The sequence below is a fragment of the Oncorhynchus masou genome, unplaced genomic scaffold (assembly GCF_036934945.1).
Source record: "Oncorhynchus masou masou isolate Uvic2021 unplaced genomic scaffold, UVic_Omas_1.1 unplaced_scaffold_969, whole genome shotgun sequence".
Taxonomy (NCBI): Eukaryota; Metazoa; Chordata; class Actinopteri; order Salmoniformes; family Salmonidae; genus Oncorhynchus; species Oncorhynchus masou.
The window spans coordinates 136,918-260,024 of record NW_027016195.1 but is presented as its reverse complement, the minus strand read 5'-3'; the positions used below and the strand labels follow the sequence as shown (position 1 = coordinate 260,024).

At 44.3% G+C, this 123,107-nt stretch overlaps 1 pseudogene; it reads left to right on the top strand.

Annotated features, from left to right (window-relative positions):
• The first annotated feature begins 33,061 nt into the window (after positions 1-33,061).
• Positions 33,062-119,314, top strand: LOC135538463 (copine-5-like; annotated as a pseudogene).
• The last annotated feature ends 3,793 nt before the right edge of the window (positions 119,315-123,107 follow it).

Below are 123,107 nucleotides of genomic sequence, written 5' to 3'. Positions count from 1 at the left end.
AGCCTGTAGAGATGTAGAGATGTAGAGTCTGCAGAGCCTGTACAAATGTTGAGATGTACAGATGTAGAGAATAGAATATGTAGAGATGTAGAGCATGTAGAGATGTAGAGCCTGTAGAGATGTAGAGCCTGTAGAGATGTAGAGAAGTAGAGCCTGTAGAGCCTGTAGAGATGTAGAGATGTAGAGTCTGCAGAGCCTGTACAAATGTTGAAATGTAGAGATGTAGAGAAGTAGAATATGTAGAGATTTAGAGCATATAGAGATTTAGAGCCTGTAGAGATGTAGAGCCTGTAGAGATGTAGAGCCTGTAGAACCTGTACAGGTGTAGAGAAGTGGAGCCTGTAGATATGTAGAGCCTGTACAGGTGTAGAGAAGTAGAGCCTGTAGAGCCTGTAGAGTCTGCAGAGCCTGTACAAATGTTGAGATGTAGAGAAGTATAACATGTAGAGCATGTAGAGATTTAGAGCCTGTAGAGATGTAGAGCCTGTAGAGATGTAGAGACGTAGAGCCTGTAGAGCCTGTAGAGATGTAGAGATGTAGAGTCTGCAGAGCCTGTACAAATGTTGAGATGTAGAGATGGAGAGAAGTAGAATATGTAGAGATGTAGAGCATATAGAGATTTAGAGCCTGTGGAGATGTAGAGCCTGTAGAGATGTAAAGCTTGTAGAGATGTAGAGCCTGTAGAGCCTGTACAGGTGTAGAGAAGTAGAGCCTGTAGATAGATATATATGTAGAGCCTGTTCAGATGTAGAGCCTGTAGAGATTTAGAGCCTGTAGAGCCTGTAGAGAAGTAGAGCCTGTAGAGCCCGTAGAGATGTAGAGCCTGTAGAGATGTAGAGCCTGCAGAGCCTGTAGAGAAGGAGAGCCTGTAGAGATGTAGAGCCTGTAGAGATGTAGAGAAGTAGAGCCTGTAGAGCCTGTAGAGCCTGCAGAGCCTGTAGAGAAGGAGAGCCTGTAGAGATGTAGAGCCTGTAGAGATGTAGAGCCTGTACAGATGCAGAGCCTGTAGCGCCTGTACAGATGTAGCGCCTGTACAGATGTAGATATGTAGATATTTAGAGCCTGTAGAGATGTAGATATGTAGAGCCTGTACAGGTGTAGAGATGTAGAGCCTGTACAGGTGTAGAGATGTAGAGCCTGTAGAGATATAGAGCCTGTAGAGATGTAGAGCCTGTAGAGATGTAGATATGTAGAGTCTGTACAGGTGTAGAGATGTAGAGCCTTTAGAAATGTAGAGCCTGTTGAGATGTAGAGATGTAGGGCCTGTAGAGCCTGTAGAGATGTAGAGCCTGTAGAGATGTAGAGATGTAGAGTCTGTAGAGATGTAGAGCCTGTAGATATGTAGAGCCTGTAGATATGTAGAGCCTGTACAGGTGTAGAGCCTTTAGAGCCTTTAGAGATGTAGAGCCTGTACAGGTGTAGAGCCTGTAGAGTTCTAGATCCTGTAGAGATGTAGAGCCTGTAGAGCCTGTACAGGTGTAGAGATGTAGAGCCTGTAGAGATGTAGAGCCTGTAGAGATGTAGAGAAGTAGAGCCTGTAGAGCCTGTAGAGCCTGCAGAGCCTGTAGAGAAGGAGTGCCTGTAGAGATGTAGAGCCTGTAGAGCCTGTAGAGTTGTAGAGTCTGCAGAGCCTGTACAAATGTTGAGATGTACAGATGTAGAGAATTAGAATATGTAGAGATGTAGAGCCTGTAGACATGTAGAGAAGTAGAGCCTGTAGAGCCTGTAGAGATGTAGAGATGTATAGTCTGCAGAGCCTGTACAAATGTTGAAATGTAGAGATGTAGAGAAGTAGAATATGTAGAGATGTAGAGCATATAGAGATTTAGAGCCTGTGGAGATGTAGAGCCTGTAGAGATGTAGAGCCTGTAGAGATGTAGAACCTGTAGAACATGTACAGGTGTAGAGAAGTAGAGCCTGTAGATGTGTAGAGATGTAGAGCCTGCAGAGACTGTAGCGCCTGTACATGTGTAGAGACTGTAGAGATGTAGAGATGTAGAGTCTGCAGAGCCTATAGAGATGTAGAGCCTGTAGAGATGTAGAGCCTGTACAGATGTAGAGCCTGTACAGATGTAGAGCCTGTAGCGCCTGTACAGATGTAGCGCCTGTACAGATGTAGATATGTAGATATTTAGAGCCTGTAGAGATGTAGATATGTAGAGCCTGTACAGGTGTAGAGATGTAGAGCCTGTACAGGTGTAGAGATGTAGAGATGTAGAGCCTGTAGAGATGTAGATATGTAGAGTCTGTACAGGTGTAGAGATGTAAAGCCTTTAGAAATGTAGAGCCTGTTGAGATGTAGAGATGTAGGGCCTGTAGAGCCTGTAGAGATGTAGAGCCTGTAGAGATGTAGAGTCTGTAGAGATGTAGAGCCTGTAGATATGTAGAGCCTGTAGATATGTAGAGCCTGTACAGGTGTAGAGCCTTTAGAGCCTTTAGAGATGTAGAGCCTGTAGATATGTAGAGCCTGTACTGGTGTAGAGCCTGTAGAGTTCTAGATCCTGTAGAGATGTAGAGCCTGTAGAGCCTGTACAGGTGTAGAGATGTAGAGCCTGTAGAGATATATATGTAGAGCCTGTAGAGATGTAGAGCCTGTAAAGATGTAGAGCCTGTTGAGCCTTTAGAGATGTGAGCCTATAGTGCCTGTAGAAATGGAGAGATGGCATGGGCATTGTTGCACTTTGCTGCTTGTGAGTTATTTATTGACCTTTCATATTCTATAACAGGAAATCAACGACAGGTCTGATGCAGTAGAATATATTGGTATTCTAATGAGACAGTGTTTATGTCCCAAATGGCACCATATTCCCTATCTAGTGCACTACCTTTGACCAGAGCACTATGGACCCTGTTCAAAAGTAGTTCACTAAATAGGGGATAGGGTAGTATTTGGGAATCCACCAGTCTCCGCAATTGGAGAAGTGTTATGTTGACAGAATAAAATAAAGTTCATTTCCATAACTAGGGACATCTGTTATGAAAAAGTAACAATCAGTCCTTGTCTGTATCCTCTCCAGCAGGATGGAAGCTGTTGTGTGAGGGAGGGCTAAAATATACCTTTATTACCATCATTCCAAATGAATATATGTGGACTGGCCATGTTGATGGCTTTAGTTGGACAATAATGACTGTGACTCCTACTGTCGCTATGTGCTGTGGTCTGCTACGGTTGCTCACCCTGCCTCCCCCCTGATTTCCCGGTGCCCAGACTCCAGATTCACCCGTGGCACAAATGGTGGCACAACACTCTGCAGTGCTGGTTGCCTGCCCCATTATCACAGAGGGGAACAAACTAGCACCAGCCTACTGCAAACTCAATCACACTCTCTGCTTTTTTCACTCTCTGCTTTTTTCCAGAATTGGCTGTTTGCCCGCTAATTGGTGCACAACGTTTTCAATTGGCTCCTCTGCCTCAGTGTCCTCAGTGTCCTGTGAACTAGCTGGAGATTTACTGTGCTGTACTGTATGTTGGCAGTGAAAACATAAAGGCAAAGGGATATGGTTAGTTTATTGGATAGTGTGTACCACCTGATTGTAAAGAACCATGTTAATAGTGTAACAACATGGAGACATTTTGATGAAGCCGAGGGTATTGTGTTCTAAAGAAAGGAAACTCTAATCAAGGCTATACATAAAAGTAGTTATGTGTGTTTTTGAGTTGAGTTGAGTGGGATTATTGTTAAAATAAAAGTCTATTGGAATAAATATATGTATTTCAGTACATACACGGCCAAAACAGTACACAGTACAAACATCTTCTATATCTTGATGGTGAAGAGCTTACTTGCGACCTGCTATTTCCTCTTATGACCTCCTCTAGAACTCGTATGACCTCTTTATGAACTATTATGACCTCACTCTCCGAGCCATAAATATTAAATCAGACTAATTTCTTCTCTTTCAGGAATCTATTAGACAGAGACACATTCTCCAAATCTGATCCATGTAAGTACTTTACAGTTATCATGTCATATTTATCTCAGTTATTACTGTATTGTGCTACAATTACAGATTAGTGACTGGTTTAGCCTATTCATACAACACAGGTGTCAAACTCATTCCACGGAGGGCCGAGTGTCGACGGGTTTTCGCTCCTCCCTTGTACTTGATTGACGAATTCAGGTCACTAATTAGTAAGGAACTCCTCACACCTGGTCGTCCAGGGCCTAATTAAAGGGGAAAACCCCAGAACCCTGCAGACACTAGGCCCTCCGTGGATTGAGTTTGACACCCTGCCCTATAGTTTCCTTCACTTGATCTGGGTCTAACTGTGATTTAGCTGACTCTGCAATTTCAAAGTGTTCCCTCAATAACTGCATCTCACTTGCAGAGTAATATGACAGGTCTTCGTCACAGCTAGAGTTATAGAAAGAGACAGTAGCTTTAAGCGATAGTTTGTGATTTTGGCAATGAGGCCCTTTTATCTTTCCCCAGAGTCAGATGAATTTGTGGATACCATTTTTATGTACTGTATCTTCATCCAGTATGAAGGAAGGTGCTAACTAGCATTAGCGCAATTGCTAAGTAGCATTAGCACAGTGACTGGACGTCTATAGGTGTTCCCGATGACTTCCAGACTTTCAATCATTGCAATAACGCTAGTTAGCATTGGCTCGCGAAAATACCTCTATCTTCCTTCATATTGGACTCAGATACATACAAATGGTATCCTTAAGTTCACCTGACTCTGGAGAAGTAGCTCAAGCGCATCAGTTCCAAAATCCTGAACTTTCCCTTTTAATGCAATGCAGCTACAGTATGGTTCAAACACAGCCCTGACTGAACACACATGGGCTTCTTTGAGTTAAGCTGCCTCAGAGGAAAGGAGGAGAGGAGGAGATGAGTGGAGAGGAGAGGAGTGGAGAGGAGAGGAGAGCTACATTTGAGGCCTCCAGGGGGTGTTTTTGTATAGAGGCCTTAGATGCATCCCAAATTGCAGGGCCTTCTATGAGACCAGGGTATAATCCCCCCAGTCCCCTTCTATGAGACCAGGGTAGATTCCCTCCAGTCCCCTTCTATGAGACCAGGGTAGAATCCCCCCAGTCCCCTTCTATGAGACCAGGGTAGATTCCCTCCAGTCCCCTTCTATGAGACCAGGGTAGAATCCCCCCAGTCCCCTTCTATGAGACCAGGGTAGATTCCCTCCAGTCCCCTTCTATGAGACCAGGGTAGAATCCCTCCAGTCCCCTTCTATGAGACCATGGTAGAATCCCTCCAGTCCCCTTCTATGAGACCAGGGTATAATCCCCCCAGTCCCCTTCTATGAGACCAGGGTAGAATCCCCCCAGTCCCCTTCTATGAGACCAGGGTAGATTCCTCAGTCCCCTTCTATGAGACCAGGGTAGAATCCCTCCAGTCCCCTTCCATGAGACCAGGGTAGAATCCCTCCAGTCCCCTTCTATGAGACCAGGGTAGATTCCCTCCAGTCCCCTTCTATGAGACCAGGGTAGAATCCCCCCAGTCCCCTTCTATGAGACCAGGGTAGAATCCCTCCAGTCCCCTTCTATGAGACCAGGGTAGAATCCCTCCAGTCCCCTTCTATGAGACCAGGGTAGATCCCTCCAGTCCCCTTCTATGAGACCAGGGTAGAATCCCCCCAGTCCCGTTCTATGAGACCAGGGTAGAATCCCTCCAGTCCCCTTCTATGAGGCCAGGGTATAATCCCTCCAGTCCCCTTCTATGAGACCAGGGTATAATCCCCCCAGTCCCCTTCTATGAGACCAGGGTAGATTCCCTCCAGTCCCCTTCTATGAGACCAGGGTAGAATCCCTCCAGTCCCCTTCTATGAGACCAGGGTAGATTCCCTCCAGTCCCCTTCTATGAGACCAGGGTATAATCCCCCCAGTCCCCTTCTATGAGACCAGGGTATAATACCTCACACTCTATCCCCCCCCAGTCCCCTTATTACGAATTACCCTAAAGATGATAAGGACCTGGGGTTATATCTGACAGGTCACATGCCTTGTCCCAGCATGCACTGAGAAGGCCCTGGGGTGATATCTGACAGGTCACATGCCCTGTCCCAGCATGCACTGCTTCTTCTGCTCTGGCACCGTTTTGAAGTGAGGAAATAAAAGAGGGAGACCTACTGTTTAGAAATCCTATATCTGATTATGCAATCACTGTTGCACTGTTGGAGGCTTTGTTAATCGTTTGTATGTAGTCTCTCACTTGGGGAGATTAATTGCTAGATCTGATAATGTGATACTGAGCAGACAGCGGGCATGGCAGTGCATAATGAATATTATTAATGATGAATGTGATGATAGAAAAAGCATTTGTTTTGTTTTATGAAGTGAAGAAATGTCATGGTCATTCAAATGTATCTCTCTCTCTCTCTCTCCTTCTACCTCTACCTCTACCTCTACCTCTCTCTACCTCTACCTCTACCTCTACCTCTACCTCTACCCAGTGGTGGTGTTGTACACTCAGGGCGTGGAGACCAAACAGTGGAGAGAGGTAAGAAGCAGAACAACTCTCTTTCTCTTTCTCTCTCTGTATCTCTCTCTCTCTGTATCTCTCTCTCTCTCTCTCTCTCTCTCTCTCTCTCTCTCTCTCTCTCTCTCTCTCTCTCTCTCTCTCTCTCTCTCTGTATCTCTCCCTCTCTGTATCTTTTTCTCTCTTTCTCTTTCTTTGTCTCTCTTTCTCTCTCCCTCTCTGTATCTCTCTCTTTCTCACTCTGTATCTCTCGCTCTCTCTCGCTCTCTCTCTCGCTCTCTATTTTGCTTTCTCCAACCATCTAGACTCAATCAAACCACTCTCCATTCCTTTCTATAACAATTTAGAGCCTCATGAGTCTAGACTGTAAACTAGTCAACAGAGAGAATGACTGTCTCCCCAGCATCGGTAGCTCAATCAACCTGCATCTCTTTTCCTCTCCATAACAATATAGAATCTAGCTTGTGGAACACTAATTATAATTGTTCTGGAATACTTCGACTCAGCAGCAGCACTGTGTTCTGTTCCAGCCCTGTCTGTCTCCAGGTGAATGCTGTTGCTGCTGACAATCATTGTCTATTGATTGGCTTGTGAATATTCATTGCTTGGCTTAAGGCATGTTTTTGCTCTGACCAATTGGTCATTAGGGCGATTGCTGCACATATCGATAAAGATTAGCGTCAGTGTCAGAATATCTCCAGGTCTGCCAGGAACTTGCCTTTACCCTTAACCCAGGACGGGGTGTCTTCATTGGGGCCCGAAGTTCAGTGAGTTCAGATAGATGTCTTTATAGGTAGTTATACCACTCTATTCTGCTCTATAAATCAAATCAAATGTATTTATATAGCCCTTCTTACATCAGCTGATATCTCAAAGTGCTGTACAGAAACCCAGCCTAAAACCCCCAACAGCAAGCAATGCAGGTGTTGAAGCACGTTGGCTAGGAAAAACTCCCTAGAAAGGCCAAAACCTAGGAAGAAACCTAGAGAGGAACCAGGCTATGAGTTGGGCGAGTCCTCTTCTGGCTGTGCCGGGTGGAGATTATAACAGAACATGGCCAAGATCTTCAAATGTTCATAAATGACCAGCATGGTCACATAATAGGTCTGGGACAGGTATCACGTTGAACAGGTCAGCATTCCATAGCCGCAGGCAGAACAGTTGAAACTGGAACAGCAGCACGGCCAGGTGGACTGGGGACAGCACGGAGTCATCATGCCAGGTAGTCCTGAGGCATGGTCCTAGGGCTCAGGTCCTTCGAGAGAGAGAAAGAAAGAGAGAAAGAGAGAATTAGAGAGAGCATACTTAAATTCACACAGGACACCGGATAAGACAGGAGAAGTACTCCAGAAATAACAAACTGAACCTAGCACCCCGACACATAAACTACTGCAGTATAAATACTGGAGGCTGAGACAGGAGGGGTCAGGAGACACTGATGATGCCCTTGGACAGGGCCAAACAGGAAGGATATAACCCCACCCACTTTGCCAAAGCACAGCCCCCACACCACTCAGCCCCTGTAATATGGTTAGAGGCAGAGAATCCCAGTGGAAAGAGGGGAACCGACCAGGCAGAGACAGCAAGGGCGGTTCCTTGCTCCAGAGCCTTTCCGTTCACCTTCACACTCCTGGGCCAGACTACACTCAATCATATGACCCACTGAAGAGATGAGTCTTCAGTAAAGACTTAAAGGTTGAGACCGAGTTTGGTCTCTCATATGGGTAGGCAGACCATTCCATAAAAATGGAGCTCTATAGGAGAAAGCTCTGCCTCCAGCTGTTTGCTTAGAAATTCTAGGGACAATTAGGAGGCCTGCGTCTTGTGACCGTAGCATACGTGTAGGTATGTACGGCAGGACCAAATCAGAGAGATCGGTAGGAGCAAACCCATGTAATGCTTTGTAGGTCAGCAGTAAAACCTTGAAATCAGCCCTTGCCTTGACAGGAAGCCAGTGTAGGGAGCCTAGCACTGGAGAAATATGATACATTTTTGGGGTTCTAGTCAGGATTCTTGCAGCCGTATTTAGCACTAACTGAAGTTTATTTAGTGCTTTATCCGGGTAGCCGGAAAGTAGAGCTTTGCAGTAGTCTAACCTAGAAGTAACAAAAGCACGGATTCATTTTTCTGCATCATTTTTGGACAGAAAGTTTCTGATTTTTGCAATGTTACGTAGATGGAAAAAAGCTTTCCTACAAACAGTCTTGATATGTTCGTCAAAAGAGAGATCAGGGTCCAGAGTAACGCCGAGGTCCTTCACAGTTTTATTTGAGACGACTGTACAACCATCAAGATTAATTGTCAGATTCAACAGAAGATCTCTTTGTTTCTTGGGACCTAGAACAAGCATCTCTGTTTTGTCTAGGTTTAAAAGTAGAACGTTTGCAGCCATCCACTTCCTTATGTCTGGAACACAGGCTTCTAGCGAGGGCAATTTTGGGGCTTCACCATGTTTCATTGAAATGTAAAGCTGTGTGTCATCCGCATAGCAGTGAAAGTCAGCATTATGTTTTCGAATGACATCCCCAAGAGGTAAAATATATATTGAAAACAATAGTGGTCCTAAAACGGAATCTTGAGGAACACCGAAATTTACAGTTGATTTGTCAGAGGACAAAACATTCACAGAGACAAACTGATATCTTTCCGACAGATAAGATCTAAACCAGGCCAGAACTTGTCCGTGTAGACCAATTTGGTTTTCCAATCTCTCCAAAAGAATATGGTGATTGATGGTATCAAAAGCAGCACTAAGGTCTAGGAGCACGAGGACAGATGCAGAGCCTTGGGTCTGATGCCATTAAAAGGTCATTTACCACCTTCACAAGTGCAGTCTCAGTGCTATGATGGGGTCTAAAACCAGACTGAAGCATTTCGTGTACATCGTTTGTCTTCAGGAAGGCAGTGAGTTGCTGCGCAACAGCCTTTTCTAAAATTTTTGAGAGGAATGGAAGATTCGATATAGGCCGAGAGTTTTTTATATTTTCTGGGTCAAGGTTTGGCTTTTTCATGAGAGGCTTTATTACTGCCACTTTCAGTGAGTTTGGTACACATCCGGTGGATAGAGAGCCGTTTATTATGTTCAACATAGGAGGCCCAAGCACAGGAAGCAGCTCTTTCAGTAGTTTAGTTGGAATAGGGTCCAGTATGCAGATTGAAGGTTTAGAGACCATGATTATTTTCATCTTTGTGTCAAGAGATATAGTACTAAAACACTTGAGTGTCTCTCTTGATCCTAGGTCCTGACAGAGTTGTGCAGACTCAGGACAACTGAGCTTTGAAGGAATACGCAGATTTAAAGAGGAGTCCGTAATTTGCTTTCTAATGATCATGATCTTTTCCTCAAAGAAGTTCATGAATTTATTACTGCTGAAGTGAAAGCCATCCTCACTTGGGGAATGCTGCTTTTTAGTTAGCAGTATCAAAAATACATTTCGGATTGTTCTTATTTTCTTCAATTAAGTTGGAAAAATAGGATGATCGAGCAGCAGTAAGGGCTCTTCGATACTGCACGGTACTGTGTTTCCAAGCTTGTCGAAAGACTTCCAGTTTGGTGTGGCGCCATTTCCGTTCCAATTTTCTGGAAGCTTGCTTCAGACCTCAGGTATTTTCTGTATACCAGGGAGCTAGTTTCTAGGGGTGCAACTGCATCTAGGGTATTGCGCAAGGTTAAATTGAGTTCCTCAGTTAGGTGGTTAACTGATTTTTGTCCTCTGACGTCCTTGGGTAGGCAGAAGGAGTCTAGAAGGGTATCAAGGAATTTTTGTGTTGTCTGTGAATTTATAGCATGGCTTTTGATGCTCCTTGATTGGGGTCTGAGCAGATTATTTGTTGCAATTGCAAACGTAATAAAATGGTGGTCCGATAGTCCAGGATTATGAGGAAAAAGATTAAGATCCACAACATTTATTCCATGGGACAAAACTAGGTCCAGAGTATGAATGTGACAGTGAGTAGGTCCAGAGACATGTTGGACAAAACCCACTGAGTCGATGATGGCTCCGAAAGCCTTCTGGAGTGGGAATGTGAATATTAAAGTCACCAAAAATTAGAATATTATCTGCTATGACTACAAGGTCCGATAGGAATTCAGGGAACTCAATGAGGAACGCTGTATATGGCCCAGGAGGCCTGTAAACAGTAGCTATAAAAAGTGATTGAGGAGGCTGCATAGATTTCATGACTGGAAGCTCAAAAGACGAAAACGTAATTTTTATTTTTGTAAATTGAAATTTGCTGTCATAAATGTTAGCAACACCTCCGCCTTTTGCGGGATGCACAGGGGATATGGTCACTAGTGTAACCAGGAGGTGAGTTCTCATTTAACACAGTAAATTCATCAGGCTTAAGCCATGTTTCAGTCAGGCCAATCACATCAAGATTATGATCAGTGATTAGTTCATTGACTATAATTGCCTTTGAAGTAAGGGATCTAACATTAAGTAGCCCTATTTTGAGATGTGAGGTATCATGATCTCTTTCAATAATGAGGAATAGAGGTCTTTATCCTTGTGAGATTGCTAATGCGAATACTGCCATGTTTAGTTTTGCCCAACCCAGGTCGAGGCACAGACACGGTCTCAATTGGGGATAGCTGAGCTGACTACACTGACTGTGCTAGTGGCAGACTCCACTAAGCTGGCAGGCTAACAGCTTGCTGCCTGGCCTGCACCCTAGAGCTAGAGCTAGAGCTAGAGCTAGAGCAGTTAGAGCCCTGTCTATGTTGGTAGATAAGATGAGAGCGCCCCTCCAGCTAGGATGGAGTCCGTCACTCCTCAACAGGCCAGGCTTGGTCCTGTTTGTGGGTGAGTCCCAGAAAGAGGGCCAATTATCTACAAATTCTATCTTTTGGGAGGGGCAGAAAACAGTTTTCAACCAGCGATTGAGTTGTGAGACTCTGCTGTAGAGCTTATCACTCCGCCTAACTGGGATAGGGCCAGAGACAATTACTCGATGCCAACACATCTTTCTAGCTGATTTACACGCTGAAGCTATGTTGCACTTGGTGACCTCTGACTGTTTCATCCTAACATCATTGGTACTGATGTGGATAACAATATCCCTATACTCTCTACACTCGTCAGTTTTAGCTTTAGCCAGCACCATCTTCAGATTAGCCTTAACGTCGGTAGCCCTGCCCCCTGGTAAACAGTGTATGATCGCTGGATGATTCGTTGTAAGTCTAATACTGTGTGTAATGGAGTCACCAATGACTAGGGTTTTCAATTTGTCAGAGCTAATGGTGGGAAGCTTCGGCGTCTCAGACCCCGTAACGGGAGGAGTAGAGACAAGAGAAGGCTCGGCTTCAGACTCCGACTAGCTGCTTAATGGGGAAAACCTGTTGAAAGTTTCTGTTAGCTGAATGAGCGACACCGGTTGAGCATTCCTACAGCATTTCCCTCCAGAAACCGTGAGAAAGTTGTCCGGCTGCGGGGACTGTGCCAGGGGATTTATACTAACGTTACTATCTGTACTTACTGGTGGCACAGACACTGTTTCATCCTTTCCTACACTGAAATTACCCTTGCCTAACGATTGCGTCTGAAGCTGGGCTTGCAATACAGCTATCTTCGCCAGAAGGCGATCGTTCTCCTGTATATTATGAGTACAGCGGCTGCAATTAGAAGGCATCATGTTTATGTTCTACTTAGCTTCGGCTGTTGGAAGTCCTGACGAACCATGTCCAGATAAAGAGTCCGGAGTGAAAAAGTTGAATGAAAAAAAGTTGAGTGAGGTAATACGGTAATAAACGGTAATAAAAAAAATAAAAAAACGTAAAGTTGTCAGGTAGCAAAGTAAGGTCAGCAACAAAATGCACAGCAACACGTAAACAAGCCTGTATGTTGTGACCAGAAATTACCGCTCTATACCGCTCTGTACCGCTCTATACCGTTCTATACCGTTCTATACTGCTCTGTACCGCTCTATACTACTCTATACTGCTCTGTACCGCTCTATACTACTCTATACTGCTCTGTACCACTCTATACTGTTCTATACTGCTCTATACTGCTCTGTACCGCTCTATACTACTCTATACTGCTCTGTACCGCTCTATACTACTCTATACTGCTCTACACCGCTCTATTCTGCTCTATACCGCTCTATTCTGCTCTATTCTGCTCTATACCCCTCTATACCCCTCTATACTACTCTATACCCCTCTATACTACTCTATACTACTCTATACCCTTCTATACTACTCTATACTACTCTACTCTGCTCTATACTACTCTATACCCCTCTATACCCGGAAAATATGACCTGAGCCACACTCAGTTGCAAAACATTCTCGAGCGTTGCAGATAGAAAGTCCATGAATAGAGCCGATGTGATTCCTTATTCTACATGTCGGAGAGGCATGTTTGTTCTACATATCATATTTCTGAACGTCCCAAGACGTTGTGTCCTGCTGAACGTGCCCCTGGGTTAAAATACTATGACTCTTTCTTTATAAAAAAAACTTTAGCTGTTGGCCTCCCGAGTGGCTCAACTGTCTAAGGCAGGAGTCACAACAGACCCGGGTTCGATCCCAGGCTGTGTCTTAGCCGGCCGCGATCAGGAGACCCATGAGGCGGCGCACAATTAGCCCAGCGTCGTCCGGGTTAGAGGAAGGTTTAGCAGGCTGAGATTTCCTTGTCCAATCACACTCTAGCGACTCCTTGTGGCAGGCCGGGCGCGTGCACGCTGACTTCGAACGCCAGTTGTGTTGCTGGCTTCTGGGTGAAGAGAGCAGTGTGTCAAGAAGCAGTGCGGCTTGGGAAGGTCGCGTTTTAGAGGATCGAAGGCTCTCGACCTTTGCCTCTCCCGAGTCCGTAAGGGAGTTGCAGAGATGGGACAAGACTGTAGCTACTAATTGAAAATCACAAAAATAGGGGTTAAAATGTTTTACTTTAACAGAGCTTGCCTGCCAGGTGCAATGGAACCAATTAATTGATGTGCATTTGGCACGTAGAATTCAAAATGTTACAGCAATGCCCAAACTCTTCCTCTCACTCTGTGTAGCTGTGAAGCTTCCTCTCCCTCTCCTCCTCTCACTGTGTATGGCTGTGAAGCTTCCTCTCCCTCTTCTCCTCTCACTGTGTATGGCTGTGAAGCTTCCTCTCCCTCTCCTCCTCTCACTGTGTATGGCTGTGAAGCTTCCTCTCCCTCTCCTCCTCTCACTGTGTATGGCTGTGAAGCTTCCTCTCCCTCTCCTCCTCTCACTGTGTATGGCTGTGGAGCTTCCTCTCCCTCTCCTCCTCTCACTGTGTATGGCTGTGAAGCTTCCTCTCCCTCTCCTCCTCTCACTGTGTATGGCTGTGAAGCCTCCTCTCCCTCTCCTCCTCTCACTGTGTATGGCTGTAAAGTTTCCTCTCCCTCTCCTCCTCTCACTGTGTATGGCTGTGAAGCTTCCTCTCCCTATTCTCCTCTCACTGTGTATGTATGTGAAGCTTCCTCTCCCTCTCCTCCTCTCACTGTGTATGGCTGTGAAGCTTCCTCTCCCTCTCCTCCTCTCACTGTGTATGGCTGTGAAGCTTCCTCTCCCTCTCCTCCTCTCACTGTGTATGGCTGTGAAGCTTCCTCTCCCTCTCCTCCTCTCACTGTGTATGGCTGTGAAGCTTCCTCTCCTTCTCCTCCTCTCACTGTGTATGGCTGTGAAGCTTCCTCTCCCTCTCCTCCTCTCACTGTGTATGGCTGTGAAGCTTCCTCTCCCTCTCCTCCTCTCACTGTGTATGGCTGTGAAGCTTCCTCTCCCTCTCCTCCTCTCACTGTGTATGGCTGTGAAGCTTCCTCTCCTGAGATTCCTTTCTCCTCTCTCTTCTTCTCTTTGTTCCTCTTTCTTATTCTCTCTGTTCCTCTTTCATCTTCTCTCTGTTCCTCTCTCTTCTTCTCTTTGTTCCTCTCTCTTCTTCTCTTTGTTCCTCTCAGGTTACATGCCACCCGCTAACAGATAACAAGCTCAGGGTGCAGCGGGCGCTAAATCTCTATTTTTAAAGAGATATGGGGTCTGTTATTTGGCTCAGGGCAGATTGGCTTTGTGAGCCAGAGTCAAGCTGTGTACAGTTGATAAAGCTAAGCGTTGGTGTCAGCCCCTCTCTCATCAAATGTGTTTTTGTCCTCCTTGTGTTGAGTTAGTAGATACGGTCTGAGCTCTCCTCTGTCTCACCCTGCCACAGACCGCCTGTAATCACAGTACTCTTCTTTCTGTGGGTGGAACTCTTCCTATCTATCCACTGTCTCTTATAGCCCTAGTACTGTAGGAGGGATTCTGCTATCTATCTACTCTGTGGGAGGATGAACTTTTTTTATTTGTTTTATTAGAATAGACAAAGGTTAGACTACATGAGAAGGGGAGCCAGATGAGACTTGTTGGAGACAGACAATGAACTTTTCTATCTACTCTATAAGAGGAGGAACTGTCTTCTATCTACCCTGTAGGAGGGAGGAACTGTCCTCTCTACTTTGTAGGAGGGAGGAACTGTCCTCTATTTACTCTGTAGGAGGAAGAACTGTCCTCTATCTACTCTGTAGGAGGGAGGAACTGTCCTCTATCTACCCCAAAGGAGGGGGGAACTGGCCTCTATCTACACTGTAGGAGGGGGGGAACTGTCCTCTATTTACTCTGTAGGAGGGGAACGTTCCTGTATTTACTTTGTAGGAGGAGGAACTGTCCTCTATCTACTCTGTAGGAGGGAGGAACTGTCCTCTATTGACTCTGTAGGAGGGAGGAACTGTCCTCTATCTACTCTGTAGGAGGGGGGGAACTGTCCTCTATTTACTCTGTAGGAGGGGGAACTGTCCTCTATCTACTCTGTAGGAGGGAGGAACTGTCCTCTATCTACTCTGTAGGAGGAAGAACTGTCCTCTATCTACTCTGTAGGAGGGGGGGAACTGTCCTCTATTTACTCTGTAGGAGGGGGGGAACTGTCCTCTATCTACTCTGAAGGAGGGAGGGAACTGTCCTCTGTCTACTCTGTAGGAGGGAGGAACTGTCCTCTATCTACTCTGTAGGAGGAAGAACTGTCCTCTATCTACTCTGTAGGAGGAAGAACTTTCCTCTATCAACTCTGAAGGAGGGAGGGAACTGTCCTCTGTCAACTCTGAAGGAGGGGGGGAACTGTCCTCTATCTACTCCAAAGGAGGGGGGGAACTGTGCTCTATCTACTCCAAAGGAGGAGGGAACTGTCCTCCATCTACTCCAAAGGAGGGGGGAACTGGCCTCTATCTATTCTGAGGAGGCCCTGTCATATCTACTGAGGGAGGCCCTGTCATATAAAATCAAATCAAATCAAATGTATTTATTTAGCCCTTCGTACATCAGCTGATATCTCAAAGTGCTGTACAGAAACCCAGCCTAAAACCCCAAACCGCAAGCAATGCAGGTGTAGAAACGCAGCTGCTAGGAAAAACTCCCTAGAAAGGCCAAAACCTGGGAAGAAACCTAGAGAGGAACCAGGCTATGAGGGGTGGCCAGGCTGTGCCAGAAGAGGACTGGAGCAGCAGCACGGCCAGGTGGACTGGGGACAGCAAGGAGTCATCATGCCAGGTAGTCCAGAGGCATGGTCCTAGGGCTCAGGTCCTCCAAGAGAGAGAAAGAAAGAGAAAGAGATAATTAGAGAGAGCACATTTAAATTCACACAGGACACCGGATAAGACAGGAGAAGTACTCCAGATATAACAAACTGACCCTAGCCCCCCGACACATAAACTACTGCAGTATAAATACTGGAGGCTGAGACAGGAGGGGTAAGGACCTGTCATATCTACTGTGGTAGGACCTGTCATATCTACTGTGAGGAAGCCCTTTTATATCTACTGTGGGAGGACCTGTCATATCTACTGTGAGTAAGCCCTGTTATATCTACTGTGGGGAAACCCTGTTATATCTACTGTGTGAGGACCTGTCATATCTACTGTGAGTAAGCCCTGTCATATCTACTGTGAGGAAGCCCTGTTATATCTACTGTGGGGAAACCCTGTTATATCTACTGTGGGAGGACCTGTCATATCTACTGTGGGGAAACCCTGTTATATCTACTGTGGGGAAACCCTGTCATATCTACTGTGGGGAAACCCTGTCATATCTACTGTGGGGAAACCCTGTTATATCTACTGTGGGGAAACCCTGTTATATCTACTGTGGGGAAACCCTGTTATATCTACTGTGGGGAAACCCTGTCATATCTACTGTGGGGAAACCCTGTTATATCTACTGTGAGTAAGCCCTGTCATATCTACTGTGAGTAAGCCCTGTCATATCTACTGTGGGAGGAGCTGTTATATCTACTGTGGGAGGACCTGTCATATCTACTGTGAGGAAGCCCTGTTATATCTACTGTGGGAGGACCTGTCATATCTACTGTGGGAGGACCTGTCATATCTACTGTGAGGAAGCCCTGTTATATCTACTGTGAGGAAGCCCTGTTATATCTACTGTGGGAGGACCTGTCATATCTACTGTGGGAGGACCTGTCATATCTACTGTGGGAGGACCTGTTATATCTACTGTGGGAGGACCTGTTATATCTACTGTGGGAGGACCTGTCATATCTACTGTGGGAGGACCTGTTATATCTACTGTGGGAGGACCTGTCATATCTACTGTGGGAGGACCTGTCATATCTACTGTGAGGAAGCCCTGTTATATCTACTGTGGGAGGACTTGTCATATCTACTGTGGGAGGACCTGTCATATCTACTGTGGGAGGACCTGTCATATCGTCTGTGGGAGGACCTGTGATATCTACTGTGGGAGGACCTGTCATATCTACTGTGGGAGGACCTGTCATATCTACTGTGGGAGGACCTGTCATATAGTACCTCCATACTACCTCTCCATAGAGTACCTCCATACTACCGCTCCATATAGTACCTCCATACTACCGCTCCATATAGTACCTCCATACTACTGCTCCATATAGTACCTCCATACTACTGCTCCATATAGTACCTCCATACTACTGCTCCATATATTACCTCCATACTACTGCTCCATATAGGACCTCCATACTACCGCTCCATATATTACCTTCCTACTACCTCTCCATATCGTACCTCCATACTACCGCTCCATATAGTACCTCCATACTATTGCTCCATATAGTACCTCCATACTACCTCTCCATATAGTTCCTCCATACTACCGCTCCATATAGAACCTCCATACTACCGCTCCATATAGTACCTCCATACTACCGCTCCATATAGTACCTCCATACTACCGCTCCATATAGTACCTCCATACTACTGCTCCATATAGTACCTCCATACTACTGCTCCATATAGTACCTCCATACTACTGCTCCATATAGTACCTCCATACTACTGCTCCATATAGTACCTCCATACTACTGCGCCATATAGTACCTCCATACTACTGCTCCATGTAGTACCTCCATACTACCTCTCCATATAGTACCTCCATACTACCGCTCCATATACTACCTCCATACTACTGCTCCATATAGTACCTCCATACTACTGCTCCATATAGTACCTCCATACTACTGCTCCATATAGTACCTCCATACTACTGCTCCATATATTACCTCCATACTACTGCTCCATATAGGACCTCCATACTACCGCTCCATATATTACCTCCATACTACCTCTCCATATAGTACCTCCATACTACCGCTCCATATAGTACCTCCATACTATTGCTCCATATAGTACCTCCATACTACCTCTCCATATAGTTCCTCCATACTACCGCTCCATATAGAACCTCCATACTACCGCTCCATATAGTACCTCCATACTACCGCTCCATATAGTACCTCCATACTACCGCTCCATATAGTACCTCCATACTACTGCTCCATATAGTACCTCCATACTACTGCTCCATATAGTACCTCCATACTACTGCTCCATATAGTACCTCCATACTACTGCTCCATATAGTACCTCCATACTACTGCGCCATATAGTACCTCCATACTACTGCTCCATGTAGTACCTCCATACTACCTCTCCATATAGTACCTCCATACTACCGCTCCATATACTACCTCCATACTACTGCTCCATATAGTACCTCCATACTACTGCTCCATATAGTACCTCCATACTACTGCTCCATATATTACCTCCATACTACTGCTCCATATAGCGCTCCATACTACCGCTCCATATATTACCTCCATACTACTGCTCCATATAGTACCTCCATACTACCGCTCCATATAGTACCTCCATACTACCGCTCCATATAGTACCTCCATACTACTGCTCCATATAGTACCTCCATACTACCGCTCCATATAGTACCTCCATACTACTGCTCCATATATTACCTCCATACTACCGCTCCATATAGTACCTCCATACTACTGCTCCATATAGTACCTCCATACTACTGCTCCATATAGTACCTCCATACTACTGCGCCATATAGTACCTCCATACTACTGCTCCATGTAGTACCTCCATACTACCTCTCCATATAGTACCTCCATACTACCGCTCCATATACTACCTCCATACTACTGCTCCATATAGTACCTCCATACTACTGCTCCATATAGTACCTCCATACTACTGCTCCATATAGTACCTCCATACTACTGCTCCATATATTACCTCCATACTACTGCTCCATATAGGACCTCCATACTACCGCTCCATATATTACCTCCATACTACCTCTCCATATAGTACCTCCATACTACCGCTCCATATAGTACCTCCATACTATTGCTCCATATAGTACCTCCATACTACCTCTCCATATAGTTCCTCCATACTACCGCTCCATATAGAACCTCCATACTACCGCTCCATATAGTACCTCCATACTACCGCTCCATATAGTACCTCCATACTACCGCTCCATATAGTACCTCCATACTACTGCTCCATATAGTACCTCCATACTACTGCTCCATATAGTACCTCCATACTACTGCTCCATATAGTACCTCCATACTACTGCTCCATATAGTACCTCCATACTACTGCGCCATATAGTACCTCCATACTACTGCTCCATGTAGTACCTCCATACTACCTCTCCATATAGTACCTCCATACTACCGCTCCATATACTACCTCCATACTACTGCTCCATATAGTACCTCCATACTACTGCTCCATATAGTACCTCCATACTACTGCTCCATATATTACCTCCATACTACTGCTCCATATAGCGCCTCCATACTACCGCTCCATATATTACCTCCATACTACTGCTCCATATAGTACCTCCATACTACCGCTCCATATAGTACCTCCATACTACCGCTCCATATAGTACCTCCATACTACTGCTCCATATAGTACCTCCATACTACCGCTCCATATAGTACCTCCATACTACTGCTCCATATATTACCTCCATACTACCGCTCCATATAGTACCTCCATACTACTGCTCCATATAGTACCTCCATACTTCTGCTCCATATAGCACCTCCATACTACCGCTCCATATAGTACCTCCATACTACCGCTCCATATAGTACCTCCATACTACTGCTCCATATAGTACCTCCATACTACCGCTCCATATAGTACCTCCATACTACCGCTCCATATAGTACCTCCATACTACTGCTCCATATAGTACCTCCATACTACCGCTCCATATAGTACCTCCATACTACCGCTCCATATAGTACCTCCATACTACCGCTCCATATAGTACCTCCATACTACTGCTCCATATATTACCTCCATACTACAGCTCCATATAGTACCTCCATACTACTGCTCCATATAGTACCTCCATACTACTGCTCCATATAGTACCTCCATACTACTGCTCCATATAGTACCTCCATACTACTGCTCCATATAGTACCTCCATACTACTGCTCCATATAGTACCTCCATACTACTGCTCCATATAGTACCTCCATACTACTGCTCCATATAGTACCTCCATACTACTGCTAAATATATTACCTCCATACTACTGCTCCATATAGTACCTCCATACTACTGCTCCATATAGTACCTCCATACTACTGCTCCATATAGTACCTCCATACTACTGCTCCATATAGTACCTCCATACTACTGCTCCATATAGTACCTCCATACTTCTGCTCCATATAGTACCTCCATACTACTGCTCCATATAGTACCTCCATACTACTGCTCCATATAGTACCTCCATACTACTGCTCCATATAGTACCTCCATACTACTGCTCCATATAGTACCTCCATACTACTGCTCCATATAGTACCTGCATACTACTGCTCCATATAGTACCTCCATACTACTGCTCCATATAGTACCTCCATACTACTGCTCCATATAGTACCTCCATACTACTGCTCCATATAGTACCTCCATACTACTGCTCCATATAGTGCCTCCATACTACTGCTCCATATAGTACCTCCATACTACCGCTCCATATAGTACCTCCATACTACTGCTCCATATAGTACCTCCATACTACTGCTCCATATATTACCTCCATACTACCGCTCCTTAATACCTCCTTACTACTGCTCCATATAGTACCTGCATAGTAATTACCTTGAAGGGTGAGCACTGCAATATGTGGACTTTGTTGTTGTTAGTTCTGTGATGAAAGGAAAGTTCTACCTACAGTATTCTTTTAAAATGTAGTTGTGATTGCAGTAAGTTGTCTTTCAGGGTTCATGCCAGACCGTGGCTCTTCTGATTCATTTTTGGATTCTCCATTTGTTACGCAATAGGTTGGGCTATGTCGCTCAATCAATCACCTCATGTTGTACTGAGATTAGATTACTTTACAATCCCCAAGATGGATCTACACAATTATTGCTTTAATATATAATGTATGGGTTGTAATGTTTGTAATGTATAATTACCCCATGAACTATTCCATAGCATTCAGCTGAGCTGACAGATATATTGATGTAGTTAGTGGCTTAATAAGTGGTTTTCCTGGTACAGACACCCGGTTGTTCCCTGTAGTTCAGACTCCCCGGTCTATTGGTCCATGCTTTCCATAAATCACATGAATCTTATATTATCTCCACATCTCCTCTCCACAATGTATTCTAGTTAAGGTTAGAGAGAAGGCTGAAGAGTAGGCTGAATTCCAGATAAATCACATTACACGTTCCTGTTGTTCCTAACTGGATCCTCCCACATCTCCACATCTCCTCCTCACAATGTATTCTAGTTAAGGTTAGAGGGAAGGAAGTGCACAGTCAGTCAGAGCCCTGTATCCGACTTCTCACTCTATAATATATTGTTGTTAAGCTTTACAGAGAAGGCTGTGAGGAGGATTTAACCAGCATCTCCTCCCCACAATGTATTCTAGTTAAAGGGACAATCTGTGATTGGTACATCTGCTGAGCCATCCCTGAACTGTTTACCAAAACAAATGTCTGGGTGTGAATGCTTTGTTGTTTTTTGGAATCCCAGATTGCCCCTTTACGGATAGAGGGGCAGAGTCTGAACGACATCTCTCCCCACAATGTACAGTGCCTTCAGAAAGTATTCATACCCCTTGGACTCACGGTATAATAACAATGTGTTGTAGGTTAGAGGGGTAAAGTCATCTCTCCCACAACGTTTTCCATTCTTAAAGTGAGAAAGCTGAGCCTCCCCCACAATGTATTCTAGTTCAGGTTCCCGAGTGACATAGCGGTCTAAGGCACTGCATCTCAGTGCTAGCTTCCCTATAATAGACTGCAATACTACACAGAGGTGGGACCAAGTCATTGTTTTACAAGTCACAAGTAAGTCTCAAGTCTTAGCACTCAAGTCCCAAGTCAAGTCAGGCAAGTCCGAATCAATGGTACTACCAAATAGTAGTAGTACCATTTAATATTTTTAACAAGAGTAATAGTTAGGATATTACTTTTATGCAAACCATGAATGCTTTTAAAAATATCTATATATTTATTACTTTCCAAATAAACGTTATATTTCCATGGAAATACATGGGTAGCCATGAGAAAGACCCCCCCCCCCAATAGTGATTGACTATCGAGGATCGCCATGGGGCGCAATCGAGCGATGTAGGCTTGTACACAATCGCCCAACCTAAACACACACACCAGTAAAGTAATAAATGATATAGCTGTCAGCTATATTAACCACGACTTACCGTTCTTAGTGTAGCTTCAAATGTCAAACAAAGTTGGAAGTTGTTGCGCCTCCGTCTGTAATTTTCTTCCCGCATGTTTTGCAAGTTGCAATCCGTTTTTTTTTGTTGATACAGCGTTGTCTTTATATCCCGAAAATAATAATTTTGGGTATCATCTTTCCAAGGGCTCCATCTGAATTCACCAGCCGACGTTCCTCTGCACTGCCACGCACAACTGTTTCTCAGCTGGCGCAATTTGATTGGCTGCTGTCCGATTCAAACTGTAATCCGTTAAATGAAGAGTTGATGCGCTCCACACTTTTTTTAATAGCATAATTTTTAATATTTGGGCTTGGGGAGGGTTGGGGAGGCTTGGGAGGGTTGGGGAGGCTTGGGATGGTTGGGGAGGCTTGGCAGGGTTGGGGAGGCTTGGGAGGGTTGGGGAGGCTTGGGAGGGTTGGGGAGGCTTGGGGAGGGTTGGGGAGGGTATCAAGTCAGGTCGAGTCATAACGCTCAAGTCACGAGTCACTGGTGTTAAAGTCAAAGTTGAGTTGCAAGTCATCATATTTGTGACTCGAGTCCAAGTCATGTGACTCAAGTCCACACCTCTGCTTCATACTGTGTGAGTTTCCCTATACCAGACTGCAGTGCTGTGTAGTATACCAGACTGCAGTACTGTGTAGTATAACAGACTGAAGTACTGTCTAGTGTAACAGACTGCAGTACTGTCTAGTGTAACAGACTGAAGTACTGTCTAGTGTAACAGACTGAAGTACTGTCTAGTGTAACAGACTGCAGTACTGTGTAGTATAACAGACTGCAGTACTGTCTAGTGTAACAGACTGAAGTACTGTCTAGTGTAACAGACTGCAGTACTGTCTAGTGTAACAGACTGAAGTACTGTCTAGTGTAACAGACTGAAGTACTGTCTAGTGTAACAGACTGAAGTACTGTCTAGTGTAACAGACTGCAGTACTGTGTAGTATAACAGACTGCAGTACTGTCTAGTGTAACAGACTGAAGTACTGTCTAGTGTAACAGACTGCAGTACTGTCTAGTGTAACAGACTGAAGTACTGTCTAGTGTAACAGACTGAAGTACTGTCTAGTGTAACAGACTGAAGTACTGTCTAGTGTAACAGACTGCAGTACTGTGTAGTATAACAGACTGCAGTACTGTCTAGTGTAACAGACTGCAGTACTGTGTAGTATAACAGACTGAAGTGTAACAGACTGCAGTACTGTGTAGTATACCAGACTGCAGTACTGTCTAGTGTAACAGACTGAAGTACTGTCTAGTGTAACAGACTGCAGTACTGTGTAGTATAACAGACTGCAGTACTGTCTAGTGTAACAGACTGCAGTACTGTGTAGTATAACAGACTGAAGTGTAACAGACTGCAGTACTGTGTAGTATACCAGACTGCAGTACTGTCTAGTGTAACAGACTGAAGTACTGTCTAGTGTAACAGACTGCAGTACTGTCTAGTGTAACAGACTGCAGTACTGTCTAGTGTAACAGACTGCAGTACTGTCTAGTGTAACAGACTGCAGTACTGTGTAGTATAACAGACTGCAGTACTGTCTAGTGTAACAGACTGCAGTACTGTCTAGTGTAACAGACTGCAGTACTGTCTAGTGTAACAGACTGCAGTACTATCTAGTGTAACAGACTGCAGTACTGTGTAGTAAAACAGACTGCAGTACTGTCTAGTGTAACAGACTGCAGTACTGTCTAGTGTAACAGACTGAAGTACTGTCTAGTGTAACAGACTGCAGTACTGTGTAGTATAACAGACTGCAGTACTGTCTAGTGTAACAGACTGCAGTACTGTCTAGTGTAACAGACTGCAGTACTGTCTAGTATAACAGACTGCAGTACTGTCTAGTATAACAGACTGCAGTACTGTGTAGTATAACAGACTGAAGTACTGTCTAGTGTAGCAGACTGCAGTACTGTCTAGTGTAACAGACTGAAGTACTGTCTAGTGTAACAGACTGCAGTACTGTCTAGTGTAGCAGACTGCAGTACTGTCTAGTGTAACAGACTGAAGTACTGTCTAGTGTAACAGACTGCAGTACTGTGTAGTATAACAGACTGCAATTAGGGCTGTTGAGGTGACTGTATTACCGCCACAACAGCAGTCATGAATCATGACCACAATAGAATTCCACGTGACCGTTGAGTCATGGTAATCTCCTCTTATGCACTCTGGACATGCTTTGATAGTACCCAACTCACTAACGAGTATCAGGTCCTAATGGCCTGGTACTCAGGGCTCTATTGTCCCTCCATCAGGTCCTAATGGCCTGGTACTCAGGGCTCTATTGTCCCTCTAACCACTCTGACATCAATGCAAATGAATTGGAAAAATCACATCAAACACTTATCATTAAAACAGTATTTAAAAAAAAACTTCTCTGTGATGGTTCATTTGAAGAAAGAAGTTCAACAACAGGTTGAAACTGAGTGATAAAACATGTTCGTTGTGGATGTTGTTTCAAAGCCTAACAACAGGAAATGGTGATGATTAATTCAAAACACATCCGTACGCATATTAGAACTCATGCATAGGATTATCACCCCAAGCCCCCCCCCAAAATGACTGAATTAAAATTACGATTGTTCCGTTATGCAAAATATATCTTACCATATATTACATATGCCAGAAAATGATTAAACAAAACTGATTTAAGATGTCTTTGGTACGTCACGGGTCTATACTAACGGGTCTAGCCTATACTCCAACATAAAACACATTATGTGTGGTGTTGTGAAGTAAGTGTTCTTATATGTATTTCTCAGCTGCTCATATTAAACACAGCTCTGCTATGAAACCAAAGTCAACCTACCAGGCATCATTGAAAACCAGACCAGCGGGAAAGAGCACGACCTCCATTCACTATTGGAGTACAAAGATGACTTCTTTTCTTCCTCTTCTCCTGCCTCTGTTCCTTCCCATTTGATAACGGGCCATTCTAAATCAAAACTAATATTAACTCATTAGTAAAGACCAGATTCAATTGAGAATAGCCTGATGGGTGAAAATGATGATCACTTGATGAGAGAACAGCTGTGTTGCCTGAGGAAAGGAACAGAGCACAAGCTCTTTTTTTCTTTCTTTTGACTTTCTCAATTAATTAACTGCCTTTGGTCGCATCTTGCAGCCCATATATGTGTTCATTTCTAAAACATTCTAAGTTTTGTATCATTCACAACTAAAGTTGCCAAATAACTCCAAATCTATCTTATAAGACCTGTTTGAAATGATCACTTTAATGCTCAACGTAGACACTTCATATGCACACTCACTCCTGGATGGGGATAATATATCCTTTCCATTTTATTAAGTTCAATTATATTCTTCTTTATTCTAAAATAATAATAATAATAATAAAGTCTTGTAATTGAACAAGTCTACAGCCTATATCATGGGGCATAGACAGATAACATACAGTAGGCCAACTCGTATTCAGTTCTCCAGGAAAAATAAAAATATTCATATCATGTTGCTTTAGACCTGCCTAAAAATAAATAACGGATTTATTGTGATGGTTTATATTGATTTATGAGGCCTTTTTAAATGTAGATGTTCCATCAGAGGCTTGTGTGGAGGCCTGGAGACGCTAAATTTGTTTATGTTAATTAACGGTCAATTACCGCGAGACCCGCAGTCTTTGGCATGACAATAACTGGCTGACAAAACCTCATGACCTCCACAGCCCTAACTGCAGTACTGTGTAGTATAACAGACTGCAGTACTGTGTAGTATAACAGACTGCAGTACTGTGTAGTATAACAGACTGCAGTACTGTGTAGTATAACAGACTGCAGTACTGTGTAGTATAACAGACTGCAGTACTGTGTAGTATAATAGACTGCAGTACTGTGTAGTATAATAGACTGCAGTACTGTGTAGTATAACAGACTGCAGTACTGTGTAGTATAACAGACTGCAGTACTGTGTAGTATAATAGACTGCAGTACTGTGTAGTATAACAGACTGCAGTACTGTGTAGTATAACAGACTGCAGTACTGTGTAGTATAATAGACTGCAGTACTGTGTAGTATAATAGACTGCAGTACTGTGTAGTATAACAGACTGCAGTACTGTGTAGTATAATAGACTGCAGTACTGTGTAGTATAACAGACTGCTGTGCTGTGTAGTATAACAGACTGAAGTACTGTCTAGTGTAACAGACTGAAGTACTGTCTAGTGTAACAGACTGCAGTACTGTCTAGTGTAGCAGACTGAAGTACTGTCTAGTGTAACAGACTGAAGTACTGTCTAGTGTAACAGACTGCAGTACTGTCTAGTGTAACAGACTGAAGTACTGTTTATTATAACAAACTGCAGTACTCTATAGTATAACAGACTGCAGTACTGTCTAGTGTAGCAGACTGAAGTACTGTGTAGTATAACAGACTGCAGTACTGTTTATTATAACAAACTGCAGTACTGTTTATTACAACAGACTGAAGTACTGTTTATTATAACAAACTGCAGTACTGTGTAGTATAACAGACTGAAGTACTGTGTAGTATAACAGACTGCAGTACTGTGTAGTATAACAGACTGCAGTACTGTGTAGTATAACAGACTGCAGTACTGTGTAGTATAACAAACTGCAGTACTGTGTAGTATAACAGACTGCAGTGCTGTGTAGTATAACAGACTGCAGTACTGTTTATTATAACAAACTGCAGTACTGTGTAGTATAACAAACTGCAGTACTGTGTAGTATAACAGACTGCAGTGCTGTGTAGTATAACAAACTGAAGTACTGTGTAGTATAACAGACTGCAGTACTGTGTAGTATAACAGACTGCAGTACTGTGTAGTATAACAGACTGCAGTACTGTGTAGTATAACAAACTGCAGTACTGTGTAGTATAACAGACTGCAGTGCTGTGTAGTATAACAGACTGCAGTACTGTTTATTATAACAAACTGCAGTACTGTGTAGTATAACAAACTGCAGTACTGTGTAGTATAACAGACTGCAGTGCTGTGTGTAGTATAACAAACTGAAGTACTGTGTAGTATAACAGACTGCAGTGCTGTGTAGTATAACAGACTGCAGTGCTGTGTAGTATAACAAACTGCAGTACTGTGTAGTATAACAAACTGCAGTACTGTGTAGTATAACAAACTGCAGTACTGTGTAGTATAACAGACTGCAGTGCTGTGTAGTATAACAAACTGCAGTACTGTTTATTATAACAAACTGCAGTACTGTGTAGTATAACAAACTGCAGTACTGTGTAGTATAACAGACTGCAGTACTGTGTAGTATAACAAACTGCAGTACTGTGTAGTATAACAAACTGCAGTACTGTCTAGTGTAGCAGACTGAAGTACTGTCTAGTGTAACAGACTGCAGTACTGTCTAGTGTAACAGACTGAAGTACTGTTTATTATAACAAACTGCAGTACTCTATAGTATAACAGACTGCAGTACTGTGTAGTATACCAGACTGCGGTACTGTCTAGTATAACAAACTGCAGTACTGTCTAGTGTAACTAGTGTAACAGACTGCAGTACTGTCTAGTGTAGCAGACTGAAGTACTGTTTATTATAACAAACTGCAGTACTGTGTAGTATAACAGACTGAAGTATTGTGTAGTATAACAGACTGCGGTACTGTGTAGTATAACAGACTGAAGTACTGTTTGTTATTGTCACGCCCTGGTCGAAGTATTTTGTGTTGTCTTGATTTATTTGGTCAGGCCAGGGTGTGGCATGGGTTTTTGTATGTGGTGTGTTTGTATTGGGATTGTAGCTTAGTGGGGTGTCCTAGCATAGTCTATGGCTGTCTGAAGTGGTTCTCAATCAGAGGCAGGTGTTTATCGTTGTCTCTGATTGGAAACCATATTTACGCAGCCATATTCTTTGAGTGTTTCGTGGGTGATTGTCCTTAGTGTCCTGATGTCCTTGTTCTGTGTTTATTTACACCAGTATAGGCTGTTTCGGTTTTTTTCGTTGCGTTCTTTGTTTTGTAGTGTTTGTAATTGATTCGTGTTTTTACGTTTGTTTATTAAACATGGATCGCAATCTACACGCCGCATTTTGGTCCGACTCTCCTTCCCACCTAGAAAGCCGTAACAATTATAACAAACGGCAGTACTGTTTATTATAACAAACTGCAGTACTAAACAGTAGTTATAATAAACAGTACTGCAGTTTGTTATAATAAACTGTACTGCAGTTTGTTGTAATAAACAGTACTTCAGTCAGTGTAATAGTACTGTCTAGTGTAACAGACTGCAGTACTGTCTAGTGTAACAGACTGAAGTACTGCATCATTAAGACTGCTCATTAAGACCTGACTCTGTAATGATTCATTCTCTCTGTCAGTTTATGGTAAGCAACACTTTCTACTGGCCCATCATTAATTCATGTTCATCTCAAAGACTCAGCTAGGCCTCTCAACATGCATTATTCATAATAGACACAATTAGCTGAGGGAACAAACTAACCGCAGCACAGAGGTGTGTGTGTGTTGTGTGTGTCCGTGCATATGTGTGTGTGTGTGTGTGTGTGTATGCCTGCTTGTCAGCACAACACCCTCATCCTTACAACATCACGCACACACACACACATACACACACATACACGCACGCACACACACACACACACACACACACACACACACACACACACACACACACACACACACACACACACACACACCACACCACACCACACCACACCACACCACACCACACCACACCACACCACACCACACCACACCACACACTACAGCATCAGGCAGTAGTTTGAGCACCTCCTCACTATTACAGTTATAGCACCTCATCGTCTCACGCTTTAGTTCATATCAAATCAAATTATTGGTCACACACACATGGTTAGCAGATGTTATTGGTCACATACACATGGTTAGCAGATGGTATTGGTCACATACACATGGTTAGCAGATGGTATTGGTCACATACACATGGTTAGCAGATGGTATTGGTCACATACACATGGTTAGCAGATGGTATTGGTCACATACACATGGTTAGCAGATGGTATTGGTTGCATACACATGGTTAGCAGATGTTATTGCCAGTGTAGTGAAATGTTATGCTTCTAGATCCGACAGTGCAGCAGTATCTAACAGGTAATATCTAACAATTCCACAACAATACCTAGTATCTAACAAATTCCACAACAAAACCTAATACACACAATCTATTAAAGGAAATGGGATGAGAATATATAAGTATATACAGTGCCTTGCGAAAGTATTCGCCCTTTGAACTTTGCGACCTTTTGCCACATTTCAGGCTTCAAACATAAAGATATATAACTGTATTTTTTTTGTGAAGAATCAACAACAAGTGGGACACAATCATGAAGTGGAACGACATTTATTGGATATTTCAAACTTTTTTAACAAATCAAAAACTGAAAAATTGGGCGTGCAAAATTATTCAGCCCCTTAAGTTAATACTTTGTAGCGCCACCTTTTGCTGCGATTACAGCTGTAAGTCTCTTGGGGTATGTCTCTATCAGTTTTGCACATCGAGAGACCGACATTTTTTCCCATTCCTCCTTGCAAAACAGCTCGAGCTCAGTGAGGTTGGATGGAGAGCATTTGTGAACAGCAGTTTTCAGTTCTTTCCACAGATTCTCGATTGGATTCAGGTCTGGACTTTGACTTGGCCATTGTAACACCTGGATATGTTTATTTTTGAACCATTCCATTGTTGATTTTGCTTTATGTTTTGGATCATTGTCTTGTTGGAAGACAAATCTCCGTCCCAGTCTCAGGTCTTTTGCAGACTCCATCAGGTTTTCTTCCAGAGTGGTCCTGTATTTGGCTCCATCCATCTTCCCATCAATTTTAACCATCTTCCCTGTCCCTGCTGAAGAAAATCAGGCCCAAACCATGATGCTGCCACCACCATGTTTGACAGTGGGGATGGTATGGTCAGGGTGATGAGCTGTGTTGCTTTTACGCCAAACATAACGTTTTGCATTGTTGCCAAAAAGTTCAATTTTGGTTTCATCTGACCAGAGCACCTTCTTCCACATGTTTGGTGTGTCTCCCAGGTGGCTTGTGGCAAACTTTAAACAACACTTTTTATGGATATCTTTAAGAAATGGCTTTCTTCTTGCCACTCTTCCATAAAGGCCAGATTTGTGCAATATACGACTGATTGTTGTCCTGTGGACAGAGTCTCCCACCTCAGCTGTAGATCTCTGCAGTTCATCCAGAGTGATCATGGGCCTCTTGGCTGCATCTCTGATCAGTCTTCTCCTTGTATGAGCTGAAAGTTTAGAGGGACGGCCAGGTCTTGGTAGATTTGCAGTGGTCTGATACTCCTTCCATTTCAATATTATCGCTTGCACAGTGCTCCTTGGGATGTTTAAAGCTTGGGAAATCTTTGTATCCAAATCCGGCTTTAAAGTTCTTCACAACAGTATCTCGGACCTGCCTGGTGTGTTCCTTGTTCTTCATGATGCTCTCTGCGCTTTTAACGGACCTCTGAGACTATCACAGTGCAGGTGTATTTATACGGAGACTTGATTACACACAGGTGGATTGTATTTATCATCAGGAGTCATTTAGGTCAACATTGGATCATTCAGAGATCCTCACTGAACTTCTAGAGAGAGTTTGCTGCACTGAAAGTAAAGGGGCTGAATAATTTTGCACGCCCAATTTTTCAGGTTTTGATTTGTTAAAAATGTTTGAAATATCCAATAAATGTCGTTCCACTTCATGATTGTGTCCCACTTGTTGTTGATTCTTCACAAAAAAATACAGTTTTATATCTTTGTTTGAAGCCTGAAATGTGGCAAAAGGTCGCAAAGTTCAAGGGGGGCGAATACTTTCGCAAGGCACTGTAGATGAGAAGTGACAGAGCGGCTAAGATGCAATAGATAGAATAGACAGTATAGGTGTGACGATCCTCTTCCTGGAAATGGACCAAAGCGCAGCATGATGAGCGAACATTTTCCTTTTATTTGAAATGAATGTCGCCAACAAAACAAGGAAACGACCGTGAAGCTTAACTTGGGCAATAGTGCCACTAACAAAGATAACTTCTCACAAATGTGAAAGGAAATAAATACTGCCTCAGTGTGATTCCCAATCAGAGACAACGATAGACAGCTGCCTCAGATTAAGAACCACACCCTGCCAAACACAAAGAAATAGAAAACATAGAAATAAAGACTAGAATGCCCACCCACGTCACACCTTGGCCGAACCAAAATAAATAAAAATAAAAGAGAATAAAAACCTCTCTATGGCCAGGGCGTGACAATAGGATACATTATATACATATGAGATGTGTAATGTGAGATATGTAAACATTCTTAAAGTGGCATTATTAAAGTGACTACTCGTGATCCATTTATTAAAGTGGCCAATGATATCAAGTCTGTAGGTAGGCACATGCCTCTCTGTGCTGGTGGTGGCTGTTTATTAACAATCTGATGGCCTTGAGATAGAAGCTGATTTTCAATCTGTCCCAGCTTTGATGCACTTGTACTGACCTCGCCTTCTGGTTGAAGTGGGGTGAACCGGCAGAGTCTCGGTTGGTTATTGTCCTTGATTAACTTTTTGGCCTTCCTGTGACATCGGGTGTTATAGGTGTCCTGGAGGGCAGGTAGTTTGGTCCCGGTGATGCGTTGTGCAGACCGCACCACCCTCTGGAGAGCCCTGCGCTTGTGGACGGTGCAGTTGCCGTACCAGGCGGTGATACAGCCCGACAGGATGCTCGCGATTGTCTGTGTGCGTGGACCATTTCAGTTTGTGATATGTACACCAAGGAACTTAATTTTCTACCTTCTCCCCTGCTGTCCTGTCGATGTGGATAGGGGGGTGCTCCCTTTGCTGTTTCCTGATGTCCACGATCATCTCTTTTGTTTTGCTGACATTGAGTGAGAGGTTATCAACCTGACTACCTCAATCAGCCTGACTAACCGGTGTCTGTATGTAGCCTCGCTACTTTTATAGCCTCGCTACTGTATATAGCCTCCCTACTGTACATAGCCTGTCTTTTTACTGTAGTTTTATTTCTTTACCTACCTATTGTTCACCTAATACCTTTTTTGCACTATTAGTTAGAGCCTGTATTAAACATTTCACTGTAAGGTCTACACCTGTTGTATTCGGCGCAAGTGACAAATAAACTTTGATTTGATTTATTTTTCTGACACCACACTTCGAGGGCCCTCATCTCCTCCCTGTATGCCATCTCTTCATTGTTGGCAATCAAGTCTACCACTCTTGTGTCGTCTGATGATTGAGCCGGAGGCGTGCATGGCCACGCATTCGTGGGTGAACAGGGAGTACAACAGGGGCTGAGAACACACCCTTGTGGGGCCCCAGTGTTGAGGAGATCAGCAGAGTGGAGATGTCGTTCCTACCTTCACCACCTGGGGGCGCCCTGTCAGGAAGTGTGGGACCCAGTTGCACAGGGCAGGGGTCAAGACCCAGGGACTCAAGCTTAATGATGAGTTTGGAGGGTACTATGGTGTTGAATGCTGAGCTGTAGTCAATGAAAAGCATTCTTACATAGGTATTCCTCTTGTCCAGATGGGTTAGGGCCCACAGTCATTGGGAGCGGGCCATGTCGGTGGCACTGAATTGTCCTCAAAGCGTGCAAAGAAGTTGTTTAATTTGTCTGGAAGCAAGACGTTGATGTCCGCGACGGGGCTGGTTTTGTTTTTGTAATCCGTGATTGACTGTAAACCCTGCCACATACGTCCGGTGTTTGAGCCGTTGAATTGCAACTCCACTTTGTCTCTATACTGATGCTTTGCTTGTTTGATTGCCTTACGGAGGGAATAACTACACTGTTTGTATTCGGCCGTATTCCCAGTTGCCTTGCCCAGATTAAATGCGGTGGTATGTGCTTTCAGTTTTGCTGCGAATGCTGCCATCAATCCACGGTTTCTGGTTAGGGAATGTTTTAATAGTCTCAGTGGGCACAACATCTCCTATACAATTTCTCATGAACTCGCTCACCGAGACAGCATATACGTCAATGATGTTCTCTGAGGCTACCGGAAACATATCCCAGTCCACGTGATCGAAGCAATCTTGAAGCGCGGAATCCAATTGGTCAGGCCAGCATAGGATAGACCTAAGCATGGGTGCTTCCTGTTTTAGTTTCTGCCTATAGGCGGGGAGCAACAAGATGGAGTCATGGTCAGATTTGCCAAAAGGAGGGTGGGGGAGGGCTGTGTATGCATCGCGGAAGTTAGAGTAGTAATGGTTGAGCATGTTACTCGCTTGTGTACTGCAATTGATATGCTGATAGAATTTAGGTAGCCTTGTTCTCAGATTAGCTTTGTTAAAATCCCCAGCTACATTAAATGCAGTCTCAGGATATATGGTTGTTGCATAAAGTCCAGTGATGTTCCTTGACGGCCATTTTGGCATCCTCTTGCGGGGGGATATACACAGCTGTGACGATAACCAAGGAGAATTCTCTTGGGAGATAATACAGTCGGCATTTGATTTTGAGGAATTCTAGGTCAGGTGAACAAAAGGACTTGAGTTCCTGTGTGTTGTTACAATTACACCATGAGTCGTTAATCATGAAACATACACCCCCGCTCTTCTTCTTACCGGAGGGATGTTTATTCCCGTTGCACTGAAAATCCCGTTGGCTGTACTGACTCCAAAGGCATGTCCCCAGCTAGCCATGTTTCCTTGAAACAGACTATGTTACAATCCCGGATATCTCTTTGGAAAGCATCTCTTGTCCTGATATCGTCGACTTTGTTAACTTGGGACTGGACATTAGCGAGTAGTATCCTCGGAAGCGGTGGGTGGTGTGCGCACATCCGTAGCCTCACTAGAAGACCGCTCCGGCACCCTCTCCTCCGGCGGTGTTGTTTTGGGTCGGCCTCTGGAATCAGTTCAAATGCCCTGGGAGGTGCAGACAAAGGATCCGCTATCGGCGCACATTTTAGTTCACATGCTTTAGTTCACACGCTTTAGTTCATATGCTTTAATTCACATGCTTTACTTCACTTAAGTTCACAGAGACGAGAGGAGAGGAGAGTGGAGGAGAGAGAGTAGAGTAGAGTAGAGTAGAGTAGAGTAGAGTAGAGTAGAGTAGAGAGAGGAGAGGGGAGAGGAGAGGAGAGGAGAGGAGAGGAGAGGAGGAGAGGAGAGGAGAGGAGAGGAGAGGAGAGGAGAGGAGAGGAGAGGAGAGGAGAGGAGAGGAGAGGAGAGGAGGGAGAGGAGAGGGAGAGGAGAGAGTTCACATGCTTTATTTAATATGCTTTAGTTTCTCTGTTCAGTTGAAAACATTGGCCAATTGTTACTGAGGGGACTATCCTGGTTAAATAAATGACAATGAAATTAAAGTAAACACAGCGACTTTGTTGTGTTTTTTCTTTCCCTGTACATACAGGCAAGTGTTTCTGTTGCGTAACGACACCAACAGTTCTCACACTGTGAGGAAGTAGAGTTTCCTCTCTGCGTGATGAAGAGGAAAAAAGAGAGAGACAGAGAGAAGGAGACAGAAATAGAGGGGAGATAGGGAGCAAGAGGGAGAGAGATACAGAGAGAAGGAGACATAAATAGAGGGGAGATAGGGAGCAAGAGGGAGAGAGATACAGAGAGAGGAGACAGAAATAGAGGGGAGATAGGGAGCAAGAGGGAGAGAGATACAGAGAGAAGGAGACAGAAATAGAGGGGAGATAGGGAGCAAGAGGGAGAGAGATACAGAGAGAAGGAGACAGAAATAGAGGGGAGATAGGGAGCAAGAGGGAGAGAGATACAGAGAGAAGGAGACAGAAATAGAGGGGAGATAGGGAGCAAGAGGGAGAGAGATACAGAGAGAAGGAGACATAAATAGAGGGGAGATAGGGAGCAAGAGGGAGAGAGATACAGAGAGAAGGAGACAGAAATAGAGGGGAGAGAGAGAGAGTTAATTAATTAATTATCTGGCTGTAATTAAATTCAAAGAGGATAGTTTCCTGTTGCACTTTACAAGACAGATGAGCTAAGAGCTTTGAGCAACCAGCCATTGTAATGTTTTTATATCGTTGTACTTTAAATCGGTGGCAGTGTATCAGCGTTTTGTTACTTGTCGTGTTTTTGTGGACCCCAGGAAGAGTAGCTGCTGCTTATACAAAAGCTAAATGGGGATCCAACTAAACAAACAAACAAAGACAGAGGAGCCGTAGTAGTAGCATCCAGTCAGCCATTACAACACTGATCATTGACCTCCACTAATCAAATACTGTGTTTATCTGCTGCTGGGTCTCTACAAGAGAGGAGAGGATAGAGGAGAGAGAGGAGACAGCAGATGAGAGGGGTGGAGAGAGGAGGGAGAAGATGAGAGAGAGGAGAAGAAGGAGAGAGGAGAGGATAGAGGAGAGAGGAGAGGATAGAGGTGAGAGGAGAGATAGAGAGGAGAGGAGACAGCAGATGAGAGGGGTGGAGAAAGGAGAGGAGAAGATGAGAGAAGGGAGAGGAGAGGATAGAGGAGAGAGAGGTTAGGAGACAGCAGATGAGAGGGGTGGAGAGAGGAGAGGAGAAGATGAGAGAAGGGAGAGGAGAGGATAGAGGAGAGAGGTTAGGAGACAGCAGATGAGAGGGGTGGAGAGAGGAGAGGAGAAGATGAGAGAGAGAGAGGAGAAGGAGAGAGGAGATGAGAGAGAGAGGGGAGATAGCAGAGGAGAGGAGAGAGAGAAGAGAAGAAAGAGTAGAAAGGAAAGTGAGGAGAGAGAGGGGAGATAGCAGAGGAAAGGAGAGAGAGAAGAGAAGAAAGAGGAGAGGAAAGTGAAGAGAGAGAGGGGAGAGAGGGGAGATAGCAGAGGAGAGAGGCAAGTGAGGAGAGAGAGAAGAGAAGAAAGAGAAGAGAGGAAAGTGAGGAGAGAATAGGAGAGAGAGAGAGAGGAATAAAATTTGGGCTGCTTTCTTACAAACTGCATAAAATATTATGATTATTTTTGTCACAACTCTCTCTCTCCATATCTCTCTTCCCCCTTCCTCTCTATCTGTCCTCCTCTAGTTTGGGAGAACGGAGGTGATTGACAACACTCTAAACCCAGACTTTGTCAGGAAGTACATCCTGGACTACTTTTTTGAGGAGAAGCAGAATCTACGCTTTGACGTGTGAGTAGTTATTCTCTTTGATCTGGTCCTCGGAGGACTCACCAGGCAGACAGGTAGGGAGTGTGTGTGAGTTTTTACATGTGATGTGCCGTTTCTTCCCAACCCAACCTTCCTTTCCATCCTCCTATCTCTCCTTGTACCTTCTTTCTCTTTCCTTCATCTCTCCCCTACTTCCTCTCTTCCTACTATCCTTCTCTCTCCCATCTTGCCCTCTTTTCTCCCTTTCCTCCACCAACTCTCTCCTGTGTAATAAATAATCAATCGTTATTCTCCTCTGTCTTGATTGCCATGTGTTGTTGAGATTAGGGAGGAAGAGAATGATCAATATTTTATATCATGGTTTTATCCTCATACTGCCTGAAGTCCCAGCAGAGTCCCATAATAATTATAGTCCTCCCCGCTCCCTCCTCCATCCTACCTACTATATACTCTTTCCCTCCTCCCTCCTCCATCCTACCTACTATATCCTCTTCCCTCCCTCCTCCTCCATCCTACCTACTATATCCTCTTCCCTCCCTCCTCCTCCATCCTACCTACTATATCCTCTTTCCTCCTCCTCCATCCTACCTACTATATCCTCTTTCCTCCTACCTCCTCCATCCAACCTACTATATCCTCTTCCCTCCTCCCTCCTCCATCCTACCTACTATATCCTCTTCCCTCCTCCTCCATCCATCCTACCTACTATATCCCCTTTCCCGCCTCCATCCTACCTACTATATCCTCTTTCACCCCTCCTCCCACCGCCATCCTTCCTACTATATCCCTCTTTCCCTCCTCCCTCCTCCATCCTACCTACTATATCCTCTTTCCCTCCTCCTCCATCCTACCTACTATATCCTCTTTCCTCCTCCTTCCTCCATCCTACCTACTATATCCTCTTTCCTCCTCCCTCCTCCATCCTACCTAGTATAACCTCTTTCCCTCCTCTATACTCCGTAACTACCTACTATGTCCACTTTCCATCCTCCTCCCTCCTCCATCCTACCTACTATATCCTCTTTCCCTCCTCCCTCCTCCATCCTACCTACTATATCCTCTTTCCCTCCTCCCTCCTCCATCCTACCTACTATATCCACTTTCCCTCCTCCTCCCTCCTCCATCCTACCTACTATATTCTCTTTCCCTCCTCCCTCCTCCATCCTACCTACTATAACCTCTTTCCCTCCTTGATACTCCGTCCTACCTACTATATCCTCTTTCCCTCCTCCTCCCTCCTCCATCCTACCTACTATATCCTCTTTCCCTCCTCCCTCCTCCATCCTACCTACTATATCCTCTATCCCTCCTCCTCCATCCTACCTACTATATCCTCTTTCCCTCCTCCCTCCTCCATCCTACCTACTATATCCTCTTTCCTTCCTCCCTCCTCCGTCCTACCTACTATATCCTCTTTCCCTCCTCCCTCCTCCATCCTACCTACTATATCCACTTTCCCTCCTCCTCCCTCCTCCATCCTACCTACTATATTCTCTTTCCTCCTCCCTCTCCTCCATCCTACCTACTATATCCTCTTCCCTCCTCCCTCCTCCATCCTACCTACTAAATCCTCTGTCCCTCCTCCCTCCTCCATCCTACCTACTATATCCTCTTTCCCTCCTCCCTCCTCCATCCTACCTACTATATCCTCTTTCCCTCCTCCCTCCTCCATCCTACCTACTCTATCCACTTTCCCTCCTCCTCCCTCCTCCATCCTACCTACTATATCCTCTTTCCCTCCTCCCTCCTCCATCCTACCTACTATATCCTCTTCCCTCCTCCCTCCTCCATCCTACCTACTATATCCTCTTTCCCTCCTCCCTCCTCCATCCTAACTACTATATCCTCTTTCCCTCCACCTCCTCCATCCATCCTACCTACTATATCCCCTTCCCCGCCTCCATCCTACCTACTATATCCTCTTTCCCTCCTCCTCCCTCCTCCATCCTTCCTACTATATCCTTTTTCACTCCTCCCTCCTCCATCCTACCTACTATATCCTCTTCCCCACTCCCTCCTCCACCTTTCCCTCCTCCTCCATCCTACCTACTATATCCTCTTTCCCTCCTCCTCCATCCTACCTACTATATCCTCTTTCCCTCCTCCTCCATCCTACCTACTATATCCTCTTTCCCTTCTCCTCCATCCTACCTACTATATCCTCTTTCCCTCCTCCCTCCTCCATCCTACCTACTATAACCTCTTTCCTCCTTGATACTCCGTCCTACCTCCTATATCCACTTTCCATCCTCCTCCCTCCTCCCTCCTCCATCCTACATACTATAACCCTTTCCCTCCTCCCTCCTCCGTCCTACCTACTATATCCACTTTCCATCCTCCTCCCTCCTCCATCCTACCTACTATATCCTCTTTCCCTCCTCCCTCCTCCAACCTACCTACTTTATCCTTCCCTCCTCCCTCCTCCGTCCTACCTACTATATCCTCTTTCCCTCCTCCTCCCTCCTCCATCCTACCTACTATATCCTCTTTCCTCCTCCTCCATCCATCCTACCTACTATATCCCCTTTCCCGCCTCCATCCTACCTACTATATCCTCTTTCCCTCCTCCTCCCTCCTCCATCCTTCTTACTATATCCTCTTCCTTCCTTCCTCCCTCCTCCATCCTACCTACTATATCCTCTTCCCCCTCCTCCCTCCTCCATCCTACCTACTATATCCTCTTTCCCTCCTCCTCCATCCTACCTACTATATCCTCTTCCCCACTCCCTCCTCCATCTTTTCCCTCCTCTTCCCCACTCCCTCCTCCACCTTTCCCTCCTCCTCCATCCTACCTACTATATCCTCTTTCCTCCTCCTCCATCCTACCTACTATATCCTCTTTTCCTCCTCCTCCATCCTACCTACTATATCCTCTTTCCTTCTCCTCCATCCTACCTACTATATCCTCTTTCCCTCCTCCCTCCTCCATCCTACCTACTAAACCTCTTTCCCTCCTTGATACTCCGTCCTACCTCCTATATCCACTTTCCATCCTCCTCCCTCCTCCCTCCTCCATCCTACATACTATAACCTCTTTCCCTCCTCCCTCCTCCGTCCTACCTACTATATCCACTTTCCATCCTCCTCCCTCCTCCATCCTACCTACTATATCCTCTTCCCTCCTCCCTCCTCCAACCTACCTACTTTATCCTCTTCCCCTCCTCCCTCCCTCCGTCCTACCTACTATATCCTCTTTCCCTCCTCCTCCCTCCTCCATCCTACCTACTATATCCTCTTTCCCTCCTCCTCCATCCATCCTACCTACTATATCCCCTTTCCCGCCTCCATCCTACCTACTATATCCTCTTTCCTCCTCCTCCCTCCTCCATCCTTCTTACTATATCCTCTTCCTTCCTCCCTCCTCCATCCTACCTACTATATCCTCTTCCCCCTCCCTCCTCCATCCTACCTACTATATCCTCTTTCCCTCCTCCTCCATCCTACCTACTATATCCTCTTTCCTCCTCCTCAATCCTACCTACTATATCCTCTTTCCATCCTCCCTCCTCCATCGTACCTACTATATCCTCTTTCCCTCATCCCTCCTCCATCCTACCTCTTTCCCCTCCTCCCCCTCCTCCACCCTACCTACTATATCCTCTTTCCTCATCCCTCCTCCATCCTACCTTCTATATCCTCTTCCCTCCTCCATCCTACCTCTTTCCCTCCTCCTCCCTCCTCCACCCTACCTACTATATCCTCTTTCCATCCTCCCCCTCCTCCATCCTACCTACTATATCCTCTTTTCTCATCCCTCCCATCCTAACTTCTATATCCTCTTCCCTCCTCCATCCTACCTCTTCCCTCCTCCCTCCCTCCTCCACCCTACCTACTATATCCTCTTTCCATCCTCCCTCCTCCATCCTACCTACTATATCCTCTTTCCCTCATCCCTCCTCCATCCTAACTTCTATATCCTCTTCCCTCCTCCATCCTACCTCTTTCCTCCTCCTCCCTCCTCCACCCTACCTACTATATCCTCTTCCCTCATCCCTCCTCCATCCTACCTTCTATATCCTCTTTCCCTCTTCCATCCTACCTCTTTCCCTCCTCCTCCCTCCTCCACCCTACCTACCATATCCTCTTCCCTCCTCCCTCCTCCATCCTACCTACTATATCCACTTTCCCTCCATCCTACCTTCTATATCCTCTTTCCCTCCTCTCTCCTCCATCCTACCTACTATATCCACTTTCCCTCCTCCATCATACCTACTACATCCTCTTTCCCTCCTCCCTCCTCCATCCTACCTACTAGAGTGCCTTGCTAAAGTATTCGGCCCCCCTTGAACTTTGCGACCTTTTGCCACATTTCAGGCTTCAAACATAAAGATATAAACCTGTATTTTTTTTGTGAAGAATCAACAACAAGTGGGACACAATCATGAAGTGGAACGACATTTATTGGATATTTCAAACTTTTTTAACAAATCAAACCTGAAAAATTGGGCGTGCAAAATTATTCAGCCCCTTTACTGTCAGTGCAGCAAACTCTCTCCAGAAGTTCAGTGAGGATCTCTGAATGATCCAATGTTGACCTAAATGACTAATGATGATAAATACAATCCACCTGTGTGTAATCAAGTCTCCGTATAAATGCACCTGCACTGTGATAGTCTCAGAGGTCCGTTAAAAGCGCAGAGAGCATCATGAAGAACAAGGAACACACCAGGCAGGTCCGAGATACTGTTGTGAAGAAGTTTAAAGCCGGATTTGGATACAAAAAGATTTCCCAAGCTTTAAACATCCCAAGGAGCACTGTGCAAGCGATAATATCGAAATGGAAGGAGTATCAGACCACTGCAAATCTACCAAGACCTGGCCGTCCCTCTAAACTTTCAGCTCATACAAGGAGAAGACTGATCAGAGATGCAGCCAAGAGGCCCATGATCACTCTGGATGAACTGCATATAGATCTACAGCTGAGGTGGGAGACTCTGTCCATAGGCCAACAATCAGTCGATATTGCACAAATCTGGCCTTTATGGAAGAGTGGCAAGAAGAAAGCCATTGCTTAAAGATATCCATAAAAGTGTTGTTTAAAGTTTGCCACAAGCCACCTAGGAGACACACCAAACATGTGGAAGAAGGTGCTCTGGTCAGATGAAACCAAAATTGAACTTTTGGCAACAATGCAAACGTTATGTTTGGCGTAAAAGCAACACAGCTCATCACGCTGAACACCATCCCCACTGTCAAACATGGTGGTGGCATCATGGTTTGGGCCTGCTTTTCTTCAGCAGGGACAGGGAAGATGGTTAAAATTGATGGGAAGATGGATGGAGCCAAATACAGGACCATTCTGGAAGAAAACCTGATGGAGTCTGCAAAAGACCCTGAAACTGGGACGGAGATTTGTCTTCCATCAAGACAATGATCCAAAACATAAAGCAAAATCTACAATGGAATGGTTCAAAAATAAACATATCCAGGTGTTAGAATGGCCAAGTCAAAGTCCAGACCTGAATCCAATCGAGAATCTGTGGAAAGAACTGAAAACTGCTGTTCAAATGCTCTCCATCCAACCTCACTGAGCTCGAGTTGTTTTGCAAGGAGGAATGGGAAAAAATGTCAGTCTCGATGTGCAAAACTGATAGAGACATACCCCAAGCGACTTACAGCTGTAATCGCAGGAAAAGGTGGCGCTACAAAGTATTAACTTAAGGGGGCTGAATAATTTTGCACGCCTAATTTTTCAGTTTTTGATTTGTTAAAAAGTTTGAAATATCCAATAAATGTCGTTCCACTTCATGATTGTGTCCCACTTGTTGTTGATTCTTCACAAAAAATACAGTTTTATATCTTTATGTTTGAAACCTGAAATGTGGCAAAAGGTCGCAAAGTTCAAGGGGGCCGAATACTTTCGCAAGGCACTGTATATCCACCTTCCCTCCTCCATCCTACCTACCATATCCTCTTCCCTCCTCCTCCATCCTACCTACTATATCCTCTTTCTCTCCTCCTCCCTCCTCCATCTTACCTACTATATCCTCTTTCCCTCATCCCTCCTCCATCCTACCTACTATATCCTCTTTCTCTCCTCCTCCCTCCTCCATCTTACCTACTATATCCTCTTTCCCTCCTCCTCCATCCTACCTGCTATATCCTCTTCCCTCCTCCTCCTCCATCCTACCTACTATATCCTCTTCCTCCTCCTCCATCCTACCTTCTATATCCTCTTTCCCTCCTCCCTCCTCCATCCTACCTACTATATCCTCTTTCCCTCCTCCTCCATCCTACCTGCTATATCCCTTTCCCTCCTCCCTCCTCCATCCTACCTACTATATCCTCTTTCCCTCCTCCTCCATCCTACCTTCTATATCCTCTTCCCTCCCCTCCCTTCTCCATCCTACCTACTATATCCTCTTTCCCTCCTCCTCCATCCTACCTACTATATCCTCTTTCCCTCCTCCCTCCTCCATCCTACCTACTATATCCTCTTCCCTCCCCCTCCGTCCTACCTCCTCTTGCATAACAGCCCCTCTCGTCTTCTTGAAAGGCCCAATCAGAGTGCAGGGCAGAGGTGACACTTTATTAAGAGGCTCTGAGAATGGAGATAATTTCCTTATTCCCTTAACTCCCTCTGTACCTCACCTCAGTGCACGTCAACAAGGGGAAAGAAATGTATAAGAAAATAACTTGTCTGTCTAGCGTTATCTTTTGATTTCCACTGTGTAGAGACAGAGGTCCTAATGGGCTTTAGTAACTAGCTATATTTCCACTGTGTAGAGACAGAGGCCTTCATGGACTTTATGATACTGTAGCTAGCCTCCCTCTGTTCATATCCAGCCTCTGTAGCTCTGTGATCAGCCCTCTGTAGCTCTGTCATCAGTCCTCTGTAGCTCTGTCATCGGTCCTCTGTAGCTCTGTCATCACTCCTCTGTAGCTCTGTCATCAGTCCTCTGTAGCTCTGTCATCGGTCCTCTGTAGCTCAGTCATCACTCCTCTGTAGCTCTGTCATAAGTCCTCTGTAGCTCTGTCATCAGTCCTCTGTAGCTCTGTCATAAGTCCTCTGTATCTCAGTCATCAGTCCTCTGTAGCTCTGTAGCTCTGTCATCAGTCCTCTGTAGCTCTGTCATCAGTCCTCTGTAGCTCTGTCATAAGTCCTCTGTAGCTCTGTCATCAGTCCTCTGTAGCTCTGTCATAAGTCCTCTGTAGCTCTGTCATCAGTCCTCTGTAGCTCTGTCATCAGTCCTCTGTAGCTCAGTCATCAGTCCTCTGTAGCTCTGTCATCAGTCCTCTGTAGCTCTGTCATCGGTCCTCTGTAGCTCAGTCATCACTCCTCTGTAGCTCTGTCATCAGTCCTCTGTATCTCAGTCATCAGTCCTCTGTAGCTCTGTAGCTCTGTCTCATCATCAGTCCTCTGTAGTAGCTCTCTGTCATCATAAGTCCTCTGTAGCTCTGTCATCAGTCCTCTGTAGCTCTGTCATCAGTCCTCTGTAGCTCTGTCATAAGTCCTCTGTAGCTCTGTCATCAGTCCTCTGTAGCTCTGTCATCAGTCCTCTGTGGCTCAGTCATCAGTCCTCTGTGGCTCTGTAGTTTGTCCTCTGTAGCTCTGTCATCATTCCTCTGCTGAACGTGTCAGAGGATATACTCTGACTTAATTTATTTTGGGTCCTTTACATATATAGTAACTCAGTCAGGGAATTGGTGGATGAGGATGGGTGGACAGTGGACGCATTCAAGTTGAATTACTTTTAGCCAAAGTGTATCACCGGCAGCAGCTGCACATTGTTTAAACGTGATTGTTTCTAAAGTGAATGGGTGAGTGACAGCAGGGGAGTCTTGGACAACAGTGAAAGGAAAATAGACTTCATTCATGAAGTGTAGAAGGATTAAGTGAAATAAGTGTTTTTTACCGGTTAACAATTTGTCATTTCAAGTTAATATAAATTGATTTTGAGTGGCTTTCTGTTTGTCCGAATGTCATTGTATGAGGAATGATATCAAACCACTTTGGTTCTATTTGTTAATGGTCAAACCCCAGCCGGTTTAGACACAAATAGTTCTCTCTCTGGCTCCTGTCAGCTCTTGCCTCTTTAACGTGTGTTTCTTTCTGATTTCAGATACGATATCGATTCCAAAAGTCAGATCTGGCGAAGCATGTAAGTGAAAAAAAAGTTATCACCCTGTGCTCATGCCTTATAGTTTTTTACTTTGCAAATCTATCCTCTATGAATGGAAACTTTTGTTTTTAAAATGGGAACTTTTATTTTGAAATGCATTCCATTCCTTATTTTTGTTTTATGCTAATCAAAATCCATGTCGTCGCAAAGCATGAAATAGTGCACCATGGTGCCTTACCTCCCATAGTGTCACAATGTGGCCTTGCTGTCTGTCCGTGCACATTTGTATAATAAATATAACATATTACTTTATGTATTGATAGTGAGGAGCTTTCATAATAATCCAAATGCATATATGTTTTTGTGCGTAGTTATGATTTAATGAAGCACTGTAATTTGTCACACCATTATCAAAGCTTGTCAAACCTGTTTCCGAACCTCTAGGCATGATTTATTGTACCTATGCTATTAGCAATGTACTCACAAGTAATGATGACCAATGGATGGTGCAGTGAAAGGTTTGATAAAAGAAACCCATTGCTCAGACACACACAATTATAATTATATGTGCAGCTAGCAGTTTGCATAATACTAGAATATTCATCATTATTTCCACATTTGTCATGACTATATTTTATTGTTTTGTACTTGCTTTTGTGTTAATAGCTCTCTCCTCTCACACAAAAAACCACTTACCCTCTTCATCTCTTTATTTCTCTACCACCCCTCTTCTCCACTTCTCTCCCTCTCTCCTGTTTTCTCTTGCCCTTGTTTTGATGATGGTGTTGTATGGTTTGAGTCTTGTGCCTACATGATATGCTCTGTTGTTGTTGTTGTCTATGCTGCTGCCTGGTGTACCCCTCCTCCTCTTCTTCCTCCTCCTCTTCCTCCTGGAAGCCCTCGACATTGACGTACGTGTTTGACTCCTCTGACAAACTTTATGCTAATAACAACGCCTATAACAAGGCTTATAACACACTGCTTAGCTCCATCCTAACCTCACCAACTGTCCTTGTTACCCCGTCTCCCCCGTCTCTCCCTGAACCCCACTATCCTTCCTCTCCCTCCTTTCTCCCCCATCTCTCCCCTGAACCCCCACTATCCTTCCTCTCCCTCCTTTCTCCCCTCTCCACTGTCTCTCCCCTGGAACCCACTCTATCCTCCTTTCTCCCCCCGTCTCTCCCCTCCTCTATCCTCCTTTCCTCGAACCCCCTCTATCCTTCCTCTCCTTTCTCCCCCATCTCTCCCTGAACCCCTCCCCTTCCTCTCCCCTCCTTTCTCCCCGTCTCTCCTCTGAACCTCCTCTCCTCCTCCCTCTCTCCCTCTCCCCTGTCTCTCCCCTGAACCCTCTCTATCCTCCTTTCTCCCGTCTCTCCCCTGTCTATCTCCTCTCCCTCCTTTCTCCCCGAACCTCCTCTATCCTCCTTTCTCCCTGCCTCTCCCCTGAACCCCCTCTATCCTTCCTCTCCCTCCTTTCTCCCCATCTCTCCCTGAACCTCCTCTCCTCCTTTCTCCCCGTCTCTCCTCCCCCTTTCTCCCCCATCTCTCCCTGAACCCCCTCCATCCTTCCTCTCCCTCCTTTCTCCCCATCTCTCCCTGAACCCCCTCTCATCTCTCCTGAACCTCCTCTATCCTCCCTTTCCTTTCCCCATCTCTCCCCTGAACCCCCTCTATCCTTCTCCCCGTCTCTCCTCTGAACCTCCCCTTATCCCTCCTTTCTCCCCCCATCTCTCCCCTGAACCTCCTCTATCCTTTCCTCTCCCTCCTTCCTCCCCCCGTCTCCCCTGAACCCACTCTATCCTCCCTTTCCCCCCCGTCTCTCCCTGCTCACTGTTTTCCCCATTAACACCCCTTCCCCGTCACTCCTCACTCCTCCATCTTTCCCGCCTCCCCCTGTCTCTCCAGCAGGACTTCTTGGGGCAGGTGTTCTGTACTCTGGGAGAGATGCCATTGGGATCCCCCGCCAGTCGACTGGAAGGAAACCCCTGGGGTGAGTAGTGCTGCCCTTGGTTGATTGGTTGATTGGTTGATTGGTTGATTGGTTGGCCTGTGTGTGTGAGTAGAATTGGTCTTAAACTGAGACTATGACGTTACCACGAGCATCACAATGAACCGCAGAAGTTGCAGATGAACAAGATGCAAGATGATGCACTCACAGTGGATTTGAGCACGTACATGGCTGTGCTTCAATCTGCTACAGTGTGATAGCTATGAGACCAAAAGAAAAGAGAAGTTTAACCTCGCACTTAGTCTTTTTTATTATAATATATTTTCTTAGGGTGGATCAGCTTTAATATTGAGGATAGTTTGTTGCTTCCATCAATGTAATTGTCTGCATCATTTCCAATCCCCCATATATTTTTGGGGTAAATACTATTTTTCTGAGTTTGATTCTATTTGTAACTGTGCTATTTCACAAAAAGTTCAGAACTTATATACATTTCACAGACCCCGTATGTTTTACCTTGGTTATCTTGTTATTAGTCCCACCCTTCAGCTCCATTCAACCCCTCCCATCTGTCTCTCAACACCATCCATTTTGGATTTCTATTTGCCATATATTTTTCAACTGTGCTGTGCTCCTTCACAAACGTACGGAACCTTTCTATTCTCATAGCTTCTACAGATTGTAAATTAAAGATAAACATGTTTGCTAAAATAATTATTATATTGATTGGTTGATTGGCTATGGCTTTTCAAATCACCCAGTATTGCTGCCTGCAGTGTTAGTTCTGGGTAAATGTTGCAATTCTTCAGCCATTCCTGGACCTGTGACCAAAAACGAGCTACATATGGACAATACCAAAATAAATGATCTAATGACTCTGCCTCCTCACAGCAGAATCTGCAGAGCTAGAAAGATTTTATCCCCCATATATATATACTATTCTATTGGTTGAAAGAATTTTGTATAATAATTTAAATAAAAAAATTATACGTTTTGAATCCTGCGTTGTTTTGCATGTCAATTCATGAACCATGTGCCATGGAATCGGTACACAACTCCCCCAGTTCTATTTATCATATCATTCACCACAATTATACCTTTTTTAAATTGAAAAATATGTTTTTTTTATCAGTTCTTATATTTGAGTTTAACCATAATATTTGTTGAATTATTTGTTGTGTTTTCAGGTGGATTAAACTTCAGTTGCAACCAACTTTCTAAGGCTTGTTTAAAAAATCTTGATATTGTAACGTGATTCGTCTTCCTCTGACAAGTATGAAGGATCGGACCAATATGCGCGTGGTACGTGTCCATGTTGAATTTATTAACACGGAACACAACAACAAAATAACAAGGAGAACTAACGAAAAACGAAACAGTTCTGTCTGGTGAAGACGCAGAGACAGAAAACAAACACCTACAACTAAATGGGGAAAACAGGCTGCCTAAGTATGATTCTCAATCAGAGACAACGAACCACACCTGCCTCTGATTGAGAACCATACCAGGCCAAACACATAAACACAACATAGAAAAAAGAACATAGACTATCTACCCCAACTCACGACCTGACCAAACTAACACAAAACATAATAAAGGAACTAAGGTCAGAACGTGACAGAATATTTTGGAGATAATTTCGTTTTCAAATAACCGAAAGTGAGCAGGTGTAATCTGAATAAGGGGAAAAAGGCCTTTCTTGAACACGGGGTGAAACATTCTTGCTAATTTACTAGAGAACCATTTTGGATTAAAGTGTAACTTTTGTATGACTGATGCCTTTAGTGAGAGATCTAAGGCTTTCATATTTAATCATTTCTGCCTCTGAATTCATATTCATTATATAAATAGGCCCTTTCAATTTAGTCTGGCTTGCCGTTCCAAATAAAATGTTATATTTTTTGCTCATATATTTTAAAATGCAAATAGGTCAACTGTGATATGACTAAAGAGTTAATCAGGGTGATTTCTCCACAAAATAGACAGGTGTTTTCCTTTCCATGGTAGCAAAGATCTTATCTGTTTTTGCTTACTTTCTATAAAAATGTATTGGAGTGAGATCATTTCTTTCTTTGGGAACATGTATACCGAGTATGTCCACATCCCTGTCAACCCATTTTATTGGTAGACTATACGGTAATGTAAAGTTGAATTTATTCATGATCCAATACCTAATATAGTACACTTATCATAATTTGCTTTTAATCCAGAGAGGTTAGAACAGGTATCTAGATCCTCCATGAGGCTGTGGATTTAATAGAAAACATGAATCAATGATAAACATTAATATCAAATAAAGTTTGTTATACTTCCACTGGTATGCCATCCAACCGTGGAGTTTTCCCAGCCTTAAAGGCTTTCATTGCATCAAGATGTTCTCCCCTGAGTCTTTCTGTACAGATGTTCATTTTTACATTATTAATAGAGAAAAAATCCATACAATGATCTTCGGTTAGTGGAGATGGAGGAGACTGAAACAAAAACATATTCTTCAAAGTACATTACTTCCTCCTCAAAACATTGTTCGCGAATCACGCGTGACTCCATCATCTGTAACAAGTTTCAGGAAAACAAATTGTTGGCGTTTCCATGTTGAAGATTGAAAAAATAATTTGGTGCATTTTCCCCCATTTTACGTCCAGTTCACTTTATTTTAATAATATATTACACTGAATCTTTTTTGAATAAGTTTTTTGTTTTTCCTCTAACTTACTCTATGGTAGTTTTTATTGCTATCTATCTGTTCTGTTCGTCCTTTTATGTCCTTTGTTAGTATGGACTGTTTTGGCCTAAATTTCTTTTGTTTTATTGATGAGTACTGAATTGCATGGCCTCTAAAGGCACATTTAAAAGTGTCCCATACAATAAGGATCTGCTGTACTTATGTTATGTCATAAAAAGTCAGTTATACATTCTTCTGTCCTAGTTAAAAACAAGTTGTCATCCATTAGGCACAATTACATTTCCAATATCCTCGCCCACGTGGAAATTCTGTAAGAGTAATATACATGCCAATTATGTGACTGCATTCTGTTCCCTATCAACATTCTTTTTATTAAACTTTCGCAGCCAGAGAGAATGACATAAGAAAGTAATCAAGACGACTAGCTCGCGGTTAGTCTTAGCAGAAATCAGCCCGATATCGCTGTTTACTTGGTGTTTCACTGACTCTACCTTTAACTAACCCCTGGTTCTGTTCTACTAGCATACCACGTAGTCTTAGAATGAAACACTGCATGTATATTTAGTATGCATGGCCACCATTATATTGCATCGCCATCCCAGTGGCTCTTAGAGAGTTCCCTAACAACCAACCACTTGGGTCAATCAACAGTAACACTGAAACAGGAAATGGCATTTTACTCCGACTCAAGAGCTGAAATGTGTTCTGTCATGGAGCCAAATTGTACTCGCACCAGTTGCCGTGTGCTTGACTTTCTCCACGTGGCCCACTAGATCATGAAAAGCACCATTGACTCTCCTGTCCTCACACAGGGCTCTCGATATATGAGGCTGTGCATTGGAACGTAACACAGTCAGGCAGCCGTTTCATTGGCTTCCATGTGTTCTAGTGTCCCAAATTGCGCAATTCCTATACTGTACCTATTCCCTATATACTGCACTACTTGTGCACAATAAAGGGCATGGGAGGCAATTTGGGACAATGCCTTAGACTCTAGCTGTGGGATGGTGATAAATATGTCTGTCGTCTATAGCCATCTGTGGAGTTCTTGATGTGTTCAGATTAGACTGGTGTGCGTTGATGGCGCTAGTAATTGAACAGGACCCGGGGCTTCCTGTGCGTGTGTGTCTGCCTGCCTGCCGTAACGCTGTTACTGTCATTAGAGGAAGCAATCTGCCATGCAGAGACACCCTCTAATAGAGACGCACTGTTAACATGAGAGACAGACAGAGAGACACTGTCAACATGAGAGACAGACAGAGAGACACCATCTAATAGACACACTGTCAACATGAGAGACAGACAGAGAGACACCCTCTTCTCATAGACGGCACCAGCAACGCACTGCAGAGCTAGGTCATTAGCACCAGCAACGCACTGCAGAGCTAGGTTATTAGTAGCTACTACAGGTTATTAGTAGCTACTCCAGGTTATTATAGCTACAACAGGTTATTAGTAGCTACTACAGGTTATTAGTAGCTACTACAGGTTATTAGTAGCTATTGCAGGTTATCAGTAGCTACTACAGGTTATTAGTAGCTACTACAGGTTATTATAACTACTACAGTTTATTAGTAGCTACTACAGGTTATTATAGCCACAACAGGTTATTAGTAGCTACTACAGGTTATTAGTAGCTGCTACAGGTTATTAGTAGCTACTACAGGTTATTATAGCTACTACAGGTTATTAGTAGCTACTACAGGTTATTAGTAGCTGCTACAGGTTATTAGTAGCTACTAAAGGTTAATATAGCTACTACAGTTTGTTAGTAGCTACTACAGGTTATTAGTAGCTACAGTTTATTATAGCTACTACAGGTTATTAGTAGCTACTACAGGAGTTATTAGTAGCTACTACAGGTTATTAGTAGCTACTACAGTTTATTATAAGCTACTACAGGTTATTAGTAGCTACTACAGGTTATTAGTAGCTACTACAGGTTATTATAGCTACTACAGGTTATTAGTAGCTACTAAAGGTTAATATAGCTACTACAGTTTGTTAGTAGCTACTACAGTTATTAGTAGCTACTATTATTATAGCTACTACAGGTTATTAGTAGCTACTACAGGTTATTATAGCTACTACAGGTTATTAGTAGCTACTACAGGTTATTAGTAACTACTACAGGTTATTAGTAGCTACTACAGGTTATTATAGCTACTACAGGTTATTATAGCTACTACAGGTTATTTTCGATCTGTGTTGTTCTATCAGTTTTTCCATTGTTATTTGAACCTCAGTTTAGTTTCAGTTAGTTTTTCAGACCTGATGTGCTAGTTTTTATTTAGTTTCTGTTGTTTAAAAAAACAAATGTATTTTTTAAATTTTTGTTTCAATATCATTTAGTTTCAGTTTTAGTTTTAGTAGTAGGGACAGAAAGCATGCATGGGATGCTTGGAGCCATTTGTGTAATTTTGGACAGAGCAGACATTTCCGTATATTTTTGTTAGCTGTGTGTGTGACCTAACTCCACCAGTCCTATTTATATCATTTACAAAGATTATACCATGTTGTTGTTTTTAATCAATTAGTATATTTGAGTTAAACTATTTGTTGCTATATTTGTTCTGTATTTTCTGGTGGATGAAATAAAATTGCAACCAAACTTTCTATGGCTTGTTTTAAAACGTGACAGATATTTTGGAGATGATTTCATTTTCAAATAACCGAAAGTGGTCAGTTGTAGTCTGAATAAAGGGGAAAAGGCCCTTTCTTGAACACGCGGTTAGCCATTCTTACTAATCTGCTAGAGAACCAGTTGGGATTTAAGTATAGCTTTGATATGACTGAAGCCTTTAGTGAGAGGTCTAATGCTTTAACCCACTGTCACAATTTTCTGTATGCGAAAGAGAGTCAGACCAAAATGCGGCGTGAGGATTGCGATCCGTGTTTAATGAAAACTAAGTAAACACGAATCAAATACAAAAAACAATAAACGATACACGAAAAAGCGAAACAGCCTAATACTGGTGCTAAGTAACACAGACAGAACAAGGACAATCACCCACATAACCCAACACCAAACAGGCTACCTAAATATGGTTCCCAATCAGAGACAATGACTAACACCTGCCTCTGATTGAGAACCATATCAGGCCAAACACAGAAACAGACAAACTAGACACACAACATAGAATGCCCACTCAGATCACACCCTGACCAACCAAACATAGAAACATACAAAGCAAACTATGGTCAGGGTGTGACACCCACTGTTCCTAGGCCGTCATTGAAAATAAGAGTTTGGTCTTAACTGACTTGCCTAGTAAAATAAAGGTACATTTTTAAAATAAATATTCATTATTAAAGACTCACATACTTTATTTTAATTTCAAGCACTTAATGTCTATGATGTACTAGGTGCTTGGTTAAAGAACAATGTTAAAACAACAATAGGGTCACTTGATCCCGCCTTACTGCAGCTCTCAGCCCTACTTACCTCAGCTCTCTGCCCTACTTACCTCAGCTCTCTGCCCTACTTACTGCAACTCTCAGCCCTACTTACCCCAGCTCTCTGCCCTACTTACTGCAACTCTCAGCCCTACTTACCCCAGCTCTCTGCCCTACTGCCTCAGCTCTCTGCCCTACTTACTGCAGCTCTCAGCCCTACTTACCTCAGCTCTCTGCCCTACTTACTGCAGCTCTCTGCCCTACTTACCTCAGCTCTTTGCCCTACTTACCCCAGCTCTCAGCCCTACTTACCTCAGCTCTCAGCCCTACTTACCTCAGCTCTCTGCCCTACTTACTGCAGCTCTCTGCCCTACTTACCTCAGCTCTTTGCCCTACTTACCTCAGCTCTCAGCCCTACTTACCTCAGCTCTCTGCCCTACTTACCTCAGCTCTCTGCCCTACTTACTGCAGCTCTCAGCCCTACTTACCTCAGCTCTCTCCCCTACTTACCTCAGCTCTCTGCCCTACTTACTGCAGCTCTCAGCCCTACTTACCTCAGCTCTGCCCTACTTAATGAAGCTCTCTGCCACACTTACTGCAGCTCTCTGCCCTACTTACTGCAGTTCTCTGCCCACTTACTGCAGCTCTCTGCCCTACTTACTGCAGTTCTCTGCCCACTTACTGCAGCTCTCTGCCCTACTTACTGCAGCTCTCAGCCCTACTTACTGCAGCTCTCTGCCCACTTACTGCAGTTCTCTGCCCACTTACTGTAGCTCTCTGCCCTACTTTCTACAGCTCTCAGCCCTACTTACTGCAGCTCTCTGCCCACTTACTGCAGTTCTCTGCCCACTTACTGCGGCTCTCTGCCCTACTTTCTACAGCTCTCAGCCCTACTTTCTACAGCTCTCAGCCCTACTTTCTACAGCTCTCAGCCCTACTTTCTACAGCTCTCAGCCCTACTTACTGCAGTTCTCTGCCCACTTACTGCGGCTCTCAGCCCTACTTTCTACAGCTCTCTGCCCTACTTTCTACAGCTCTCTACCACACTTACTGCAGAACCACTGACCTATATTTTTTACTTGACTATTGTTCCTGGTGTTATCCCTAAGATCTGGAAAGCGGCACATGTCCTCCCCTTATATTAATGAGCAGATCCTTCTGTCCAATTTCCAAATTAGTTGGAAATTGTTTTTTGAATCCCTGGCCAACTGTCAGCTAAGAACTTTTTTAACTTCTCACTCTATTCTTAATGTGCACCAGTCTGGTTTCAGAACCGGACGTAGCACCATTCCAGCTGCTATGTTTGTTTTAGATTGTGTTAAATTGCTTAGATCATAAACATTGTTCTGCCTTGTTTCTAGACATTTCCAAGGCCTTTGACACTGTTGACCAGAATTATCTGTCAGAGAGGACACAATGTGTGATTTCTGATGGTCTTAAGTTTAATTTCCTGGATATCACAATAGGTGTACCACAGGGGTCAATATTGGGACCTGTCCTGTTTACTATTTTTTATTGATATTTTTTAAAATGTGTAAATTTTAAATTGTATTTATTTTGACCCCCTTTTTTCTCCCAATATCAATTATGATCTTGTATCATTGCTGCAACTCCCTAATGGGCTCGGGAGAGGCAAAGATTGAGTCATGCGTCCTCCAAAACATGACCCGCCAAACCGCGCCATTAACAAGGAAGCCAGCCACACCAATGTGTTGGAGGAAACACTGTTCAACTGGCGACCGGTCAGCCTGCAGGTGCCTGGCACGCCACAAGGAGTTGCTAGTGCACGATGAGCCAATTAAAGCCCCCCCCCCCAGCCAAACTCTCCCCTATGCCATTGTCCCAACTGTTGGCCAGGCTATGTTAGAGCTGCAAAATAACTTTGTTGCTATACAGAAAACCCTGGTTGGTTTAAAACTTGTACTTAATGCAGGCATTACTAAATACATGTTGTTCTCTAATTCTGGCAAAAATATTTCAGTTGGGCTACACATTTATTCACTGGATGGTTCTCCCATCGCATAAATATTTGATTTGGGCATTTGGATTGAAAAAGATTAAAAAGATGTTTAAAAAACCATACAGATGAGGTAGTTAAAAAGCTATGAAATGCTTGTTGGCCAGGCTATGTTAGAGCTGCAAAATAACTGTGTTCCAGTGTTGGGCTATACAGAAAACCCTGGTTGGTGAGCCTTAAAGTGGACAGTGTGGTACTTAATGCAGTGCATTACTAAATACATGTTGTGTTGTGGTTCTGTGTTGCAGTGAGCCCGGACTGGGCTGACTGGCAAAAATGTTGTGGTTCTCAGTGAGCCTGGGCTGGGCACATTTATTCACTGGATGGTTCTGGGCCCATGGACAGTGTGGTATGTTGTGGTTCTGTGTTGCTGCCTATAAATATTTGGGTTCTGTGTTGCATTTGGGGACATTTGGATTGAAAAAGATTAAGTATTATGTTTACCAGTATGTCATATGTTTTAAAATGGTGTTTACCAGTATTATGTTTACAGATGAGGTAGTTAAAACTATGCTATGAGTTTAACTAGTGTATGGTGTTTACCAGTATGTTGTTTACCAGTATGTTGTTTACCAGTATTATGTTTACTAGGGATGTTTACCAGTATGGACCAGTGTGGTTTACCAGTATGTTGTTTACCAGTATGCAGTATTATGTTACCAGTATTATGTTACCAGTATGGTGTTTACTATGGTGTTTACCAGTATGTTGTTTACCAGTATGTTGTTTACCAGTATTATGTTTACCAGTATGTTGTTTACCAGTATGGTGTTTACTAGTACTATGTTACCAGTATTAGCCAGTATGGTGTTTACTAGTACTATGTTACCAGTATGGACAGTATGTGGTAGTGCCAGTATGGTGTTTACTAGCTATGTTACCAGTATTATGTTTACCAGTATGGTGTTTACTAGTACTATGTTACCAGTGGACTAGTGTATGTAGTGTTTACCAGTATGGTGTTTACCAGCTAGTACTATGTTACCAGTATGCCCGGACTGGTGTACTGCCAGTGGACTAGTACTATGTTACCAGTAGTGTTTACCAGTGGTTTTACTAGTACTATGTTACCAGCAGTGAGCCCAGTATGGTGTTTACTGGTGTTTACTGTTACCAGTATGGTGTTTACTAGTACACCAGTATGGTGGACAGTGTTACCGTATGGTTTTACTAGTGTTACCAGTATTATGTTACCAGTATGGTGTTTACCCCAGTATGGTGTTTACTAGTACTATGTTACCAGTATTATGTTTACCAGTACTATGCCAGTATGGACAGTGGTGTTTAAAGTATGTTGTTTACCAGTATGTTGTTTACCAGTATGGTGTTTACCAGTATGGTGTTTACCAGTGTGATGTTTACCAGTATGGTGTTTACCAGTATGGTGTTTACCAGTATGGTGTTTACCAGTGTGATGTTTACCAGTATGGTGTTTACCAGTATGGTGTTTACCAGTATGATGTTTACCAGTATGGTGTTTACCAGTATGGTGTTTACCAGTATTATGTTTACCAGTATGGTGTTTACCAGTATGATGTTTACCAGTATGGTGTTTACCAGTATGATGTTTACCAGTATGGTGTTTACCAGTATGGTGTTTACCAGTATGGTGTTTACCAGTATTATGTTTACCAGTATGGTGTTTACCAGTGTGATGTTTACCAGTATGGTGTTTACCAGTATGGTGTTTACCAGTATTATGTTTACCAGTATGGTGTTTACCAGTGTGGTGTTTACCAGTATGGTGTTTACCAGAAGCGACTTATGGTGTTTACCAGTATATAAACACCATGAGACCAGGCAGCCATTTACCAGTGTGATGTTTACCAAAAAGTATGGTGTTTACAGGTACAAAGTATGATGTTTACCAGTATGGTGTTTACCAGTATGGTGTTTACCAGTATGGTGTTTACCAGTGTGCTGTTTACCAGTATGTTGTTTACCAGTGTGCTGTTTACCAGTATGTTGTTTACCAGTATTGTGTTTAAAGGTATGTTGTTTACCAGTGTGTTGTTTACCAGTATTTTGTTTACCAGTATTATGTTACCAGTATGGTGTTTACCAGTATGATGTTTACCAGAATGGTGTTTACCAGAATGGTGTTTACCAGTATGGTGTTTACCAGAAGGGTGTTACCAGTATGGTGTTTACCAGAAGGGTGTTACCAGTATGGTGTTTACCAGTATGGTGTTTACCAGTATGTTGTTTACCAGAATGGTGTTTACCAGAATGGTGTTTACCAGTATGTTGTTTATCATTATGCCTCAAAGACAGACAGGGGGGGGGGGCAGAGAAGGAGGGACCAGTATGGTGTTTAGAGAAAGAAAGAATGAGTATGGGGTATGGTGTTTAAAGGTATGATGTTTACCAGTGGTGTTTACCAGTGTGTCGATAGCGGTGTGTATGGTGTTTACCAGTATGTTGTTTACCGAATGGTGTTTACCAGTGTGTTTACCAGTGTGTTTACCAGAATGTGTTTACCAGTGGGCCTAGACAGTGTGTGTGTGGTGTGTGTGTGTCGAGTGGGTGTGTGTGTGTGTGTGTGTGTGCGTGTGTGTGTGTGTGTGTGTGTGTGTGTGTGTGTGGGTAGCGGTGTGTATGTGTGTGTAGGTAGCGGTGTGTGTGTGTCTATAGGTAGCGGTGTGTGTGTCGATAGCGGTGTGTGGGTGGGTAGCGGTGTGTGTGTGGGTAGTGGTGTGTGTGTGTGTGTGGGTAGAGGTGTGTGTGTGTAGGTTGCGGTGTGTGTGTGTGTGGGTAGCGGTGTGTGTGTGTGTGGGTAGAGGTGTGTGTGTGTCGATAGCGGTGTGTGTGTGGGTAGCGGTGTGTTCATGCCTGTAGCTATTGGCTTGTTAACAGCATTGTGGTTGCCCTCAAATACCTACCTTGTGATTAGAACAAATTTTCTTGAAATGATCCGAAGGAAGGAGGGTTTCTCATGCAGTGAATGGCATTTAGCTGAAGGTCTTGACTGTAGCCCAAACTACTGAATGTGTGTCTTGTGAATGGTAGCATGGTGAAGACATGGCTAATGAAGACATTTCTCTCCTGCCCACACTAGACTGTGACAGAGCTGTTAGTGGGGTTGGGTGGGGGGGGGGTCGTCCTCTTTCCTCCATCATCACAGGGCACTGTATTTCAACTCCACCGAGTGACTGGGACAAGGAGGAGGTGTGGGCACTGCAGGAACTGAGGAAATCTGGTAGCCATGTTTAAATGAGCTCTCACACAGGGCAGGAAGGCACCCACTGAGCACACACTGGTTGGATCCTTTATGTTGTACCAATGTGGAATGGACGTTGAATTGATGTGTGCACAGTGTGCAGGCATGCTCACTACATCAATGACCTGCTTAAGTTAAGAACTACCTCAGTCCCCACTCTATGCTCTCTCTTTCTAATTCTCTTACTTTTGGCTCGTCCAACATCTCATTCCAAAATCATGGGTATTAATATGGAGTTGGGTCCCCCTTTGCTGCTATAACAGCCTCTACTCTTCTGGGAAGGCTTTCCACTAGATGTTGGAACATTGCTGCTATAACAACCTCCACTCTTCTGGGAAGGCTTTCCACTAGATGTTGGAACATTGCTGCTATAACAACCTCCACTCTTCTGGGAAGGCTTTCCACTAGATGTTGGAACATTGCTGCTATAACAACCTCCACTCTTCTGGGAAGGCTTTCCACTAGATGTTGGAAACATTGCTGCTATAACAACCTCCACTCTTCTGGGAAGGCTTTCCACTAGATGTTGGAACTTTGCTGCTATAACAGCCTCCACTCTTCTGGGAAAGGCTTTCCACTAGATGTTCGGTCACTGATAGTGTTGCTATAAGGACAACCTCCACTTTTCTGGGAAGGCTTCCACAGATGTTGGAACATTGTTGCTATAACAGCCTCCATTTTCTGGGAGCCTTTCTCCTAGATGTTGATCTTTGCACAATAACTTGCCCTTCCATTCAGCCACAAGAGCAGGCCAGAAAGTTGAGGAACTGACATGTTGGAACCAAGTGACATCCAATTTTTCACATTGAAAGTCACTTCAGCACTCGACGGCCATCCTGTTCTGTTGCTTGTGTGGACCATTTTGCATGAGCCGTGTGCTCGATTTTTCCAGCTGTCAGCAATGGCCCTTCCATTTCACCGGGACAGCTCAAATCCAGAAATTTGAGGAACATGACATTTGTAAATATGGCTCTCAATCTCGATTCTCACATTGAAAGTCACTGAGCTCTAGAAGGCCATTCTACTGCCAATTTTGTTTATGGAGATTGCATGGCTGTGTGCTCGCTTTTATACAGCTGTCAGCAACGGGTGTGTCGTTGAAATAGCCAAATCCACTAATTTGAATGGGTGTCCACATACTTTTGTAAATATAGTCTCTCTCTCTCTCTCTCTCTCTCTCTCTCTCTCTCTCTCCTGAAGAAAAGGAGGGTGAAGTGTAGAATGCAAGCTAAAAGAATACTATGATAAAAAGGAATGAGAGGCCCGCACACTGAACATTAACCATCAATGAAATGCAGGGAAGAAATGTGTGCTATGACAGCTGCTCCCAAATCCAAGTAAACATTTTGAACCATAGCAACAACAAAAAAACTCTGTGGATGGGGTTTACACTGTACTGTATTTGTAAATATGCCAGTTCTGCATTTTAAAGACAGATGGTACCTTGTGGTTCTGTAATGAACAGACTGGGATGAGACTTGACACAAATGTATTCAGTGAAAACTGGAGCAGCAAGCTGGAGGAGAGAACGGCGTTTGTCTCATCTTGACTTCAGAGACTTGAGTTTTAAGTTTTTTGGTTAATGTCCTCAATCGGCTGTTGCCAGGTCTGACTCAAGGCTACATTTACATTTTAGTAATTTAGCAGACGCTCTTATCCAAAGCGACTCACAGGAGCAATTATGGTTAAGTGCTTTGCTCAAGGGCACATCCACACATTTTTCATCTATTCAGCTCAGGGATTCAAACCAGGAACCTTTCGGGCTCTGGTCCAATGCTCTTATAACCGCTAAGCTACTTGCATAACACAACACAGGCTGTTCTTCACAGACGGGGAGGAAATGTGCTCTTACTGATAAAAAATAAGGAGTGGAAAACTGAAAACCCTTTTCAGTAGATATTCTTAGGATGCACCCTATTCCCTATGTGGGTCCTGGTCAAAAGTAGTGTGTTATATAGGGTGCCATTTGGGACAAGTGGAAGAGGATCCATACAGATCAGCCATGTTTATTTCAGGCTCCCGCTGTCTTGCATTATTTAACTGGAGGTGAGGCGTTTGAGGCCGGCTGGCGGTAATTAGCCTGCTGTGTCTTGGGACATCCTACAATTAGACCACACCGCTGAGCCACTAAACGGCCATTTTATACCCATGGCTGAGCTTTCTAACAAACAAAGGGCCCTCACTAATAACGTGTTCCTGCTTAGGTTGGGGGAAAGAACTACTATAAATCTTGCTGACATTACAACCTTTCTATTTATTTGCACCGAGGGGGATTTTGTTATTTTGTTCCCATTATGAATCCATATTCAAATTTGAATTAATTTCTAAGAGTGATGTGCTAACTAAACCTTTCTCCACTCCGTCTTGATGTTAATACAGTAAATCTGAGAAGGACTGTGCCTGTGTTCTCTCTTTCTCTCTTTCTCTCTCTCTCTCTCTCTCTCTCTCTCTCTCTCTCTCTCTCTCTCTCTCTCTCTCTCTCTCTCTCTCTCTCTCTCTCTCTCTCTCTCTCCTTCTCTCCTTCTCTCCTTCTCTCCTTCTCTCCTTCTCTCACTCTCTCCTCTCTCTCTGCCTCTTTCTCTTGTATACACTGATTGTGGAAGTGGGTAGGTTTTTACAGTTTTTCTCAATTGCTAAAACACTAAAACCCATTTGGCTGAACGAAGTTCTCAGTTGCCTGGACTCATTTAGCTAATTATGCCTTAAACCATTTCACATGGTAAAACACAGTCTGTTGTCAATACCTTAAACCATTTCACATGGTTAAACACAGTCTGTTGTCAATACCTTAAACCATTTCACATGGTAAAACACAGTCTGTTGTCAATACCTTAAACCATTTCACATGGTAAAACATAGTCTGTTGTCCATACCTTAAACCACTTCACATGGTAAAACTCTGTTGTCAATACCTTAAACCATTTCACATGGTAAAACACAGTCTGTTGTCAATACCTTAAACCATTTCACATGGTAAAACACAGTCTGTTGTCAATACCTTAAACCATTTCACATGGTAAAACACAGTCTGTTGTCAAAACCTTAAACCATTTCACATGGTAAAACACAGTCTGTTGTCAAAACCTTAAACCATTTCACATGGTAAAACACAATTTGCAGATCTCACTTAGACTTTTAAGCAAAACTCTAAACACATTCTCATTCTCAAACCTTCTGCACTCTAATGCACATGTCATCCATACTGGTAAACACAAGTGGCAACAATCAAATACAAATAGAGAACATATGTCATTGATTGAACACAACCACTCAAAATGGATTTAACCTGTTTCAAATGATGCGACCCAACCAATATAAGCCAGTTCAGAGAGCAAACAGGTTGTTGAAGGTGGGAAGGAGAAAGTCTGAGAATGGATACTGTAGTACAGTGCATTGTAGGCTGTATACTGTACAATGGATGTACAATGGATGAATTGTATGACCCTGAACATTGTGCTTTCCATTTATTAAGTACTGACTGCTCAATAGATTTTGACTGGTTGCAGGTTCATATCAACAAAGAACAAGAATTACAGTATCACAGAGACAAAGGACAAGTTTGTGAGATGCAGGGTACAGTACTGTAAAAATAGGGGTACAAGGAGGAAGAACAAAAAACAAAATTGCAAAGAGCAAAGCAGAGTAGTAATTTCTGGTCAATTTTGAGCTACTATGATAGAACATGTTTTCGATCATCAAGGGCAATGTGGGAAAAATGGGAATGTTTTTTTAAATTAAAAATGTACTTCTCCCTGAGAATTGTATGTTTTGAACAATGTGTTTTCTATTTTTCGGTGTATTGTTTACTGACTGCTTGAGAGTGTATATCATTTTGATCACTTTGTTTATGATTTGAGAGCAGTGTTTGATTTTGAACACAGGTAAAACTGCTTTGAGGCGAACGTTTCATTTTGCAAGAGGAGTCAGAGGTTATGTAAATAGTGCTTGAAGATGAGGTTTTGTGTTTAATGTTTTCAGGAAATGGAGCAAGGTTTCAGAAATTGTGTTTTAGCAATTGAGAAAAACTGTAAAAGAAGTGCAGACAGCCAATCATGCAGAGCGGACATTTCCCACCCAGAGTAGAACCCTCTGGGGAAAGTAAATGGGAGGACACTGGACATTTCCCACCCAGATTAGAACCCTCTGTGGAAAGTAAATGGGAGGACACTGGATATTTTTTTCCTTAAGCGAGATAATTGCACTGATTTTATTATTGTATCAAAAGTCAAACAGTTTGTTTATTCGCTACTGGGGCCACAAACCTCATCAAGGACAGAGTCCATGCTGCTGGAGAAGTGGCATACAGAGATGGACAGTACTTCTGTATACATTTCAAATATGTATTTCAATTACTTCTGAGTATTTAAGCATTTATATTATACTGGGCTGAATTACACTCTGATGTATTTTGTAAAAGATACTTTCAAGAGCTATTTTCAAAATACAAAATACTTTCCGAGGCCATGTTTGTTTTAGAGCGGTTCACCACCTTTCACCCTCATTGGTATCAGAAGTCTGATGGCACTATGGTGTGATAAGACCGTAGGCTAAATTAGGTTGGCGGAGCACATTTCCTAATACAGCTTTTGTCAAAATGGACTTTCGTAGCAGGTTTAGGAGAACTTACGCAGCAGGTTAGGAAAATTAAGTTGATCAGGACAGAGTTTCTAAAGTTGACCAGGACAGAGTTTCTAAAGTTGACCAGGACAGAGTTTCTAAAGTTGACCAGGACAGAGTTTCTAAAGTTGACCAGGACAGGGTTTCTAAAGTTGACCAGGACAGAGTTTCTAAAGTTGACCAGGACAGGGTTTCTAAAGTTGACCAGGACAGGGTTTCTAAAGTTGACCAGGACAGGGTTTCTAAAGTTGACCAGGACAGAGTTTCTAAAGTTGACCAGGACAGAGTTTCTAAAGTTGACAAGGACAGAGTTTCTAAAGTTGACCAGGACAGAGTTTCTAAAGTTGACAAGGTCAGAGTTTCTAAAGTTGACCAGGACAGAGTTTCTAAAGTTGACCTGGACAGAGTTTCTAAAGTTGACCAGGACAGGGTTTCTAAAGTTGACCAGGACAGAGTTTCTAAAGTTGACCAGGACAGAGTTTCTAAAGTTGACCAGGACAGGGTTTCTAAAGTTGACCAGGACAGAGTTTCTAAAGTTGACCAGGACAGAGTTTCTAAAGTTGACCAGGACAGAGTTTCTAAAGTTGACCAGGACAGAGTTTCTAAAGTTGACCAGGACAGAGTTTCTAAAGTTGACCAGGACAGAGTTTCTAAAGTTGACAAGGTCAGAGTTTCTAAAGTTGACCAGGACAGAGTTTCTAAGTTGACCAGGACAGGGTTTCTAAAGTTGACCAGGACAGAGTTTCTAAAGTTGACCAGGACAGAGTTTCTAAAGTTGACCAGGACAGAGTTTCTAAAGTTGACCAGGACAGAGTTGACCAGGACAGAGTTTCTAAAGTTGACCAGGACAGAGTTTCTAAAGTTGACCAGGACAGAGTTTCTAAAGTTGACCAGGACAGAGTTTCTAAAGTTGACAAGGACAGAGTTTCTAAAGTTGACCAGGACAGAGTTTCTAAAGTTGACAAGGTCAGAGTTTCTAAAGTTGACCAGGACAGAGTTTCTAAAGTTGACCAGGACAGGGTTTCTAAAGTTGACCAGGACAGAGTTTCTAAAGTTGACCAGGACAGAGTTTCTAAAGTTGACCAGGACAGAGTTTCTAAAGTTGACCAGGACAGAGTTTCTAAAGTTGACCAGGACAGAGTTTCTAAAGTTGACCAGGACAGAGTTTCTAAAGTTGACCAGGACAGAGTTTCTAAAGTTGACCAGGACAGAGTTTCTAAAGTTGACCAGGACAGAGTTTCTAAAGTTGACCAGGACAGAGTTTCTAAAGTTGACAGGACAGAGTTTCTAAAGTTGACCAGGACAGAGTTTCTAAAGTTGACAAGGTCACCAGGACAGAGTTTCTAAAGTTGACCAGGACAGAGTTTCTAAAGTTGACCAGGACAGAGTTTCTAAAGTTGACCAGGACAGAGTTTCTAAAGTTGAGTAGGACAGAGTTTCTAAAGTTGACCAGGACAGGGTTTCTAAAGTTGACCAGGACAGAGTTTCTAAAGTTGACCAGGACAGAGTTTCAAAAGTTGACCAGGACAGATCCATTTCATTTTCTCTTCCTCCTCTCTTTTATCTCTTTTCTCTTTCTTTTTTGTAAAGTCAAATGATGCTCTTTTAACTCTGATCCTGTTTTCACCAGTGGGATTCAATGACTTGAATAACAAAGCTTATCTCATTCAAATAAGATATTTTGTTCCACTGCAGAGCTATGATGATTTTTTACATCTAGTTAGGTTGTTGCCCTAATACTGCAGTAAAAACTATTTATTCAACAAGCATAACATGACTTTTAGACAGCTGAAGCAAGGAAACACATTTTCTTCTGGATGTGTACAGTGGCAAGAAAAAGTATGTGAACCCTTTGATCTGATCTTCATCTAAGTCACAACAACAGACAAACACAGTGTGCTTAAACTAATAACACACAAATTATCTTATTTTTCTTTTCTATGTTGAATGCATAATTTAAACATTCACAGTGTAGGTTGGAAAAAGTATGTGAACCCCCTAGGCTAATGACTTCTCCAAAAGCTAATTGGAGTCAGGAGTCAACTCAATGGGATGAGATTGGAGATGTTGGTTAGAGCTGCCCTGCCCCATAAAAAAACACTCACAAAATCTGAGTTGCTGTTCACAAGAAGCATTGCCTGATGTGAACCATGCCTCGAACAAAATAGATGTCAGAAGACCTAACATTAAGAATTGTTGACTTGCATAAAGCTGGAAAGGGTTACAAAAGTATCTCTAAAAGCCTTGATGTTCATCAGTCCACGCAAAGACAAAATGTCTTTAAATGGAGAAATTTCAGCACTGTTGCTACTCTCCCTAGGAGTGGCTGTCCTGCAAAGATGACTGCAAGAGCACAGCGCAGAATGTTCAATGAGGGTAAGAGGAATCCTAGTGTGTCAGCTAAAGACTTACAGAAACCTCTGGAACATGCTAACATCTCTGTTGATGAGTCTACGATACGTAAAACACTCAACAAGAATGGGGTTCAAGGGAGGACACCATGGAAGAAGCCTCTGCTGTCCAAGAAAAGCATTGCTGCATGTCTGAAGTTCGCAAAAGAGCACCTGGATGTTCCATAGCACTACTGACAAAATATTCTGTGGACAGATGAAACTAAAGTTGTGTTGTTTGGAAGGAAGGAACACACAACACTATGTGTGGAGAAAAAAAGGCACAGCACACCAACATCAAAACCTCATTCCAACTGTAAAGTATGGTGGATGGAGCATCATGGTTTGGGGATGCTTTGCTGCCTCAGGGCCTGGACAGCTTGCTGTTATCGACAGAGAAATTAATTCCCAAGTTTATCAAGACATTTTGCAGGGGAATGTAAGGCTATCTATCCGCCAATTGAAGCTCAGCAGAAGTTAGGTGATGCAACAGGACAATAACCCAAAGGACAGAAGTAAATCAACAACAGAATGCCTTGAACAGACGAAAATATGCCTTCTGGAGTGGCCCAGTCAGAGTCCTGACCTCAACCCGATTGAGATGCTGTGGCACGACCTCGAGAGCGGTTCACACCAGACATCCCAAGAATATTGCTGAACTGAAACAGTTTTGTAAAGAGGAATGGTCCAAAATTCCTCCTGACCATTGTGCAGGTCTGATCTGCAACTACAGAAAACATTTGGTTGAGGTTATTGCTGCCAAAGGAGGGTCAACCAGTTATTAAATCCAAGGGTTCACATACTATTCCCACCCTGCACTGTGAATGTTTACACGGTGTGTTCAATAAAGACATGAACAATTGTAATTGTTTGTGTGTTATTAGTTAAAGCAGACTGTGCTTGTCTGTTGTTGTGACCTAGATGAAGATCAGATAAAATATTATGACCAATTTATGCAGAAATCCAGGTAATTCTAAAGGGTTTTCTTCTCATCATGTTTTAGAGTCAATATACTATTATAGGTCCCGGTACTCATATTTAGGTCCCGGTACTCATCATGTTTTAGAGTCAATATTCTATTAGAGGTCTCGGTACTCATATTTAGGTCCCGGTACTCATCATGGTTTAGAGTCAATATTCTATTAGAGGTCTCGGTACTCATTATATTTAGGTCCCTATACTCATCATGTTTTAGAGTCAATATTCTATTAGAGGTGCAGGTACTCTTGAGCAGTAGAAAATTCAAAGTGGACACCTGCCCACTTCACACACAGGCTATAGTACTGTATGTGCAACTGTTTGTGTGCAATGAAAAACACAGGGTGTGCCACCTGATTCTTCCTGTTGCAGTCTTCATGGCCACAGGCCTATTACAGGCCCCCCCCTCCATTTCATATGCCTGACACATAGTTGATATCCTCTGCATTGCTGACTGCCTGGTTAAATACCAACACCATTCCTCATCCTAATGACCAGACGTGAACAGCTACCAAAGATTGCTTCCGTTCTCTCTCTCCGTCTCTACCATTCTCCCCCTCCGTCTCTTCCATTCTCCCCCTCCGTCTCTTCCATTCTCCCCCTCTGTCTCTTCCATTCTCCCCCTCTGTCTCTTCCATTCTCCTCCGTCTCTTCCATTCTCCCCCTCCGTCTCTTCCATTCTCTCTCTCCGTCTCTTCCATTCTCCCCCTCCGTCTCTTCCATTCTCTCTCTCCGTCTCTTCCATTCTCCCCCTCCGTCTCTTCCATTCTCTCTCTCCGTCTCTTCCATTCTCCTCTCCTCCGTCTCTTCCATTCTCCCCTCCGTCTCTTCCATTCTCCCCTCCGTCTCTTCCATTCTCTCTCTCCGTCTCTTCCATTCTCTCTCTCCGTCTCTTCCATTCTCCCCCTCCGTCTCTTCCATTCTCTCTCTCCGTCTCTTCCATTCTCTCTCTCCGTCTCTTCCATTCTCTCTCTCCGTCTCTTCCATTCTCCCCTCCGTCTCTTCCATTCTCCCCTCCGTCTCTTCCATTCTCCCCCTCTGTCTCTTCCATTCTCCCCTCCGTCTCTTCCATTCTCCCCTCCGTCTCTTCCATTCTCTCTCTCCGTCTCTTCCATTCTCCCCTCTGTCTCTTCCATTCTCCTCTCCGTCTCTTCCATTCTCCCCCTCCGTCTCTTCCATTCTCTCTCTCCGTCTCTTCCATTCTCTCTCTCCGTCTCTTCCATTCTCTCTCCCGTCTCTTCCATTCTCCCCTCCGTCTCTTCCATTCTCTCTCTCCGTCTCTTCCATTCTCCCTCCGTCTCTTCCATTCTCCCCTCCGTCTCTTCCATTCTCTCTCTCTCCGTCTCTTCCATTCTCTCTCTCCGTCTCTTCCATTCTCCCCTCTCCGTCTCTTCCATTCTCCCTCTCCGTCTCTTCCATTCTCTCTCTCCGTCTCTTCCATTCTCCCCTCCATCTCTTCCATTCTCTCTCTCCGTCTCTTCCATTCTCTCTCTCCGTCTCTTCCATTCTCTCTCCGTCTCTTCCATTCTCTCTCTCCGTCTCTTCCATTCTCTCTCTCCGTCTCTTCCATTCTCCCCTCCGTCTCTTCCATTCTCCCCCTCTTCTCTTCCATTCTCTCTCTCCGTCTCTTCCATTCTCCCCCTCCGTCTCTTCCATTCTCTCTCCGTCTCTTCCATTCTCTCTTTCCGTCTCTTCCATTCTCCCCCTCTGTCTCTTCCATTCTTTCTCTCCGTCTCTTCCATTCTCCCCCTCCGTCTCTACCTTTCTTTCTCTCCGTCTCTTCCTTTCTCTCTCTCCGTCTCTTCCATTCTCTCTCTCCGTCTCTTCCATTCTCCCCCTCCGTCTCTTCCATTCTCTCTCTCCGTCTCTTCCATTCTCTCTCTCTATCTCTTCCATTCTCCCCTCCGTCTCTTCCATTCTCTCTCTCCGTCTCTTCCATTCTCCCCTCCGTCTCTTCCATTCTCTCTCTCCGTCTCTTCCATTCTCCCCTCCGTCTCTTCCATTCTCTCTCTCCGTCTCTTCCATTCTCCCCTCCGTCTCTTCCATTCTCTCTCTCCGTCTCTTCCATTCTCCTCTCCGTCTCTTCCATTCTCTCTCTCCGTCTCTTCCATTCTCTCTCTCCGTCTCTTCCATTCTCCCCTCTGTCTCTTCCATTCTCCCTCTCCGTCTCTTCCATTCTTTCTCTCCGTCTCTTCCATTCTCCCCCTCCGTCTCTTCCATTCTCCCCTCCGTCTCTTCCATTCTCTCCCCCTCCGTCTCTTCCATTCTCCCCCTCCGTCTCTTCCATTCTCCCCCTCCGTCTCTTCCATTCTCCCCTCCGTCTCTTCCATTCTCCCCTCCGTCTCTTCCATTCTCCCCTCCGTCTCTTCCATTCTCCCCCTCCGTCTCTTCCATTCTCCCCCTCCGTCTCTTCCATTCTCCCCCTCCGTCTCTCCAAAATAATCCCTCTAATTCCACCCCATTTCTATCACCGGGGTACATTCTCCCCTCAAAGTCTCTTTAATTCTCCCTCACGATAGTCTTTAACCTGGGGCCCAAGGGAAGGGGATCTTTAACCGTAGCATCCAGGCTATATTTAACCTGCAATCACATAATGTGTTATGCATCTAATTTGATTCATTAAAAAATAAGTGGCTTAAAGGTGTGCTCTCTGTTTGTGAGAGAAAAGGATCCCCACCTTGTTCAGTCTGTACACAGACATCTTTCTGACAGCATCACAGACATATTTAATCCATTCTTTAACCCCAGCATCACAGACATCTTTAATTCGACAGCATCACAGATATCTTTAACCGACAGCATCACTATATTTACATCTTTAACCGACAGCATCACAGACATATTTAATCGACAGCATCACAGACATCTTTAACCGACAGCATCACAGACATATTTAACCGACAGCATTACATACCGACAGCATCACAGACATATTTAACCGACAGCATCACAGACATCTTTAACCGACAGCATCACAGACATCTTTAACCGACAGCATCACAGACATATTTAACCGACAGCATCACAGACATCTTTAACCGACAGCATCACAGACATCTTTAACCGACAGCATCACAGACATCTTTAACCGACAGCATCACAGACATCTTTAACCGACAGCATCACAGACATCTTTAACCGACAGCATCACAGACATCTTTAACCAGCATCACAGACATCTTTAACCGACAGCATCACAGACATCTTTAACCGACAGCATCACAGACATCTTTAACCGACAGCATCACAGACATCTTTAACCGACAGCATCACAGACATCTTTAACCGACAGCATCACAGACATCTTTAACCGACAGCATCACAGACATCTTTAACCGACAGCATCACAGACATCTTTAACCGACAGCATCACAGACATCTTTAACCGACAGCATCACAGACATCTTTAACCGACAGCATCACAGACATCTTTAACCGACAGCATCACAGACATCTTTAACCGACAGCATCACAGACATCTTTAACCGACAGCATCACAGACATCTTTAACCGACAGCATCACAGACATCTTTAACCGACAGCATCACAGACATCTTTAACCGACAGCATCACAGACATCTTTAACCGACAGCATCACATCTTCAGCATCACTCCCGACAGCATCACAGACATCTTTAACCGACAGCATCACATACATCTTTAACCGACAGCATCACGACATCTTTAACCGACAGCATCACAGACATCTTTAACCGACAGCATCACAGACATCTTTAACCGACAGCATCACAGACATCTTTAACCAGCATCACAGACATCTTTAACCGACAGCATCACCCATCTTTAACCGACAGCATCACAGACATCTTTCTCACAGACATCTTTAACACAGCATCACATTCTTTATCACCGACATCTTTATCACAGAGATCTTTAACCGACAGCATCACAGACATCTTTTACCGACAGCATCACAGACATCTTTAACCGACAGCATCACAGACATTAAACCGACAGCATCACAGACATCTTTAACCGACAGCATCACCGACATCTTTAACCGACAGCATCACCGACATCTTTAACCGACAGCATCACAGACATCTTTAACCAACAGCATCACAGACATTAAACCGACAGCATCACAGACATCTTTAACCGACAGCATCACAGACATTAAACCGACAGCATCACAGACATCTTTAACCGACAGCATCACAGACATCTTTAACCACAGCATCACAGACATTTTAACCGACAGCATCACAGACATCTTTAACCGACAGCATCACAGACATCTTTAACCGACAGCATCACAGACATCTTTAACCGACAGCATCACAGACATCTTTAACCGACAGCATCACAGACATTAAACCGACAGCATCACAGACATCTTTAACCGACAGCATCACAGACATCTTTAACCGACAGCATCACATAACGACATCTTTAACCGACAGCATCACAGACATCTTTAACCGACAGCATCACAGACATCTTTAGCATCACAGACATCTTTAACCGACAGCATCACAGACATAAACCGACAGCATCACATACATATTTAACTACAGCATCATCAACCAGCATCCGACATCTTTAACCGACAGCATCACCGACATCTTTAACCGACAGCATCACATACATATTTAACCGACAGCATCACAGACATATTAAACCGACAGCATCACAGACATCTTTAACCGACAGCATCACATACATATTTAACCGACAGCATCACAGACATATTAAACCGACAGCATCACAGACATATTTAACCGACAGCATCACCCCACAGACATATTTAACCGACATCACTTTAACCGACAGCATCACAGACATCTTTAACCATCACAGACATCTTTAACTGACAGCATCACAGACATCTTTTAACCAACAGCATCACAGACATCTTTAACCGACAGCATCACATACATCTTTAACCCCAGACATTTTAGCATCACAGACATATTCCGACAGCATCACAGACATCTTTAACCGACAGCATCACAGACATCTTTAACCGACAGCATCACAGACATCTTTAACCAAAAAACGCAGATAAGGTAACATTATTTATCTAATCTATCAAACAGGTTTAGAATGATCAAATAAAGGATGACATTTAAGGCAAACTATTCTTCACACAGTGTCAGACTCAGGTCTTCTAGGGGAAGGAGGCCTATACCGTAGGAGAGATCCCCCCCCACCCTACTGAGGGAGAATTTAAGGCAAACTATTCTTCACACAGTGTCAGACTCAGGGGGATACACCAAGGAGGCCTATACCGGGGAGATCCCCCACCCTACTGAGAATCACTTTACATGACAATAGTTCCATCTCTGGAGCTGCCGTGTCATCAAGCCAAATATCCCCAGATTCATCTGTCTTTCTGAGGTTGTTCTCCTTTCTAAAGTCTTGTTTGATCCTCAGTGTTTTCTGTAATGAGGAACAGGGAGCAGGAGGCAGGAGGTCGGGGGAGGCAGGAGGGATGATGGGAAGAGGGAGGATGAGGAGAGGGAAGGGGGAGGAGGGGGAGGAGAAGAAGGAGGATGAGAAGAGGGAGGATGAGGAGAGGGAAGGGGGAGGGGAGAAGGAGGATGAGAAGAGGGAGGATGAGGAGAGGGAAGGGGGAGGAGAAGAAGGAGGATGAGAAGAAGGGGAGGATGAGGAGAGGGAAGGGGGAGGAGGGGGAGGAGAAGAAGGAGGATGAGAAGAGGGAGGATGAGGAGAGGGAAGGGGGAGGAGAAGAAGGAGGATGAGAAGAGGGAGGATGAGGAGAGGGAAGGGGGAGGAGGGGGAGGAGAAGAAGGAGGATGAGAAGAGGGAGGATGAGGAGAGGGATGGCTACTTCACTGACAGTCTGTTCATCTGGCTGTGGTTGAAACCCACCTGATGTTCTGATGGGGGACATCAGTCTGCATAACGCACTAACGTGTCATCAGCCTTCAAAGGACCGTATGTTTTCTGTGTCTATTGAGAGCCAAGGGAAGCCCCAGTGGCTCAGTTACATGCCTGTAGAATAGAGTGTCATACAGCAAGTGTCACTTAGCACGGTAGTTAGTGCTGTTCATCTGCCCCTGCAGTGTTAGTAGTCACAATACATTGTCCGTGTCATAAATAGTACCCTATATACCTATGTAGTGTACTACGCTGTAGAAAAACGTGTAGTATACCGTAAGTCAAACTACCACACTGTTAACAGGCTGAACCAGCAATGAAAACAGACAGGCGTGTGTGTGTGTGTGTGTGTGTGTGTGTGCGTGTGTGTGTGTATATGCGTGTGTGCGCGTGTGTGTGCGTGTAAGTGTGTGCGCATGTGTAGCACTTTGCACACTAAGTGACCTCTCCAAGGCCTTTCGACACTGTGAGCAGGGACCTACTATGAGGCATTCTACTCAGATTTGGCTATCCAGACAAATTTGTCAACATCCTTTGCCATCCTTTGGCGTTGATGGCTCGGGTGGCCATAGGAGGGTGGGAGTCAGTGCCTGTTGGAGTAAGCATCTGTGTGAGGCAGGGGTGTGTGCTGGTACCGGTCCTCTATAACATCTTCCTCCTAGGTGTGATCCAGCTTCTCCACAAGGAGCTTGAGGACAGCAGCAGGGTTGTGGTGGACTTCAGGCTGGATGGAAACCTGTCGTTCTGCCCCTGAACAAGGCAGTTAACCCACAGTTCCCAGGCCGTCATTGAAAATAAGAATTTGTTCTTAAACTGACTTGCCTAGTTAAATAAAGGTCAAATTAAAAATACATTAAAAAATATTCAACACCAAGCAACCACCAAGGTTTTGACAGAGTGGGTTCTTGAGCTTCTTGAGCTTCTTGAGCTTCTTGAGCTTCTTGAGCTGGCCCACTCTCAGGAAGACCTTCAGTCCGTCCTTGTACAGTACTTAGACAGAGATGGTCTGCCAATGGAGATCCAGCCCTCTACCCATCATGCCTGTCTTCACCATTGAACACACATCACTGGCAATAGTTCTGTCCTTCAAATACCTGGGCAGCATCCTCTCAGAGGACTGCAGCATTGGAAATTCAAAATAGGATCAAGCAAGCATCCGCTGTCTTCAGGAAACTCAGACACAGGGTCTTCCAAAACAGGGATCTCCCCCTCCACACCAAAATCACTGTCTATCAAGCTGTCTGCATCCCCACACTTATTTACAGCTGTGAAGATTGGGTCACTTACAGTCACCACCTTAAGCAGCTGGAGCGATTCCACATAAGATGCCTGCAGTGCATCCTGGGAATCACCTGGTGCGACCTTGTGCCCCATACAGAAATACTTGCTAAGATCAACTGCAAGAGTATGGAGGCCATGGTCACCCAACACCAACTACGCTGGCTTGGGCATGTCATTAGAATGTCTCAGGAGTACTTTTGGTGCAAAATGTGCAAATCAATCCCAGAACAACAGCAAAAGACCTTGTAAAGATGCTGGAGGAAACGGGTACAAAAGTATCTATACCAACAGTAAAACAAGTTGACATAACCTGAAAGGCCACTCAGCAAGGAAGAAGCCACTGCTCCAAAAATACCATAAAAAAGACAGACTATGGATTGAAACTGCACATGGGGACAAAGATCGTACTTTTTGGAGAAAAGGTCTGGTCTGATGAAACAAAAATAGAATTGTTTGGCCATAATGATCATTGATATGTTTGGAGGAAAAAGAGGGAGGCTTGCAAAGCCGAAGAACACCATCCCAACCGTGAAGCACGGGGGTGGCAGCATCATGTTGTGGGGGGTGCTTTGCTGCAGGAGGGCCTGGTGCACTTCACAAAATAGATGGCATCATGAGGGAGGAAAATTATGTGGATACATTGAAGCAGCATCTCAAGACATCAGTCAGGAAGTTAATAAAGCTTGGTCATAAATGGGTCTTCCAAATGGACAATGACCCCAAGCATACTCCCAAAGTTGTGACAAAATGGCTTAAGGACAACAAAGTCAAGCTATTGGAGTGGCCAACACAAAGCCCTGAGCTCAAACCTATAGAATATTTGCAGGCAGAACTGAAAAAATGTGTGCGAGCAAGGAGGCCTACTAACCTGACTCAGTTACACCAGCTCTGTCAGGAGGAATGGGCCAAAATTCACCCAACTTATTGTGGGAAGCTTGTGGAAGGCTACCTGAAAAGTTTGACCCAAGTTAAACAATTTCAAGGCAATGCTACCAAATACTATTTGAGTGTATGTAAACTTCTGACCCACTGGGAATGTGGTGAAAGAAATAAAAGCTGAAATAAATAATTCTTTCTACTATTATTCTGACATTTCACATTCTTAAAATAAAGTGGTGATCCCAACTGACCTAAGACAGGGATTTTTTATTAGGTTTAAATGTCAGGAATTGTGAAGAAATTAGTGGAAATGTATTTGGCTAAGGTGAACTTCCGACTTGACTGTACACACACACACACACACACACACACACACACACACACACACACACACACACACACACACACACACACACACACACACACACACACACACACACACACACACACACACACACACACACACACAAAAGCAGAGGCAGCCTGGGAATTAATAAATGCTGTGTGAAGGCCTGTTCTCTTCTCACAGGCCACGTGTGTGTGTGTGTGTGTGTGTGTGTGTGTGTGTGTGTGTGTGTGTGTGTGTGTACAGTCAAGTCGGAAGTTCACCTTAGTGTGTGTGTGTGTGTGTGTGTGTGTGTGTGTGTGTGTACAGTCAAGTCGGAAGTTCACCTTAGTGTGTGTGTGTGTGTGTGTGTGTGTGTGCGCCTGCCACTTCTTGCAGGCCACCAGCCATCACTGTGCAGTATGTGTTACACCTCTCCATGCGATGCCACAAACAGCTGCTAGCTCGATGTAGTACTGAGTTGTTTGTGACCCGTTGGAGAATAACAGTCAGTTTCTGGAGAACACGAAGGCTTCATAATGTATGTGATATCAACAGAGGTATATTTTCAGGGGTGATTTAAATACTGACTGGCTTTCATCAAGCTGCCCACTCAAGAAAAAGCTTCAAACTGTTAACCTGAACCAGGATGCAGGCACTGTTATCAGTCAACCTACCAGGGTATTTGCAAACAGCACAGGAATGAAATCATCAACATGTATTGATCACTTCTGTACTTCTGCTGGTCCAAAGCAGTATCCAACTCCATCAAATGTAGTGATCATAATATAGTGTATAAGAGGTCATACAATACGTTTTGTAGTGACTCCTATGTTGATGATGTAAATAATATTTGTTGGTTCGTGGTGTGCAATGAGGAGCAAACAAACACATCACTTAACATATTTATGAAATTACATATTCCAATTACTAATAAGCATGCACCCATTAAGAACACGACTGAGAAGAAAACATTAAAATCCCTGTGGTTTGATGACAATGACTGAGGATGATAGTGGATGATATTGAGGATGATAGTGGATGATATTGAGGATGATAGTGGATGACATTGAGGATGATAGTGGATGACATTGAGGATGATAGTGGATGATATTGAGGATGATAGTGGATGATAGTGGATGATATTGAGGATGATAGTGGATGATATTGAGGATGATAGTGGATGATATTGAGGATGATAGTGGATGATAGTGGATGACATTGAGGATGATAGTGGATGACATTGAGGATGATAGTGGATGATATTGAGGATGATATTGAGGATGATAGTGGATGATATTGAGGATGATAGTGGATGATATTGAGGATGATAGTGGATGATATTGAGGATGATATTGATAGTGGATGACATTGAGGATGATAGTGGATGACATTGAGGATGATAGTGGATGACATTGAGGATGATAGTGATGATATTGAGGATGATAGTGGATGATATTGAGGATGATAGTGGACGATATTGAGGATGATAGTGGATGATATTGAGGATGATAGTGGATGATATTGAGGATGATAGTGGATGACATTGAGGATGATAGATGACATTGAGGATGATAGTGGATGATATTGAGGATGATAGTAGATGATATTGCCATGATATTAGCCATCTCTTCAATCTAAGCCTACTAGAAAGTGGATGATACCCTCAGGCCTGGAGGGAAGTAAAAGTGGATTACATTAAAAGCACCCTTTAGATGATAGATGATAGTGGATGATATTGAGGATGATAGTGGATGATAGTGGATGACCAAAACATGAACCAAATTGAGGATGATAACCAACCCATAGGATAAACTTTTGATCAGATACAGTGCTGTTTTCAGCTGACTTATAGGGAAGTGCATTATTGAGGACATGTATTGAGGATGATAGCATGACATTGAGGAAATTACTGATGATTTTTCTGAGAGAAATAATTGATAATAAAAATATTGTGGATATATTGTTTTGTCAGACTTCAGTGATAGCTTTTGACATTATTGATTATAATCTGCTGCTGGTAAAACTGAGGATGATAGTAGTTATGACTTTACATCCCCTGCCTATACTGGCCTGAATTGAGAGTTAAACATCCAACCAAATGTCTAACAGAACACAGATACAGTGCTGTTTTTTAATGGAAGCATTCAACATGTACGGCACAACAAATAATGTTTTTCTGAGAGAAATAATCAGGTAGCTGTTTTGTCAGACTTCAGGCTTTTGAGATTATAATCTGTTTAAAACTGATGTGTTATGACTTTACATCCCCTGCTTACTGTGAATTTTACCTGTCTAACAGAACACAGAGGTTGTTCTTTAATGGAATGACATGCCACTGGCAGGCATACGCCAGAGTAAGGCCTGTTTAGGCCCTTTTACTTTTTTCAACTTACTAATGACATGCCACTGGCTGTATGCTGATGACTCAACACTAAACACATCCTGCTCACTATACCTTATCCAACCTATCAGTTCCACCACCCACACATGCGATGACACCTCCTGGTTTCAAGAGACAATATCTCTCTCATCATCACTCAATACCTAGGTTTACCTCCACTGTATTCACATCCTACCATACCGTTGTCTGTACATTATACCTTGAAGCTATTTTATCGCCCCCAGAAACCTCCTTTTACTCTCTGTTCCAGACGTTCTAGATGACCAATTCTCATTGCTTTTAGCCATACCCTTATCCTACTCCTCCTCTTTTCCTCTGGTGATGTAGAGATGAATACAGGCCCTGCAGTGCCTAGCTCCACTTCTATTCCCCAGGCGCTCTCTTTTGATGACTTCTGTAAACGTAATAGCCTTGGTTTCATGCATGTTAACATTAGAAGCGTCCTCCCTAAGTTTGTTTTATTCACTGCTTTAGCACACTCTGCCAACCCGGATGTTCTAGCTGTGTCTGAATCGTGGCTTAGGAAGACCACCAAAAATTCTGAAATTTCCATCCCAAACTGCAACATTTTCAGACAAGATAGAGGCGGTGTTGCAATCTACCGCAAAGATAGCCTGCAGAGTTCTGTCCTACTATCCAGGTCAGTACCCAAACAATTTGAACTTCTCCTTTTAAAAATCCACCTCTCAAAAAACAAGTCTCTCACTGTTGCCACCTGCTATAGACCACCCTCTGCCCCCAGCTGTGCTCTGGACGCCATATGTGAACTGATTGCCCCCCATCTATCTTCAGAGCTCGTGCTGCTAGGCGACCTAAACTGGAACATGCTTAACACCCGAGCCATCCTACAATCTAAGCTTGTTGCCCTCAATCTCACACAAATGATCTATGAACCTACCAGGTACCTCCCCAAAGCCGTAAACACGGGCACCCTCATAGATATCATCCTAACCAACTTGCCCTCTAAATACACCTCTGCTGTCTTCAACCAAGATCTCAGCGATCACTGCCTCATTGTCTGCATCCGTAATGAGTCAGCAGTCAAACGACCTCAACTCATCACTGTCAAACGCTCCCTGAAACACTTCAGCGAGCAGGCTTTTCTAATCGACCATGGCCGGGGTATCTTGGAAGGATATTCATCTCATCCCGTCAGTAGAGGATGCCTGGTTATTTTTTTAAATGCCTTCCTAACCATCTTAAATAAGCATGCCCTATTCAAAATTTAGAACCAGGAACAGATATAGCCTTTGGTTCTCCCCAGACCTGACTGCCCTTAACCAACACAAAAACATCCTATGGCCTTCTGCATTAGCATCGAACAGCCCCCCGTGATATGCAGCTTTTCAGGGAAGCTAGAAACCATTATACACAGGCAGATAGAAAAGCCAAGGCTAGCTTTTTCATGCAGGAATTTGCTTCCTGCAACACTAACTCAAAAACGTTCTGGGACACTGTAAAGTCCATGGAGAATAAGAACACCTCCTCCCAGCTGCCCACTGCACTGAAGATAGGAAACACTGTCACCACTGATAAATCCACTATAATTGAGAATTTCAATAAGCATTTTTCTACGGCTGGCCATGCTTTCCACCTGGCTACCCCTACCCCGGTCAACAGCACTGCACCCCCCACAGCAACTCGCCCAAGCCTTCCCCATTTCTCCTTCTCCCAAATCCAGTCAGCTGATGTTCTGAAAGAGCTGCAAAATCTGGACCCCTACAAATCACCCGGGCTTGACAATCTGGACCCTTTCTTTCTAAAATTATCTGCCAAAATTGTTGTCACCCCTATTACTAGCCTGTTCAACTTCTCTTTTGTGTCGTCTGAGATTCCCAAAGATTGGAAAGCAGCTCTGGTCATCCCCCTCTTCAAAGGAGGGGACACACTTGACCCAAACTGCTACAGACCTATATCTATCCTACCCTGTCTTTCTAAGGTCTTCGAAAGCCAAGTCAACAAACAGATTACCGTCCATTTCGAATCTCACCATACCCTCTCTGCTATGCAATCTGGTTTCAGAGCTGGTCATGGGTGCACCTCAGCCACGCTCAAGGTCCTAAATGATATCTTAACTGCCATCGATAAGAAACAATATTGTGCTGCCGTATTCATTGATCTAACCAAGGCTTTCGACTCTGTCAATCACCACATCCTCATCGGCAGACTCGACAGCCTTGGTTTCTCAAATGATTGCCTCGCCTGGTTCACCAACTACTTCTCTGATAGAGTTCAGTGTGTCAAATTGGAGGGTCTGCTATCCGGACCTCTGGCAGTCTCTATGGGGGTTCCACAGGGTTCAATTCTTGGACTGACTCTCTTCTCTGTATACATCAATTATGTCGCTCTTGCTGCTGGTGAGTCTCTGATCCTCCTCTACGCAGGCAACATCATTCTATATACTTCTGGCCCTTCTTTGGACACTGTGTTAACAACCCTCTAGGCGAGCTTCAATGCCTTACAACTCTCCTTCCGTGGCCTCCAATTGCTCTTAAATACAAGTAAAACTAAATGCATGCTCTTCAACCGATTGCTGCCTCCACCTGACCGCCTGTCCAACATCACTACTCTGGACAACTACAAATACCTAGGTGTCTGGTTAGACTGTAAACTCTCCTTCCAGACCCACATCAAACATCTCCAATCCAAAGTTAAATCTAGAATTGGCTTCCTATTTCGCAACAAAGCATCCTTCACTCATGCTGTCAAACATACCCTTGTAAAACTGACCATCCTACCAATCCTCGACTTTGGCAATTTCATTTACAAAATAGCCTCCAATACCCTTCTCAACAAATTGGATGCAGTCTATCACAGTGCCATCCATTTTGTCACCAAAGCCCCATATACTACCCACCATTGCGACCTGTATGCTCTCGTTGGCTGGCCCTCGCTTCATACTCGTCGCCAAACCCACTGGCTCCATGTCATCTACAAGATCCTGCTAGGTAAAGTCCCCCCTTATCTCAGCTCGCTGGTCACCATAGCATCACCCACCTGTAGCACGCGCTCCAGCAGGTATATCTCTCTGGTCACCCCAAAACCAATTATTTCTTTTGCCACCTCTCCTTCCAGTTCTCTGCTGCCAATGACTGGAACGAACTACAAAAATCTCTGAAACTGGAAACACTCATCTCCCTCACTAGCTTTAAGCACCAGCTGTCAGAGCAGCTCACATATTACTGCACCTGTACATAGCCCACCTATAATTTAGCCCAAACAACTACCTCTTTCCCTACTGTATTTATTTTATTTTATTTATTTATTTTGCTCCTTTTCACCCCATTATTTTTATTTCTATTTTGCATTTACTTTGCCACCATGGCCCTTTATTTTGCCTTTACCTCCCTTATCTCACCTCATTTGCTCACATTGTATATCGACTTGTTTCCACTGTATTATTGACTGTATGTTTGTTTTACTCCTTGTGTTACTCTGTGTCGTTGTATGTTTCGAACTACTTTGCTTTATCTTGGCCAGGTCGCAGTTGTAAATGAGAACTTGTTCTCAACTGGCCTACCTGGTTAAATAAAGGTGTTCTCAACTGGCCTACCTGGTTAAATAAAGGTGTTCTCAACTGGCCTACCTGGTTAAATAAAGGTTAAATAAATAAATAAAAAACACTAAACACGTCAGCTACTGCAGCAAGTGACGTCACTGCAACACTTAACAAAGAGCTGCAGTCAGTTTCAGAACGTGTGGCAAGAAATAAGTTATTCTTAAATATTTCATAAACTGAAAGCATCGTATTTGGTACGAATCATTCACTAAACCCTAATTCTCAACTAAATCTTGCAATGAATAATGTGGAGATTGATGAAGTTGAGGAGACTAAACTCCTTGGAGTAATCCTGCATTGTAAACTGTCATGGTCAAAACATATTGATATAACAGTAGCTAAGACCGGGAGAAGTCTGTCCATAATAAAGCACTGCTCTGCCTTCTAAACAACACTATCAACAAGGCAGGTCCTACAGGCCCTAGTTTCTACCTTCTCAACAACACTATCAACAAGGCAGGTCCTACAGGCCCTAGTTTCTACCTTCTCAACAACACTATCAACAAGGCAGGTCCTACAGGCCCTAGTTTCTACCTTCTCAACAACACTATCAACAAGGCAGGTCCTACAGGCCCTAGTTTCTACCTTCTCAAGAACACTATCAACAAGGCAGGTCCTACAGGCCCTAGTTTCTACCTTCTAAACAACACTATCAACCAGGCAGGTCCTACAGGCCCTAGTTTCTACCTTCTCAACAACACTATCAACAAGGCAGGTCCTATAGGACCTAGTTTCTACCTTCTCGACAACACTATCAACAAGGCAGGTCCTACAGGCCCTAGTTTCTACCTTCTCAACAACACTATCAACAAGGCAGGTCCTATAGGACCTAGTTTCTACCTTCTCAACAACACTATCAACAAGGCAGGTCCTACAGGCCCTAGTTTCTACCTTCTAAACAACACTATCAACCAGGCAGGTCCTACAGCCCCTAGTTTCTACCTTCTCAACAACACTATCAACAAGGCAGGTCCTATAGGACCTAGTTTCTACCTTCTCAACAACACTATCAACAAGGCAGGCCCTAGTTTCTACCTTCTCAACAACACTATCAACCAGGCAGGTCCTATAGGCCCTAGTTTCTACCTTCTCAACAACACTATCAACAAGGCAGGTCCTACGGGCCCTGGTCTTGTCACACCAAGATTACTGTTCAGTAGTGTGGCCAGGTGCCACAAAGAGGGACTTAGGAAAATTACAATTGGATCAGAACAGGGCAGCACGGCTGGCCCTTTAATGTACACAGAGAGATAACATTAATAATATACATGTAAATCTCTCCTGGCTCAAAGTGGAGGAGAGATTGACTTCATCACCACTTGTTTTTGTGAGAGGTATTGACATGTTGAATGCGCCAAGCTGTCTGTTTAAATGACTAGCACACAGCTCTGACACCCATCCATACCGCACACAACATGCCACCAGAGATCTCTCCACAATCCATAACAGTCCATAACAGACTATGGGAGGCGCACAGTACTACATAGAGCCATGACTACATGGAACTCTATTCCACAGTACTACATAGAGCCATGACTACATGGAACTCTATTCCACATCAGGTAACTAATCAGATTTTAAAAAAACAACATAAAAAATATAACTGCCTTAATTTAGCTGGACTCCTGGAAGAGTAGCTGCTGCCTTGGCAGGAACTAATGGGCATCCTTAATAAATACCAACAATCCTCCCAATGTAATTAATGAATGATAGAGAGATGACTAGAGAGAGACGGCAAGAGAGAGGGAGGGAGATTAATGTTGTTACATTTGTTTCTTCTCACCTTTGTTGGTTTATTTCACTTGCTTCGGTAATGTAAATATATGTGTCCCATGCCAATAGAGATTGAATTTACTTAACTATGTACCTAGTCAGCCTCTAACTCTAGCCCCCCCCATTCATGCGCACATACACACATACCCTACCCAACCCAACCCCGCCCTGGCTCAATATGGTGGTGATCTCATACCTCAACACCTCTTGGATTTAACCACTGTGTTCAATAATGTAATATGCCTGATTGAAAGATGTCAGTTTAAGGTATCCATCACCCACCCTACCACCATACAGTACATGCAGTATGACTCTCCTGCTTCTCAGAGCAGGAAGCTAATCCTGCAGCAACAGGAAATATGAATTCTTTGTTTGGATTATATAATTAATGGACATTTTTGGTAAGGTTTGATAATCCTCCCAATGTAATTTAATAAATCAAGTCTGACATTTTAAGGTGGAAATTACAAACTCTAGAAGTCTTTTTAAACCTTGAACACACTACCATTTGAGATTGGGTCCTCAGAGAGAGTAAGGGAGGAAAACGAAAATCTGTCTTTAAAAATCTGCCTTCTCATTGGACAAGTTTATGTACTGCCTTTCTGTTTCACTCTGTTTTCTCCCTAGTAACCCGGTCCCAGTGTGGATAAAGCTCCCTAGTAACCCGGTCCCAGTGTGGATAAATCTCCCTAGTAACCCGGTCCCAGTGTGGATAAATCTCCCTAGTAACCCGGTCCCAGTGTGGATAAATTTCCCTAGTAACCAGGTCCCAGTGTGGATAAATCTCCCTAGTAACCCGGTCCCAGTGTGGATAAAGCTCCCTAGTAACCCGGTCCCAGTGTGGATAAATCTCCCTAGTAACCCGGTCCCAGTGTGGATAAAGCTCCCTAGTAACCCGGTCCCAGTGTGGATAAATCTCCCTAGTAACCCGGTCCCAGTGTGGATAAATCTCCCTAGTAACCCGGTCCCAGTGTGGATAAATCTCCCTAGTAACCCGGTCCCAGTGTGGATAAATCTCCCTAGTAACCCGGTCCCAGTGTGGATAAATTAAACCCGGTCCCAGTGTGGATAAAGCTCCTTAGAAACCCAGTCCCAGTGTGGATAAAGCTCCCTAGTGCCCCGGTCCCAGTGTGGATAGATTTCCCTAGTAACCCGGTCCCAGTGTGGATAAAGCCCCTAGTAACCCACCCAGTGTGGATAAATCTCCCAGTAACCCGGTCCCAGTGTGGATAAAGTTCCCTAGTAACCCGGTCCCAGTGTGGATAAATCTCCCTAGTAACCCGGTCCCAGTGTGGATAAATTTCCCTAGTAACCCGGTCCCAGTGTGGATAAAGCTCCCTAGTAACCCAGTCCCAGTGTGGATAAAGCTCCCTAGTAACCCGGTCCAATTGGATAAAGCTCCCTTAACCAGTTTGGATAAATTTCCCTAGTAACCCGGTCCCAGTGTGGATAAATTTCCCTAGTAACCCGGTCCCAGTGTGGATAAATCTCCCTAGTAACCCGGTCCCAGTGTGGATAAATCTCCCTAAACCAGGTCCCAGTGTGGATAAATCTCCCTAGTAACCCGGTCCCAGTGTGGATAAACTCTAGTAACCCGTCCCAGTGTGGATAAAGCTTGAATTATGTTAGTCTGACAGGTCTGATGCTTTCCTAAGGAAGACTAGAGTAAGTACATCTTGTCGTGATAGGGGGAACTACTGTACAGACAGATAAGAAAAGGAGTAGAGGAGTTGCCTTCTCCATGTATCTAAATGTCCTTGTCTGTGTTCATGGCCTTTTTCTATTTCATCATCTGACTTCACTTATCCTAGGTTTGATTCTGGGTGCCAGTGTGGATAAAGGTTTTACACTTTGGGGACTTTTCCATTGGTTCCATGCAAAGCTAATTTGAGCACAGCTAAAGTATTTGAAAGGATAAATACTATTTGAACCCAGGTCCCTACAGAACGCACCATCAGACCAGCCGTCACTCAGCTAAGATCATCTGTCACAGCTGGACCCAGTTCTGCTAAAGATTGACCTTCTAATCACCCGGTCCCAGTGTGTAACCCGGTCCCAGTGTGGATAAGTGTGTCCCAGTGTGGATAAATGTGTGTAACCCGTGTGTGTGTGTGTGTGTGTGTCCTGCTAGGGGCTTCCAGCCAGGTCCCAGTGTGGATAAATCCTTCTCTGTTTGTCTGGGAGGATGGACAGCCTTGTGTCTGGGAGGTGGATAAATGGACAGGATAGACCTTGTGTCTGGGAGTATACCCTTGTGTCTGGTGAGGATAACAGCCTTGTGTCTGGGAGGATAACAGCCTTGTGTCCCAGGTGGATAAAGCTTGTGTCTGGGAGGATGGACAGCCTTGTGTCTGGGAGTGATGGACAGCCTTGTGTCTGGGAGGATAACAGCCTTGTGTCTGGGAGGATGGGCAGCCTTGTGTCTGGGAGGATGGACAGCCTTGTGTCTGGGAGGATGGACAGCCTTGTGTCTGGGAGGATAACAGCCTTGTGTCTGGGAGGATGGACAGCCTTGTGTCTGGGAGGATGGGCAGCCTTGTGTCTGGGAGGATAACAGCCTTGTGTCTGGGGAATGGGTCAGCCTTGTGTCTGGGAGGATAACAGCCTTGTGTCTGGGAGGATGGACAGCCTTGTGTGGGGAGGATGGACAGCCTTGTGTCTGGGAGGATGGACAGCCTTGTGTCTGGGAGGATAACAGCCTTGTGTCTGGGAGGATGGACAGCCTTATGTGTCTGGGAGGATGGACAGCCTTGTGTGTGGGAGGATGGACAGCCTTGTGTCTGGGAGGATAACAGCCTTGTGTCTGGGAGGATAGACAGCCTTGTGTCTGGGAGGATGGACAGCCTTGTGTCTGGGAGGATGGACAGCCTTGTGTCCCAGGATGGACAGCCTTGTGTCTGGGAGGATAGACAGCCTTGTGTCTGGGAGGATGGACCCCTTGTGTCCCAGGATGGACAGCCTTGTGTCTGGGAGGATTGGACAGCCTTGTGTCTGGGAGGATGGACAGCCTTGTGTCTGGGAGGATGGACAGCCTTGTGTCTGGGAGGATGGACAGCCTTGTGTCTGGGAGGATGACAGCCTTGTGTCTGGGAGGATGGAAGCCTTGTGTCTGGGAGGATGGACAGCCTTGTGTCTGGGAGGATGGACAGCCTTGTGTCTGGGAGGATGGACAGCCTTGTGTCTGGGAGGATGGACAGCCTTGTGTCTGGGAGGATGGACAGCCTTGTGTCTGGGAGGATGGACAGCCTTGTGTCTGGGAGGATGGCAGCCTTGTGTCTGGGAGGATGGACAGCCTTGTGTCTGGGAGGATGGGCAGCCTTGTGTCTGGGAGGTGGACAGCCTTGTGTCTGGGAGGATGGACAGCCTTGTGTCTGGGAGGATAGACAGCCTTGTGTCTGGGAGGATGGACAGCCTTGTGTCTGGGAGGATGGACAGCCTTGTGTCTGGGAGGATGGACAGCCTTGTGTCTGGGAGGATAGACAGCCTTGTGTCTGGGAGGATGGGCAGCCTTGTGTCTGGGAGGATGGACAGCCTTGTGTCTGGGAGGATAGACAGCCTTGTGTCTGGGAGTTGTGTCTGGGAGGATGGACAGCCTTGTGTCTGGGAGGATGGACAGCCTATGTCTGGGAGGATGGGCAGCCTTGTGTCTGGGAGGATACAGCCTTGTGTCTGGGAGGATGGACAGCCTTGTGTCTGGGAGGATGGACAGCCTTGTGTCTGGGAGGATGGGCAGCCTTGTGTCTGGGAGGATGGGCAGCCTTGTGTCTGGGAGGATGGACAGCCTTGTGTCTGGGAGGATGGACAGCCTTGTGTCTGGGAGGATGGACAGCCTTGTGTCTGGGAGGATGGACAGCCTTGTGTCTGGGAGGATGGACAGCCTTGTGTCTGGGAGGATGGACAGCCTTGTGTCTGGGAGGATGGACAGCCTTGTGTCTGGGAGGATGGACAGCCTTGTGTCTGGGAGGATGGACAGCCTTGTGTCTGGGAGGATGGACAGCCTTGTGTCTGGGAGGATGGACAGCCTTGTGTCTGGGAGGATGGACAGCCTTGTGTCTGGGAGGATGGACAGCCTTGTGTCTGGGAGGATGGACAGCCTTGTGTCTGGGAGGATTGGACAGCCTTGTGTCTGGGAGGATGGACAGCCTTGTGTCTGGGAGGATGGACAGCCTTGTGTCTGGGAGGATGGACAGCCTTGTGTCTGGGAGGATGGACAGCCTTGTGTCTGGGAGGATGGACAGCCTTGTGTCTGGGAGGATGGACAGCAGCCTTGTGTCTGGGAGGATGGACAGCCTTGTGTCTGGGAGGATGGACAGCCTTGTGTCTGGGAGGATGGACAGCCTTGTGTCTGGGAGGATGGACAGCCTTGTGTCTGGGAGGATGGACAGCCTTGTGTCTGGGAGGATGGACAGCCTTGTGTCTGGGAGGATGGACAGCCTTGTGTCTGGGAGGATGGACAGCCTTGTGTCTGGGAGGATGGACAGCCTTGTGTCTGGGAGGATGGCCTTGTGTCTGGGAGGATGGACAGCCTTGTGTCTGGGAGGATGGACAGCCTTGTGTCTGGGAGGATGGACAGCCTTGTGTCTGGGAGGATGGACAGCCTTGTGTCTGGGAGGATGGACAGCCTTGTGTCTGGGAGGATGGACAGCCTTGTGTCTGGGAGGATGGACAGCCTTGTGTCTGGGAGGATGGACAGCCTTGTGTCTGGGAGGATGGACAGCCTTGTGTCTGGGAGGATGGACAGCCTTGTGTCTGGGAGGATGGACAGCCTTGTGTCTGGGAGGATGGACAGCCTTGTGTCTGGGAGGATGGACAGCCTTGTGTCTGGGAGGATGGACAGCCTTGTGTCTGGGAGGATGGACAGCCTTGTGTCTGGGAGGATGGACAGCCTTGTGTCTGGGAGGATGGACAGCCTTGTGTCTGGGAGGATGGACAGCCTTGTGTCTGGGAGGATGGACAGCCTTGTGTCTGGGAGGATGGACAGCCTTGTGTCTGGGAGGATGGACAGCCTTGTGTCTGGGAGGATGGACAGCCTTGTGTCTGGGAGGATGGACAGCCTTGTGTCTGGGAGGATGGACAGCCTTGTGTCTGGGAGGATGGACAGCCTTGTGTCTGGGAGGATGGACAGCCTTGTGTCTGGGAGGATGGACAGCCTTGTGTCTGGGAGGATGGACAGCCTTGTGTCTGGGAGGATGGACAGCCTTGTGTCTGGGAGGATGGACAGCCTTGTGTCTGGGAGGATGGACAGCCTTGTGTCTGGGAGGATGGACAGCCTTGTGTCTGGGAGGATGGACAGCCTTGTGTCTGGGAGGACAGCCTGGACAGCCTTGTGTCTGGGAGGATGGACAGCCTTGTGTCTGGGAGGATGGACAGCCTTGTGTCTGGGAGGATGGGCAGCCTTGTGTCTGGGAGGATGGACAGCCTTGTGTCTGGGAGGATGGACAGCCTTGTGTCTGGGAGGATGGACAGCCTTGTGTCTGGGAGGATGGACAGCCTTGTGTCTGGGAGGATGACAGCCTTGTGTCTGGGAGGATGGACAGCCTTGTGTCTGGGAGATGGACAGCCTTGTGTCTGGGAGATGGACAGCCTTGTGTCTGGGAGGATGGACAGCCTTGTCTTGCATCCCAAATGGCACCATATTCCCTTTAAGGGGCTCTGGTCAAAAGTCTAAAGTAGTGCATTACATAGGGAATAGGGTGTCATTTGGGAAGCAGCACACCCATGTGCGACAGGATAGTTGATACCCTGTCCTTCTCCTCCTCCTCTCTGTGGCCAACACAGTGTTGGTGGTTTGGACCTTTTTCAACCCATTGAACTCATCTAGTCACAGTGAAAGCTGAGAGCCTTGGTGATTGGATGGCAATAGATGCAAACCAACCCCCCCCCCACACACACCAGTATCCAGTTGAAATAGCATTTGCTGGACACTCCTGAGCCCTGCTGTTGTTGGTCTGTCTGAATTAGATTGGCAGCCATTGGAGAGATGGAGGAGAGGTCAACAGTGTTTGTTTGGCGTTTCTACATGAACATCCTGGTGTGTGTGTGTCTCCCTCTCTCTCTGTGTGTGTGTGTGTGTGTGTGTGTGTGTGTGTGTGTGTGTGTGTGTGTGTGTGTGTGTGTGTGTGCGTGTGTCTGCCTCGTCTTGCAGGCCACCAGCCATCACTGTGCAGTATGTGTTACACCTCCCCATGCGATGCCACAAACAGCTGCTGTATTCTCCTGTCTGGCAACAGAAGAATACACTGTAGTCTGGGAACAGGAGAATACACTGTAGTCTGGGAACAGGAGAATACACTGTAGTCTGGCAACAGGGGAATACACTGTAGTCTGGGAACAGGAGAATACACTGTCGTCTGGGAACAGGAGAATACACTGTAGTCTGGGAACAGGAGAATACACTGTAGTCTGGGAACAGGAGAATACACTGTCGTCTGGGAACAGGAGAATACACTGTAGTCTGGGAACAGGGGAATACACTGTCGTCTGGGAACAGGGGAATACACTGTAGTCTGGGAACAGGAGAATACACTGTAGTCTGGGAACAGGAGAATACACTGTAGTCTGGGAACAGGAGAATACACTGTAGTCTGGGAACAGGAGAATACACTAGTCTGGGAACAGTACTGTAGTCTGGGAACAGGAGAATACACTGTAGTCTGGGAACAGGAGAATACACTGTAGTCTGGGAACAGGAGAATACACTGTAGTCTGGGAACAGGAGAATACACTGTCTGGGAACAGGAGAATACACTGTAGTCTGGGAACAGGAGAATACACTGTAGTCTGGGAACAGGAGAATACACTGTAGTCTGGGAACAGGAGAATACACTGTAGTCTGGGAACAGGAGAATACACTGTAGTCTGGCAACAGGAGAATACACTGTAGTCTGGCAACAGGAGAATACACTGTAGTCTGGGAACAAGAGAATACACTGTAGTCTGGGAACAGGAGAATACACTGTAGTCTGGCAACAGTAGAATACACTGTTGTCTGGGAACAGGAGAATACACTGTAGTCTGGGAAAAGGAGAATACACTGTAGTCTGGGAACAGGGGAATACACTGTAGTCTGGGAACAGGAGAATACACTGTAGTCTGGGAACAGGAGAATACACTGTAGTCTGGGAACAGGAGAATACACTGTAGTCTGGGAACAGGAGAATACACTGTAGTCTGGGAACAGGAGAATACACTGTAGTCTGGGAACAGGAGAATACACTGTAGTCTGGGAACAGGAGAATACACTGTAGTCTGGGAACAGGGAGAATACACTGTAGTCTGGGATCAGTACAGGAGAATACACTGTAGTCTGGGAACAGGAGAATACACTGTAGTCTGGGAACAGGAGAATACACTGTAGTCTGGGAACAGTCTAATCCTACTGTGAACTGGGAACAGTCTAGTTCTACTGTGGGCTGGGAACAGTCTAGTTCTACTGTGGGCTGGGAACAGTCTAGTTCTACTGTGGGCTGGGAACAGTCTAGTTCTACTGTAGACTGGGAACAGTCTAGTTCTACTGTGGGCTGGGAACAGTCTAGTTCTACTGTGGGCTGGGAACAGTCTAGTTCTACTGTGGGCTGGGAACAGTCTAGTTCTACTGTGGGCTGGGAACAGTCTAGTTCTACTGTGGGCTGGGAACAGTCTAGTTCTACTGTGGGCTGGGAACAGTCTAATTCTACTGTGAGCTGGGAACAGTCTACTTCTACTGTGAGCTGGGAACAGTTTAGTTCTACTGTGAGCTGGGAACAGTCTAGTTCTACTGTGGGCTGGGAACAGTCTAGTTCTACTGTTGGCTGGGAACAGTCTAGTTCTACTGTGGGCTGGGAACAGTCTAATTCTACTGTGGGCTGGGAACAAATCCTACTGTTCATGAAAGAAAACATCAAGACAGATTGCGGCGCACTTTTAGGGAGTTTTAGGGAGTATATAAGAGACAGTGCTCCCCATTGCTGTTTGGTTCCTGAATGTGGAGGGTTCACAGAGAAAAGACGAAAGGTGGAAGTCCCATTATAATGCATGGTCATGTCAACACTAAATGTAATGAGTACAGGATGGAGCTTTTATCTCTCTCTCTCTCTCTCTCTGTTTTGTAGTGGTATCCCTGGGAAGAAATGTGGCACCATTATCCTTTCAGTCGAGGAGCTGGGGAACTGCAGAGTAAGTGCAACATATTTAACTGTTACCTTTTTCCCGTACAGTCAATCAACGCCATTCAAATAGTGTTCAGTACATCAACATAATGCTTTTAAAATGTTCAACTCATTGTCAAGACATAAGATAGAAACCTCTACTGCATGTGTCAGCTAGACCATAGAGAAAAGTACGTATCTCAGAGCACCGTAGCACCATTAGGTGTAAAAACTTGACTTATCCAGTTGCGGCCCACTTCTTGGAGGCAGGCCACTCGATTTCGTCTCTGCGTTATATTGGCATCGAACATGTCACCCTCCCTAGGAGAGGGGGTGACCTTGATAATTTATTGTTAAAACGAGAGGCTGCCTGGATCTTTAATTTAAAGACCCTTGCGCCCTTCGGTCTCAACGTAGACTTTGATCTGAAGCCATTCTTGTGGTTATTGTGACTTTGCCATTGTAATTGTGTGTAAACTTGTATAGTCAAATTAATCTATGATCGTATGCTATCCATTTGTTTGTATGCTGTTCTTTGTATGACATTTTAATATTTGATTATTAACCAATGATATTAGGCCACTCCTGGCCATGATTACAGACACCTGTGTCCTTTGACACTATATAAACGAGTCATCCCGCAGTGTTTGTGATTAAACCCTGATGAAGACAGCTTGGCTGTCGAAACGTTGGTATTAAATTTTTGCATCTGAGCTCCAAGAGTGTGCGGCTCTCTTTTATTTTTATTTTCAAGTTTCTACTCCGCTAGCCAGCACCTCGTCTTTATAGGTGTGCGTTTCTTTTTCTTCTAGACCATAGAGAATAACCAGAGACTATTAGTGATAGTTTGACACACAGGAAGATAAAAACCTCTATTGTTTGTGTCAGCTAGGCCATAGAGAATAACCAGAGACTATTAGTGATAGTTTGACACATAGGAAGATAAAAACCTATATTTTTTGTGCCTAATAACCCATCTATTAGCGCTGTATTGAGCCATAGGAATATTGTATCCATACGTATCGTGAATATCAGACCCATATACTGCATCAAAAAACAACTACGATTTAAATGAGAAGTAGGCATTGGTCTGAAGCCGAAAAGAAAGGAAATTCACATGAGCACCCCAATGTCTACTTCACCCATGCTCTACCAAGGTTTTCCAGCACACAACTTTGACCTACTACAGTAGCTATTTTGGTCTATTGTACTTCAAACAATGTGTACGCAGGTTGCTTAGGATTCAAACCTTCTCAAATCATCATTTGTTTGTAGCTTTGCTTGTAGCTTGCCTCTCATCTGACTGGTGTTAGCTCGTTACTAGCGTTGTTGCTGCGCTAGTGACTAGCCGAAACCGGACCAAGTGCTTTGGTCCAGTTTTAGAACTCTGATATTCAGCAGAAAAGATGTTAGCGTTGTCAGAAATGCTACAAAAAGATAGCACATCGTTGTTTCTTAATGGATGGAAAATAGAATGTGAGAGTGATAAATTATACATTTAATCAAAACTGTTGCGACCTACAAAGGTATTGGCAAGACCAATGATCACTTCATTGATGCTGTAGTCTTGTTCTTATCCAATGTCTAGATATGAGGTGAGGTCAGGGCAAGACATTTTCTTGTTTTTCTAATGCTAACGACCTTGTTAACAATCCGGTATGTGGTTCCCAGGAAAGAGAGAGATGAGGCGGCTCTAGCAGGGGAGGTAGAGAGAGATGAGGCTCTAGGCTCATGATGAGAGGCGAGGAGGAGTGTGTTGTGTACCTGCAATCAACTTGATTTGCACATTTTCATTGATATTTGTGTAATATTGGCTTAGATATGATGGAATGGAGATTTGAATTTAACATTGAGCTTTAACCAATGCATATACTGTACTATATATTATAGGTCTTCACAGGGTCCAAATGGATCTGGGGATTTCCCATCCGGACCCATAGGCAGAAATACATTTTTTAAATATAGAGACCCACTCCAAACGGACCCGACAACTAGACCCATTCCGTATAGACCTAAAGCAGAAAAGCTACTTTATTAACTGGAGCTGATAAAGTGCGAGGGGAGAGATGAGGAGAGAGAGATGAGGCTCTGGCAGGGAGGTAGAGAGAGATGAGGCTCTAGCAGGGGAGGTAGAGAGAGATGAGGCTCTAGCAGGGGAGGTAGAGAGAGATGAGGCTCTAGCAGGGGAGGTAGAGAGAGATGAGGCTCTAACAGGGGAGTAGAGAGAGATGAGGCTCTAACAGGGGAGGTAGAGAGAGATGAGGCTCTAGCAGGGGAGAGTAGGAGAGAGATGAGGCTCTAGCAGGGAGGTCTAGCAGGGGAGGTAGAGAGAGATGAGGCTCTAACAGGGGAGGTAGAGAGGATGAGGCTCTAGCAGGGGAGGTAGAGAGAGATGAGGCTCTAGCAGGGGAGGTAGAGAGAGATGAGGCTCTAGCAGGGGAGGTAGAGAGAGATGAGGCTCTAGCTCTAGCAGGGAGGTAGAGAGAGAGATGAGGCTCTAGAGAGAGATGAGGCTCTAGCAGGGGAGGTAGAGAGAGATCTAACAGGGGAGGTAGAGAGAGATGAGGCTCTAGCAGGGGAGGTAGAGAGAGATGAGGCTCTAGCAGGGGAGGTAGAGAGAGATGAGGCTCTAGCAGGGGAGGTAGAGAGAGATGATGCTCTAACAGGGGAGGTAGAGAGAGATGAGACTCTAGCAGGGGAGGTAGAGAGAGATGAGGCTCTAACAGGGAAGGTAGAGAGAGATGAGGCTCTAGCAGGGGAGGTAGAGAGAGATGAGGCTCTAGCAGGGGAGGTAGAGAGAGATGAGGCTCTAGCAGGGGAGGTAGAGAGAGATGAGGCTCTAGCAGGGGAGGTAGAGAGAGATGAGACTCTAGCAGGGGAGGTGGAGAGAGATGAGGCTCTAGCAGGGGAGGTAGAGAGAGATGAGGCTCTAACAGGGGAGGTAGAGAGAGATGAGGCTCTAGCAGGGGAGGTAGAGAGAGATGAGGCTCTAGCAGGGGAGGTAGAGAGAGATGAGGCTCTAGCAGGGGAGGTAGAGAGAGATGAGGCTCTAGCAGGGGACGTAGAGAGAGATGAGGCTCTAGCAGGGGAGGTAGAGAGAGATAAGGCTCTAGCAGGGGAGGTAGAAAGAGGTGACACTCTAGCAGGGGAGGTATAGAGAGAGATGAGGCCCTAGCGAGGAGAAGAGGGGAGAGAGAAGATGAGGGAGCGGGGGAGGTAGAGAGGGAGGCTCTAGAGGGGGAAGAGAGGGAGGCGAGGGGGAAGAGAGAGGAGGCTCGAGCAGGGGAGGGAAGATGAGGGGAACAGGGGAGGAGGGAAGAGAGGAGAACGAGGTAGAGAAGAGAGGGAGCAGGGGAAGAGAGGATGAGAGGGAGGAGGGGAGAGGGAGAGAGGGGAAGAGAGGGAAGAGAGATGAGGCGAGAGAGAGGCTCCGAAGGGATGAGGCTCTAGGGAGGCGAGGGAGAGAGAGAGGGAGCGAGGTAGAAGAGAGGGAACGAGGGGAAGAGAGATGAGGCTCTAACGAGGGAACAGAGAGAGGGAGGCTCTAACAGGGGAAGAGAGGGAGCAGAGGTAGAGAGAGATGAGGCTCTAGCAGGGGGGTAGAGGGAGGCTCCTAGAGGTAGAGAGAGAGGGAGCGAGGGGAAGAGAGGCAACGAGGCTCTAGCAGGGAAGAGAGGAGATGAGGGGAAGAGAGGGAGCGAGGGGAAGAGAGGGAGGCGAGGGGAAGTGGGTAGTGGCGGACTTATTGGGCAGAATAATCAGGCTCCTCTCTAGAATGACTGTAAACCAATCCACTGAACTCAGAATGGACTGGTTTATTGCCATACAGTAGAGAGAGATGAGGCTCTAGTAATACATCTGACTGTAATGCATAGGCCATATAATGCATAACAATTTTAGCATTTGTCATAAAGTGTTCTCAGGGTATATTACGAATAGGATAATGAGGCTCTAAAATACATTAAAAGCCAATGCATGATGTGCTGTCCCAATCTATTCCAGGGGACGTGAACAGGCAGCAGCTAGCTAAAGAGATGAGGCACTTTACAGGCGTCTCCAAGCATGCTGTTCTTCAAAGACTCCAGGGAAGGTAGAGAGAGGTGAGGCTCTAGCATACAGAATCGCTAGAACATTCTGTTTGAACCATTAAAATGAACAAGACAGCCTCGGAGGTAGCGCAAATAACCCATGTCCTTCAACCATGTTCACACATTTCATGACTGACATTACAGATAGGCACACGCTCGTCATTGGGCAGAGACACAATGTTCTGACTTAACATTGTCAGGTTAATATAACCATCATCTCTGTAAAATAATCAAATATTCCCACATTCCCGTGAACAGGCAGCAGCTAGCTAAAGAGAGAGCACTTCCACTCTGTGACTGATGTGAATGTGAACATTCTGTTTGAACCATTAAAATGAACAAGACAGCCTGTGTCCTTCAGAGTACTTCAGTGTGAGACACAATGTGACTGTCAGTTAATATAACCATCATCTCTGTAAAATAATCAAATATTCCCACACATTCCACTCTGTGACTGATGTGTTGTGGTCCAACAGTGTGTGTGCGTGTGTGTGCGTGCGTGCGTGTGCGTGTGTGCGTGCATGCGTTTTCCCCAGTCCTTCAGGGGTCTGTGTGAGGTACATTAAACCTATGATGATGAAGAGTTTGCCTCATCGCCACAAAGCACCACTTACACAGCAGGTTTCTAATATAAATGCAAATGATCATTATCTTCACTCACAAGAGGTCATCTCCCCACTGTTTGAGTCGATTAGAGAGAAAAAGGAAAATCAGGCACGACTGACACCTAAACTACATTGATTACATAGACTTGAACTATGAAAAATAGATACCCATGTAAAGCTGTTTAACATGTAAGGAAAAAAATACAGTTTCTAGTTCTAGAATGTATGTGGGAATCCTATCGTCAAATGGAACTCCCAGGATTGTGAATTCTAACCACTTTAAAGCTGCCTGGTGGTTCGGTATCACTTCCATCCATCTGGATTTTGTTTACCACATCACAGGCCACCTGTGAGCAACAAATTGAGTGAGGCAGCTGAGGAGTTTCTCTAGGAAGGACATTATTACACCGCTTGTTGTGTTGAAGTCAAACCTGAGATGGAGGGGGATTCTGAAACACAACTGCAGGGACTCAATAAAGTGTGGAGGAGGGGGGGGGATGGTGAGAGGGAAGGAGGGAGAGAGTGCAAGGAGAGGGGGGAGAGAGGGAGAGAGCGAGAGGGAGAGGGAGAGAGAGAGAGAGCGAGAGAGAGAGAGAGAGAGAGAGAGAGATAGTTATTTCAGCTCTGGTTAACATTAGACAGAGTTAGTAGATCTCTGGGTAACATTATACAGAGAGAGTAGATCTCTGGGGAACATTAGAGTTAGAGATCTCCAAGGTAACATTATACAGAGAGAGTTAGTAGATCTCTGGGGAACATTAGACAGCTCTGGGTAACATTAGACAGACAGATAGAGTTAGTAGATCTCTGGGTAACATTAGACAGAGAGAGTTAGTAGATCTCTGGGTAACATTATACAGAGAGAGTTAGTAGAGCTCTGGGTAACATTATACAGAGAGAGTTAGTAGAGCTCTGGGTAAGATTAGACAGAGAGAGTTAGTAGATCTCTGGGTAACATTAGACATAGATAGTTAGTAGATCTCTGGGTAACATCAGACAGAGATAGTTAGTAGATCTCTGGGTAACATTAGACATAGAGAGTTAGTAGAGCTCTGGGTAACATTAGACATAGAGAGTTAGTAGAGCTCTGGGTAACATTAGACATAGAGAGTTAGTAGAGCTCTGGGTAACATTAAACATAGAGAGTTAGTAGAGCTCTGGGTAAGATTAGACAGAGAGAGTTAGTAGAGCTCTGGGTAAGATTAGACAGAGAGAGTTAGTAGAGCTCTGGGTAAGATTAGACAGAGAGAGTTAGTAGAGCTCTGGGTAAGACTAGACCGAGAGAGTTAGTAGAGCTCTGGGTAACATTAGACAGAGAGAGTTAGTAGATCTCTGGGTAACATTAGACATAGAGAGTTAGTAGATCTCTGGGTAACATTAGACATAGAGAGTTAGTAGATCTCTGGGTAACATTAGACATAGATAGTTAGTAGATCTCTTGGTAACATCAGACATAGTTAGTTAGTAGAGCTCTTGGTAACATTAGACAGAGTTAGTTAGTAGATCTCTGGGTAACATTAGACAGAGTTAGTTAGTAGAGCTCTGGGTAACATTAGACAGAGAGAGTTAGTAGATCTCTGGGTAACATTAGACAGAGAGAGTTAGTAGATCTCTGGGTAACATTAGACAGACAGAGAGAGTTAGTAGATCTCTGGGTAACATTAGACAGACAGAGAGAGTTAGTAGATCTCTGGGTAACATTAGACATAGAGAGTTAGTAGATCTCTGGGTTACATTAGACAGACAGAGAGAGTTAGTAGATCTCTGGGTAACATTAGACAGAGAGAGTTAGTAGATCTCTGGGGAACATTAGACAGAGAGAGTTAGTAGATCTCTGGGTAACATTAGACAGAGAGAGTTAGTAGAGCTCTGGGTAACATTAGACAGAGAGAGTTAGTAGATCTCTGGGGAACATTAGACAGAGAGAGTTAGTAGATCTCTGGGTAACATCAGACATAGTTAGTTAGTATAACTACTAGTATAATTAATGTACCTTCTGAGGAGAGGCTGCCTGCTACTTAATGTATTGAATGCGACACTGTCTCATCCTCACACTGTACTACTCTGTCACCTGCCACCTTGGAAACGAAGCTGTCACGCCCTGGTCTATATTTATTATGTTATCTTCATTTATTGAGTCAGGCCAGGGTGTGACATGGGTTTATTTGTAGTGTGTTTCGTCTTGGGGTTGTGTGGGGTGTACAGATTGGTCTATGGCTGCCTGAGGCGGTTCTCAATCAGAGTCAGGTGATTATCGTTGTCTCTGATTGTGAACCATATTTAGGTAGCCTGGGTTTCACTGTGTGTTTGTGGGTGATTGTTCCTGTCTCTGTGTTTGTTGCACCAGTATAGGCTCAGTCACTTTGGTTTTTCTTTTTTTCCTTGTTTTGGAAGAGAAGAGAACGAGCGCCATTCTCCTTGCGGAGATGGTGCAAAATACATCAACACGGTCGGTCCCTGGGATTGGGCTGGCCAACACGATTCGGTTTGCTTGGCAGGAAAAGGAGTTGGAGCCTTTAGGACAGGAAACTTTTGGAAGGATGATATTGATGGGGATTCTAAAGCTGACGGTGAAGGACGTGTTTTGTTTCCAAGGCAACTCGTTTTGAGGGAGCATACGACGTGGCACTATATACAGAGGAGAAACAGATCAAATCAAAATCAAATCAAATTTATTTGTCACATACACATGGTTAGCAGATGTTAATGCGAGTGTAGCGAAATGCTTGTGCTTCTAGTTCCGACAATGCAGTAATAACCAACAAGTAATCTAACTAACAATTCCTAATCTACTGTCTTATACACAGTGTAAGGGGATAAAGTCTTCTCATATGTACATAAGGATATATGAATGAGTGATGATACAGAGCAGGGCAAGATACAGTAGATGGTATCGGTACAGTATATACATGGAGATGAGTATGTAAACAAAGTGGCATAGTTAAAGTGGCTAGTGATACATGTATTACATAAGGATGCAGTCGATGATATAGAGTACAGGTATACGTATGCATATGAGATGAATAATGTAGGGTAAGTAACATTATATAAGGTAGCATTGTTTAACACGATGATATCCTGAGAAAGGCAAGAATGCAGTGGGAGGTGAGTGGCCGATGAGCCACTACGAAATAACAAGCCTGGCGAAGAATAACTTTAGGGTTGTAACTGTCAACATTTACAACCCATACGTTAAAGATGAAGAGGTGAGGGCCTTTCTGGGGAGGTACATGGATAACGTCTCCTCAGCTAGGCACCTCAAAGACTCCCTTGGGTTTTGGAATGGGAGGAGAGGCTTCCAGGCCCTCCTCAAGGAGGACCCAAAGGGACATGGTGGCTACCTCCATCCTCCTGCTATGTTCTCCCTAGGGGCTGACAGGGGGACGTTGTTTTATGCACGTCAGCCCCCATTTTGCAGGCGCTGTATGGCCTACGGACACATTTTCGCCTCGTGCAGCATGAGAAAATGCAGATTTTGTGGATCTGAGGATCACGAGGCGAGGGATTGTGACAAGCCTAAGGCGTGCCACGTGTGTGGCTCGTCAGCACACCTGTGGCGAGGTGCCCGGCTCGTCAGAGGTCATATGCGTCTGCGGCTGGGGGGGGCAGGAGCGGGGGGGGGGATGGGGGAAGAAGAGGCCGCCATCACCAAAGAAGAGAATGAAGAGGAGGGTGCGATTGGCCGACAGTGAGAGGGGAGGGGATGGCCAAGAGAGTGATGGGGGTGGGAGAAACTTCTGGGTTGCTGCTGGTTTCCCCAGGCGCTCAACTTCTGTTGGGTGGGGACACACTTAACAAGACTCAGGACTGGGTACAGGAGGAGGTGGGGAGTTTGTTTGGGGACTCAGCCTCCCCAATTTTTTTCCAATCCAGCTGCAGCACTGGGGAGGGGGAGGATTGTGGGGGTAGACCCAGGGTGCAGGGCACCCCAGTGCCAAACACTATTCCTGCATCCTGGGTTGGTGAGATGGAGGAAGAGGGGGGGATGTCGGGAATACGGATGGTGTTCTCACCAGTAGATATGGAGCAGGGGAGCATCGGGTGAGTCTCCTGATTTTGTTTTTTTTCTGTCTGGGTTTAGAATTTGAGTGTATTACATGTTTTATTTTTTTTTCATGGGGTCTAATTTTACTTTTGTTAGTTTAAATGTAAGGGGTTTAAGGGATTCTGTTAAGAGGAGGGCGGTTTTTAGTTATTTGGAGGGTGTGGGGTTTGATTTTTGTTTTTTACAGGAGATTCACCTGAGGGATGGAGGGGATGTTAGTAGATTTAAGAGGGAGTGGGACAAGGGGGAGTTGGTTTGGGGTATTGGGGGGTGCACTCATCGGGGGTAGGGATTTTGTGTGGGCACAGGGAGGTAAAAGTGGAGGATTCTTTTGTGGTAATGCAGGGGAGGGTTATAGGGGTGGATGTCACGATAAGGGATTGTAAATTTAGATTAGTGGTGGTGTATGGGCCACAGGTGGTGGCAGACAGGAGGGAGATGGTGGACTGTCTGACGCCCCTGTGTGTCACAAATAGGAAATTAGTGATAGGGGGGATTTTAATACAGATTTAGGAATAGGGGGGGATAGCAGTGCAGGCGCCATTGCCGGGCTAATGGCTTGCTATTGTCTGGTAGATGGTGGTCTGCACACTACTCCGAAAATGGCCGGTCCTACATGGCGCAACTCCAGGGGGGCTCAACTATATTTTTGTGCCCAGGTCTTTGGGTAAGTTGTCTGGGCGGCTGTTGCCTGTTTTCTTTTCGGATCACGACGGGGTGCTCCTGCAGGTGGGGTCGCCAGTATGCCTCTTTGGTAGGGGGTACTGGAAGTTAGATCGGGATGTGCTGGAGGAGCAGGCTTTTGTTGACGGGTTTTATGGTTTCTTTTGGAGGCTTGAAGGCCTCCGGTCCATGTGCGAGGGAGTGTTTGAGTGGTGGGAATTAGTTAAGGTGAGGGATTAGGGCTTTTATAATAGGGTATTGCAAGAGGAAAAAAAGGGAGGAGAGGAGGGAGGTGGATCATATCCAAAGGTTAATTGAACTCGAATACGAGGCTGGCAACCTCGGTGGTCGTTTGACTGGGAGAGATCCGCAACCCTAAAGGCGCAGCTCAGGGAGTTGCAGGAGCGGAAGGCTCAAGCTTTCCTGGAGCGTGCGCATAGTGGCTTTCTAGAACATAATGAGACTTGTTCTGCTATGTTCTTTAACCCGGATCCAGGATTGGAAGGTAATGCATGGCTCATTAGCATAAAAATGTTAACGATTTCTGAAAATCGCAAATAAAATTAAAATAATGCGTTTGCTCTCAAGCTTAGCCTTTTCTTAACAACACTGTCATCTCAGATTTTCAAAATATGCTTTTGAACCATAGAAATTGACTAATTTGTGAAGAGTATGTCAAAGCTAGCATAGCATTTTGTGTAGCATGTAGCACGCAACATTTTCACAAAAGCCAGATAACCAAATAAATAAAATCATTTACCTTTGAAGAGCTTCTGATGTTTTCAATTTTGAGGAGACTCCAGTGGTCCACATACCAAATGCCATGTTTCCTGAAAGCGGGTCTGTGTGTAGGAGAAATCGTTGGTGTTTCACATTGCGCCTATACCGGGGAAGAACCGAAAATGCAGTCACCTACAACGTGAAACATTTTCCGGATTAACTACATAATATCGAGCTAACATGGCAAACGTTGTTTGGAATCAATCCTCAAGGTGTTTTTTCACATATCTCTTCATTGACATGCAGTTCGTGGAAGCTTGCTTCTCTCTCTGTGCCCCATGGAAAAATACTGGCAGGTGACTTTTGCGCACCAATTTCGGGGCAGGACACCGGGCGGACACGTGGTAAATGTGGTCTCTTATGGTCAATCTTTTGTCCAACGATCTGCCTACAAATAATTGACAATGCTGCAGACACCTTGGGGAAACGACAGAAAGGGCAGACTCATTCCTCTTGCGTTGCACAGCCATATAAGGAGATCATGAAAGACAGAGCCTCAAAAACCTTGTCATTTCCTGGATGCCAAGTCATCTTGGTTTTGCCTTGTCTCACGTTAAAGGGCTGTGAACAGAGAAGATATTTGTATTTCTGGACACGTCCCCAAGTGTTTTCTTTCAACAGTAGCAATTATATGCATATCATTGGAAGCATCTTTTTGTGACAAAATATCTTGTTTAAAACAGGTGTCCGCCCGGTTCTTCCAAAAATGAAATAGCGCCACCATAAGTGTAAGAGGTTTTTTGGTTAGGGCCAGACAGAGTAGGAAGGTAATGCATGGCGTTAATGAAGAAAATGGTAGTATAAAAACCAGAGGATATGGTCAGGGTGACAACTGATCATTTCCAAGGTTTATTTAAGGAAAGGGAAATAGATATAGAGCAGGGAAATGTGTTTTTAGAACACTTGTCAGGCGGTTGCCGGAGGACATTAGAGAAGTGATGGAGGCCCAGATTTCACTAGAAGAGGTTGAGAGCGCTTTAGAAGGATGGGCAAAGGGAAGGTGCCTGGGATGGATGGGCTGCCTCTGAGTTTTATCTCAAGTTTTGGGGTAAATGATTTGGACCAGTGGTCCTCTGGTTTCTGTGAAGGCCATCCTAAATGAGACTAAATGTCCCGGGGGGATCAATGGCTGTTGGTGTGCTGTCACTTTTAAGGGGGAAAACAGACCATGGCAACTGGCGATGACCATGTTGTGTAGATTACAAGCTACTTGCAAAGGTTTTATCAGACCGATTTTCAGAAGCCCTTCCCTACGTTCCATGAGGATCAGACGCCAGCGGGGTAGAGGGCCGCGGATTAGATGGAACCTATCAGTTAATCAGGGACTCCATCGCTTGGGTTGAAGATAGAGGACTGCCTTTAATGGTAGCAGCGCTAGATCAGGCGAAAGCCTTTGATCGCGTGAATAGATCCTTTTTATTCAGAGTGTTAGGTCGATTAGGATTTGGGGAGAAGTTCATAGGATGGATTCGAACATTATATGTCGGAGCGGGGTGCCGAGTTAGTGTAAATAGTCACTTGGGTGACGTTTTTGACCTCTCGTCTGGGGTCAGGCAGGGGTGCCCACTCTCGGCTCTCCTCTTCGTTCTGTACATGGAGCCTCTGGGGGCTGCCATTAGGGCAGACACAGGGGTGGAAGGCTTGTTGATCCCTGGAAGTTGTGGGCTGCGTGTTAAGTTGACGCAGTACGCCGACGACACTTCCTTGCTGCTGTGCAAGGACTCGTGCCTGACAAGGTCCCTTGCCATCTTTGGGGATTTCACCCGAGCGTCGGGAGCAGTTCTGAACCATGCAAAGTCTTCCGTTAAGTTTTTCGGAAGATGGCGCGGTAGAACGGATGTGCCTGGGGGGTTATCTCTCTGTGAGGGGGCCCTGAGGATTCTCGGGGTCCATTTTGAGACCTCCGGCTCAGCGACACTGAACTGGAAAATGCGTATCGCAGTGGTACAGAGGAAGCTAGCAATGTGGAAGGCTAGGTATTTGTCTTTTGTGGGCAAAGTCCTGGTCCTAAAGGTGGATGTGTTGCCGTCTCTTTTGTTTTTGGCGTACATCTACCCATTGCCGGCTTGTCTGAGGAGGCCTCTAGTGAGGCTTGTGTTTCAGTTTATGTGGAGTGGCAGGTGCGAGTGGGTCGCCAGGGCATGCATGATCTGTCCCATCGGGGAGGGAGGTAGAGGGGTACCACATTTCCCCCTCAAGCTGGACACAATGTTTGTTTCTTTCTTGTTAACGGAGCTTGCTCATCCAGTGATACACCCATCCGGTTATCTCCTGCGGGTGTTCTTCTTGTATCAGGCGAGAAGCGTAATGGTGTGGTCTAACATGGGTCCTCGGGCGGCCAAGTGGCTGCGTGCGCACCCTGAGGTTGAAGTTGTCCGAGTAGGTTTAGATCACAGGCACCTGTACGAGGAGGTCAGAAAGGCAGGGAGTCCGGCGCCTGTAGTGGGCATCTCGGAAGTGGTCTGGGAGGGAGTGCAGGCGCGGGGTCTGGACAACAGGCTCAAGGACCTGAATTGGTTGAGCCTCCGTAAGTGCTTGCCGGTACGTTCCATCTTGTACCGGTATAGTTTGGTACAATCCCCCACCTGTCCAAGATCCTCTTGTGGCAGGGAGGAGACTGTGCGACTGTGGGACTGTGCCTTTGCCGGAGTAGTATGGGCTAGGGCACGGGTGTTGTTAGGTTTGGTAAAGGGGGATTTTGTTTTGACGTGGGCCAGGTTAGAGAGAGGTGTAGGGAGAGCGAGAGGGATGGATAGGGACAGGTTTCTGCTCTGGCTTCTCATGAGTCTCTTTAAACGGGGCTGTGGGAAGCCAGGCAGAACATGGTGAAGACAGGGAGAGATTGGGGGGTGGAAGGGATAGTGAGGAGGGTGGAAGGAGATTTGAGGGGGAGAATGAAGAGGGAGGAGAGGAAGTGGGGGCAGCATGCTGCTCGGGAGAGGTGGAAGGGGGTTTAGGGCTGGGTTGTCATTTAGATTTGTAAGGGATAGATTAGGGACGGGGAGATAGGGAAAGGTATTTGGTAGGGTGACTGGGAGGGAAGATGCTCCCCTGAGGTTTTGTTTGGGGTTTATGTTTAGTTAAATTAGTTTAATTAAAATACCATCTTTTGAGTATGTATGAAAATTATGAGTTGTAAAGAATGAATGGTATTGAAGATAATAAATTATTTTTATTTAAAAAAAAAATTAAAAAAACAGTCAGGGCTGTTTCGGTTTTCGACGTTTGTTGTTTTGTATTATTCGTGTTTTCTTCATCATTAAAGATGTATCTAACGAACCACGCTGCATTTTGGTCCGATCCTTGTTCCGGAGGAGTTGGAAGAAACCCGTTACAGAAGCTGCAGTCTGTGTCCCAAATGGAACCCTGTTACCTATATAGTGTACTGTAAAGGGAAGTGGGCACTGGTCAAGAGTAGTGCACTATAAAGGGAAGTGGGCACTGGTCAAAAGTAGTGCACTATAAAGGGAAGTGGGCACTGGTCAAGAGTAGTGCACTATAAAGGGAAGTGGGCCATTGTTAAAATTAGTGTGGGGAAAGTGGGCCCTATGGGCACTGGTCAGAAGTGGGGTGGGAGGGGGAGGGGAGGGGAGGGGGGGTTAGGACACAGACCAAGTCACATTGTAATACTTTACCATAACGCCACTAACTTTCTGTAGTAATACCCTTGGTAGTTAGTTAGTTAGTTAGTCCCTGGTACTAGTCCCTGGTACTAGTCCCTGGTACTAGTCCCTGGTAGTAGTCCTTGGAAGTAGTCCTTGGAAGTAGTCCCTCAAAGTAGTCCTTGGAAGTAGTCCCTGGATGTAGTCCCTGGTACTAGTCCCTGGAAGTAGTCCCTGGATGTAGTCCCTGGTACTAGTCCCTGGAAGTAGTCCCTGGAAGTAGTCCTTGGAAGTAGTCCCTGGTACTAGTCCCTGGTACTAGTCCCTGACAGAAGAAAGAGTGGATACTGAGCTGTGTTATCCTCCTCTAACATCGTCCTCAGGCTGTGGTGCGCCACACTAATACTTCTCTGGTCCCCAAACCCCCAATAGGATAACCTGTAGGATGGCTGTTCCCACAATCATCTGGTCCCCAAACCCCCAATGGGATACCCTGTAGGATGGCTGTTCCCACAATCATCTGGTCCCCAAACCCCCAATGGGATAACCTGTAGGATGGCTGTTCCCACAATCAGCTGGTCCCCAAACCCCCAGTGGAATAACTTGTAGGATGGCTGTTCCCACAATCATCTGGTCCCCAAACCCCCAGTGGAATAACTTGTAGGATGGCTGTTCCCACAATCATCTGGTCCCCAAACCCCAATGGGATAACCTGTAGGATGGCTGTTCCCACAATCATCTGGTCCCCAAACCCCCAGTGGAATAACTTGTAGGATGGCTTGTTTAAAGCAATGAATGTGAAGAATTGATCTAAATTTGTATGTTAGCTAGCCAGCCAGTTTTAGAGGAATGATTCCATTTTCAAATTAACTGCCAATACGCCATACATTCCATTCCATATGAGGTCAATGCCCTGAATCAATTCCCTTTTGTAAGGGAAAATTATTCCTTAAGGTACCCACTTAAGAGTTTTTTTTTAAATCTTTATTTAACTAGGCAAGTCAGTTAAGAACAAATTCTTATTTTCAATGACGGCCTAGGAACAGTTGGTTAACTGCCTGTTCAGGGGCAGACCGACAGATTTGTACCTTGTCAGCTCGGGGATTTGAACTTTCAACCTTCCAGTTACTAGTCCAACACTCTAACCACTAGGCTACCCTGCCATGATCTGGAGAAAGCTGAACATCCGGAGCTGCCTAAAGTAGACACTTTTGTCCAAATCGAGGTAATTGATCACTTGTTTGATGTCCAGAAGCTGTTTTCAGTCATAGGAAATTATCCGAACCTTGAGGGAAGCTTATTTGAGTCAGAAAAGGGGTGTTCATAAGATAGGGAAAATATACAAAACCTTGCAGAGAACATATCCAACTGACAATCTCTTAGAGAAATATATAAACTATTGGAACCAAGAACAACAACAACACCAACAACAACAGCAGCAGCAACAACAACAGCAACTCTCGTCACAGACAGAAACAGAGACCAATATAATAACTGCACCAATATAATAACTGCACCAGTATAATAACTGCACCAATATAAAAACTGCACCAATATATTAACTGCACCAATATATTAACTGCACCAATATATTAACTGCACCAATATATTAACTGCACCAATATATTAACTGCACCAATCTAATAACTGCACCAATCTAATTACTGCACCAATATAATAACAGCACCAATATAATAACTGCACCAATATAATAACTGATAGAGTGATTACGTCTGAAGAGACAACAGCAATACAACGTCTTGAGTCCATTTAGTCACCACAGTTGTAATCAGCAGTTAACTTTTCTCTCACCTTCAAAATTATAATCTTGTTTTTCCAATTGTGTTGATTGGTTTTTACAGAGCTAATCAGAGCTGCTCAGTTTTCAGAAGAAAACATTTATTTTAATTATACACTATTACATTCACCAGATATTCCTTCCCAGGTACCTTTCCAAGGTCCATATTACTAGTAATTTTGGTATAAAGCAGTATTTGGTGTGCATTCTAAATGGTATGTTGGTGTGTATAATGGAATGTAGCTTAGGGTCTGTGCTTTGAGGAGGCAGAGGTTGTAGCCCACTTAGAGTTGTGGGCTGCTGACCAAGGCAGACCTCGGTTTCATTGGTTCCACTGTGCTAGGCAAGCTCAATCAACCACAGTAAACAAATACTAGTTGAACCCAGGTCTGCTAGTCCAGTTGTGGGCTGCTGGCCAAGGCAGACCTAGGTTTCATTGGTTCCACTGTGCTAGGCAAGCTCAATCAACCACAGTAAACAAATACTAGTTGAACCCAGGTCCGCTAGTCCAGTTGTGGGCTACTGGCCAAGGGAGACCATCATCTTTTATACTATACAGTATTATACTGTAGTATACTGTGGTGCACTATACTGTATTATACTGTACTGCACTGTGCTGTACTTACTATACTGTTCTGTCTTGTGCTTGTACTGTACTGCACTGTGATGTGTTATACTGTATTATACTGTACTGCACTATACTGTATTGTACTGTACTGCACGATACTGTATTATACTGTATTATACTGTACTGCACTATACTGTATTGTACTGTACTGCACTATACTGTATTATACTGTATTATACTGTACTGCACTATACTGTATTGTACTGTACTGCACTATACTGTATTATACTGTATTATACTGTACTTCATATACTGGTCTGTCTTGTGCTTGTACTGTACTGCACTGTGCTGTATTATACTGTACTGCACAATACTGTATTATACTATACTGAACTACACTGTAGTATACTGTACTGCACTATACTGTACTATACTATATTCTACTGTATTGCACTATACTGTATAACACTGTATTATACTGTACTGCACTATACTGTATTATGTTGTACTGCTCTATACTGTATTATACTGTGCTATACATTATTATACTGTATTATACCGCACTTCCCTACACGGTATTATGCTATGCTGTTCTGTAGTGTACTGTATTATACTGTAATGCACTATACTGTATTATATTGTACTGCACTATACTGTATTATACTGCACTAAACTGTAGTGGACTGTACTGGACTGCACTATACTGTATTACACTGTACTGCACTATACTGTATAATACTGTAATCTACTGTACTGCACTATACTGTATAATACTGTATTATACTATACTGCACTATACTGTATTATACTGTATTATACTGTATTATAATGTACTGCACTATACAGCATTGTACTGTATAATATTGTATTATACTGTACTGCACTATACTGTATAATACTGTTTTATACTATACTGCACTATACTGTATTATACTGTACTTCACTGTACTGTATTGTACTGTTCTGTCTTGTACTTGTACTGTGCTGCACTGTGCTGTATTATACTGTACTGCACAATACTGTATTGTACTTTACTGACTGTACTGTATTATACTATACTGCACTATACTGTAGTATACTGTACAGCGCTATACTGTATTCTACTGTACTGCCCTGTACTGTATAATACTGTATAATACTTTACTGCACTATGCTGTATTATACTCTATTATACTGCACTGCACTGTACTGTATTATACTTTACTGACTACTGTATTATACTGTATTTCTCTATACTGTACATTACTGCATTATACTGTATCATACTGTAGTATACTGTACTGCACTATACTGTACTATACTGTACTGCTCTATACTGTATTATTAAGTAGTATGTTAGTGTGTATATTGGAAGGTAGCTCAGGGTCTGTGCTTTGATGAGGTAGAGGTTGTAGCCCACTTAGAGTTGTGGGCTGCTGACCAAGGCAGACCTAGGTTTCATTAGTTCCACTGTGCTAGGCAAGCTCAGTCAACCACAGTAAACAAATACTAGTTGAACCCAGGTCTGCTAGTCCAGTTGTGGGCTGCTGGCCAAGGCCTGGAGCAGTGGTTGTGGTGGTTGTGGTGGTTTGTGGGGCAGGTCAGAGGATGTACTGTGAGTGATGTGAGTGAAGTGGGTCATGAGGATCGATAGAGACCATGTTTTCAAGCCCTGAGAAAGCACTTGGTGAAAATAGGGCTTTCATTCATATCTGATAACTGTGCCCTATTGAGATGCTGGAGTCTCATCCTCAATACTATACTGTATTATATTTTATTATACTGTACTGCACTGTGCTGTATTATACTGCACTGTACTGTATTATACTCTACTGCACTCTATTGTACTATTCTGTTTTATATTGTACTGCACTGTACTGTATTATGCTGTATTATACTGTAAGTCGCTCTGGATAAGAGCGTCTGCCAAATGACTTAAATGTAAATGTACTGCACTGTACTGTATTGTACTGTATTATACTGTACTGACCTATACTGTATTATACTGTACTACACTATACTGTATTCCACTATACTGTATTATACTGCACTATACTGTATTATACTGTAATGTACTGCACTAAACTATATTACACTGTACTGCACTATACTGTATTATAATATACAGAATTATTCTGTATTATACTGCGTTATATTGTACTGCACTACACTGTAGTATTCTGCACTGCACTATACTGCATTATACTGTACTGTACTGCACTAAACTGTATTACACTGTACTGCACTATAATGTATTATAATGTACTGAACTATACTCTATTAGACTTTATTTTACTGTACTGAACTACACTGTATTATACTGTATTATACTAAACTGCACTATGCTTTAGTATACTGTACTGTAATATACTGTACTGTACTGCACTATACTGTATTGTACTGTACTGTCTTGTACTTGTACTGTACTATGCTGTATTATACTGGACTGCACTATACTGTATTATACTTTACTGTACTGCACTGTAATGTAGTATACTGTATTATACTGTACTGCACTATACTGTATTATACTGTATAATACTGCACTATAATGTATTGTACTGTACTGTATTGTATGTGTACTGTACTGCACTATGCTGTATTATACTGTACTGCACTATACTGTATTGTACTGTACTGCACTATACCGTATTGTACTGTACTGCACTATACTTTATTATACTGTACTATACTGTATTATACTATACTGCACTAGACGTATTAGCCTGTACTATACTGTATTATACTGTACAATAACATACTGTACTGCACTATACTGTACTGTACTCCACTGTACTGTATTATAGCTCACTGCACTGTACTGTATTATACTGTATTATACTGTACTGCACTATACTGTATTATACTGTGTACAATTGTACTATACTGTACTGCGCTGTACTGTATTATACTGTACTGCACTGTACTGTATTATACTGTACTGCACTATACTGTATTGTACTGTACTGCACTATACCATAGTGTACTGTACTGCACTATACTATATTATACTCTACTGTACTGTATTATACTTTACTGCACTATACTGTACTCCACTGTACTGTATTATACTTCACTGTACTGCACTCTACCTTATTATACTGTATTATACTGTACTGATCTATACTGTATTATACTGTGTAAAAATGTACTATACTGTACTGCACTGTTCTGTATTATACTGTATTATACTGTACTGCACTATATTGTACTATATAATACTTTACTATACTGTACTGCACTACACTGCACTATACTGTATTATACTGTACTGTACTGCACTAAACCGTATTACACTCTACTGCACTATACTGTATTATACTGTACTGTACTATATTATACTGTATTATATTGTACTGCACTATACTGTATTATTCTGTACAGCACTATACTGTATTATGCTGCATTATATTGTACTGCACTATACTGTATTATTCTGTACTGCACTATACTGTATTATACTGTACTGCACTATACTGTATTATACTGTATTATACTAAACTGCACTATACTTTATTATACTGTACTGAACTATACTGTATTATACAGTATAAAACTAAACTGCACTATACTTTATTATACTGTACTGTAATATACTATACTGTACTGCACCATATTGTTCTGTACTGCACTATACTGTATTATACTGTGTAATATTGTACTATACTGTATTGCACTGTACTGTATTATACTGTACTGCTCTGTACTGTATTATACTATATTATACTGTACTACACTATACTGTACTGCACTATACTGTACTGTATTATACTGTATTATATACTGTACTGCACTTTACTGTACTGTACTGTATTATACTGTACTGCACTATACTGTACTGTATTATACTGTACTGCACTATACTGTACTGTATTATGCTGTGTTATACTGTACTGCACTGTACTGTATTATGCTGTGTTATACTGTACTGCAGGGTACTGTATTATGCTGTATTATACTGTACTGCACTATACTGTACTGTACTATGCTGTGTTATACTGTACTGCACTGTACTGCATTATGCTGTGTTATGCTGTACTGCACTGTACTGTATTATATTGTACTGTATTATACTTTCTACTTCTACTTTCTTTCTACTTTGCACATTCTTCCACTGCAAATCTACCATTCCAGTGTTTTACTTGCTATATTGTCTTTACTTTGCCACCTTGGCTTTTTTTTGCCTTTACCTCCCTTATCTCACCTCATTTGCTCTTATCGTATATAGACTTGTTTATACTGTTTTATTGACTGTATGTTTGTTTTACTCCACTCTGTGTCGTTGTTTGTGTCAAACTGCTTTGCTTTATCTTGGCCAGGTCGCAATTGTAAATGAGAACTTGTTCTCAACTTGCCTACCTGGTTAAAGGTGGGGGAAAAAAATACTGTACTGCACTATACTGTATTATACTGTATTGCTTTATACTGTATTATATTATGTATTGTACTGCACTACACTGTATTATACTGTATTGCTTTATACTTGTATTATATTATGTATTGTATTGTACTGCACTATACTCTATTATACTGTAGTATACTATGCTGTACCACACTGTACTGTACTGTACTGTAATGTACTGCACCCGGCAGCACAGCCATTACCGACATTACGCTGACAGCACAGCCATTATCGGTATTACGCTGACAGCACAGCCATTACAGACATTACCAACATTATGCTGGCAGCACAGCCATTACAGACACATCCCCGACAGCACAGCCGTTACAGCCATTACAGACATTACTCTGGCAGCACAGCCATTACAGACATTTAGTTGGCAGCACAGCCATTACAGACATTACCAACATTACACTGACAGCACAGCCATTACACTGGCAGCACAGCCATTACACTGGCAGCCCAGCCATTACAGCCATTACACTGGCAGCACAGCCATTACAGCCATTACACTGGCAGCACAGCCATTACAGCCATTACACTGGCAGCACAGCCATTACAGACATTACGCTGGCAGCACAGCCATTACGCTGGCAGCACAGCCATTACAGCCATTACACTGGCAGCACAGCCATTACATCCATTACACTGGCAGCACAGCCATTACAGCCATTACACTGGCAGCACAGCCATTAAGCCATTACACTGGCAGCACAGCCATTACACTGGCAGCACAGCCATTACACTGGCAGCACAGCCATTCCTGCCATTACACTGGCAGCACAGCCATTCCAGCCATTACACTGGCAGCACAGCCATTCCAGCCATTACACTGGCAGCACAGCCATTACACTGGCAGCACAGCCATTACAGCCATTACACTGGCAGCACAGCCATTGCACTGGCAGCACAGCCATTACAGCCATTACACTGGCAGCACAGCCATTATGCTGGCAGCACAGCCATTACAGCCATTACACTGGCAGCACAGCCATTATGCTGGCAGCACAGCCATTACAGCCATTACACTGGCAGCACAGCCATTATGCTGGCAGCACAGCCATTACACTGGCAGCACAGCCATTCCAGCCATTACGCTGGCAGCACAGCCATTACACTGGCAGCACAGCCATTACACTGGCAGCACAGCCATTACAGCCATTACACTGTCAGCACAGCCATTATGCTGGCAGCACAGCCATTACAACCATTACGCTGGCAGCACAGCCATTACACTGGCAGCATAGCCATTACAGCCATTACACTGGCAGCACAGCCATTACACTGGTAGCACAGCCATTACGCTGGCACCACAGCCATTCCAGCCATTATGCTGGCAGCACAGCCATTACACTGGCAGCATAGCCATTACAGCCATTACACTGGCAGCACAGCCATTATGCTGGCAGCACAGCCATTACAGCCATTACGCTGGCAGCACAGCCATTACGCTGGCAGCACAGCCATTACAGACATTACATACAATACAGCCATTATGGGGTTGGGGCGCATTCATTTTTATGTGTACCAAATAGCACCCTTGTCTCTAACAGTGCACTACTTCCGATTAAAGCCGTGTGGGACACCCTATTGGCCGAGGTCAAAACGAGTGCTCTACGTAGGAAATGGGGTACAATTTGGGACGTACCCATTGTCTCCGTAATGGCGGTGCGTGAACACTTAAATGCTGCCAGAATGAGTGTGATTATGATAATAATACCAGGCTTTAAAATGTATCATTAGCTGAACTAAACCCCCTCTATCCCACACCCCATACAGAGACATAAAGGCCATTTTCACTTTCTAAACCTATTCTATTTCAGAGCCCATTTTGTATGCACTCTCAGGCATTTAAGGCTGTAATCACAACCTTCACAACCACAAGGTTGCACATTACATTTTAAACGCTGCTTTTCGATACTCCTGGTTTTGAATGCAGAACACAACTCGAGTAATAATTATTAATGTGTTTGTTTTTTAGCTAGGATTTTGGATTTGAAAATCAGGGCTCACTGGCTATGCGGTGCTGCTGTGGTGTGTTGCTTATTAGGTTGCAGCCAATGGGTTTATTTGGTCATTCAGTGCTTTTATATCTTGGCACAAGACACCATATACAAAACACCACAGGGAGCATACGGAGAACCTGCAATCCTACTGGGGATTTACAATGTAATGTCTACTCTCTCTCCCTCTCTGTCCTCTCTCTCTGTCTATTTCTCCCTTCTTTCTCTTGGTCCTCTCTCGCTCTGCCTCCCTCCATCTCCCACCCTCCATCTCTCTCTCTCTCTCTCTCTGTCCCCCTCACTCTCTCTCACTCTGCCTCCCTCCATCTCCCACCCACCCACCCACCCTCCATCTCTCTCGCTCTCTCTCTATCTCTTGCTCTCTCTCTGTCTGTCCCCCTCACTCTCTCTCTGCCCCCCCTTCTCTGCCCTCCTCTCTCTCTCTTTCGCCCTCTTCCCTCTCTCTCTGCCCCCCCCCCTACTTTCTCCATCTTCCCCTCTCTCTCTGCCCCCCTCTCTGCCCCCCCTTCTCTGCCCTCTCTCTCTCTCTCTTTCGCCCTCTTCCCCTCTCTCTCTGCCCCCTACTTTCTCCACCTTCCCCTCTCTCTCTGCCCCCTCTCTCTGCCCCCCTCTCTCTGCCCCCTTTCTCTGCCCCCTTTCTCTGCTCCAGGAAGTTGCCACCATGCAGTTCTGTGCCCACAAGCTGGACAGGAAAGACTTCTTTGGGAAGTCGGACCCCTTCCTGGTCTTCTACCGGAGTAACGAGGATGGAACGTGAGTTCTTCATTCCTGTTTTTCTGTTTGTTTTCTGGCTCTAATCTACTGTTTTACCGACGAGAAGTATGAGGGCATTTATTTCCTACAATTCTACACATTATACCATAGGGTGGATAGTAAACTTTACATTTATTTCCTACAATTCTACACATTATACCATAGGGGGGAGAGAAAATATTACATTTATTTCCTACAATTCTACACATTATACCATAGGGGGGATAGAAAACATTACATTTATTTCCTACAATTCTACACATTATACCATAGGGGGGAGAGAAAACATTACATTTATTTCCTACAATTCTACACATTATACCATAGGGCGGAGAGAAAATATTACATTTATTTCCTACAATTCTACACATTATACCATAGGGGGGATAGAAAACATTACATTTATTTCCTACAATTCTACACATTATACCATAGGGGGGAGAGAAAACATTACATTTATTTCCTACAATTCTACACATTATACCATAGGGTGGTTAGTAAACATTACATTTATTTCCTACCATTCTACACATTACACCATAGGGCGGAGAGAAAATGCTGCAGTTTTAAAGCAAGTTTCCTGAAATTCTACCAATTTTGCCATGTGTTGGAGAGAAATATGTGCAGTTGTGAAGCACATTTTCTGCAATTCTACAAATTTGATGTGGTGTTAATGATATCTGAGTGAGAGTGACTAGCATGACTAATGGGATGCCCCCTGGAGGTCAGGGCTCCTGGGCACAGTTCGATATTCAGCCTCCCTTGTCACAACACAACTGACTGGCTCAAATGCATTAAGGAAAGAAATTCCACAAATTAACTTTTAAGGAGGCACACCTGTTAATTGAAAAACATTCCTGGTGACTATCTCATCAAGCTGGTTGAGAGAATGCCAAGAGTGTGCAAAGCTGTCATCAAGGCAAAGGGTGGCTATTTGAAGGATCTCAAATATAAAATATATTTTGATTTGTGTAACACTTTTTAGCTTACTACATGATTCCATGTGTATTATTTCATAGTTTTGACAGAACTCTAGATTTCCACTGTGTAGATGGGAAATCCTTCTAGAAGGACAACCATCTATGCAGAACTCCACCAATCAGGCCTTTATGGTGGAGTGGCCAGATGGAAGCCACTCCTCAGTAAAAGGAACATGACAGCCCGCTTGGAGTTTGCCAAAAGGCACCTAAAGGACTCTCAGACCATGAGACACAAGATTCTCTGGTCTGATGAAACCAAGATTGAACTCTTTGGCCTGAATGCGAAGCGCCACATCTGGAGGAATCCTGGCACAATCCCTAAGGTGAAGTGAAGCATGGTGGTGGCAGCATCATGCTGTGGGGATGTTTTTCAGCGGCATGGACTGGGAGACTAGTTAGGATTGAGGGAAAGATGAACGGAGCAAAGTACAGAGAGATCCTTGATGAAAACCTCCTCCAGAGCACTCAGGACCTCAGACTGGGGTGAAGGTTCACCTTCCAACAGGACAACAACCCCAAGCACACAGCCAAGACAACACAGGAGTGGCTTCGGAACAAGTCTCTGAATGTCCTTGAGTGGCCCAGACAGAGCCCGGACTTGAACCCGATCAAACATCTCTGGAGAGACCTGAAAATAGCTGTGTAGAGACGTTCCCCATCCAACCTGACAGAGCTTGACAGGATCTCCAGAGAAGAATGGGAGAAATTCCCCAAATACAGGTGTACCAAGCTTGTAGCATCATACCCAAGAAGACTCGAGAATGTAATCACTTCCAAAGGTGCTTAAACAAAGTATTGAGTAAAGGGTCTGAATACGTATGTAAATGTGATATTTCAGTTTTTTTATTTCATTATTATTATACATTTGCAAACAATTCTTAAAATCTGTTTTTGCTATGCCATTATGGGGTATTGTGTGTAAATTGATAAGGGGGGGACTATTTAATCCATTTTAGAATAAGGCTGTAGCGTAACAAAATGTGGAAAAAGTCAAGGGGTCTGAATACTTTCCTAATGTATGTTTTTAACTATATATTTAAATGTTTAGCTAAGTCTTCAAACAAAACTATATCCATTATAGAGTTAAGTAGGTGCTAGGTGTTGGGGAAGATGTGTTAGGGATAGAGTTAAGTAGGTGCTAGGTGATGGGGAAGATGTGTTAGGGATAGAGTTAAGTAGGTGCCAGGTGTTGGGGAAGATGTGTTAGGGATAGCGTTAAGTAGGTGCCAGGTGTTGGGGAAGATGTGTTAGGGATAGCGTTAAGTAGGTGCTAGGTGTTGGAGAAGATATGTTAGGGATAGAGTTAAGTAGGTGCCAGGTGTTGGGGAAGATGTGTTAGGGATAGCGTTAAGTAGGTGCCAGGTGTTGGGGAAGATGTGTTAGGGATAGAGTTAAGTAGGTGCTAGGTGTTGGGGAAGATGTGTTAGGGATAGAGTTAAGTAGGTGCTAGGTGTTGGGGAAGATGTGTTAGGGATAGAGTTAAGTAGGTGCTAGGTGTTGGGGAAGATGTGTTAGGGATAGCGTTAAGTAGGTGCTAGGTGTTGGGGAAGATGTGTTAGGGATAGAGTTAAGTAGGTGCTAGGTGTTGGGGAAGATGTGTTAGGGATAGAGTTAAGTAGGTGCCAGGTGTTGGGGAAGATGTGTTAGGGATAGAGTTAAGTAGGTGCTAGGTGTTGGGGAAGATGTGTTAGGGATAGAGTTAAGTAGGTGCCAGGTGTTGGGGAAGATGTGTTAGGGATAGAGTTAAGTAGGTGCTAGGTGTTGGGGAAGATGTGTTAGGGATAGAGTTAAGTAGGTGCCAGGTGTTGGGGAAGATGTGTTAGGGATAGAGTTAAGTAGGTGCTAGGTGTTGGGGAAGATGTGTTAGGGATAGAGTTAAGTAGGTGCTAGGTGTTGGGGAAGATGTGTTAGGGATAGAGTTAAGTAGGTGCTAGGTGTTGGGGAAGATGTGTTAGGGATAGCGTTAAGTAGGTGCTAGGTGTTGGGGAAGATGTGTTAGGGATAGCGTTAAGTAGGTGCTAGGTGTTGGGGAAGATGTGTTAGGGATAGAGTTAAGTAGGTGCCAGGTGTTGGGGAAGATGTGTTAGGGATAGAGTTAAGTAGGTGCTAGGTGTTGGGGAAGATGTGTTAGGGATAGAGTTAAGTAGGTGCTAGGTGTTGGGGAAGATGTGTTAGGGATAGAGTTAAGTAGGTGCTAGGTGTTGGGGAAGATGTGTTAGGGATAGCGTTAAGTAGGTGCTAGGTGTTGGGGAAGATGTGTTAGGGATAGCGTTAAGTAGGTGCCAGGTGTTGGGGAAGTTGTTGTCAGGCTGTGTTCATTCTTCCGTCTGTCCAGGTTTACTATCTGCCACAAGACGGAGGTTGTGAAGAACACTCTAAACCCAGTGTGGCAGGCCATCGCCATTCCTGTCAGAGCACTGTGCAATGGAGACTTCGATAGGTACTGTTATACACACGCTATAACACGCACACAGATAGAATTTCAAAAACAGATTCAACCACAAACACCAGGGAGGTTTTCCAATGCTTCGCAATGAAGGGCACCTATTGGTAGATGGGTAAAAAAAAAAAAACAGACATTGAATATCCCTTTGAGCACGGTGATATTATTAATTACACTTTGGATTGTGTATCAATACACCCAGTCACTACAAAGATACAGGCATCCTTCCTAACTCAGTTGCCGGAGAGGAAGGAAACCGCTCAGGGTTTTCACCATGAGGCCTATGGTGACTTTAAAACAGTTACAGAGTTTAATGGCTGTGATAGGAGAGAACGGAGGATGGATCAACAACATTGCAGTCACTCCACAATACTAACCTAATTGACAGAGTGAAGAGAAGGAAGCCTGTACAGAATAAAAAATATTCCAAAACATGCATCCTGTTTGCAAAAAGGCACTAAAGTAATACTGCAAAAAAAGTGTGGCTTTGGTTGGGGCAAATCTATCACATTACTGAGTACCACTCTCCATATTTTCAAGCATAGTGTTGGCTGCATCATGTTATGGGTATGCTTGTAATTGTTAAGTACTGGGGAGTTTTTCAGGATAAAAAAAGAAATGTAATGAAACTTAGCACAGGCAAAATCCTAGAAGAAAACCTGGTTCAGTCTGCTTTCCACTACACACTGGGAGATTAATTCACCTTTCAGCAGGACAATGACCTAAAACACAAGGCCAAATCTACACTGGAGTTGTTTACCAAGAAGACAGTCTGCGTTCCTGAGTGGCAGAGTTACAGTTTTGTCTTAAATCTACTTGAAAATCTCTGACAAGACAAGAAAATGGTTGTCAAGCAATGATCAACAACCAATTTGACAGAGCTTGAAGAATTTTGAACAGAATAATGGGCAAATGTTCACAATCCAGATGTGGAAAGCTCTTAGAGACTTACCAGGAAACACTCACAGCTGTAATCGCTCTGAGAGACTTACCAGCAAACACTCACAGCTGTAATCACCCTGAGAGACTTACCCAGAAAGACTCACAGCTGTAATCACTCTGAGAGACTTACCAGGAAACACTCACAGCTATAATCGCTCTGAGACTTACCCAGAAACACTCACAGCTGTTATCGCTCTGAGAGACTTACCCAGAAAGACTCACAGCTGTAATCACTCTGAGAGACTTAGCCAGAAAGACTCACAGCTGTAATCACTCTGAGAGACTTAGCCAGAAAGACTCACAGCTGTAATCACTCTGAGAGACTTACCCAGAAACACTCACAGCTGTTATCGCTCTGAGAGACTTACCCAGAAAGACTCACAGCTGTAATCACTCTGAGAGACTTACCCAGAAACACTCACAGCTGTAATCACTCTGAGAGACTTAGCCAGAAAGACTCACAGCTGTAATCACTCTGAGAGACTTAGCCAGAAAGTCAGCTGTAATAGCTGCCAAAGGTGCTTCTACAAATTATTGGCTCAGAAGTCTGAACTCTTATGGAAATGAGATATTTCAGTATTTCATTTTCAATAAATATTTTCACTTTGTCATTATGTGGTATTGTGTGTAGATCGGTGAGGGAGGAAAAATCGATTTAATCATTTTGAATTCAGGCTGTTACACAACAAAATGTGGAATAAGTCAAGGGGTATGAATACTTTCTGAAGGCACTGCATGAGCCTACCCCAAAAAACTGAAATAAAATAATAATGACATAGCCTACCTCATATAATGCATGGCTGAAAAACACAAAACAAACTGATTTAACATGTCTTTGCTACATAATTGGTCTTGCCCAGTGGTACCCAAACGTTTTATACTTCCGTACCCCTTCAAACGTTCAACCTCCAGCAGCGTACCCCATCTAGCATCAGGGTCAGCGCACTCTCAAATGTTGTTTTTTGTCATTGTAAGCCTGCCACACACACACTATACGATACATTTATTAAACATAAGAATGAGTGTGAGTTTTTGTCACAGCACGGCTCATGGGAAGAGACAAAGAGCTCTTATAGGACCAGGGCACAAATAATATTATAATAATAATCAATAATTTTGCTCTTTATTTATCCATCTTACATATCAACAATTTGCGAATAAATCACCACAGGTTAATGAGAAGGGTGTGCTTGAAAATATGCACATAACTCTGCAATGTTGGGTTGTATTGGAGAGAGTCTCAGTCTTAAATCATTTTCCACACACAGTCTATGCCTGCATTTATTTTTCATGCTAGTGAGGGCCGAGAATCCACTCTCACAAAGGTTTGTGGTTGCAAAGGGCATCAGTGTCTTAACAGCGAGATTTGCCAAGGCAGAATACTCTGAGTGCAGCCCAATCCAGAAATATGTCAGTGGCTTCTGATTAAATGAAATTTTCACAGAACCGCTTGTTGCAATTTCGATGAGACTCTCGTTGAGATATCGGTAAGTGAACTGGAGGCAGGGCATGAAAGGGATAATGAATCCAGTTGTTTGTGTCATCCTTTTCAGGAAAGTACCTGTGTAATTGCGCACCCAACTCACTCAGGTGCTTCGCTATGGTGCTTCGCTATATCACATTTAACATTGTCCGTAAGCTTGAGTTCACACCAAAGTACTCATCTGGGTTGACCAAAAAATCAAACAATGATGGAAAGACCTGTGTGTTGTCCTTGTTAATGCAGACAGAGAAGAGCTCCAACTTCTTAATCATCGCCTCAATTTTGTCCTGCACATTGAATATAGTTGTGGAGAGTCCCTGTAATTCAGATCATTCAGACGAGAAAAAACATCACCCAGATAGGCCAGTCGTGTGAGAAACTTGCAAGCGGTCAGACAAGTGAAAATTATGGTCAGTAAAGAAAACTTTAAGCTCGTCTCTCAATTTTTAAAAATGTGTCAATACTTTGCCTCTTGATAACCAGCGCACTTCGGTATGTTGTAAAAGCATTACATGGTCGCTGCCCATATCATTGCATAGTGCAGAAAAGAGTTCAGGGGCCTTGCTTTAACAAAGTTAACCATTTTCACTGTAGTGTCCAAAACGTCTTTCAAGCTGTCAGGCATTCCCTTGGCAGCAAGAGCTTCTTGGTGGATGCTGCAGTGGACCCAAGTGGCATCGGGAGCAACTGCTTGCACACCGTTACCAGTCCACTATGTCTTTCTGTCATGACTTTTGCTCCATCAGTACAGATACCAACACATCTTGACCACCAAAGTCCATTTATCACAAAGCTGTCCAGTACTTTGAAAAAAAACCTCTCCTGTTGTCCTGGTTTCCAGTGGTTTGCAGAAGAGGATGTCTTCCTTAATTGACCCCCCCCATAAACGTAACGGACATATACCAGGAGCTGTGCCAGGCCCGCCACGTCTGTTGACTCATCCAGCTGTAACGCATGGAATTCACTGGCTTGTATGCGAAGCAGTAATTGTTTCAAAACATATCCTGCCATTTCAGTGATGCGTCGTGAAACGGTGTTTGATGAAGTCATTGTCTGTATAGTTTTTTGGGCCTTTTCCCCCAGCATTGTCCCAGCCATATCCGCGGCAGCAGGAAGAATTAAGTCCTCCTCAATATTATGGGGCTTGCCTGTTCTAGCCACTCGGTAGCTCACCATATAAGATGCTTCTATCCCCTTCTTATGAATGGTATCTGTTGCTTTTATACATCTTAGTACTCGAAAGTCATCAAATTTTATTTGTCACATACACATGGTTAGCAGATGTTAATGCGAGTGTAGCGAAATGCTTGTGCTTCTAGTTCCGACAATGCAGTAATAACCAACAAGTAATCTAACTAACAATTCCTAAACTACTGTCTTATACACAGTGTAAGGGGATAAAGAATATGTACATAAGGATATATGAATGAGTGATGGTACAGAGCAGCATAGGCAAGATACAGTAGATGGTATCGAGTACAGTATATACATATGAGATGAGTATGTAAACAAAGTGGCATAGTTAAAATGGCTAGTGATACATGTATTACATAAGGATGCAGTCGATGATATAGAGTACAGTATATACGTATGCATATGAGATGAATAATGTAGGGTAAGTAACATTATATAAGGTAGCATTGTTTAAAGTGGCTAGTGATATATTTACATCATTTCCCATCAATTCCCATTATTAAAGTGGCTAGAGTTGAGTCAGTGTCAGTGTGTTGGCAGCAGCCACTCAATGTTAGTGGTGGCTGTTTAACAGTCTGATGGCCTTGAGATAGAAGCTGTTTTTCAGTCTCTCGGTCCCAGCTTTGATGCACCTGTACTGACCTCGCCTTCTGAATGATAGCGGGGTGAACAGGCAGTGGCTCGGGTGGTTGATGTCCTTGATGATCTTTATGGCCTTCCTGTAACATCGGGTGGTGTACGTGTCCTGGAGGGCAGGTAGTTTGCCCCCGGTGATGCGTTGTGCAGACCTCACTACCCTCTGGAGAGCCTTACGGTTGAGGGCGGAGCAGTTGCCGTACCAGGCGGTGATACAGCCCACCAGGATGCTCTCGATTGTGCATCTGTAGAAGTTTGTGAGTGCTTTTGGTGACAAGCCGAATTTCTTCAGCCTCTTGAGGTTGAAGAGGCGCTGCTGCGCTTTCTTCACGATGCTGTCTGTGTGAGTGGACCAATTCAGTTTGTCTGTGATGTTTCGGGTCGTTGTCATGCTGGAAGACACATGGCCCCATCCATCCTCCCCTCAATATGGTGCAGTTGTCCTGTCCCCTATGCAGAAAAGCATCCCCAAAGAATGATGTTTCCACCTCCATGCTTCACCGTTGGGATGGGGTTCTTGGGGTTGTACTCATCCTTCTTCTTCCTCCAAACACGGTGAGTGGAGTTTAGACCAAAAAGCTCTATTTTTGTCTCATCAGACCACATGACCTTCCCCCATTCCTCCTCTGGAACATCCAGATGGTCATTGGCAAACTTCAGACGGGCCTGGACATGCGCTGGCTTGAGCAGGGGGACCTTGCGTGCGCTGCAGGATTTTAATCCATGGCGGCGTAGTGCGTTACTAATGGTTTTCTTTGAGACTGTGGTCCCAGCTCTCTTCAGGTCATTGACCAGGTCCTGCCGTGTAGTTCTGGGCTGATCCCTCACCTTCCTCATGATCATTGAAGCCCCACGAGGTGAGAACTTGCATGGAGCCCCAGACCGAGGGTGATTGACAGTCATCTTGAACTTCTTCCATTTTCTAATAATTGCGCCAACAGTTGTTGCCTTCTCACCAAGCTGCTTGCCTATTGTCCTGTAGCCCATCCCAGCCTTGTGCAGGTCTACAATTTTATCCCTGATATCCTTACACAGCTCTCTGTTCTTGGCCATTGTGGAGAGGTTGGAGTCTGATTGATTGAGTGTGTGGACAGGTGTCTTTTATACAGGTAACAAGTTCAAACAGGTGCAGTTATTACAGGTAATGAGTGGAGAACAGGAGGGCTTCTTAAAGAAAAACTAACAGGTCTGTGAGAGATTCTTACTGAATTCTTACGGAATTCTTCTTACTAATACTTATGTCATGCAATAAAATGCAAATTAATTACTTAAAAATCATACAATGTGATTTTCTGGATTTTTTTTTTTTTAGATTCCGTCTCTCACAGTTGAAGTGTACCTATGATAAAAATGACAGACCTCTACATGCTTTGTGAGTAGGAAAACCTGCAAAATCGGCAGTGTATCAAATACTTGTTCTCCCCACTGTATATATTGTGGCAAACCTCTTCAAGGTTAGGAGCGTTTGTCACAAACTAAGTGGTAAACTGTCACCAAATCACCCAAGAATGAGAGTTCTTTTGAACAGGACAGTACCTGTGTGTTTGTTTCTTCGTCCTGGTCCACCCAGGCCGTAGGCGAGGTCAAGGATAGCAGGGTTCGGTACACGAATCGGGTTCTCGGTAGGTCCAGGTCCAAACGCCAACAGGTCAGTCCAAAACAGTCCAGCTCATACACGGTAAATCCAGCCAATCTCTATTGTCTCTTTCTCTATTGTTCATAGATCCTTCCAGCACTCTCTTCTCCTCTTCCTGGTTTTTCTTGACCCTTTATCTGTGGGTTGGCTCCACCTTCTGAGGGTTCCCCTTGCTTCTGGGACTTGACGTTTTGGTGGTCGGCCATTTTGTGATCTGTAGTTCTGATAAGGGTGGCCATTTTAGTGATCGGGCAGAGCCCGTTTATTAGTTCTGCTCTCACATATCTGCCATTTACCACTCGACCCCCTTCTTTGCCACAATATATATATAGTTAAATTCTAGTAATCACCTTTGAGTGTGGACAATGCATACTGGATGGACTGGTTACCTTACGCTCCAAACGTTCTATCCG